At 42.2% G+C, this 121,896-nt stretch overlaps 2 protein-coding genes across 3 annotated transcripts in view; both read left to right on the top strand.

The window, feature by feature from the left end:
- Positions 1-16,254, top strand: part of KDSR (3-ketodihydrosphingosine reductase) — a 24,602-nt gene extending 8,348 nt beyond the window's left edge. The window contains exons 3-10 of the mRNA XM_053955686.1: positions 43-99; positions 4,994-5,059; positions 5,208-5,303; positions 6,274-6,465; positions 8,197-8,280; positions 10,412-10,495; positions 12,269-12,370; positions 12,735-16,254. Coding sequence (XP_053811661.1) covers positions 43-99; positions 4,994-5,059; positions 5,208-5,303; positions 6,274-6,465; positions 8,197-8,280; positions 10,412-10,495; positions 12,269-12,370; positions 12,735-12,854 — 801 coding nt within the window. The 3' untranslated portion in view covers positions 12,855-16,254. The remainder of the gene's footprint in view (positions 1-42; positions 100-4,993; positions 5,060-5,207; positions 5,304-6,273; positions 6,466-8,196; positions 8,281-10,411; positions 10,496-12,268; positions 12,371-12,734) is intronic.
- Positions 16,255-23,857: 7,603 nt separating this feature from the next.
- Positions 23,858-120,017, top strand: BCL2 (BCL2 apoptosis regulator). Of its 2 annotated transcripts, XM_053959298.1 has the most exons (3): positions 23,858-24,422; positions 24,776-25,572; positions 115,261-120,017. In XM_053959298.1, exons 2-3 carry the CDS (start codon positions 24,982-24,984, stop codon positions 115,393-115,395), a joined length of 726 nt encoding a protein of 241 aa, XP_053815273.1. In that variant the 5' UTR covers positions 23,858-24,422; positions 24,776-24,981; the 3' UTR covers positions 115,396-120,017. The 2 variants fall into 2 exon arrangements, with proteins under 2 accessions (XP_053815273.1, XP_053815280.1); XM_053959305.1 differs by lacking the exon at positions 115,261-120,017 and adding an exon at positions 107,518-107,597 and having other exon boundaries at positions 23,858-25,572.
- Positions 120,018-121,896: the final 1,879 nt, after the last annotated feature.

Here is a 121,896-nt window from a genome sequence, read left to right on the forward strand (position 1 = left end):
GCTCTCAGAACTATGTTTCAGTTGTCTTTGTGTCCATTTCAGAATAAGCTGTTGCAGACGAAGAAGGAAATAGAAAAGTACTCTGTTAATGACAAGCAGGTAAGATCACTGCCAAGAGGGGCTGTTGTGTGTTTTGTTTAAGACAGTGACTACAACACGGTTCACTGGTCCTGTATTTAAAACAAAGCTGTTTGGCAAAACTGAGCGAGGACTCAGTATTTGGATTCAGGAATACCAGTCTGTTTACATGAGATGTTCTGAGCTCTTGCTATATTTGATGTTGCTTAACTAGTGCATTAGCCTGCTTTTCTTAGAAATAGATGTCTTCATCTGTAGGTGTAGAATGCTTTTTTGGATAGCTGCAATTTACTGTCATTTGATAAGCATTTTATTCTTTTAAATGAAGTGTAAGAACCAATTTTTTTCCCTCAAATACCATGTTTTTTGCAATTCATAAATACAGCATCTATCTTGGGAAAGAAGTTTAGTTGCTTGTTCCTAGGTTTATTTCACTAAGTCATACTTTTGTTCCTTTTCCTGACTAATTACTGTACCAGTTACACAAGTTACATTTGTGAAGTTCAGAGACTTCTAAACACAGAAGCTGCTTTGCTGAATAGATAACGCACTTATGCATGAAGGCAATGGTTTAGAGTTTGCAGAAGTACTAGCTTGGAATAGCTAGGCTTGCTGTGTTCAAAACATGCAACGTTGAGGTGAAATAGTAAAATAATTTTTTCTTACTACTCATAGTGAAGAAAAGAGGGGAAATAGTACTGAAACTATTAACATCTTTGATTTCTTGTGTTCCAGAACTTTGTTGATCATAAAAGTAACTTAGTAATTAAGTTCCTTTCATGATCACAAATAAAAGTAATTTATTTGTCCATAATTTTTAGGGGGCCCTCAGTCCCAGATGATTTGATAATTTACTTACACTTGAGAACTTAGTTTAAAGTTCTCAAGAACTTTAGAGATTTGAATTGATAAACTACATATTCTGTTGAAAAGAAGCAATGAAAAAAGCTGAATATTTGCAGGCAAAAATGTTAGTATAGTAGCTGATACAAATTTTTTTAATACCTCCATTTATAAGATAAGATTCTGTCTTTGCTTTCTTACATGTTTGTCAAATGGCTGAAGCTGGTTTGTTTTTTTTTTCTGTGCATGCTGCCTTACTCAGATCAACTTTGTTTGAAAATCTAAGCCATTTGAGGTGAGGAGAAGCTGTATTTTGTCCATTAAAAAAAAAAAAAACAAATCCTGATAACCATTTTCTTTTAGCTTCTCTAGCAGTTTTCCAAGCTTATCATTATAGTTAATCCCTTGTCAAACACTGTGTCAGGATGTTCTTGTTAAAATCTGTCCTAGCTTGATAGATGCTGACTTCTAAAAAGTCTATTATTTGGTGGTGCATGTACCTAGGAGTTTCAGTGAAAATCTCCAAAAGCACATTCAAGGCTGAGCAAGCTCCAGTGTGGACTGACTAGGACTTTTTTTGCAGAAGCAGTTTCAGGCTTGCAGCCAGGTTAAGCAGTTGGCAGCGGAGGTGGTGGGCAGGTTGGGCCCTCTGTAGCTGTTGTTGGGTTGCGGACATGGTCTCAGGGAAGCCTGACTGATCTGAATGGAAAGAACAGAACTGGAGAAGGCAGGGAGTCTGGGGCAGAGCTGGTGCTGGAACAACAGATCAAAAGCTGTAAAGTGACAGTAGATGAACAGAGATTGTACAAAAGGATTACTGAAAGGCTGTAGAGAAGGGTGATGCCTGGTATAGGTAACATACACTGACTGTTACCTTTAGTAGATCACAGAACTGTGGAATGGTTCGGGCTCGAAGACACTCTGAAGATTGTCTCGTTCCAGTTCCCCTGCTCTTGGCAGGGACACTTTCCATTAGACCAAATTGCTCAGAGCCCCATCCAACCTGGTCTTGAACACTTCAAGGGATGAGGCATCCACAACTTCTCTGGGCAACCTGTGCCAGTGCCTCCCAGTAAAGAATTTCTACCTAATATCTAATCTAAACCTACTGTTTTTCAGTTTTAAGCCATTTCCCCTTGTCCTATCATCACATGCCCCTCTTCAGCTTTCTTGTAGGCCCCCTTTTGATACTGAAAGGCAGCTGTAAGGTTTGCCTGAAGTCTCTTCCATGCTACACAACCCCTCTCTAAGCCTGTCTTCCTAAGAGGGGTACTCCAGCCCTCTGGTCATTTCTGCGGCCTCCAGCAGGTCCGTGTGCTTCCTGGGGCTCCAGAGCTGGATGCAGCACTCCAGGTGGGGTTCACCAGAGCAGAGCAGAGGGACAGAATCCCCTCCCTGGCCCTGCTGGCCACGCTGCTTTGGATGCAGCCCCAGGACATGTTTGGCTTTCTGGGCTGGGAGTGCCTATGGCAGGGTCATGTCCAACCTCTCAGCCACCAGCACCCCCAAGTCCTTCTTGTCAGAGCTGCTCTCAATCAGTTCATCACACAGCCTGCATCAGTTGGGGGGGGAGGGGCAGGGGAATTGCCCCAATCCAGGTGCAGTACCTTGTACCTGGTCTTGTTGAACTTAATGAGATTCCCAAGTGTCCACTTCTCAAGCTTTTCCAGGTTCCTCTGGATGGCAATCCTGTCTTTCGTGTGTGTCAGTTGCACCACCAAGCTTGGTGTCATCTGCAAGCTTCCTGCAGATCTCATTGTCTGTGGCAATGAATGGTCCCATGTCAAGAGGCAGAGATCCTCAGGAAAGATTACTGTTTTCTTGGGCTATGTTGTCACTGTTCAGCTCTTGGATACATACTTGAAACCAAGTTGCATTGACAACCAGAGCCTGGCGTATCTGTACCTTTAATGTTTCAGGGTTGCTTGGGATTTAGAGTACTGATGGTGCAACCTCTATGGATGTAGGTGTGCACTGCAGCAAAATCCTTACCCTTTGAGGTTTTTTTCCAGTATTTTTAAAATCCTTTTTCTAATCTAGAATATTCTCACTTACTTTACTGGCGGTTGAGTTGATCTTTTATTGGGAAAAGCTTTATTAATGATCCAACACCACACAATATTTAGAATAAAATGTTAAGAGCAGGACTGGGCATAAGGCTACTTCTAGTGTCCTAGATGTGGGTCTATGGTCCATATTTTGGAGTAAAGGTAATTAGTATATGGTAGCAGAAAGAATGTATAATAATAGAAGCAAATATGTGAATTGTAAAGCATGATAGTAGTCAGTAAAAGCCGTGGTAGTTCCTGAGTGTGTTGTTCACAGTGTAATTAATCTATGCAATCTGTTAAATTAACAAATTGCTCCAATTTTTATAGAGAACTGTGATTTACTTCATCTCCTCACTGATCTTGGCAAAGACATCCAAATGATAATTCCATGTTGTTTGCATTCAGCTGCTGTTTTGTTCTTAAACTTACGAAAAAGATAAATGTTTCCAAAATGTAATAAATGCCTTAAGGGGATTCCTGCCAATAACTTGTGCCACAAGTTTACTCTGCTGTCCAACTACACACAATGCTGGGAGGCAGGAATAGCCAACCTGCTGTACAGGAATGGCAGGCAGATTCTGTTTATGCAGCTAAGAAGTGTCACAGTCTGACCAGGGGCAGGACTGACTAATCACTGGCTGCCAAAGCAGTTAGTGACACTGTGGTGAGCCTTTTTTTGTGTGTGTGTGTGTGTGTTTGCCCACGTGCTCCATGGTAAGTGGTCAGGAGCATACTTATTAACAGCTACTCATGTCTTTGTTTTATTTAATCTCTGACTTTTAAATTAATTGACCAAAGTAACAGAAAGAATAGAAGTTGGAATAAGAATACCGGAATCCCTCCTATTATTGCAATAGGAGATGGCTTTTCTGTTCAAGATGAGGAATTGCCCCAGAGCTCTGTTGATGGCTTAGCAGAGAGAGTAGCTTATTTGTCAGTACCTGGTGTTTGCAGCAATCTTACAGTTTGGAAGTGGTAACCCAAAAGAAGCAGTGCTTTCTTTGGCCAGAAGTTGATTTGAAGGTGTTTAAAAACCTAGATTCTGAGACCATCTTGCTGAAAGTAGTCAGTAACTTTCAAGGAAAACAGGACCTAACTTTTAGCTGCAAAAAACCCATCTCAGCATAATCTGTTTTACTTCATCCTGCCTGCCCACCCTTCCCCTCTGCTTCTTTCTTCCCTGGTTATTTTAATTTTTCTGTGTCTTTCAAACTAAACCCTTTAATGTCTGATATTCAGACAAGATGTAAATATGTACACATGCCTTCACTTTTTTAGATATTTATGACACTGTGCAATGAGTCAGTTTCTCATAGAATTTTTATTTTCATTTTGTCCTTGAGGTGTCCCAATTAAATATTATGCACCTAGGTTTACTACTATTCTTAAAAAAAATATATATCATGAAATATAGAGGTAGTATGCATTGTGAGTACTAAAATTAGCAGGGTTTTAACACTTGCTTTCTAAATTTTGGAACAGATTTTTTTTGTAGTGCTGGTGCTGCCGTTTCAGGGTAACACTGCAACCATGCCTTGCTATAAGGTGGAAAAAAACATTTTTTCTTTAAAGATGAGCCTAAGCCATACAAATGGTTTGACTTAGGTTTAGCTGCTGACAATTAAACATATCACTGGGGAATTTTGATTGTCTTAGTTAAAATAGCTTTTACTAAACTTTGTGTAAATAACTTGGTCAATAGTTACTGTGTCTTAGTACAGTAAATTAGAAATTGTACTTTGCACATGAGTCACTGCTTTGAAGATCATGAGGTGCTTGTTTGTTTTTAATGCAATCTTTATTATACTTGAACCTGCGTGTGATGGGGAGGAGCTTGGAGGTAGCAGAAAATACTTTCTCCAATGTGCCAGAAGGCAGAATATCTTGTCAAAAAGACTTTTTTTTTTTTTTTTTTTGTGGAAAAGATATGACATTGGGCTTGTTTAATTTTAAAAGGCTCTAAGTCAACAATTACTGGATTTAGTGTGTTGTGAAAATGTGTTTTCACTTTCCTTTTCTAGGTTGTACTCTGTATTTCTGTTGATGTGTCTAAAGACTACGAACAGGTGGAGAATGTTCTAAAACAGGTGAGAAAATAACTGATTCACCTACATACCTTAAGAAACTTATCTCTGTGTGTTATATTTCTGTTGGAAATAGTTCCTTGTTTGGTACGGTGATATAGGAAGGTTTTTTCCTCATAAAGAATATATTAACCTCTGTCCCCTCTTCCAGGCTCAGGAGAAGTTGGGGCCAGTTGACATGCTTGTAAACTGTGCAGGAACATCAGTTACAGGAAAATTTGAGGATATTGAAGTGAATTCTTTTGAAGTGAGTGAGCATACTTTTTTATTTCATCATATGATAATTTCTTATTTAACCATTCTAACAATTAGATTGCATTCCCATGTCTGCAGACTTGAACAGTGCTATACTTGACTTGTGCTAGCTTGTGCAGAATCTCTTCAGATTTGCAAAGATTGCCTCTAACTTCTCCCCTAAGGATTTCACATAGCTTCATTTTTTTTCTGTTGAAGATTTTTTAAAAATATTTTTAATCTGTTCAAGGAAAATGCAGCTGTTATCAGTGTTCAGTTCTGAGATGCATGAATTGTTTCAGCTTGAGAAGCTGCTGCTCTAATGAAAAGACAAAAAAGCCACCCCAAAGCACCTGTATTTTGGTTACTTTTTGCCCACAGCCCTCAGGCCTCCATTCATCTACAGACAATGCTGAATCATTTGAAAATACTAAATGGGCATAATTTTATAATAAATTTGAATCATCCATTTTATTGCTTGTATAGGCTATCAGTTGCGTTTTATGTCTTGTAGAGAATGAAATTAAAGACTTCCCTTTATCCTGGCAAAGAATAAAATCTCTGAAATGTGTAAATACATAGCATTTTTCCTGTTTCCTGTTTTAGAAAGCTCTTTAAACTTTCAGTATGTTTTCATGCATCATGTATAAGTGGATTGCTTCCTGGAGACTGTTCAGGTTAGATTTTCCCTGAAATATTATTCTTTTTTCCTTCAAGGCCATATGGTTCACAGTATTATCAGTATCCTGGATGCTATTAAGACTTATAGGATTTCTTTTGGCTTGGAGTGAGATTTTTAGCTATAAAACAGTTAGTTTATGAAGCTGTAGAATAGAAAACAGTTGTTTCTTTTGCTAGAGCAGATCTGGAGAACTTGATTGTTAAAGCAGACTGAAGTAGGTTTTTTTGATAAATAAGACCAAACAGCTGAAGAATTCAGGATCTGAGGCTCAAATACTCCAATATTAATATTGTTTGTACAGAGATTAATGGCAGTCAATTACCTGGGTAGTGTTTACCCAAGCCGAGCAGTAATCGCTACCATGAAGGAACGCAGAATGGGAAGGATTGTCTTTGTATCATCTCAGGCTGGGCAGTTAGGCCTGTTTGGATATACAGCTTATTCTCCCACGAAATTTGCTCTTCGAGGGTTGGCTGAAGCCCTGCAAATGGAGGTATGTGTGCAATGATTTTAAGTAATTTTGGTTATAAACGATTTTGTTTTAACTGTTCTGTTTAGCACAGGACATTTTCATTTAAATAGGGTGAGGGGGTTTTGTATTGTGCAGCATTGCTAATATCTGTGTGTTATTTACCCTCATTTGCTCATCAGCAGTACAATCCTACTGCTCTGCATGGGTTGCAGAAACTAACCTGATTTCAGTTGCATAAGAGGGAATAGATTGAATCTGTTCCTAAAACTGAGTATGACCACATGTGCAGATGTTTTTTAAATCTTTTATTTTAATTAAAAGGATAGATTTTTAAGACTTTTGATTAAAAGCCTTCTTCAAGGTTCTAAGTGCAAAATGGTATTGAAGATCTCACATGGATGCATGAGATTGCCAGTTTGTTTGAGTGTCCATGGTAAGTGGTATGTGAACCATATAAACTGTAAAACTCCTAAGCTAGAATTTGAGGATTGTCCACCAAAACAAAAATCGGGTTTGCAGTCACTTACCCTTCTATATTTTAATATATATGAGCTTTTTATCCTGCAGTGATCTAAGCTTATGTTTAAGACCAAAATGAAACAAACACTGTTTTCATTGTTCAGTGGAACGAGGTGGGTAAGTACATTGTAGTAAGAGAGATAAAACTGATTTGAAGATTACTTTTGTCATTTTCCTGTGAAGAATATATATTTGAGTAATTATGTGTTTATATATGAAATGCCTTTGTTTGGTTCCAGACCCTTGCATAGTCCCTGTCAAATGCCTTGATCAGGATAAGAATATGGGATAAAACTGCCTTTAATCACTTCTGGTCTGCCAAATAGAACAGTGTGAATGCAAGGGTCTTTCTTCTGACTGGTGATAGATACTTTTGTGAAGACTGAATTATCCAAGACTAAAAATAGGGTGTTTATGGGTGTGTGGTGTGGTATTTCAGGATGTGTTTTCAATATAGAATGTTTCATAATATAAATAAAAATGTCCAGTGTTTTACAACATTTTGCTTTATGGTAGCCCTCTGAATATTTTCATTAAGAGTTTTTTTTTTTAATTTTTATTGTGGTACAGATTTGCATTGTAGCAGTTTGAATAGGGTTGCACTAAGTAATGTAATTCTATGACACAAATTCTATGTACATACAAATACATAAATAAACACAATCCTTGATGTAAAACCTTCAATTTTCCCTCACATTTTCAATTAGTTTTTGTCTCCTTAGACTTTGACCTCTTGCAAGTTTATACCATGGGTTGAAAAACCTTGAGACCTGAGTATACCTCTTAAAGATAACAAATTTGAATTTTACATTTTTGTTGGTTTTTTTCCTCGGTGAAAACCTTTTTGGCCTTGTGTTTATAAATGTTTGGTATTCGTATTTGACAGTGGTTTAGTCTTCTTTTAGAAATTTAAATTGGTAAAATTATAGACCTAAACTACTTTAATATTCTTCCTAAGTGTCTTGAAAACCACCACGATTCATCAAATAATTTGCAAAGTTTTTAGGGAATTTTATTAGAAAAAGCACCCCAACCACCTTTTTAAAATCTTTGCTGTTTTGTTTCTCAGTTGACAAAGCTGCAAGTCTTGAAATTGCTGAGTACTTAAATCTAGAAGCAATTTGAATTGTTTCTTGCTGAACTTATTAATTACAAGAGAAATTGATGAAATTATAAGGGACATGTAAAAGCTGTCAGTATTAAGATAACACTTAATGCTTTTGTAAAACACAGGTAAAACCTTACAATGTCTACGTAACAGTGGCTTATCCTCCAGATACTGATACTCCTGGCTTTGCAGAAGAAAGTAAAACAAAGGTAAATTGTCCTTCAGTTTTTGAAATCAGTGTTTTTAAACATATTAGGATTTTAAGAAGTACTCTTAAACACTTCAATTTTACCAGTTTTTAACTATTCAGAGTTATATAGCTTGTAGGATAATTTTGTGTAGTTTCTTGTTCTGAGGCTTTAATACTTGCCTTTGAGATCTGAAACATTCCAGAGTATTCTTGCGTGCTATCAGAATATTGCTGTGGGGTGGTAAACTGTAAAATCACTATTTGCTTTGATACTAAAGCTTATGATATTCCTATTTTGCATCTTCGATAATGTATGGTTGTTGTGATAGATGTGACAGATCGAAGTAAACATCAGTTCCTTCAGTGGAGCCTGAAATCAGATCATACTGTATGAATGCATGTAATGACCCAGTTCAGTAATGGCTGTTCTCTAGTATTACAGTAGAAAGTAAACTCTCTGGCACTGTGTTCATAGTGAAAATGACAGTATCACTTTTCAAAAGGATGTGTCAGCAGCAGGAGGCCCTTTTTCATTTAGATTACTTTAAAAGTGAAAGTTTTGACCTTTAGTCACCTCTTGTCATTTGCCATGTCCATACATGTGAAATATAATTCTAAAAATCACATTCAGGTTACCCTGTTTTCAGGTAACCAGAAAAAAAAATCTCTTTATTTTCTATTTGCATACTGTGAACTAGAAATCTGGTATCTAAGGCTGTCATCTTTTCAACATGCGCCATCACGTACAATTGGAAATTGAGTTTGAATTCCATTTTGTCTTCACCCTTTGAATAGGAATCAGTAGGGATTGTATAACACAATTCTTACTTCATCATTTCTTGATACAGATATTCTGTATTAAATGTATACTCCCACACATCCGCATAAAGTGCCAGAATTAGACATCTGCAGATACTTGTATAGCTTGCATATTCTCTAGGATTTTTAGCCTATTTCAGGGCACCAGCAGGCACCAGGAGAATGTACTGTTCATCTAAGATTTCTCTTTGAAAGAGATTCAGACAGATTTATCTTATTTGGCAAAAAGATATTTTGTCTTTTAGGAGAGATTTCTGCTTTGTTTTAGCCTACATGACCTCTTCGGATAACTTGCTCCTAGCATGATAGTGTACCTTAAATCTCTGCAATATTGCATTGCTCTGACATTTCAGATACTCATTTATTGTTGCTGTTATTTAATACTACTGAATTAATGTTAATATTTAATACTATTTAGAACATATGCCTTCATCTTGCATCTCCTTATTTTTGCCTGTAGTTATTGAATATAGTAAAAGAAGATGTCAGGAGCTAGGATACAGCTTTCCTGTGTTTATTCAGTAAGCTTTTTTTTTGAGGTAGCTGCCTCACAAATGACAGCTGTGCCTTGGCCAGCTGAGTAGCCAGATCAAGCATTTAATGGCTGATTTCTGCCTGCCTTATTCCCAACATGTCATTAACTTTAGCTGTTGCTCCTGAACAGCTGCTATTTTTTTTCCCAGATTTAAAGTATTTGAATAACTATTGATATTACTGTATCTCATTCTGATTCGTTTGACACTGGCCAGTAAGCTCAAAAGTAAATAAGGGGCTGTGAAATGGAGATCTGATGACATGAGCCGTATCACTGTAGGAATGCATGTAGAAGGTTTTTTGTATGTGATTTGTACTGGCAATCCTTTAAAATACGCATATTAAAAAAAAAAAATTCAGTGAGCTTGGTTGATGAAATCAGAACTCATAATTCTACAAATATTGGGAAATAGGCTCTTTTCTATGAAATTTAATTACTGTAGTACTTTAAATTGATGATGAGAAACCTGTAGTTGCTGGAAGTAATGAGGAAAAATAGTTGAAGTGTTTTGATAGCTTCTCTGAAAATAAAATACTTGAGGGAAAAAAACCTCTCTTTCATGGTAGTAATAAACTATATGCAAAAAAGTACTACTCAAGGATAAGTTGTCATTTCCCTTGGTAAAATTGGACTATTATTTATGAACATGCTTATACCTTTGTTTAAATGGGTGTTTTAGGTGACGCTTGCTAGCAGCGATGTCATCCGTGACAAAAGACCCAAACCCAAAATTTGACCATGTTTTCCCCTTCTGTGTATTGTTAGTCAAACTTAAACTGGTGTTTTTCTATTAAAGCCCTTAGAGACGAAGCTGATTTCTGAAACCTCATCTGTTTGCCAAGCAGAACAAGTTGCCAGAGTTATAGTGAAAGATGCCATAGTAAGTAAATTGTGTTTTTTGAGCATGTTCTGTGTTGAAGAGACTAGGACTGTGACTGTAAGATAATGGCTATGCTAAATGTAAAACAAATGAACACAGAACAGTCCTCGTAGGTTAGTTTGAACAAGAGCTGTTTTCTTTATTCTTCTTTTGCCACTGTGCCCACAAACAATTTTATAGTCTCTCCAGAAGTAAAAGGTATCTGAAGTTGTATATAGACAGAATAAAATGATGCATCAGTATGATGCAATGTCTCAAAGATGGATTATGACTGACTTGAAAGCACTAGACTCTGTTGACTTTTTAAATATCAAATACCATTTGTCTTACCTCAAAAGCTTGTTGTACTCTTATTTTTCTTGATGAGTTAATATAAAAATAATTTTACAGTAAAGGAAGGCAGTTGGCCCTTTTTGGCTTTTAATATCTGAAGTATGTGATTTATGAGTGATTAAGTGTATTGCCTTTCTGAGGATTTTTTTTCAATGTTTTGTGCTAGGGAATGCCTGCCTGCTTAATAAAGCACCTCAGAATAGAAACAAACATGAAATTTCATTATCATAAAGCACACAGATTGAATCCTAAAATCTGCAATTACTTTGCAGTTCCAAATACTCTTGATCTTCAACATGGTTTACATCTACAGCAGGTGTTCAGTTGTGGAGTTTTTACGGTGTTTTCACAAATATAGCACATAAACACAAAATTATGTCTGATTTTATTATAAAAGAGAGTATTACCTCAACAGAGTATTGTTCTCTGGTGATTAAGGAAAAATAATCTCCTCTCTCATCTTAAGCATCTGTTATATTTATACCATACTTTCTACATTTTGGATCATATGTTAGTTCAGACGTGGTCTTTATGCACTCTGGCCATCAGCAGAGAGATAGAAAACAAGAAAGTGTTTGTGTACTCTCAGGCATGTGTTGGGAAATAATCAGATCTAATAACCTCTACTACTTTGCATAGATTTACCCCTAACCCTGAATCAGGAACTCCACCTTTTCCTTTCACTTCCACATTCCATAGATTTAGTCCCACAATGTTTCAGAAAGTCTGTTTTCTGGCATAAAGTCAAATGAAAACAGATGAGAGAAGCTTGGGAGTAAGAGCTATAGAACTGCAATTTTACTGTTAAGTAATTAAAGTTGTTTGGTGTTTGGGGTTTCTTCCTGGTGTCTTCTCCACCCCCCCGCTTTCTCTCCTCTGAATTGCTTAGCTAGCTGTGTCTTGCAGTTAAAAATCCTTGATGTAGGTGAAAGAGAACCTGCTACCTTGCATTTGAAATACACCCCCTTGCAAATCTCATGTGATAAGAAAGCTAATTTTAACAAAAGGCAAGCTGTATTTGTCATACAATTATAGTAGTGGTTGGTGATCTGATAGATTAGGGTGTCATTCTGTTTCTGAAATACACTTATAGCTGTCAAGACTGTCGTGTATTTTCTATAGAAGTAAGCATGCCTGAAGAAGAAATTTACAGCCTTTATATCTTGTAAAAATCTGCAGTTATTTAGCACACTTTCTCTAAAGAGAAGCTAGCTTCCTTTTCCATTTTTAAATGAATGGCTTTTGGAATGTTGCTGTATAGCCCAAAATATTCTGGAGTATTTTGCTTCTTAATTGTGGCAATATTTTTTTACAATAAAATATTTGTTGTTAGTGATATTAGTTATCTGTTTCCATCAAGAGTAACTGTTGAAATAAGACACATCATGATTTGCCACAACTGGGAAAATTACTTTTTGTTTTCTTAATCCTTCCATCCAGCAAGGGAACTTCAACAGCTCAGTTGGATCAGATGGTTACATGCTGTCAATATTGACAAGTGGAATGTCACCAGTCACTTCTATTACTGAAGGTCTTCAGCAGGTAGGATTTGGGAAGTACCTGTTGTCATAATTTCTGGTAGTATAAAATAATATCAGAATGTAGAACATGATGCAAAAATGGATTATCTTTTCATCAAAGGGCTGTTAATACTGTGGCACTTGGGTTTAGGAAACTGCAGTAGTATTTTCAAGCTGAAGCAGCAAGTTGGTGACTGAGCTGAGAGTATTAGCTGCTATTCAGTCCTGAACTGTTACATAGTTAGCTTGGTTTGGTAAGTTTGTTTTCTGAAGATTATATAACATTCCTACCTAGAACTTGGGGGTTTTTTTATATTTTATGACTCAATAATACGATGCAATCCGGGATCCAAAATGAATTGAAAGCTGTTTCTCTCTGTTTCCAGGTTGTTTGCATGGGCATTTTTCGCATCATTGGCCTATTTTACCTAGGAAGTTTTGACAGCATAGTTCGTCGCTGCATGATGCAAAGGGAAAAATCTGAAAGTGCAGATAAAACTGAGTAATCTTTACTTTGAGTGGAAAGAAGAATGTCAAGCGGTCCTGGACAGCTTGCTGCTTAAGTGGGACTCAGTTTTGCTCCTGAAGGATTTAGGCTGGAAGTACTTGCATGTGTGACAGAGGAGTCCCCTCAAAAGCTATGAAAGAAAAAACAAAAGTACAAATCCAGAAAATGCCAGACTATGCAAAAGTGTGAATGAGGATTAGATACCTTTTTTTTTTTTTTGGTGATTTGAGTTGGAAAGAATTTGGAGAGCTTGTTAAGTCATCTGCAGAGTAGAATTTGAGAATGGACGATGTGTGGTAATTCTGGACAAATACTTAAGTTTCCTCACTTTGGTGCTTATGGATGAAATAAGTACCAGGACAGACTGGGCTGAAGTAGATTGAAGTCCCCTGAACAAGTTGGTACTTTTTGCTAACATTTTGGGACTGCTTTGGATTTAGAATGTTAACTTCTCCTTTGGCCAATCTACAGATCCTTCTGTCAATGACAGCTTTCCTTATTCTGTCCAACATATGACTGTGGAAACCTGAAGATCACAAATATGTTTGTATAATCCATGCTTTCTCAGTGTGGGAGTAATTAAAAAGTATGGTTTAATATATGCATACTTTCTAAAGGGAGATGAAGAACCCGTTCCCACAGAGAAATGCAAGGAGATGTGATCGGGTCTGTAGCTCTTCTGGCCTTTGAAATATGTTGAGAACAACAACAACAAAAAAAAATCAAACCAGTATCAAGTGTGTCAGTTATAACTCAGCATTTTAAGCCATTGAAACAATGTACAATTTTTACAGATATTTAATCTGCCAGTTTTTGCTCTGGAAATGAAAGTGGCTTAATGCTACTGTTATGCACATTAATTTCAAAGCTGCAAACAATGAGCCAAACCAGTAGTTGATGATAGAATCAATTGTAATTAAAATGCTGGGCTCTTCCAGTAGCAGGAATGTAGCTTTTTAGGGCAGAAGGGTCAGGAGTGGGGAGAGGTGTGTGTCAGAATGGCCTTCCACACTGCATTTTATCACTGCACGGAAAAGCTTTCACATGAGAAATTACATAAAATACTCTCCTTATATGACCCACTTCTAATTTGTTTCATTTACATTATATGAAACAAGGCTGCTCAATAACTGCTTCAGAATACACAGAACCCAGTGGTTGTTTCTAATAAATCTTGTTTAACACTGAAAAAGCTTGATGCATAACGATGTTTTAAGGGTGCACTATGTATACAGTTCATTTAATGGACCACTATAGTATAAGTGCCTTGTGAGCTGCTTTTTTTTTCAAAAGCTGCATATTTTGTATTTGTTAGCAATGCTGTGTTTTCAGTGTCATATTTCCATTTTCATTCAGTACTCTGAATCTAAAATTATGTGTAAAACTGGGCACTTTCACTTCTTTGACAGTAATATTTAACAACCAAAATAGGCAAAATTGATTGCTTGTGTTAAGAGATTCTCTGTATCTATTTAAGAAGAGGTATTCAATTAAACTGAGATAAAAATTCTTAGATGGTTAACTGGAAAACCTTAGAATGTAATTTATTGAGGCTAGTTTTCCCCTCTGAATTAGGTTGATCACTTTTCAAATTTTCTTCACATAGACTAAACTTGTTTTAATACCTGGTTATAAACATATTTTTTCTGGAGAGGATCACATTGGCACTCTCATATTAAATGGTGAAGATTCATTAGATTGCAAATGTTGAGACACTGTAGAATTCTTCACAAAGCCTGTGTTTTAGGTCCTGCCTCCTGATTTTGTTTAGATATGTGAGGTTGTGCATGCCTATAATATAATACTGATTTTGAGAATTTAGTGTATTTCTGCATTTTAAAACAGCTTGGCTTCAGTGCAAAGAAATCTAGTGTGCATTTGTATTTCCTGTGCTGCTTAATGTGAATGACATAAAGGAGCATTTATCATTCATCCATTGTCAACATTACTGTGTTTCTTAAAGCAACATAACAATGCTATTCATAGAATCATTGAATGGTCTGGGTTGGAAGAGACCTTAAAGATCATCTCCTTCCAGCCCCCCTACCATGAGCAGGGACAACTTCTGCTAGACCAGGTTGCTCAAAGTTCCATCCAACCTGGCCTTGGAACACTTCTTCAGACCCTATGATCTATGTTATTCTTGTTTTGATGCAAATCAAATATTCTTTTGACCACCTGGAAAAGATACCAAAATGGATGAACTGATTGTGTTGTAGTTTGAAAGAAATGCTTATTTAAGTGACTTGATACTAGCACAAGCTTGAAGGTCAGGACTTAAAACCAGTAAGCCTTTGGATACTTGAATTTTTGGATCTTCAGCTTGGAACATTAAAGGGTTTGCGTTTAAGAAACATGACCCAGAAGGTCAGAGCACACACAACACTATGGCAGCTGGGCCTCAAAGCTTTCAGGTTGGACATCTTGGATTGCCACTCACCTCCCAGTCATAACTGATAGAATTCAGTGCAAGTATCTGGAGAAGTAAAACTACCAGGTGAAAGTTATGGCCCTGATCTACAGACGCTTCAGTTTTGCAGACCTGATTTTGCATAGTGTAAGTAGTTGTATTGACAGTGAAACTGTAGGTTGAACCCCTCAGCAACTGTGGAGATTGGAACAAGGTATGTTTTTTAAAGCAAGGAGAATAATCTTTTTCATTGTTCTGGTTTCTGCTGTTGCAAGTTAATGATGTTAATTTTAGCTGATAAACTTCTCCACTGTTTTACTGTCAAAACAAGGTAAATTGTCAACTACAGCAACCTTTGGTGTAAATTTTGTTTTCTTATGCACATTCTCTATCTACCAATGTACTCATTTTAAGGTCCAATATAAAGTGAAGGAGATGCCTTGTAATCTTGTGGAAAAATGTTTAGCAGTTGAAAAACTCTTGCCAGTTTAAATGTTAAAAAACCTCTGCATCGAAATGTTTTAGCAGTGTATTAGATCCTCGAAGATCTTCAAATAGGCTTTACTTTCTACTTACTGTCTAATTGTCAATAATTTAATCACTTGTGCCATATCAGTTGCTGTCTTGTCTCTTGTTTTCTTGGTCAACCTTTAAGATTCAATTTAGGCTTTGATAGTCTTTTCCATTCCATGTAGTTTCTAATGACTGTTTGCTTTATATACAGATTTATTATAATTTACTTCTAGTTTATTTCACCAAGGTGTTCACGTGCAATTTTAATAGATTTAATATTTTAATAAGGAAGAAATATATAGGTGAATAAAGTTTATTTGCTGTGAAAAACTCTAGGCACTTTTAAATGGTAAAGATATAAAGCGTTATTTGTAAAAACAAACCTTGTGCTTATTGCAACATCATTTTTTGTGCCAGAACTGTAAACTAGTTTTCATATTTTATATTTCTCAAAATAAATGGAGAATCAACAAAGCTTGTAACTTTTAACTTCTTTGAGAGGATAAAGAGCAATGGATAAATTCATTTGCAGGGCTTTGGTGTGGTGGGGTTTTGCGGTTTGGGTTTTTCTTTTTTTAAACCTGAGATTAGCTCAGCGGGAGTCTCTTAATTTTTAGGACAGCAGAGGGGCAACATGTCCTTCCATTTTAGCAGCTTAGCGCAGAGGTAAAAAAGGGTGTAAAAAATTTGACTGAGCATTGTCCGTAGACCCAGTATCCACAAACTATAATGAAAGTGAGATTAAATTGACAAAACCTGCCTTTGTTGCTGAAGGTACTGCCAGTATGTAACCAGTGCTTGTGCACTCTGGAAGTGCTTGAGAATCCTGAGGAGCAAAGCGATGCTCATTCTTTCTAGTGGAAAACAATAGTAGTAATAGTTAGGGCAGATGTCTTTCTGTACCAGCACTGAGCACGCAGCTGCGTAGAAAATCACTGTATGATGTTGGAGTTCTGTGGTAGGAAGGGCTTGAGTGTGTAGCTTGCCCCAAGCATAATAGTGAGGGAAAAACAGTGCCAAGATAATTATTCTCAAAGTAAATTCAAAATCTCAAATGCTCAATCTTTTAAAGAGACATTTGTATTAAATTATCAGAGAGACAAAAATCAAAGATGGATTGAGGAAAGCATATGCTGTCTAAAATGTGTTGCTGATGTTAATCTTTTAATTCCCCATCATTCTAAGTTTTTAAATGGGAGAAGGCCATTTTGCAACTGGAGCTCCTATTTTTTTTCAGTAGCAAGGCCAAAGCCAAAGCAGATTGCTCCTCAATCTTTTTCATAATTGTGAAATAATAATAGTGAAATAAGATAATAATAGTGAAATAAGATTATCTTGTAGTTCCGTTTAATTGGGTTTTTTTCCTGTGCAACCAGTACCAGGCATGCTATAGAATAGGTGTGTGCGGTATTATCTGTCAAAAGCTGGTAGTAAAAGCCTCATGAAGTAATTTCCTTTCCTCTGTCACTGGAGGGAGACTTCAAAAGGTGTCTGTCTTGCCATGCCTCTCATCCTCTCTTTTACTACTTTCAACCTAAGTTGCTCTAATTGGTGGGAAAGGTTGACCATGGGTGATGGTCTGCGGTGGGGGGAAATAATGCTGGTAAGCTTTTGGATTAAACTTGCAGTGAAGGAAGTGGAAAGTGCAAAATTTTTTTTTTTTTAAATCCAAAAGATGCATATCTAATTTTTGGAGGGGGGTGGGGCAGAATCTAATTTGATGTGGGAGATTAATTTCATAGAATTTATTTGGAAGGTTTGCTGTTTGGGGAAACCTTGATGAATATAATACTAAGTCTCCTCTGTGGTAGAATACCGCCAATCCAGTCTGAAATTCTTTTAAGTTGAAAACAAGTTTGTTTTCAGCTTGAAGGGGAATCCCCATGTTAATTTTAAACCTTTCCAGTTCTAACTCTGAAGTTGATTCTGTAGTAGTGCTGCTAGAGCAATGTAAATAAACATAAGGGGCAAGAGCAAAACATACGTGATTAACACAATCATGCTACCAAGTACGAAGAATCAACTCCCTTGACCAAAAAAAAGGGGTTCAGTCTATAAGATAACAACTGTAAATAATGTATATAAAATTAAGTCTAAAATGAAATTTTTAATGGCATAGGTTACTTCCAGCTGAGGGAAACACTCTTTTCAAAACTAACAGGTGCTTCAAAGAAAGTTGTTAAAATGAAGTGTGTTGGTCTTTATTTCAAAGCATTTACTCAAAAAAGTGCTTTCCCCCCTTTTCACTTTAAGAAATTTTAACAGGTGTAATAAAAGTCCATGAATCAGACATGGATGTTCCTGTTTGTCTAGAAGACGGTTTCGATTTCCTGTTCCTTCACACAGAAGCTGCCTGCTCTGCTCCTCTGCAGTTTCATCTGGGAAATTGGTGTCCAATCCTTTTCCACAGAGCAGAAAGACAGGGCATGGGCGGCACTGCCTCAGTCACAAGCACAGGTTGGTGTCTTGCGAAAGGTGGCGAGACAGCTCAGCTCTTGTGAAGGCAAGACCCTATTGCCACATAGAGAAGTAGAGATGTCAAAGAAAGAGATATCCAGGGCTGGATGCAGCTATTTGCCTCCTTCTAAGCCAAACCACGGGGCCTATGGATCCTGACAAGAAGTGAAGATGGCTGAGGGATGAGTACAGTAAAAGGCATCTGAAAGCCAGGAGCTGTTTGCTATGTTGGACCCTAAGGATATTATCCAAGTATCTCATCCAGCTGCCTTTCTTGATGAGTGCAATTAAACCCCATGAAATCAACCATAATTGCAGGTTGGGCGTGCTTTAAGTGTTTTACAGTAGCATTATCTGCTCTGTAAGCGCTTCCAGCCAAAAAGGATCCACTCCACACCTGTAGCATTTGCAACACCAGCAGGATGAAAGGCAATCTCCCATTTCAGGAATGCACTCTGAAGTGAGGATGTTTGTTCAGATTAGCCTACCACCATCCTGGTTAAGAATGAGGAAAATACGCATCCAGGCTTCATGGGTAGTACTTTTTCCTATATTTTTTTCATGCAGAAAACTGATTTTTAAAATGTTCTATATGGCAGACAGCTGCTTCCTAGGCAGCAATGCTGGGCCACATGTTGAGCAAACCAGATGAGAGAGTCTGAGCAATAAATGGTGGCACCTGATAGCTGAGAATTATGTGCATCCATGCAAGTCTCTACAAGAATATTGCTTTCAAGACATTTCATCCAGCTTGGCAGAGATACCATAGATCCGTGGGTATTGTGGTCTCACGGACAGAAACAAACATGAAAGGTCATGTGGTTGGTGGTTAGTTTTACTCAGGGTGAGTTAGAAAGCTCTTGCAGGAACAAAGGCCTGCAGAGTAAATGAATGCTGGCATGGGAGGGAGCAGCACTGAATGCCTGGAACTGAGGGAAGCACGGCCATAGTGGGTGGCACAGACAAATACCTCACTGGACACGGCACCAAAAAGCATTTACAGAACCATTGGCTTTGTGAGGAGTGGCATGCTGATTTGCATATGTGCAAATTCCCTACCTGTGGGCACAGTCTTAGTGGACTCTTTCAGTAAAGCCAATATTTAAGCAGTGCTCCAACACCATAAGGCAATGGACCTCTTCCGATGTCATAGGTGTATTTACCTATATTGCTCTAAATGCTTCTTTTAGGTCACTCAAATTTAGTTTACTGTTGGGGGTTTTGGTAGGTGGTGATGGTGGTTTTGATTTTTTTCCAGAATAGAAAACCCCTGCAGATTTTCAGAAAAAAATGTGGCCATGTCCTTGCTCACTGTAAGTGCAAACACACATCCTGCTTGTTTCATGCCTGCTCAGGCAGGGCTTTAAACAATAATTTGTTTCTCTCTAACTTCCCTGCGCATGAGCCAAGGAAATAAAAGGGTGGGCAGGTCACCAGGAACCAGGATTGCTGCTGAAAGCCTGTTGTTGTTAACACAAAGGTACAGGGAAAAGGTGTCTGCTTTCAGGTTGTTGGGAAGTTTAGAGTTGCCAGACATTACAAACTTTTCTACATAATTTGTTAATAATGCACCTGCTGTACAGTGGGCATCTGGGAAGCCACTGAAGAAAGAGCAGGCTTTCCAGGATCCTGTCTGGTCAGTTGCCCAAGCATGGATAAGAAAGCCATCTCAAGAAAATAATCTGTCCCTCATGCTACCAGACCTAACTGATGCCTGAATGGCAATGCTTTCACCTCTCTTAAGTGTCGTAGAGCTTTCTGCAGGTGAGCTGCTGCTTGTGTTCCTAATCAAGTTCCAATTCTTCGTACAGATAATTCTTATAAGTCTGATTAACATTGGTGGGCTGACTCACATAAAGGTAAATATGTGTGGAAGGACTTGCAGGATCAAATCTTGAGTAGTCAACATCTTATTCTGCTACCTAAAAGCCCCATTTCTTAGCTGACTTTGTGCACTGATTGCATGTTCCTTAATAAATCCTGAGCTTCTCTTGCCATTTCTTCCATCTGCCTCCAAAATCATATTGCCTTTATTTTGGATGTCTTCTTAACTGTTGTTTTATCTTGCTGAGCTCAGAGAAACAAGCAAGGTGAAAAGCAGTGCTGTGATGCAAACTCATGACACTGTAATAGATGTTTATCACCCATTCAGGTAGCATAATTGCTTTTAAGATGCCGCTCCCTTCAATTAGAGCCATACAGGTCAGATGCAATGCTTTTGACGTTTAATGTTAAGAACAAGGCTTCAAATGAGCATAATTTTGTTTTGCTTTTTCACAGAGTCCCAATTTGTCATTCTTCAAGGCACAGTTTTTGTTTCCCGTGACTCAACGCTAATACCCTTGCTTAAAGCAAACACTTCCCAGGATTTTCCTTTGTGTTTTTTATATTTTTTGGTACAATCTCAGCTGTGTTTGGTGTTAGCAAGCTTTCTGGTGAATCATGACCACTATTTTCCTATTAAACATTTTTAAAAAGCTGGGAGCTATCATTCTCATAACAAAGTGCTGAATGTAGAGCTGGTGAGAGAAAAGCATCATCAGTAAATCCCTTTCAAACAGGGTATCTCATAAAATTTTGCTGTACCTGTTTCCATGAGGAATCAGTTACAAATTATGAAACTCTTGTTTTACTGATTGTGTCCTCAGTAAACTCTGTTCATTTAGCTGGCCTCACTTTCTTAAATACCATAAGCAGAATCAGTAATATTTTCAGTTCCTCCTTACAAAAACCCATTGATTTGATATGCATCTTTTGCATCCATCCCACACTGATTTACTCTTTGGGCTTTAAAACTGATCTTGCTAGAACGTCATTGTGCAGATTACCTAGACAGGGTTTCTGTGTCACTCAGCATCTCTGTTTAATGCATTTTCAGTTGCAGGACCAATTAGATTCAATCACCAGTACAGTGACAGACTGAATGAGCATCCAGGTTGGTTATGGCCGTTCTGATTTCCTGTATCACTTGTTCCATTTAAACCATGGAAATGGTTACATGTAAATGTCAGGTTACTTTCAGTTTTGAGAGACCTCTTGCTCTTTGTTCTCTTTCGGTGAAAGAATATAAAGGTGATGATGTTACTTGGTTGACAGATCCCTTGTTTGCATTTCTGCCATCAGAAGCCATCCGTCAGCTCATCGCAAGCACCTTGCTTTTGGGAGTCTTTCATATGGATGGAGGTGAGATGAGCTTGTGGTCCATCATTAAACCATGCTGTGAGTTCCACACTCGCCCTGGTGAGGTACAGCCCTTAGTCCACAATTTCACAGAGCGTCAGCAGTCTTATCTGAACTCATGTCACTTGCTGTCCTGCAATGTCTGTCCCTCTTAACCCCCGAGAACTCAACCATCCACAGCCAACCCCGTTTCACACATCGGCAGGCGGGAGTGCGCACAGGACAGATGAGAGGGCTCCGCCTCGCTCCCGCAGTTTCCCGGGCGGGTATGAGGCGAGCGAGCTCCTCGCTCCCGCAGGGACGGAGCGGGGTCCCGGCTGTTGCGGCCGAGCCCCGAGCCCGGGGCGAGCGGCGGCCGCTGGGTGGCAACAGCCGCCCGCCGGAGAGGAGAGAGAGGAGGGAGAGGAAGAGGAGACAGGAAGAAAGGGAGAGAGGGGAGGATGCTGGCACCAGGTATGGTGCCGCGTACCTCCCCGTGCGCCCCCTAAAAAACAGACGCCAGAAGGGTTAAACAGCCTGAACGCCTCCTCAGGCACCTGGAAAGGCGCTGTTTCGTACATGTCAGAAACCAATTCCTCGGTGCGGCCTCGAAACAAAACCCTGGATCACCGAGGGCACAGGTGAGCTCCGTTTAGGGGGATCCTTCTCGTTTGGATGCAGAGACTTCCCCTTCTTCTGTTGGAGGGAAAGCTGCTCACCCTTCCCACACCAGTGCCATTTCCTCAGAGGAGCAGCCACCCTGTGAACTACGCGTGACCGGTCCGTGCCTGAAGGAACCATCTCTAAAAACAGACTTGGAGGGCAGGGTGCATTCATTCCCAGTGCCCCCTGTCCAAGAGAACTCATGGTCACAGCTTTGTTTATGCATTTTATTCCTTTATTTTCGGGGTAGTTTACGGATGAGATTATCATCCCAATCACCCTTATATCGACAAAAACTGGCAGAATTTATCAAATGTCTCTTTCCCCCTCCTCTATTAAGCAGAGAAAGGTGCTGAGACTGTCCTGCTCGCGTTTGGCTTGGCATTTCCCCGGTATAGTGCCCCATTTCAGCTGTGGCAGTCCCAGCATCACACATCCCTGGCCCTCAGTGTCCCTGCTCGGGATGGCAAGGGAGCTGCCATCGCTATTTCCCAGCTCTGTGGATTTAACCAGCTTTAAAGGTTAACTCTGCTTCTTTGGTCAGCTCCAGATTGACCTCATCTTCAAGCAGCTCCTCAATGCTTCAATGTAAAAAAATTCTTCAGGCCGGGCGCAGGAACAAACCTGAGCTCCGTTTCTATAAAAATTCCTAAAACCTAACTCCCTGACTGTCCCATCGCCTGAACACCGACCGGGGGGCGGCCTGCGCGGAGCAGCTGTGCGGGACCCCGCATGGCCCGCATGGCCGGGGCCACCGCCGGGAGTGGGGCATCCGCACAGCCGGGCCGGCGGGATCGGCAGCGCACGGGCTCCGCGGCCGCGCAGGGCTGCGGCCAGCGCACACCTTCGAAGCAAAATGCACGGAGCCCTACTCGCCTGCAGCGGGCCACTTTGCTTTTTTAAAAGGTGTATTCGGATTTCTTTTTTTTTCTTTTTTTTTTCTCCCTCCCCGTTTCATGTATTAAAAAAAAAAAAAAAAAAAAAAAAGAAAATTTAAATGAATCCGCGCGGGGCGGCAGAGGCGCGGAGCGGGACGCGCTCCGCCACGGAGGGCCGGCAGCCCCCGGCCCCGCCGCCGCTTCCTCCCTTCCTCCGCACGGGCGGCGGTGGCGGCGCGGGCCGGCAGCACCGCCCGCGGCCCCGGAGACTGCCGCCCCTCCGCGCCCGCTCCTCCGCCGCGCTCCGCGCCTCCTCCGCCGCTCCGCCGCCCCGCCGCCGGCCCCAGGCCCGCGCCGCGGTGGAGGGCGGGCTCGGACCGCGGGGGGCTGCTCGCCTCCCCCCGCCGCCGCCTATTTTTTTTTCTTTTCTTTTTTTTTTTAAGCCCCCCCCCTCCCCATTTCCCCCTTTTCTTGAATGAAGCGTGAGGCGGAGCTCTAGGAAACCACCGCGCCCGGCTACGCCGCGCGGGGCCGGAGCCTCCCCCTCGGGCTCCGCTCCTCCCCGCCTCTCCCCGCCCCCGCCGCTCCGCTCCGCTCCCCCCGCCGCCGCCGCCACCGCCGGGAGAGCTCCCCGCCCGCGCCCGCCGCCGCTCGGAGCCGCCGCTGCCGCCGCCGCCGTCCGGAGCCGCCGCTGCCGCCGCCGCCGGCAGCAGCAGCAGCGCGGAGCGCCCGGAGGAGCCGCCCCCAGCCGGCGGGGTGCGCGGGGCTGCGCGGGCGGGCGGGCGGGCGGGCAGCGGCGCCGCGGCCGCGGTCCCCATCGGCACCAGTCACACCGCACACACGCCCCGTCCGCGCCCCTCTTCGGCAGCGCCAGGGGCTCTTCCTCCGCCGATACAAAGCTGCTCGGGAAATGGCAGCAGTCAAAAGCAATTTTCCTTCTTTATTTTTATTTTCGTTTTTTTAATTAATTTTTTTGCGCTCTTTCTTGTGAAAAAGAATTAATTTCCTAAATACATACAATTTTTTTTTAATTTTTAATTTTTTGGGTGTGTGCGTGCGTGTGTGTGGAAGCACCGGGTTCCTGCGATCGGTGTCTGAATGAAACTACGTAAATGCATATGTCTGTACGTTGCACTGGAGGGGAAAACACAGCACTTCTGCGAGAGCTTGGATTCAAATGTGGTTCATCTGGTCTCCAGGATTTTCCATCTCTTTGGGGTTGTTCGCCTTCCCGGTCTGCGAGGCGGGATTTTCTGAGCTTTGACACATCTTTGGAGATGTCTGTTAAACAGGAGTCTGGGAAAAAACATTTGAAATCGTAGAATTTTTTTTTTTTTTTTTTTTTGCCCCTTTCCTATCCCCTTGTTGACTTGAAGCATCAAAGCAACCAGAACTTAACGCTTCTGAAGACTTGTGATGTTTGGATTTTATTGTTGCTGTTTTTCTTTTAAAGGAAACTTGACAGAGGAACATATTTATAGTCCAAGTAAGTACTTTACAGAGGAAATTTAGTTTGTGTAACAAAAAAAGCCAAAACCTAATGTTGAGGTTTCTAGCATAAAGTGCATTGGATTAACGTCCATCCAAGGCTGCTTTAGCAAATTGTTGAATTGCAGTTTTTACAGTGTGTGTTCGTCCGCTCCTTCGTGTCCATGGTAGTCCAGCACCTAGGGGAAAATGCACCTGATTTTGAATCGGTATAATATTTTTTAAGATGTATTTCAACACCGAGGAGGAAATGGTCCTAAAGTAAATTTATAATAAGTAATAAACGTGCACCTGGAAGTAAAGTATTTACAGCATTTTAATCCCTATTTATGCCGTGCATCTCAAACCTAGGAGGAAACACTGAGAAGACAAAAAGTACCTCCGAGACCCCAAGAACTCCCCCACACCAGCATGAATGAAACCGTGTCCAATACAATAACTGGATTATAATTTTTGGTGTTATTAATATTATTATTATTGGCTGCTTTACTTTTTTGGGTTCATCCTGCTCCTCTTCTTCCTCTCTCCCTTCCTCTTGCTGCTTCCTCGTGGGAATTATGGCTCATCCGGGGAGAAGAGGCTACGATAACCGGGAGATAGTGCTGAAGTACATCCACTATAAACTCTCTCAGAGGGGATACGACTGGGCTGCTGCCAGCGAGGACAGGGCATCCCTGGCTCCAGATCCCTCCGCTTCTGCTGCTGCTGCGATTGTTGCTGCTGCTGCTGGGACTTCCTCTGATCACACTGGGCTGGTGTCTCCACACCTCGAGCCCCCCGGCTCGGCTACCGCTAGCCACACGCCCCTGGCCGAGGGGCTGCGCCCCGCACCCCAGGTAGTCCACCTCGTCCTGCGCCAGGCGGGGGATGAGTTCTCCCGACGCTACCAGAGGGACTTTTCCCAAATGTCTGGCCAGCTGCACCTGACGCCCTTCACGGCCAGAAGCCGCTTCGTGGCGGTCGTGGAGGAGCTCTTCCGAGATGGGGTGAACTGGGGCAGAATTGTGGCCTTCTTTGAGTTTGGCGGTGTGATGTGTGTGGAGAGCGTCAACCGGGAGATGTTTCCCCTCGTGGACAACATCGCCACCTGGATGACTGAGTACCTGAACCGGCACCTGCACAACTGGATCCAGGACAACGGAGGCTGGGTAAGTCCCCTGATTGCTCGGTTCCTCTCCCGGCTCTGGCCCCTGGCTGGCTGGACTCTGGTTTGGGCAGTGCCCGGGGGATGGCACTTGTGGGAGCAAAAGGTTTGCCCAGTTTGTGTCTGCACTGGGATGTGCCAAAGCAGTGCAGGCCTTTTGCCAGTTGTCAAGTTTCACCTCGATGCAGGGTAGGGTGGAGTGGTTTGAGGTGGGGGGAACAGCTACAGCTTGTGAGCAAGGCTGTATCTTTATCAGCGGTCTCCACTTTCCTGTGGTCTCCACTTCTCCTGTCCACCCTCGCCTGTTGGCAGAACCAAGGCAGGTTCCTAGCCAAGGCAGGGTCATGCAGTGGGGTGGGAGGGGGCAGCAGAGATACCTATCCAGCTGCCAGGCAGAAGAGGCACATTGTGGCAGGTCCCAGGCAGTGTCAGGACAGCAGGGACTACCTGTGTGTGTGTGCATGCAGTATCCCTAGCTGTGAGGGGTGATGCACCAGACTGGTGTGCAACAAACACGAGATCCTGGTGTTACCAGCAAGCAGGTAGCCATCAGTGACAGTGTCTGCCACTGTGGTTGTCACTGGAGTGGGGTTTTATGGGATAAGATATGTCTAGAGTGAAAAATCTTCATCTTGAGATGAAACAAAGGTGCTGGGAGCTGTGTCTGTGGGATTGTTCTGGAAAATGAGTGATGGCTGGCTGTATTTCTGGGGTAGAGATCATCTCTGTCTGGGGCAGGCTTCAGTATCAACTAGAAAGGGAAGATTTCCACTTGTGGAAAATGGTCAGCTTTTTCACTTGTAGTCAGTCAAAAGCTTTTCCTATTTCTCTCTCCCTCTCTTTCCAGAATAAGTAACTGCATTGAACTAGAAGGGTATTTGTTTCCATTTTTCCTTTATTAGTTGATGTACTGGAACAAAATGTGGTCCCAGCCACTCTCCCACAAACCAAACCTGTTGTATGTGTAAAGCTTATGATATTACTGGCAAAAGTTATACTGAAGAAGAAACCTGGGTTGAGAGCTGGCATAACTCACCTAGAAATGGAGGTCAGCTAGGTAGGACACCGGCAATTTCAGGTTCGGTCTCCTGTGAAATACAGAAAGCTGACTCAATTACGCAGCAGACCTTTAAGAGGTGTCTGTAGAAAAATGTAAATTACATGTATGTTTCCCAGTTAACATGTTTTTCAAGCCTGGTGTTTGTTAGCCCTGGTTCTCTTGGTAAATCAGTGTTAGGCTAAATAATGTGCTGTCTACTGTGACCATCTCTGTTTAAAAAAGAAGGTGTTGCCTTCCCTGCTGCTGAACCTGCCTGACTAAAGGGGATTCGTGTCCAGGGATGCAGAGGACATCTCCTGCTGCTATAACAGAGGGAGCAAGGCTTTGGGGCCCTTTTCTCAGCAGGAATCCACACTGCACACCTCCCAGAGGAGTGCTGCTGATCCCTGGCTACAAGTCACACTGGAGGCCGGATTGTTCTCCTGCTCTCTGCTTCCATCAAGAAGAAAAAAAAAATCAAAATTCATGGGGCCAGAAGGGGGAGCAAAAAATGTGTGTGTGTGTGTGTGTGTGTCTTTGTGTGTCTGTGTGTCTGTGTATTATATACAAATATGCACACATATACAGACACACACTTATGTATATATACACAGCATAACTCCAGCACTTGGTTGTTGGGACCACACTTGGAAGAGGGAGGTCCCTGACCCCCTAGTTCATAGATCACTACAGAGGGTTTGTTAGTGTTGTGGGGGTCTTTTTTCACAAAACAGATAACTGGAGGGAAAAAAAAAAATCTGAATGGTTCAGGCATTTGGAGACCTTGGCTTGTTCAGAGAGGAGCAGCTAAAGGGTTAGGGATTTTGCGATTGCACTTCTGGGCTGGGATGCCTAACTTGTGCGTAAGTCCCTCCTCAGCCTGGAAACCCGTCTGCGGAGCTGGGGCCCTCGGTTCGCTCCAGAGCCAGTGAAGTCATTCTGTTGACTCCAGTGAGCTTTGGATCAAATCGTAAGCATGCTTACAATTTGATGTATTGTCCTGTGGGTGTATTGTGTAAAGAGAAACATAAATAATGAATAAAACTGGGAATGTGAGAAGACAGGTGTTACCAGGCATGATTGGCCAGAGGAGGTGAGTGCTGGAGCTGTTGCTCGACAGTTAGAAGTACAAGAAACTCAGACTGTAAACAATGACTGCCTTTAAAAGGAAAGGATACTTCTTATCGATAGCTGTTTAATTGTTTATTGAGGTTTCCTATCAACAAAAGTTCCAGAATTTGGATGCACGTGATACCGTTTACTGTCGCTTGTTATTTGTAATATACACATGGAAGATGTGCAGAATATTACCTGAAGGTGGCTTTTGCCTGTCTCTCTGGTACATGGCTGGTACCTCTGAATCCTAGCATTATTAAACACAGGCAAAACCTTATAGCTGGTTACAAAGAACAAAACACTAAGATGAAGTTGCAAACACAGCTTTTGGGATCCTCTCTTCAGGCAGAAGAAATCAAGGAGGGCATGGGGCAGTGGATTTTTCTTTTCTTTTTTTTTTTTTTTTCCTAGATTTCAGGATCTGTCAGTGTAAAAGGATGCTTTAATATATGTGCTTGGTCTTCAACTTGCCTCTTGCACCATACTCCACGTATGAACCTTGTTCATAAATAGCTCTTCCAAAGTAGCTTTGTATGTGGTCATGCTTGGTAGGACTTCAGCATAGCCTCTTGCAAGATCTCCTTGTCATGCAGGGTGCTACAACAGGCAGGAGCCCTGGCTGCTGTAGCCTTCTTCTCCTTTTTGTTTTGGTTCCTTGGTATTTTGTGGAGTGGTAAGTTTATTAGAGGCTGCATGGTACCAGAGAAGAGAGCATCACAGTCATGAGAGCATGTTTTGCACAGCAGGTAATTTGGGCAACATGGACCTTGTGTCTCATAAATGGGCCTGTGTCTTACACTCAGGTCTGAAATTTGGTTGACATGTTTTTCTTATTTGTCTGTTTCGTCTGAATCCATTCTATAAGTTGGCAGTGTGTTTTCAGGGTGTGAATTCTTTTAATTGCAAGGGAAACAAAGAAGGAAAGCATATTGAAGGGCAGGGTGGGAGGGGGATATAGCTGGTGGAGTATAAATTTTAGGCACTAGACATCGCTGATAATGGTGTCTGGGATTGTTAATGCCCTTACAATACATGGCCTCATGGGTTTGTTCAAAACTTGGAAAAAGCAACAGATGGGGACTGCCCGTAATCTGCATTATTAGCTTGTGGTTCTGGTGGCAAATAAATGCCATTTTCAAAGATTTTCACTTTGGCCAGGATACCGCAATATTGTACTTTGGCCTGATAACATCTTAATTGTATTAAAAAAGAAAAAAGATGAGAACTAGCTCATCTCTATAATTTTGTGGTACTTGGTATAATATATGCTTTCTGATTAAAAACTTAATGGCTTAATTTTAATTTCCAGAGCTGCAGAAGGACTGGCTTGGCAGTGGCCTGTCGCACTTGGCAACTTTTTTTGACATTGATGTGGGGAACACTGAAGGGATGCAGTTGGTGTGGGAGAAACAACTGTGTTTGTCTTGCAGTGATGGGTTCCCTCTTTGGGCACACAACCTAACAGACGTGGGAGCCATGCTTAGCTCTGGGCACTTCTAGTCCAACATATGGCTTTCTCCCCAAGCTGTTCAAGAAAAACAAGAGCATGAACACTACAGAAGGAGACACAGGCACCATCATATTTGCTAAGACATGTACATTTTTCATGTAAAGTATGAAAAGAAGCCCAGGTGAGGGAACCAGAGAAAAAAATTCAGCCAAGAACACCTAATTTTAAATCACTATATTTACATTTGAACCAGGAATGCAATGGCCATGTGTTTTCATTTGATTCTGTTCCTTTATTGTGGCTTTTTATATTCTGCTCGAGGTCACATACAGGGAAGGATTTAGATGTCTGAAGTGGACCTTAGGTGGAACATAAGCGCTTGCATCCTCCGAGTGCAAGCCTAGCCATAGTGGTGGCAGAAGTCCCTGGCTCCTCACTGTTCCAAGCTAGTCAGGAGCTGATTCTGCCGTGAGAGAAAGGAGGCACTTTGGGGCTGTGTGGGCCACCATTCCCAAGAACCTCCATGTCCTGGAGCTGGCCGGCACCCATTAGCCTAGCTGCTGTCACTTAGGTGCCATCCTTGCCTGCAAAAGCATCTGAGGAGAAGTCCCCACTTTTCCTGGTGGCTCCTTAAGTTTAGGCCTCTCCTGAGCTTTGGCAATGAGACTTTCTCCAGCGTGGCAGTGAGGCATCACATTTCCAACATCTCCGGAGGTTTCACCTTCCAGATGGCTTCTGATTTTACTGAGGTGTCTTTCCCCTCTGGCAACAGGGCTCCTTCTAATTCTGCAGGGGTGAGATTTCATTTGGTGGAGGAGGAAGAACTAGGTTGTCTAATTCCTGCAGTCTGATGTGTTTTCTTAGGTGGCTGTCCACAGCCAAATGAATAAATGCTTCTTAGACGCGCAATGAGACCCCAGGTTTCTCTTCTTCTGAGCTGACTGTCCTAATTGCTGAGCTTCCTCTTTTATTTTGTGCCTAGTAAATCATTAATTTTCCTTGCTTGGTGGCACACATTGGAAAGGAAGCTGGGCGGATCTCTGTGCCCTGCAGTGGTCCATGGCTGTGTCATGAAGGTGAGGGATGGCAGATGCATCTGCCTCCAGGACAAAGCTAGAGATCATGGATCGGTGCGGCACAGGGCCCTTCCAGAGCTCGTGCGTGGGGCACTGACCAAAATCCCATCCCTTTTGGGCTCTGGATTTCAGCTGCTCTGCCAGGCCACTCCTGCACAACATGCTGCTTCTTGTGCAAGTCCCAAGCAAAAGCCTCTTGCTCTTTCAGCACAGGACTTCACCTTGCTTGGAGAGGGATGCCACATGCTTTGCCAAGGAGAGCATGGAGCAGAGGCACTTTGACTTTCTTTAGCGGCGACACGCGGCCTTGTAACGACTCAATCCCCGGTGGGGCTAACCCCAAGTCACTGTTTGACTGGTAAAAGGAAACTATCTGAAATCCACTCAGTTAAATAAGTGAATTGGCAGTTTCAAGTGTTGCACCTTCTAGGTCCTTTGCCAGTTTTTGTGGCTTTGTGGGTTTATTATCGAATTCTCAAAATATTATCAAAATATTTTTCTTTTTGCTGTTGCTGAAGAGAAAGAAATTCATTCTGTGGAGGATCTGTGCCAAAGCAAGAAGAGCTGGGGCAAAAAGAGAAAATGATTGTGGTTCTCTAGTCCCTTTCATTTATAATAGCTTTCTCTGTAACTTGCAAAAACAGTGGGCTGCATATTTTCTCAGAAGTCTGGGTTTTTTCTACAAAAACAAAAAAAATGTATTGACTGTGACCTTTAAAATTTCAGAACCAGGGGTCTCACTTGTGGAGATGATGTCATTTGCCTTGATCTTGCAAAGAACTGTAAAGTTCAAACAGCAATCCTATTAAAAAGTTTTACTTTACTTTCAATATTGAGAAATAAGTTTGTTCTGTGCCGGCACTAACGCAGGCATCTCCCGAGCTGCTGTGTTAGCTCTGCTGGACAGTAAGGAGCTTAGGTTTTTTGAGTATGTAGCTTGAAATTCAGAGTCCGTAATCCATGAAGAAAATCCAGTTGAATTTTTCTGCCGAGGCACAAGCGTTCCTCCGATGGCAAAGCACGACTCTAGCAGGAGAATCACAAGACCTATGCAATGATGTGTGAAATTGCATGTGGAGCAGAAGCATTTTCCCAGCGGCCAGATCCCAGGGCCTGGGCTTCCTAAGGCAGCATGGGAACTTTGTAATGCATCGCCAGCAAACATTAAGCCCTCGTGCTCAATACAAGTGTCTTTGATGGGAGAGAGGATCATCTCTCAGCAGGTTTGGACCTGGAATGGTGGAAGGAGGTGGATACAGAAACAGGAGTGGCGCTCAGGTGTCGCTCCGAAACCTCTGCTGTGGTTTTGGTCTCGTGTGGTGGTTTGTGCCTGGTGCACAGAAAGGCAGCCTTGTGCTCTGCCATCACCACCAAGGGGTGCTGGGCTGGGGTTTGGGGCAAGGGTGACTGAAGTGGTGGCTCTCTGCTTGCTGGAGCCAGATGCCAGCAATCGTGCTGTGTCCTTGTCTCCCATCTTGCTCTGCAGCCCCCTCACCAAACCAGCCCAAAGCCTATTATCACCATGGTCCTGCCCCAGGGCTCTGGCAAGGCAGTGGCCACTGGCTTCTGACCTGAGGTCTAGGTCAGCAGCCTGGGCAGTCATGGAGCTAAAAAACAGTGTGAAAGATCTGATTGAATAATGACTATCCTGTTAGCAAAGAGGGTTTTTTTTCTTTCCATCCTTTTTGGTGATTAGGGCTATGGTGAGACATTCTGGTTCTTTGCCTGTTTTTCCTTTCTGCTTCAAGGTGGACCAGCAGTCTCCAGCTTCCTGACTGCCCCCTTCCATCCCTGCTGCTGGTGCTGGGCAGGGTGCTGGGCGCTGCCACCCGGCCCTCAGGAACTATGTGTGCCATGTCTGGCCTTGCCCTGCCCACCTCCATCCCTGTTTTATTTTCCTTCACACCCTTGGGAGGGTGAAGCCCAGCCCTGTTTGGTTTGTTGGTTTTTTAAAAATAATTTATTTATGAGCACCTCGTGGCTGCCCTCCTGCTGATTTAGTAATAATAATAACAACATTAGTTACTCAGTGGCAGCAAAATACTGATTATTTCTAAGGGCAGTACCAGCCTGTTTTATTTTCCATTTCATATATAATAATAGGATGGATGAAGGTGTGTGATGCCGTAAATCTTCTCTTCCCCAGCAGGATAACATCCAGGCCTTGGCAAACATGAATGCTGATGACAGATTTGAGGGATTTTTATTTTACTCTGGCTTTCAGTCTCATTAACAATCTGATGGCTTTTTTTTTTGCCTTTTTTTTTCCCTTTTGGCTCCCAAAAGACTATAAACCAGATAACTTTTTCAAATGCATCTGAAAGTCTGGAATTTATTTTCTATTATTTTATCTTAATGTTAGTTTGCTGTCATAATTACTGTATATTGATAGACTTTGCAAAATTCCCCCTTGCTGGAAAGTTCCTTGCCAGTTTCTGGATTTTACAGTTAATGAGTAAGAAAACAAATCTGATGTTAGAAAGTGTTGCCATTGACTTCAATAGGAACAGGAAAAGGCACTTAATTGGACAATTGTAGTTGTGTTTACTTTGTATATGCAGCAAGAAAAATAAGATCAAATGAAAAAGCCACAGGTTTTCAGCTAATAGAGAAAACCAGCCTTTTCTGCAACACATGATTAACCTTTGGAAGTTGTTTTCATGGGAAAGCTGTGAGTGAAAGTACTGAGTTGCATTCAGGAAAGGTTGAGATATTTATTTATAAGAGTAAGGAAAACATCTATGCTGCTGTTTGAGTCAAATTCCTTGAAAGGGCAGTCATAGACCTTGGGGTAAATTTAACATCAGCTGCTGAAATCAGATCACCAGGTGCTGAGGGTAGAGCTTTCTCCAGGTAATGCTATTTCAAAATTAATTCCATTACTTCTCCCCCAGAGCACCTGGTGTTGGGTCGGTGACTGGGGATAGTGGGATGGATGCTCCGCTGGTCTCATCCATCCAGGGAAAATTTACTCCTGCATGTGTTTTGTTAAGATAATTGTAAATTGTGTGTGTCTAAGAGCACCTGCATCACAGAGTTTACTCGTGTGCTGACTGGAGTTCAGTTATGCATTGCCACTTCTCATTTAAAGTTGCAAGCCAATCCTCCCTGTATTTGTCATCGAAGTTCTGTGAAAAGAACCAGGTGCTGGGTTAGTGGTTTGACTCTATGATCTTAGAGGTCTTTTCCAACCTAAATGATTCTGTGATTCTATGATTTTGAATTAGTTGAAAGAAATAGTCTGCATCCTTCAGTGCATACATAATTTTATTGCTTTTTTTTTTTAGGAAGCATAAAAAGAATTATTCCGCTTTGAATTATGCCTTGATTGAAAAGGCAGCTCAGTGGGTTTCAGGACACTTCAGTGAGTAATATAAGAATGTGGGCCAGGTACAATGAAAAAGGAAAGGCCTCATTATACCCTGCATAGTGACTGAAAGAGGCCATCACACAGTTGTTTGAGAAAGTAACTAAGAGTCAAAACTTAACTTCCTCTTCTTGCACTATACTGAGTACACTATAGGAAATGGGGCAAATCACTCATACCTCTCTTTTTCATTTGACCCATATATGAAATAGGTATTCTTGCTATACAGCACACAAGGTATGGGAAATTAGTTGTTGCCCATCGTGCTATCATTAATTGAGCTGATGGTCTATAATTAAAAAGAAAAAAGAGTGATACAAGGTACAATTTTGAACAAAATGTCCAGTTTAGTAATTTGGAGCTTAGAATAAAGCTCAAATCTGTAGCATTACATTTTGTCATTGCTGGGATTGCTAGCCTGGGAAAGAGCAAAGCGAGTCAGATTGTGAAAGTATCTTGGGTGAGATTTGAGTGGAGAGGAGATAAAAGAAGGAAAAAAAGTTAAATGGAAATCAGGCTTAAACCTTTTCAGTTGCACTGTTTGGATGTGTTTAGCAATCCTTGTGATGGAAACAGATTAAAAAGGTGGGTTTCAGGTGTTGATTTCTAGTTTTTATGTAGGGGAAGGGTGAGCAGTGAGAAATGGCAAGTGATACTATTTGTGTTTTCCTTTAAATATCAGCACAGTTCATTGAGTGTTTCAAGAAGGAATTTGCCTTTCCTTTTCTATTCCCATTGTATGAAAAAGCTGTCTGTGGCATTTCAGGGAAGGAGTAGTATAGGTATATCATATGCAGCTCTAGGAAGTATCTTTATACACTTGTATTCTTGTATTTCCATTCACAAGCTTCATTAAATGTTCAGATGCAAGCAGCACAAACAATTTTAATTTTTTTTTTTTAAGTGAGTAGTAATCAAACCTTTTGGCTTAACCATCAGCTTGAAGTTATTCTTAACTATCTTGCTGAACTGAGGCTTAGGAGACAAAATTCTTGTTACGTGCCTTGGAGAGACTTGAATGAGTCACTAGAAAGGTGGAATAAGACCACAGACAGCAGTCCAGTGAAATCTATGGGACAGTCCTGTAGCTTGTTTTTGTGATGGAATAACTATTGCAGGCTTTTCTCTAACAGAATGAGCTCCTTTCTTAAGAATATTCTTCACATGTTCAGACTTGTTATAAGATGTACTAGAGGATCCTATTTCTTTATCTCCTTACTTTAATAGAGAAAAAAGACTTAGAAATAAATCAAAGATAAATACTCTAGTAAATGAGTTGGCATTTCCATTAGCAGAATAAGGTGGTCACTGCTGTAGATAGATAAAACCTGTTGAGGTTTCATTCTCAAGAATGAGCTCACAGCTTAAGTAAAAAAAAAAGACACTAAAAAACTGTAGTAATGACTCCCTCGTTCATAACTGAAGCAAATTCTACACTGTGCTCCAAGTGTCTGCAAATTTTTGCTCAAGTCAGACATATCCAAAGCCCCTCTCCTGAAGTGATCTGGCACATCACATTAAATCACACTCTCCAAATATCTAATCCTCTGTCTGCTGCTGGATGCACAAGGTCCCAGATATAACTGAGAAGGAATCCTAATGCCTGTGTTATTTCCAGATTCCAGCTTGACCTGTTCCTTTCTCTGTTTTCCAGATCTGCAGTAATTAGCAGCACTGCTGTGGAGCTTGGCTGAGGGAAAGGCTTTGCTCCTCACGGGGCCGGAGTGCCGCAGCAGGACGCCCTGACAAGGGAGAAAATAAACCAATCTCTTGAAATGTCAGGTGGCAATCAAGGCTGCAAGTAAATGAGCCAGCCTGGAGTCTGTTCAGGCTTCTGCAGTAGCTCATGGCTGTCTGAAAAAAATCCCTGCAGTAGAAAACCCATGTATTTGGCTCTGGACTGAATGTGTGGAATCCTTGCCCGTTTGGAGTCAATAGCTTTTTTTTTTCAGTGTGGGTGCTAGAACTGGTGGTGTCTAGCCTCACCCAGCAGTGAGCGTGTGGACAGACCCAGAAAGGGATCAGTAAAGTGTTGTGCAGAGCCCTGGTTACGGTGGGTGGTTGGGCACGGCTGTGTGGTGGTGGAAAATTGGAGCAAGGCTGCCTCTGGCTTTTCCTTGTAAGTGCTTTTCAGCCTCCCCAGGCATCCTCACTGTAAGGGGAGCCCAGGATGCCACACACATCCTTCTGACTGTGCTGTGTGGGACAGGGGTGGTAATGTCCCACCAGGACCGCAACGGTTTTCTAGAAATTGGTCCTGCTCAGCTTGGCCAGTAAAGCTGTTTCTCAGCCCCAAGGGCAAGCTGGGGAGCCTCCCTGGTGCTCTAGGAGCATGAGAAGGGGGCCTTTCCACTCTGCTCTCAGTCTGGGTGGCACAGGTGATGGGGAAACCTGACAAGGCATACCTTTGTACCTTTTTTCATACCGCTTGAAGTGGATTCTTTCACAAGCCAATAGTGTATTTTACAAGCAACTGGTATTTTTCTGGTCTTTTTTTTTTTTAATATTTTATTTTCCCCAGTGCAGTGAGAAGGATGCTTGTGACATGGTAGTCACAAGTCCCTGCAGGCTGGGACTTCTGTGGGAGTTCAATGGACCGAAGGAAGAGGCAGCACTGGCACACGGTTAGGTTGTGTAAACTGGCCTAGGGTTTGTTTTAGAAAACTTGCTTGCTTTTTTCCCCCCCCCCCCTCTACTCCCTTCTCTTCCCCCCTGCAGACACAATACATCATTCTTGCAAACGGAACTGTTTAACTTTAATAACTGGCCTAGAGCAAAAACTGACAGTGGGAGAGGAGCTGTTTGGTTTGCAGTTGCTGACAGCTGGAATAAACTACCTGTTCTTTTAGAAGGGATGGACAGGCAGCTTGTTTGGTTTTCAGGAGTCTTTGATCCCTAAAGAAATTCCTCTCAACAAAAGGAAATAATGACTGGAACTGTGGCAGCTCAGTGTTACTGACTGCTCTTTATATGTAAGGCTCCAAGTTCGATGGGGAAGCTCTGTGTGCAGATGTCCCTTGTCTCTGTACTTCAGACCTTTCTGCTGAGAGCAACAGTGAAAGATCACTGTTACCAGTGCCTTGGGAGAGACCCAGACTCCTGTTAAAATCAGTTTCCTATGATCAAGGTCCCCATCAGGCTGGTTTGACAGGAGCTCTTCAGAGTAGTTAAATAGCTTGGGTTCTCAAAACCCTGCCTTGAAGCAATGAAGGCTGAGTGATTAAGTTAGAGATTAAATAATTTTGCAATAAATGGTTTTACCTCTGGCTCCTTAAGAAAGTCAGCCTTCTTACTTTGCCAGTCTCAGAAGAAAATGGCAGCAGTCCCATTTCCTCTTCTCTTCCCTCAGGGCCTGCCACCCTTTTTCTTTTTATTTTTTTCCTCCCAGGGCCATTAGACAACATGCAAATTATTGTTAATAGGGCAAGAACAATACTGCATTCCCAGTGGGATCGTTAGGGTCTAAGCCACCGTGTGCCAGTCCTCAGTGTGATACTAATTTTGGCTGTGTCTGCCCCAGGGTTTGGAGGTCAAGCGGAAGGGGGCTGTTGAGCACAAACCCAAGCAGGACCTGTCCCTGCAGCGGGCTCTGGCCAGCCAGTGCCTGGGGCTTCTTCTGACCCCTTGGTAAGGCTGGCTTCTTCCTCCACCTCTCCTGCAGCCTCACTGAAGGTTCCTCAGAGGGGACAAGTCCTCTCCTGCACAGGGACCTTGGCACCCTGAGCTTTGGTGCAAAGTCTCCAGAGGACAGGGACGGGCTGGGGGAGCTGAGGAGAGGATGCTCTGCCCCCACATTTCCTTCCTCTGCCAGGCCATTCCTCCCAGGGACCCTGAGAGTCCTCCCATGGAGGAACAAGTTGGCAATTAATCTTTCAACATTGGCTTTAGAAACTACATGGACTGTGTACCACAGCTCAGAGGGAAAGAAAGGGCAGCTGCCTTCAGGCCTTAGCCTTTAGCTGGGTACTGTCTCTTACCTTTGTTTTAAAGTCATGGGATTTTGACACTGGAACTGTTGGCAGGGGAATTAGGGCATTTGCAAGACTCCTTTTGTAATACATTTTTGCAGGGAAGTGGTTGTAACTGTATTTGAAAGTGAATGTAGGGGACAAAAAAAAAAAGTATGTCTGACATCACTGACTGAAGTAAAAGTAGAGGGAATTGGATGTCTCTGTCAAGACTGGGATTGCAAGTTCCTTTTCTCCTGCAAGACTTGCTGAGGGATGGTTTTGCCTGCTGCAGGGCAGAGGCGGATATCCCCACCTCCATTGCACTTTGGCAAATGGCAAAACTTTAACATCATGTCTTCACCCTAGATTTTGGTGGATGAACAAAATAAAAAAGGAATGCATTAGATTTTATAAAATACTTCCAAGTAGTAGTTTGGGTGGGCTTTTTTTTTCCCCCACTCTCTCTCTTTGACCTTGGCAAGGATTCTGTGCACTCCCTGATGCTGGGAACTACCTTTAAAAGGTAGCAATAGACTTGCTGAAGTCTGTGGCTTCCAGGGAAGCAGAATGAGAGGGCTCAAGCAGAAAGTGAAACTCTTTAAAAACACAAATGCGACAGAGCGGCTTTCTTTCATTTTCCCAACTAAGCATAATGCAAAAAGTAAACAGTTGGCACAAATTACTAATACAGGTTTGCCAGGAGGCTGATCAAAAACACACTGAATTCAGCAGTATGTTTTGCATGAAGTTCAACTGGTTTTTTGCTTCAGACGCGTTGCAAGGTAGAGAAGGATATTTTTTGAAAGAAAAATGTCATTTGAAAAAAATGTGGAAAATTCTCCTGCTCTACCTCCTACATGTTTCTATTGTCAAACAGTCACTGATCTTATTTTAGACTTGACCTTCATGTTCTTTCCACAGCACACAGGCTGAATGACATGTTATTCAAGTTCTCAGACAATATTATGATATATCTGCTTTTATATTTAGCTGTAACTTTTATTCTCCTTATAAACAAACCCACCTAATGCAACCACCACCTATCCAGGGAAAGTATTTCCATTCCCCTCGGCTTAATTTGGACAAATTTGGCATGAAAACATTCAATAGTTCCATAATAACCTTTGCAACAGGATGCCTGCTGTGCTGACATGCAGGTCTAGAGTGACTTGTACCATGTGCCAGGAAATTGCATTCTTAAGAAAAATCTAGACATAAATTCTGAACAATCAACACTTAAATTTTGAGAAGTCTGGCAGCAAGCTGTTATCTGCCTCATGGGTTTTCACTTTAATGACTTTACTTTCTGAGCACTGCCTCTCTGTCCTTTATGCAGACTGTATGCCCCTGGCCCAAGTAAGCTGAGCTTTGGAGAGTGGGAAGGGGGGCCAATTCCCTCTTGTCACTGTTGTGTGTTCCAGCACTGCACCTTGACATGGGAGGATGGCTTTTCTTACCAAAAGAAAGCAGAGCTTAGCTGGAAGTTACATAAATGGGCACTTAGCTCTCAGTGGGCATTCACACAACTGCTGGGCTGAGTGCAGTTCAGCCTTGCCTTCCTACCTGGCAGGCTGGAAAGAGGATGGAGAATTGGAAGAGATGGAATTACCATCAGATCCATCTATCCTAAATCAGCTAGGGGCATCCTTACCCTGGGACAGGACAGTTTGTTGACGTATGAGGGGACTGAAGACAGGGAAGAAAAGGTTCTCCCTGCCTTGAGGTTTCTGAACACTTCATTCTTTTTTGCTCATCTCACTGCAAGTGGAGCAAGTAAAGTGGAGCAGCATCATACAGATGCCTGTCTTCCAGAACTTCTGCCCTGCTGCCAGCTTGGACAAAGTCTACATGATTCTCAAACATTCCCCAAACCTCCATTGTTCCTACTTAAGGGAGCAGCAGCAAGGCTGGACGACCTTTATATGCCTCTGCCAAGACCTCCTAGGTGTGCTTTACATATTTCATCAGCAAGAAAGGGGTGGTTGTACACAGAAGCAACTGGATCCCTGAGCTTTGCTGTTAGGAGATTGCAAGAAAAATTGTCAAGACACACAGAGCTCCTTAGGAAAGAAAAAAACTGCTGGTTTTTGTGATGAGTTCAGTAAAGCAAAGGGCCAATTTAATCAGCAAAACATCAAATGGGGTTCTAGGAGGAGGCAGGGTTGGGGAGGGGCATTCCATGGATATGAACTTGAAGCAAAATGAAGGGCTGCAAAACCGTGTGAACTGAACCCCATCAGGGAAGACTTACTAAAACTTGAGCCAGGAAAAATTATAGAGTTCTATAAATAGCTAAATTGAGAATTGAATGCATTTGTGTGTGTGGATGCACACATCTATCTATGAGGTCATGTGTGTAACAGAAATACAGTAGTACTTCATGTGTCGAGGTTTTTTTAAGTAGTGGAAAATGTTTTAATGATCTTTTCTTTTTTTATTTTTTTCCTAGAAACAGTACATTATGTTCTGTCCTTAGGGCCAAAAACACAAAGTGCCTATTTTCATGAGGAATCCTACAGAAGGAGGAAGGGAAAGTATTATGCAGTGAAGCAAGAGTATAGTAGCCATTCCACAGTGATTACATATTCAAGCAAAGCCTGCAGTAGAAAACTCAAAAATATATTAGAAGCGGAAAACAAGATGTGTGAAGTGTTTCCTATTCCCTCCCCACACTTAATGACAACCAAGCAAGCAGGGAGGTGGTCACAGAGTTTAAATTTAACCCCTTGTATTTGGTAATACTGTATTTCAATGGCAGGCAGCAAGCATGTTGTGTACACACTAGATTGAGGACTTCCTCTGCTTATTAATTTTGCTCCCTCAGAACTTTCAGTTATTTCCAGTATGTTAAAATAGTCCAGACACAAACCAGAAATGACTGGAAGCACTAAATAATGCAGCAGACTTTGAAGAACTAAGGTAGTTTAAATTAATCCCAGCCTGAGCAGCTCCTTAATTAAAGTACAAAACTGTTTTTTGTTTTACACTAATAATTTGTGATTCCAAGTCTGACCCCCCCCCTTTACCTTTTAATACCTTTCATTCATCCTGTGATGGTCAAATGATGAATGAAATCAGTCTTCTGGGAAAAAAGAGCACTTTTCCTTACAGAATTCAAATGAATTAAAGAATCTCTGCAGTTGTTCAATTTGATTTAGGAGCAAGACTCAGTCTGGAGTGGTAATGCCCTCATACCATGAGGAAATCAGCTTTGTATTTGAGTCCCCTTTTGCCAGCTTGTTTAATCGTTTATGATAACATCAGTAGCTTGGTAAATGATGTAATGGGAGTTAAATCGGGATGACCAACATAAACATCTGTCAGTGCATGTGAACATTTGATGTATGACCCCAGGGCCCAGTGCAGCAGTCAGTATCTTGGCAAGCAGTCCTTGGACATCCGCATCAGTCGAGGTTCCAGGATCGCACGCCGGAGAGGATCCATGTCCTCTGCTCTGTGCCGGTAACAGGGTATGTGATCTGGCTGCTCGGTGTCAGGTGTAGCACTTGGCAGCAGGTCCCCTCCTCGCTGTGGGCATAGCTCACCCCAGTGCCGAGGGTCAGGGCAAGGCATCAGCATCACAGTGCTTCTCCCGGTTAGCCTCAGCTGGCACTTGGTGTTGGGCAGGCTCGTGCTGGTCCTCTGAGTGCAGGAGAGTTTTACAGAGGTAACCAAGGTTGCTCTGAGTAGCCATGTCGTTTGAGATTCACAGACTAATTTGCACCCAAAGAAATCAGCCTTAGTGTTTTGTGAACATAATTTCAGAGGAACGACTTCCCAGGCTTGGATTATGCTGGTGTTTTTTTCATTCAAAATCATCCTGTCATCATGTTCTTGCATAGATTTGTAATTTTCTGAAAGCAAGCTGGCTGGTATGTTCATGCTGCTCATAAATCTTTTTTTTAAACTTTTCTCTTTTTAATGGAAGTCATGTGGGAAGCTAAAAGTATCTAATACAGACAAACATGTAAGTTACTGGATGTATATGCCCTCTGCAGAAATGGACAGAAAGGACATGAAAATAAAATGTGTTACAGAGGAAGCACAGAGCTAAGGGAACTCTGCCTGTTTCATTTTAGATTTAATTGTTCTTGGAAGACAAAGTCTTTGTAGCAAAGGTAACACAGGTAAGAAATGCCAAATGCAGAGTACAGGAGGGTGGATGGTTTTGGCTCCTTGGTCATCAATGAGCCTCAGTGTAAGCAGACCTGAAACCATGGTTGGTCCCTTGTGCCCACCCACCCTGAGAGCGGCTTTCCTTTAACATGTGGAGATAGGGGAAAGCTCTTCCCATTTATGCTACTTCCTTGCTGTTATAAAAGTGGTTGCTTTCACACAAAAATTAGGCATATTTAGATACTTTACTCCATTTTAGTCCCTTCAAGGTACTGCACGCTTATAATTTGCTTCAAAAAGAGCCTTTTATCAGTCAAGAGTAAGTACATGAAGTTGCTTCATGAAGTCTGTGAAGAACATAGACTTCCTATTGCCACGAGTTTTTAAAAGAGAGCTGGCAGCACCTCTGGGTTTTTAGTATGGCTATAATATATAGAATTTGTTTGCAAAGAGAAGGAATAAGTTACATATTCTGTAGTTACTAGTATTTTTTAGATAAAATGCAAGCCATTCAGGAATGCAACTTAAGCTCCATTACTTCACAATAAAACTATAGAAATAAATATAATTGCAAGCTAAAATACTTTATCTCTTTAAAGAGGCACTGCCCACTTTAAAAATTATCATAGTTAGCTGGATCATAATGTTAAAATTCAAAATGCCAGAACAGCACACAATTATTCTACATGAGAAGGAAGACTGGAAAAAGAAACCACCCCTCCTTGCCAGCAGTTGTGCACACATGCACCACACATGCCCAATTTGTTTTTTTACAAAGTATGCTGTCAAGTGAATACTGTCATGTTCCCTGTTTAATCAGTTTCCTCTTTTATTTGTGCGCTGTTTTATATAAAAGGAAATCTGCTTGTAAAGTCAGGCTGTTTAATAATTCATTCAAAAATGATTAGAGTTCAAGGGGAAAGTTGTTCCTTTAAATGACTGAACCAAACAGGAAAAAAACATGGGTAACAGAGGTCAAAATTCACTTCTCCCAGGATTATGTATGGTATATTTAAATTCCATGTTCAGATCTAAAAACTTGGCCTTAAGTAGAATGTCAGTAGTTATTGTCTTTATTTGGGTCCTCCTTTATTTCCCTTTTGGGTAAATTTTGTTTGTTCTGGTTCTTCAAAGGTGCTTTCTTAGGCAGTAAGATAAGAAAGATGATTTTTTTCTTTTGGTCTTTACATGTACTATGTCTTCCCCAAACAGGCTGAAAAATCCCAGCTGGAATTATTTTTGCCAGCGGTAGTTTTCATCTTCTCTTCAGACCATGCTCTACAAAGTAACCCAGTAACCATCGCTGGGAATGTCCCCACTTTGGAGCTGGGTGCCGGGCTGGCAGGGTGCAGTAGGGGTGGCGGGGTGGTGTGGAGGAGTTGGTGGGTGGGGCAGCAGGGCACAGGACGGACCGGGCTTCAGCCCTTGGGGTGATTGCGCCCATGCCCTGGGAAAGTGCTTGCAGTGGGGTTTTATTCAATGTTTTCCCTCCTTTCTCTTGTGCAACAAAATAACTACCAAGGGCCTGGATTCAACAATGTGTTTAGACCAGAAACTTCTCTTTGAAATCCCTGTCAGCACTTTCCCAACATTAGCTAAAGCAATGAAACAGCAGAGCATGGGGACACTGAAGCAGAGATGAGAGCCTGTGCATTGTACTGACTCCGGTCTCCAGAACTGTCCACGTGGCCCCAGAAAGCCTCTTTCTATTAATGGGAATATTTCCTTCAACTGCTTTGCTTTCCAAAAGCAGCCCAACCAGCTGTGACCTGCACTTGCAGTATTTGCTGGGGCCTGCAGTATTTGTTTTCCTGAGTGCTGCTCAGAGCTTGCATGGTGAGACACAAACCTTTCCAATCAGAGGAAGCTCAGCTGGGGAGGTCTGCACTTCCCCCGTGCAAGCCCAGTCTGTTTGCATGTGATTAGCATGGGCACCATCCTTGGGGATGCTGCTGTGCCTTGCACTTGGACTCTTGTCCTCCTGAAGCCACTCTAGAATGAGTTGAGCAGTGGCATCCAAGTCACTCCAGTGTGATGATGTCACTTAGATGTGATGAAGGCCAAAAGGTGATAGAGGTATGAAGAGGAAGAGAGATAGCACTTGTCAGATAGCACTCTGGTCAGCAGAGCCAAGGATATTTATAGGTCAGTGTCACACGTACAGTCAGGGACTCCTTGATCACAGAAATACATAATCTCATTTCTGGAGCCAGAATAGCCTTTATCCAGGTCCCTGGTATCAAGATGGTTCAAGTTTAAGCTTTAGATGTCTCAGCATGGGAAGGAGTTTGGTAAGTTCCAGCAGTGTCATTGGGATATATCCACGTCATTGTAAGTGACAGAGGTACCCTATACCTAGTGGGGTCCATGGTTGTCTTGGAAGAATGGGCAAGTGGCAGCCAGCTGTGGCCTGCAGGCAGATAACCAGTTTGATGCTAGGTACCGTACCAGCAGATGGTGCTGAAGAATGGATACACAGTTCCCAGGTTTTGCAAGGACCCGTTAAGACTTCTTGTCTTGTGGCACTTTGGGAGCTCCTTGCGCACCGGCCTTTGTGTGAAGGTGGTATTGCCAGCTGGGCACAAACTGGGCCCTGGGCCCTGAGCCTTGAGCCAAACAGGTTATTGAGTATATCACAACCTTGGTTTCTCCTGCTGCATTGAAGATGTTGCATGTTTCAAAATTGTGCATGTTGCCACTATGACACTTCCTCTACCAAGCATGCCCTGAAACTGTTTACTCACTGGCGGTAAACAGCATTATTTAGCAGTTTATCCTAACACCCAACAGCTGCTTGTTTTCATTGAAAGGCCAATGGTTATTGTTCTGCTCCTATTGCCTCTGCACTCTTCTGCACTCATGCTCTTGTCTCAGAAGACCTGCAGTCCTTGTGGGCATCATCCCAGTCCCAGCAGGCTCTCACTTGACCTTGGTACAATTTGAGTCAGATTCGAAGCCATCTTTTTTCACCTTGGGTGGTGTCCTACTTGCTACAGATCAGAAATGCTGGAGTTCATAACTGAGTAGGTCATTGCTATAATGTTTTCCATTTGAAGTAGGAAACTGTCTGAATGAGGAGGGGATAAATTAGAATTTGAGATTCTTTAATGAAAAATAGATTCTATATTTTACAAGTTTAATTATGACTGATTTTCCAGTTTTAGCTTTATATGCTTGTAATGTTGAGTCTAAATTAGGCCACAGGAAAAGGATGGTCTATCTTCAAAGAAACATTTAAGCTGATTGTGTTCTTCAGATTCACGGAAAACAGCTGTGGGTGTAGCAGTAGCTCTCAAGCTCTCTTCCATGCTAGCACACAAGGTGCAGATGCAAGCTGGATACTTCTGCTGTGTGGGAGTTTGGAGGGGAGGCTCAATAAAACTGGTTGGCAAAATTATCACCAGAGCTGTAGAGCATGTAGAGCTTTTTAAGACCTTTTAGAGTATGGGAGCCAGGGGAAGTGGACAAGAGGAAAGGCATCCCACATCCTCCTCACGGAACTATGAAGCCTCTGATTTTCATAAGCAGAGACCACATTGCATAGATGGATGAATACATTCTTTTTCTTTGCTGCCTGCCCATTAAGAAAAGCTTATTTCAATACATAATTATCATTTATTTGATTGAAATGCAACACTGTACATATATATACACCACAGATGGAAGGTGATACCACAGGGAAATCTCCTTTGGAAAACACGTGGTAGCTCTGCCAGCAGAGACTCTGATCTTTAAGGTTTTGTAGTGACTGTTCCAATTTCTTAACAGCTTTTTATGCAGCTCATCCAGGAGTGTTAGTTAACCTGCACTGTTCATATTCGTAGTGACCTGTTCATAGGTGACTAACATATCTCACTAGACTAAAGCTTGACATTTTTGATGATGCAGATATCCCATGATTTTTCTACTCATGTTATTCAGAAATAGGTATGGAAGAGCAGTTGCTCCAGAGCAAGTCCATAAACCAGTAGTCTTTTTCTTTTGGAAGGAGTCCACATTGCTCCTCAATAGTCTTTCGGGTGTTGCAGCACTGGTTTTGGCTGAAGAGGAACAGAGCACTCTTACTGCAGAGCAAAAAGTAGCAACATGTGGAAGAATTCATAAATAGTTGCTCTTCAGTAATTCCACGCGAAGCTGAGCTGTGTTCTTTCAGTGGGCTCTGTGGATGTGCTTCAGGCTTGGTTTGGGCCTGCTGAAGACCTGTCGTCAGAGTTTATGTTATATAGTGGTTGTCTGAATGGTGACTTCAGAAGCACTTAGCTTGGCAGGCAAACTGAACAAGCTTTGTTTAAATAACCACACAGGTACAGAAGGCTAGTTGATGTTTGGAATTGTCAGCAAATGACATTGAATTTTCAGAAAAATTGTCGTATGTTTCCTACTGCTTAAAAGTACAAATTCAGAGATCAGGATGCTTTGAGAATATTAAAAGTGCAGGGGTACAGGAGCTCATTTGTGAAGTGCTGCAATTTTGTTTGGGCAGGCAGCTATTTACTGCTTTGCTAATGGTAACAGAAGGAATAGCTGGGCCTTGCAAAAACATGTGTTTCTCGTCTTTTGCGAAGCTCCAGCTCTTTCAGCAAATATTAAAAAAAAAAATAGAAAACTTCTTAATTGTTTAGGTGTTATGGGTTTCATCAGCACCTGGAAGAGGAATGCAGTTCATCATTTAAAATCTTTCCGGTCTCCTTCCAGCACAGGATGGTTGGTGTTTCTGAGAGGCTCTCTTCATGTGGATGTCTGGAGAGGTCCTGCAGCCCCTTTGCTCATTTTAAAGCTGAAAAATACAAGAAGTCGTTTTGAGTTGTAATCATTCTACCTAATTTTCATAACACCTTACCTCTGGGCAGGCTGCAGTGTGGCAGGAGGACTGGGGCTATGGGAAAGTAACTGCTGAACCTCCCCAAAGCTCTGCCTCCCCAAAACTGCTTGCCCTGGCCCTGAGCTGCAGCAATGATCAGGCCTTGTGGGCTGCAGTTCTGCCCCAAAGGCCAAGAGTTTTTATGTGACTTTTTCTGCAGCAAATGGCAGTATTTCAGGACTTTGAATTACTCTTTGTCTCTTTGGACTTGCAAGTTACTGAGACGTAGGAAGCTTTCTTGTTTATTGTTCCCTCTCTCACTTTCACATGACTTTTTGTTGAAGACCCAAGCACTTCTTCAGCAAAGTGTTAGATTCAACATTCTTTTTAAATTAAATGTGCTGAGGTGACCTAATCAGATGGTAGCTGGTTGACCACAGGAATGGGAGCTACAATACTGTGTAATCTAGTTTAACGTTAATTCACTCTCTGACCTTAGACAAACAGCTTAGTTGCTGCAAAATGGGAATGATGATTCCTTTTAAATGTTGACAGAAAGCTGAGTAAATAAGCAAGTTCTACTCTCTGTGGGTCAGGCAGTCTTATTCTCAGAGGACTTCAGAGCTTCCATTATTTCAAATGACTTTGGAGTAAAGGGATGTGGCACAGGCATCCGGATCTCTGAGGACTTACTATGTTTTTCAATACTGATCCCCATACCTCAGCTTTCTGGTGTGTGTTTGATTCTGTTTCAAGATGAGGTGAAGGATTCGTGGTGGTTGGGCTGGGTGATCTTGGGGGTCTTTTCCAACCTGTGATTCCATAACTCTTGGCCTTGTGTCCAACAGCAGTGTCATTCACCATCTTACACCTTGTAGCACGTAAACACAAGAGGGATGGATGTTTTACTTCCTCTTCCGGCAGGAATGTGGCACTCAGTCCCATGGCATTTTTAGTTTTGAAGTAGTGCATCTTTATACTAAATAATAACATATTATACATAATAATAACATGGAGCTCAGCTCCATAGGGTTAAGAGCAGCAGTGACTTCATTTGCCACCAGTGAGTTTGCCTGAAATGTCCCGTGAAGCCTAAAGCAGACTACTTGCTGTTTAACACCCTGGTGACAAAACAGCTCAGGACAGCAGAGCAACCTTTTTTGTTTCTCAATTGCATTTCTTAAACTTTGAAGTGCCATTTATTTTGATACCTGGTATTTTTCAGGCCACGCTTTTATTTGGTGGGAATGGCATTAATGTGTATTAAAGGCAGAAAAGCCTGCGGAAATGGTTAGGAGTTATTCCCAGAATGTAAATAATTTCCCAAATTTTGAGCTCTACAAGTCTGATGTGTTTTAAATGGCCTTTTAGAGAGCAAAATGAAACTCAGTGTGGCATTTAACCAACAGTTTACAGAGGTGCTAGTTATTCCACTTGGCTATATTTAGGAATCCAGGAAACAACAATGACAAAAAAATAGTGAAACACTCTTGCAAAAAATTTAAAGGAACAGTTTCAGCTATAAAACTGATGTCTGCAGCAAAAAGCCACAGCTGCTAAATGTTACCAAATCATAATAATTGTGACAGAGTTACATCCCGATCTTTCTTTAAGACATCTTCACCCATGTGAAGGCCTCTTGATTTAAACAGGGCTCAGCAGCAGCAGGAAGGTTTGTTTTAGAGGATCCTGGTAAAATTGGACTGCTCATGTAAATCAAGGCTTATTTTTGCATTCCAAAGGGTGAAAATGTCACATGAGGGGAGTGAGATGCAAGACGTGTGAAGAAACCTTTATATAGCGACTCCACGCTGGGGAAGTCTCAGCTGGATGCTGTGCCCTGCTTCAAACAAAAAAAGCAGTTGACCACTGTAAGAAGGAGTCTTGGGGACTCCCCCGTGGCTTGGGGAGCATTGTCTGCAAGGAAAATCAGAGCAGATCTACTTGTTTGCTCTGTGAAAAAGTGCAGAAAGCTAAAGGCTGGAAGGATAAGTCCTCAAAAGAGTGAGAAGCAGACAGTGAGCAAAGGGGCAAGAAGAGAAGTGACAAAAAACATGTAGGTGAGGGATCACTGCTAGCTTAATGAAATCCTACTTAGTAAAGGTGAAACAGTACAATTGATGTGTTTTAAGGGTATAATTAGTCTCTCTCCAGAAAATAAAGTAGGTGAAGTACTTAAGCTGATATTTTGCACTCTGCCTTATGAAATGATGTAACTTTTACCAATCTTTGAAATACTGATTGTGAATGAGTCAGTGTTTCTCAAGGGCTTTGGTCAGCTGTTCCCATTTACTGGTCTGGAATCTCACTTTTATCATCCAGTCTCTCTGAGTTTCCCCTCGTGTTCAAAACCAGGTTAATGTCAGTATACTGAGATACTGTCATAGTATTATCGAGGTTGGCAATGCACTGTGATAGATGCTACTTAAATATATGGGGAGACAGAGTTGCCTGCTTCTGCAGGTCTGTGGTTGAATTGTTTTCCTGCTGCTGTTTGGTTCATCAGGGCAGTGATTTCTTGTCACAGCTCTTCTACAACCCTAGTATAAATGCAGTTTTATGATCAAAAGGTTTTTTTTTTTTTTTGCTGCAAGAAAGGGAGCATATGCAAGACTCCTTCCTTATTCTGCACTGTTCCCCAGGGTAAGTGCCGTTTGCACCACCTGAGCTCACCTGTGCAATGAAGTTGCCTGTTGACCTGGTCAGCTCTTCCTCCTGCTGACCCAGCCTTAGCACAGCTTTGTGAACCCAAGAGGCATTGCAGTCTAGAGGGCACCTGCTTGAAAAGGAGCATCAGCGAGCCGGCTGGACACAGACATTGTATTTTTAGGGAGGGGAGGGAATTCCTCTCACAGGGCTGGTCTCGGCATCCTGCAGCCATGCGAGAGGGAGAGCCTGGGAACAACTGCGTTAAAGAGTGGATTGGCATGTAGCTCTCTTGTTTCTCCTCTGCAGCTTTCACTGCTGTTCAATGGTGATTATTCGATGGGCAGAACACTCCCCTTTGCTCTGCTCTTGGGTAGGTAGCAAGTCATTCCATAAGCAAGCACCTTCTTTTGCCTGTCCTCCCTCCCACCCTGGCCCCCTGCCACGAGCAGGTCGGCAGCAGTGGTCAGAGGTATCCTTAATGAGGTCCCTAGCTGCTCACTGGGCTGATTTGGTTGTAGTTTTTAATAATGCGAGGTTATTTTGTTAGCGGCTTTACTTTCCAAGTCTTTTCCCCCTTCCAGCACCCCTAGGTACAGCTCTACTGGATCAGTTACCATCTGCTCCAGTGTTTGCATTTAGCCTGCAGGGCCTGTGATCTCAGAAATATTTCCTGTAAATGGGATCTCTCATGCCAGGCCTGTCACACAATAGATATATAATTGGATAAAACCTAAACTGAAAACAACAAACAAAAAGAAGAAAACTACATGTTGTGCCATACGCAGCACGTGAGCCGGTCCAAAATGGGATACGCTCCTTGTTTATGTCTGAAGCTGCTCTTGTATGTCTTTTTTATTCCCTTTTCTTGTTGAACAAAATCAAATTAATAAAATAACTAAATTCCATGGTGCATTTTTTCTCTACTTACTCTGGAGCAGCTTGCGGTGTGCATGCAGAACAGCAGTAGTGCCACAGCAAATGCAGTTGCTGGGTTTTAAGTCTTGGCCCTAGTATTGGATACCAGGTAGAGTCCATATTGAAGTCACAAATCATTCTCCTCCATGGTTTGGCTGCGTGCAGCATTTCTTGTTGGTTGGGAGGCAGGATGATGCACATCCTGGGAGCAAGGGTGGGCTCTGGAGGAAACAGTGGGCAAACCACAGGCAGCCGATCCCCCTGGTCAATGAGAACAGGGGTGAAGATGGCATCACTGATCCTTGCGAAGGAGGAAGAAATGCAAAATGACTTTCAATTCTTTTATCCCATTTTGAAGGCCTCCTAAGCAGGAGAACAGGTTTGTATAAGATGCATGCTGCCCTCTGGGACAGCTTGCCTTTGGTTTTGCCAACCTTTCTGCAAGAAGGCAGAGATGTTGGAAAACATCTGATGCAATGTATCCACATCTAAACTAAAAAAAAAAAACCCTAACTGATTGTATAAATCAGAAATTGTTCACTGTGATTTTCCCCTTGCTCATACTGTGAATTTTCTTCATCATTGTTGCAAGAACAAACTGTGTGAGTTGCATTCGTGCTGTTATTCTGGTAGTAATGAGCTTACAAATACTTTTTCTGTTTTGTTGGAGGGACTGCAAATGCTCTACTCTAGTCATAGCTTGCAAAAGCTGCTCAGAAGTGCACTGCAGAACATCAAAAAAAGAATTGAATTCAGCTTCAGTCAAGAGCAGTAATTGGTTTTCATACCAAAAAAAAAAAAAAATCCCCAACCAAAAGCTGTTCATCTGTCTCTGGATGATAAAAAAAAAAAAAAGAAACCCAGAGTTTGGATTTGATTGCCCTCCCCCTAAAGTAATAACAGTAATCCTAATAAATGGGCAGATTTATAAATTTTCACCAACAGACAGTGTCATGATGTTATACTAACTTTGGTTTATTTATGATAAATTCAGTCTAAAGCACCAGAAATATAAACCTTGAATCCTTTATAATTCCAACATAAAAGGATTACATTTTATCAATATAGCTTATCTCCTAGCACTCTGACTTTTTTATGAACCCACAAAACTTGCATTTTGTCTTCTTTTCTGCTTTTTTTTTTTTTTTTAATCATAGCCAGCAATTTCTAAATCAAGAATACTGTCCTAGTGCTAGTGCCATTTTTGGCGATAGGCTGTTATATTGATTTCCACAATGCTGGCATTTCATCAATAACAGTAGAATACAGGCCCATAAATTCACCCTTCCCAAAGGAAAGTGGCCTGATTTTTCATAGCAGCTTCCATTTGCCTTTGAGTTGAACTGTAGGTTTAGTGGTTCAGGAAAAAAATCAGGTTTGATGAGCCTTAAAGAAACAAATAAACTAAGCCAGAAGCAATCAAAAGTACATGGGAGTTCATAAAAAGTGAGCCTTGGTTTCTTTGTCTAGAAGATTAACACTTCCTCAGGAGGGCTGTAATAGGATTGAGCCTTCCCCGTGGTACTTCAAAGACATGTGCTCCTGAAGACTTTTACTGAGTAACTTACAGTATTGTTGGAAGCTTTGCCTCTGCTTTCCTTCTGGTTTCTTTCAATACTTCGAGGAAGATCTGAACTGAGGATCATGTTACTCCTCCTTATTTTTATCCCCCAAACATTTTCCCTCTTCTGTATGCAAATATTGTATCCTTAAAGAAAAAAAAAAAATTAAAAGTTGTGTAACAGTTGGAGATTTTAAAACATAAATATCCATCTCTTTCATGTTACTACTTCAGTACTTTCACATGTCATACTTTTGCATTTAATGCTGTATAGTGAAATCCTTTCCTTTCTTTTAATTCAAAGAGACCCGGAGTGTGTATTTTTGTTACATTTGCAGCACTGTTTTTCCTCCAGGAGAACACGCTGTAAGCTTTGATTTCCCAGGCACTCTGTACAGAGCACTGAGTTCAGCTCTTGGTGTCCATCTGTGGTTGCAATGTGCTGTCTCCTTTTTTCCAAGCACCCTGGTTCAGATGGTTAGGCTGCTTTCCATGGTAGTGGACACCTTGAATTCCATCAGACTGGAGGCAGAGAAAACCACTCCCTATGTAAATGTTAGCTGCTGGCCTGGAGACGGCCACTGCTCTGTGCTTAGAGAAAAGAAGAGCTACGTTAGCTGGGAGAAACTGGTCTTGTGCATGGGTAGGGATGCTCTACTGGTTTGGCTCCATAGCAAATAGGTCCTACCTCCTTGGGTTGGGCTGCTTTGAAAAGTGAAGTTGTGGTGACTCAGCAACTTCCCTAGCTCCAGGGCTATGTGGTACCCAGCTGGGCTCTCTGGTTCTCACTGTGGGTCTTACAGAGACATGAAGAGCCCATGTCCTGCTCAAGTGCTTGCAATTGCTGTTTCTGGATCAGACCATGAGTTGATGTGCCTGAAGTCAGGCAGGAAGCAGAGAATCAGGCCCAGGTACATGCAGTCTTTGGCCAGTTGGCTGAATCACAGGATGAAACTTCCTCTCGATGCCTCTAGGAGACATCAAGGAAAGAACCAGAAAGTCCCCAAGCATCATGATAGTTTAGGGTTTTTTTCTTTCTATGACAAGTTTTGCTCTTCTACTGATTGAAATGAATGGGATTAGACAGGGAACACCATTTATGATTTAATTTCTCACTTCGAATGTGTTGTCAACCTCAGTAATTCTATTGCCAGGATTTCTCATAAAGCATCTTGGTATGCTAGTTAATACATTTAAATCTCTTTTAAAAGCCTCTCTCTCTCAAGAGCAAATGGAGCCCTTCTTAGCATCCCTGATCAGCTTGCCTATGGGGAAGAAAACAGTTGTCCTTGCTGTATTGGCTGGCAAAGGGAGTTGCATTCTTACTCCATGTACTTTACTAATTTGTAATCTTTCATTCTAACTAGCTTGTTTCCATGTTCTAGAGATTCAGTTGTTTTAGTATCAGCTTTGACTAATAATGTGGTGCAGCAGCTCAATTTCGATGACCACAAATGAGCAAGCAAAAGTTGTAGACTAATTCTGGTAGTCAGACGTACCCAAACAGAAGTTTCCTGCCCATATTCGTGTAAGTCCCAGTGAAGCAGTCCCCTCTACCCAGCCTCTGGGCCTGCTTGTCACCTAAGCCATTACCAGGAAACATTAAACAAGCCATGGAAAGTCCCCTTTGCTGGCACTTCTCACATGACTAAGTGGCATACAGGGGCTCCAGCTGCAAGATGAATAATCCCAAAGTTTCCCAGTATGGCTTCAGGGTGGTGGGACTTGTCACTGAGAGGTCATTGCGGGCTTTTTGGAGCAACTGGATGGGGTGGAATACACTTCTTGTCCTCACCCAAGGGAGAAGGGGTGGTGGATACCTGGGGTGGCCCAGCGCTGCAGCTGGTGACGTTGTCCAGGTGTGACCCAGCGTGCAGCTATGGCCCATGTGATGGAGAGGGAATGGACGGTGTGTCACTGACTTCTTTTATGTCAGGAATGGGCTCCTGGTTTATTGCAGTCCTGTAAATTCTGCCTTTGCTTGCTATAAATTAACTGCCGTATTAAGTGCAAAGTCCAGAAATAAAAGGACATAAATAGTTGCATTTGAAAGCTCTATCATCGTCTGTAGATGTTTAAGTGGGGACTTTGTCCGTTAGATTAGAAATACCACTTATCCTTCTGGATATTTTCACTACCCTTCTAACTTGGAGATAAATATCCCTTAATGGTTTTTTTATGTGTTTTATTTCTTTTTCCATGATGATCAGATCAGTTCTGACTGAAAATGAAGCCAATTATCAAGAACAATAAATAAAAAAGTGTGTGTTGCTCCTTCTGCACTGAAAGAAGGAACAGTAAGTTGAGACAAAACAAATTTGGTTGCCAAGTCCAAGTACCAAAGGCAGCAAGGAGAACTCAGGCCCCATCCTAATTAAAGAGATCTAAACACAATGAAAACATATTGTACTGATGTCATATGTTAAAATATTTATAATTGCACAAAAAGGAATTGCAGCCTATTGAAAACATGTACAGAGCTCGCAATTTCTGCAAGCTAAAGAGAAGAAGGACTAAAAGGGACTGGTTTTGCTCAGCTGTGAAAGTTTTACTCTTCAGGTTTTTCCTGTGAGGTCCAACATTACCTTGCCACTTCCTCTTATCAGTCACTAAGATAAGCGAAGTGCACTGCTGACATTGTATCTGAAGGCAGGAGATGGTATCTGTCAGGAATTGCCGTTTCCCCTGGGCATTGCATTGCAGTTGGCTCTTTTGGAATAATTTCAGCTGCTGGGGAGCTGCTTGTAATGCAGGGGCCCTTCATACCCATCCAGAATGCCAGGTCGGGTGTGGGAGGGCCAGGGGCTCCCAAAAGGAGAGCGTGTGGTGGTGGAGAGCAAGGCAGGAACCCTCCTCAGATACATTCAGCAGATTCAAGATTTGGCAAAAAGATGTACCCATACCTTTGCCTGCTTGCCACAGGGAAGTAGTGGGGGAAAGATGACATGTAGGAAGTCACGCTCCCTTTCAGCAAAACGAGAGAGGCAATAGGAAAAGCCATGGCCATATGTGTAGAGTTCTTGAAAACGCTGGGAAGCTGGGCTGAACCAGTTTTCTGTAGTGGTGTGTGGCAGGGGTGGTGGGCAGATGCCACTTGCAATGCTCTGGAAGTCTGCTGTCTAAATGGGAACCTACCTGAGTGTGTTGTGTGAACAAGATTCCCCCATATATGTTCCCACAGAAGCCTGTTGCAGATGTGCTCACTTAAATACTTTCTGTAGTATAAAAATAGGCTTTTGGCTGCACACCATGTACTCATTGGAGAAGGAACTTTTCAACTGTGGCTTAATTTAATATCTTCCTTGTTTGTGTTTATGTTCCTTGATATTGATTTCCATGTTTTTATTCCTCAAATATTGGCAAGATCCTTTTATAAGTAAATAATGCAAGCATCTTTCTAAGTTTCTCTAGAGCTTTATGGCAACACATGAACATATTGAGTCTTCTTACTGACTTATCAAAGAGGAGCATTTATTAGTTAATGGTTTTATTAGGAATTCATGTTGCACCAGAAAGGTGATTGGAACTTGAAATATTTAAAGCATCATTTTAGGGAAATAAGAGTATCTTTGTTTAGCTAGTTAATGTCTACCTATGGTATTTAATATGAAACTAAAAACCAGCTTGTCAATCATACAAGAGGAAAATGTCGCTACCTCTCTGGAATTATTAATGAGCCAAGAAATGCCATTGCATTTCTGTATGACTTTACTGTAGTTGGAAAAAATGACACTTTTTGTCACAGAGAGATTGATAGCTCTGCAGGGGTTCAGGAAAGAACAAAAGCAGGTTAGTGGAGGAGTGCTAGAAAGGACATGTATGAGGAAGGATGCCTGTTGTTTTTTTAAGTGGCTGTGGGTCATGGTGAGGGGATGCAGACAACCCTGCACTTAACCAGGGTTACCCACTTAAGGGCAGCTTGAAGGTTAAGTCAATACCAGACCAAAATCCATGTCTGTGGGTGATTGTGGGGCTGTCCCCAAGGTAACACACTTGCTGGGGAGTGGAGACAGTGGCTGGAGCATGGTGCCACACAAAGGTGGCTGCATGGCTTTCCAGTGGTGTGGAGGCAGTTCAGCCATGGGTGGCTGGAGCCGCTGACTCTTGGTCAGCACAACTCAGGTAATGAGGGTTGACAGTCAGAGCACAGCAGGGGCAGATATTACATTGAAAAAGCCTAAATTTAGCTTAAATGCAAGGAAATCTTGCTGCATTAAGGGCTTTGAGGGTTTAGTATTGCCTCCTCAGGGAAGTGAAAGGTGGCAAGCAGTTTGCAAATCATGAATGTAGATTGCTCTCTTAAAGCCAGACCAAGAAGCGATGACCCCAAAAAGGGATGGATGATGGCTTAAGCGTCTGAAGTACACTCTCTCTACCCCTCACAGCAGTGGCTCTGTGGCTGTGGCACAGACATGGCCATGTTACGCCAGTCTAAATAGCACCTGACCCTTTCTTGGTCAGAAGATTTGGGGATTACTTGATGGCTTTGGTCTTTTTCTCTCGAAACAGTGCACAGCCAAAGCCATGTGACAGCTTGTTTCTCAGAGCTTCCTGACCCAGGTTTTCTGTCCATGCTTCTGGCAGGATGGTGCTGGTGCCTGCTCTCCAGGAGACCGGCCCAGGGCCCCAGCACGGCTCTTGGCTGCGGTAACGTGGCTGCTTGCCCTGCCTATTGAAGCAGACCTTAGCTTGCCCTTCTGCTGCAGAAGTCCCGGGCTCTGTTCTCTATTTACTCCTACAACAACTCAATTAGTTTGATGGAAATTAGATGTCAAAATGCCCCAGGGTTCAGCGACTTACCCAATGTCACTCAGAAAGCTTTGGCGGGGCGGCTGCCTCCTGAAATCTACGTGCCCTCCAGCAATGGGCCATTTCTCCTCCTCACCTTCAGAGACAGCTCAGGCGAGTGGAAGTCTGAGGCATTCAAAGGACAATTACAAAAAAAATCGCTTGTTTATTTAACTTTCTAACAATTTAATCAACATCCTATTATTCTAAGGAAGTTTAGATATGGCTCTATTTTTTTTTCTCTTCCTTAATTCAGCTTGACATATGCACTCCTGGGGTCAGTCCTTTTACACAAAGCTTCAGCCTTGGCAAGATAAATCTAGACTAACAAAGAATAAACATATTGATATGGTTTAATAGTGTATGGACATATTCCTACAATTAAGGCTTACTATAAACGTAATTTGACTATAGGGCAAAAACCCCCTCACTTACCTTCAAATACTGCATATGAGACCTGCCTAGCTGATGGATTACAGAGCAGGTTTTAAAGTGGACATGAAAAGAATGGCACATTCAGCTTTCCTGGCAATAATTGCCATGGAAAGAAGCTGGATTAGAACAGCTGGAATAAAAAGTCAAGCACTAAAAGAAAAATGCTAATTACTGGTTTCTCTAATCATGTAAAATGAATGTTTTATGACATTTTAATATGATGCTTTTAGCCTTTCCTACTTTGTCAGTGCCAGCATCCTCTGAGCAGCTCATGGATGCTATAATTATGTGCTCTAAGCGATCAGCTGCATTGTGCCTTACCTGGCTGATTCAAGCTGAGCTGGAGACATCATATTCTGACTCAGTACTGTACCAACCACCACTCATTGGGAGGCAGAAATGAGGACACCAAAGCAGAACCTCCTAGCAGGTACTATAAACTTTTGGAAGGGGATTTTTAATGGAAATCAAGCCTTGGGATCCATAGATGAGCTTTGCATCTGAGGTGTTTCAACTTGATAAAGCATCTGAATGCAGGCTCTTGATATAGCTTATTGAAGATATATAGGCTAGTCATAATGTCTGGATATAAATTTAGACTTCCACAAATCTTAGAAGCAATAGGATCCCAGCTTTAAGGCACACCTGCCCCTTCAGTAAGATGAAAACTCTTTAGATACTTCTAAAATTAAATTTGCCTGCCATCAACCCCTATCTGGTTTTGAGAAAGTTAATTACAGATTTACGTTTGAAAAGAGTGCACTCATCTATGTTTTCCTTTTCTTAAGGCCTAAAGTTTTCCTAAGGTCAGCATTAATTCTCTATTGATGCCTAATTTAGGTGGTGAGATTGGCTTATTTACAGGCTCACTTGGGTGCACTACTATTGAAATTAAATCTGCACTTTAATTTCCCTCTTAATCTGTTTCTTCATCAGAGAGAATCATTATTTCTTGCTAATACTCTGTAGGAGTATAAGGCTGCTGTTTCTATTTTAGCATTGCACCTCGGAGGTGCAGAATTTGGACTTAACACATCTCTGTGAATTGCTAATTCCCTATATTTATTCAGGTATATGATTTTTAATAGTATGGGAAAGTAAGGGGGAAATACTCTGATTTTAAGTGGATGGTGCAGACTATATACAACTGTTTTCCACCCTACCCCCATCAGGACACGAAACAGCTGGTATGTCTCTCCAGAGACTAATGTGCTGTCTCTAGCTCCATTTTGCCTTCATAAGCCTCAGGCATTACTCTTTAAGTGCACTCCAGGAATTAAATTAATTTACAAGCTGAGGAATACGCTGTTTCTCCTTACTTACAGGTCTCAGATAGGACTGCTACTGTATGGTTGGGAGGGTAATGTGCACATTGCCGTTGAAACTAACTAGCATCTTCCCAGGGCAGTCATCACGCTGGACAGGGCAAAGGCAGTCCTGCAGCCTGCACCCCATTGGCTCATGTCATTTCTGCTCCCAGTGACATTAGCTCACTAGTGAGATTATCAGGAGATAGTTCAGATAAGCTGTGCCTCCCCTGGTCTTAGCCTTTATTCCTGCCATGCACAAGTTTCTTGATATACCAGTTTGGTTCTTTGAAATCATACCCATCCATGCTTAAAACCAAGTAATTCTGAACTGTCTCCCTGCAAGATGATTACTTCTGGGACCTAGCTTGTGTTTTCCTGGATAGAAAATGCAGTCAGTGTCTGTCTTTGAACCAGTTCAACTTTCAACCCCAAATATGCACTAGCTGGCCATAACCAGCTAATGAAAGCAATCTATGTGTTTTTGTTCATGTCAGTAATAGTCTTGTCATTTGTAATTGCTGCAGTGGAGCAGTGGTTTCTCCTCCTTTGCCCAAGCCTCCATTGCCAGGGTGTATGTATAGGTGTGCTGCTGCAGGGCTTCATTCCTGATGTCCCTGGCATCCTTGTCTGTCTTCCTGCAAGAGGTCCATCAACATATGCATTTAATGCCCGCCCTCATTAGCACTGAAATAAACCAGGACTTTCTGTCCCGCCTTCAGCTGGGATGGGATTCGACTTTGCAGTGAGACCAAGATAAAATCTGGTCTTCAAAGCTCTCCTAAGGGTCTGCACAATAGAGTAATTGGAAAGTAGGGAAGTATCTTGCTTCATACTGTATTACTCTACTAAAATAAGTTTTTTGACGCAATTGGGCCCTTATGTTTCTAAGTGCTGGGTACCTTTAATCTGGCTGGCATCCCCTCTTGGCGGGCTCAGCTGTCCTCCGATTGCTTTCCATCACGCAGCCAGCCCAACAACTTGTGAAATCAATTGAGTGTTGTGCATCCAAAGTTTATTTTTCTGTTTCTATGTTTGTTGCTAGGGAGATTTGCTATACCTTGCCTCACGCCCCTCCCATTGAAACACCAGTCACAGACGTGCTGTGGGTTATAAAGGAAAGCTGCACACCTACAGGGAGAGCGAGAGCACCGGCCCTGCTGCGCGCCACTGTTGGAAACCCAACGGTCAAGCAGCAGCATTCGAATTAGAAAAGCAATTTTTAAACTGCTGCAGACATAATTCATGTCATGGTGCAGGAATGCTGAAGGCTTTTTGATCTTTGTCATCATGGACCTAAAGGTGAAGGGCTTTTTTTGGCGGGGGGGTGGTTTCTTAAATCCCCTGAGAAAAGGTAACTATAACAATAAGGGAGCAGATGTGTGGGAGTAAATGCAGCTGTAACTCAATCCAGACGCTCTTCTGTATGTAGGGACATGAAGGGAATGTTCCAATAAAATTCACGTAATAAAAATCTGAGCCCCCCTTTTTTTTTTTCTTGCTTAAACTTGGATTCACATGTGTAGAATTCCTGTGGACTTTGATGTGGATTGACATTAGCACCATACAAAACTGGGCTGGGAGAAAGATTTTTAACAGGCATGGGGTACTGGAAGGTAAATGATCTATGGAGACCTGCAAATTTTAATAGAAAAACACTTTCTCAATTAAAAAGAGTTTAGCAAACCAGATATTTAAGTGATGCAATCACCCTAGTAGGATGAACTAGCTGGTCTAGTAAAGAGTTTCTCAAACTTTCTGAAAGCAGGACTGCCTTTTGTCTCACCTGTTTTTTTGCCACCCTGAAAGGCATACTGAAGCAGTTCAGCTCCTGGGGGAAAGGAGAGCAGAGGGAGGGGGAGCTGTAGTCGCTGGCTGGAGGTGCCTCCCCCCGGCCCAGGGTGGAGAGCTGCTGCCAGCGACTACAGGAGGTGAGCGGTGCTCTGCTGAAGGTTAAGGCTCCCTGTTTGTAGCTGCTCCCTGCTCACCCTGCTCTGGTCTCTAACTCCAAGTTTAAACTCAGCTAAATGAAGTTTCTTGTGGTTGTTGCTGCCCTCTGACACTTGGTGCCTCCTCACCTTTCTTTGAGTTGCCCGGGTTCATGATCGGCAGCGTGAGCAGCTCTCTTTCTTCTAAGAGAAAGGAACGGGCAGAGCGGCAGGGTAAGCCATCCACTCCTCCTTGTTTTCCCGTAGTTCAGATAGCTCTGTGCTGAATTAATTTTTTACCAGACAACTTACATTGCACAGTAGCGTATTTTGTTCTTGCCCCGTGTATGCTTCTGAACGCAGGCAGTACCAGACATTTCAGCGTGGCCAAAAGCGCCTTCCATCTGCCTCACAGCAGCTGAAATCCTCTTTGTATACAAAAACAATTTCATTGAATGCACACAAACCACGTTTGCACTCGGGATGTAGCAGGAACACTGTGTCGTTGTCCCGGCGGGACATCTGTAGAGCCTCGCTTCTTCCTTCACGTGATGTTGTTCCCTGTGCCCCCTGCACCCATCTGCCCCCTTGGCTGGCAAGGGCAGCAGCCTCGCACCCCAAAACTTCGCTGGCTGCTCCTGATTAGCCTGCTCAGCGATTCCCCATGACGTGCGGGCTTGTGAGGGTGTCAGTGGTCACAGATTATCTGCAGGGCACAGCACCAGTTGAGCAGGCAGGACTGGGAGCATTTGCTGAGTTGCTGGGTACCCATATAAGGCTCTTCTATGAGTGTGACTCTGACATAAGACTATTTAGTTAGTCCAAACTCCATCAAGCATCAGTTTGCATAGCGATTTATCAAAGAAGTGTTTAATGATTGCTACATGAAAAAAAATGGTGAGCTCTCTGAAGCACTGGCTTTTTGTAGATTTTCTGAGAGAGGTATACATATTTCTACTTCATATAGCTGTTGCTTGGTTGAACATTAATATTATTATTACTTTTTTTTTTTTTTTAATTAGGAGGAGGAGCAGGAGGGGCAGGATGTTCAGTTTAAAGGAATAACTTGGGGCTTACTCAGGTCCTGTCTTACAGCTGTCTTTAGTGGGCAATGTCAGGAACTGAGAGAAATGAGGTTGTTACTGACTTGTTTGCAATTGTTTGGTCTTCTAAACATTTAAATATTTAGTTGTTACGCTACTTGCAGAGGAAAATTCCAGTTCTTTCCAAAGCTTCTTTGGAAGTATATGTACATAGATTATCTCCCTGGTGTCTTAACTGTAAATATGTAGCTATATGTATGGCAGTGTATCTGGAAAAACTTTGCAGTTTTTCATGTAACAGACTACAAGTTATTCTTTCTTATTACTTTGGAAGATGTAACCTGGAATTGCTGATGTGCCATAATGTTCCTCTGCTTCTGTTCTGCTGTGTCAAGCATGCTTGGTGTCCCTCACTACTTTGTGACAGGGAGATGCATCTGTACAGGGGAAACAGAACATAGCAAAAGCTGTTTTGCATAGAACTGCTTCATTCAAAACTGTCCTGCTGGGCACATCCCCCTTGAGCACCCATAGGTGATGCCCTGCAATGCTGAGCATCCTTTGGCCCTTTTCTTAGGCACGGGTTGCTGCAGCTGAGAATGGTCTAAAACTCAGCATTTGAGGATGCTCCAAATGTGCTGCTCTCTCTGCTCTTTGTCCCAGGCTAGGAAACCCAAGTCTTTCTGTGGTGCAGTTTGATCACAGACCTTCCCGCTTTTAGGAAATTTGGATTTGTTCATTTTACTATGTACAGCCTGATTCTGCCATTGAAAATTTACTCAGTGTGGTTGGTGGAAATGTCGAGGCTTTGCTGGGCAGACAATGCCAGCTCTTACCCGGCAGGGGCTGGCACATGCCCACAGTCGGGCTCCGTTTCCCCTGTGCCCGGCACACAAAAGCTGCGATTCAGCCGCCTCCCGAGGCGCAGACGCGGCTTTTATGTACCTAAGGAGGCCCAGGAACCCAGAACGATTCAAATCCCACAGTTCAATGTCTAGCTGGCAAGGGGTGAAGTTGTTTTACATGCACTTTGCACAGATGGAAATGAGTATGGAATCGGTAGGAGGGTGCTAAAGGGGAAGCAGTGGATGCAGTATGTTAGTCTCTCTTCTTTCATCTTGCCAGCCTTAGAGCTCTAGTGTTCTTAGAGCTTTACGCTAGATGAAAATGAAGAGGAGATATTAGGGCCTGATTTTTCAAGCCTTGGATTGAGTTTCAAAATCCTCTCCACTTATGGCTCCTTCTAAGTTCTGGGTCATTTGCCAGATACCTCAGGGAAACGTGGTGACCCCATCTCTGTCTGCATCCTGGGGTGGGGACATCACTGCCCTCCTGTTGAGCATGGCAGCACGGTGTGGCAGCAAAGCTGTGGTTCCCACTCTCCCTATGGATACAGGCAGGCAGAGGGCAGTCCATTATCTCAGGAGCCTTCAGGAAGCAGCTGCTCACCTAAGTGGCCAGTGTCCCACTAGAGGGGATAATGCCACTGGATCAAAGGGAGGGTGGACTGCCCCACAGGTGTATCCCAAGAGCTCCCTGTGCCACCAAGGTGGCCTCATGGTGGGTCGTCACAACTGCAGACTGAGCAGTGCAAAAAAAGGGGGATGTTCAGAGATAATCTGCAGATGTTCTTGTGCCCTCCATGGACTATACTGAAAAAAAGGAAATGTTTTTTCTTAAATAATGAAACAAAAGGGGAAGATTGAGCTATTGAAATCTAATCTGTGCAGAATATATTTAATAATAACAATATCATTCATTATGGTTTTATAACCTTAATGACTAATGAAGGGTGACAGGAAAGCATCATGATTACATCTGGATTTCCTTGCTAACCAACCTTACTGTACCTGAGACACAAAGAAGCTGAATGCTGAGTGGGGAGAGAAGGGTGAAAGAAAAGGAAAAGGGGAATAAAGTAGAAAGTAAAGGGAAGATAAAGCATGAGACAAATACACTGAGAAATAGACAAGATTAGTTCCATGGTCTGTACCAACAAAACTTTAGCAATGTTTCCACAACTCAGTGTTTTAGCAATATAAAGCCAGACAGTTTAGCTTTTTGGTTTAGTGTTTGTAGCCACAAGAATGTGTATTATTTCCTTCTTACCCACAGTGTACTCAGAGTCATCCATCCAATACAGAAGTTAATCCCAAATAATCTTGTCACCCAGAGTAGGGAAAGTGCCTTCAGTTTTACCACCCTTTATTCACTTTTTACTTACATACAGACTTCAGTAAAACTTGTGTTACAATGTTTTGGGGTTTATCACCCTCTCCTTGCTGCATTTTTAGAGAAATATCGTCCTTAGCAGTAAATTAAGCTTACTGACAGTTTTTCTGTCATGGCATAGTTCACAAACCCGGCATTGGAACGGACATGCTGAGGAGGAGTTAATTCATTGTAAGGTAAAATGTAATATAATCTCTTTTCTGGATTTCAGAACTTAAGCAGAGGAAGATTCAAGGGCCTCTATATTTTTTGTCAGCTGTTTACATAGAGCTTTACATACTATAAGGTTAGGAGTTGGTGGAAAGGTTCACCCATAACTACTGGCCCTGTCCGTACACCTGGCGAGGGAGTTGTTCCATTATTATTATCAGCAATGCAGTACTTTGATGCTGTTATCAATAAAGTTGTCCATATAACTCAGCAGGAGCAGTTCCCAGAGCTTTGATCTTTTTCTGACTGTATGTGTCACATCAGGTCACATCCAGAAGCTTTGCTTTGCAACTGAACAATGTAAGACCTGACTGCTTAAAGCAAGGAAACTGCATTTTGGGGCAAAGGGGAGAAGTCCATTTCTGACCTCTGCACATCCACTAAGTCCATTTTTCTCAGAGGTTTTAAAATACGTTTTTTTAGAGAAATAGATTTAACAACAAAAGCCACCTCTGATCCTCCTGCCTATGAAATCAAAGAATGAGCGGTGCAGTTGTGCAAGTGCACTAATTACTTGCAACTTCACAGGCAGGAGGTCATCATTTCCCAGCTGCCAACCCTAAAGCCCTGAAGTTTTCTATGGCAAAGCAGTAACATATGGTGCAGAATGCCCAGGCTTTTCGTTTTAGTCACTGTGGTTTTCATCACGTAGGCTTTAAAACACTTGAATAAAAATCCCCAAGCTGTGCAGAACCTCCCTAAAACCTGTTGGTAGCAGTTTGCCATAAAACAAGGAAGATTTTTACCCTGGGGTTTGCCCATAAGAGTGAAATCAGTCATGAAATAGAAACTCACCAGTTTGAATATGAGGTAGCCTATCTGTTGGCTTGCCTGGGGCACTTGTCACTGTGGGAGCAAACATGCTTTTTATCTGTCTGTAGGTCTGCTCAGATGGGCCTCTTGGATTTCAGAGGCCTTTTGGGCTACCACATACATTGGCAGCATTGCCAAGCCTTCCTTACAAGGGCTGAGTCTCATCCTGACCCATGTCCTTAAGACCTTCACTTCTGGAGCTGGCTGCCGAGAAGTTTCTCGGTTGTGGAGGAGTCTTCTGAAAGCTCAACACCAGTGCAGCCTAAAAAAGTCAAAACCAGAGGCTCCACAAACCCCCTGGAATTACATTTTTTCCAAAACCCAACATGTTATTTTTAAGCTGATGTCTTGGAAGGGGTTTGGTCACATGGGAATCACTGGGGAGTCTCCCTAAGAGGGGAAACTCTGTCATCTCTGCAAATAATTCCTGCAGCTAGATCTGTACTGAGTTCCACCATCTTCTTTGGAACTGGACATTAAAAGTAAAGTGAGCAACAGAGATTTGTGTCCAGCTGTAACATCAAAGTGGGCTTGATCCAGGAGCTATATGTTGTTTCAGGCAAGATTGGGTCTTAAAACAGCACACATTTGAGAAGGAACCCATCTGGTACATGACTGGCAAGAAAACACAAATGTAACTTCAGCCCCTCCTAAAACATATGTACAAAGCTAGAACTACAGAAAAAAGCTTGCTGGCTGCAAAGTTTGATTCTGTGTTTGCATTGTCTTCCTCACCATCTCCACGGAGAGGCTTTATTTCAATTGTATGGTGTGCCTGACAAAGTAGTAGTTTCTTCTTTAAGCATTTTCTGTTAAAATATAGTGGCTCTTTTGTTTGTTTTCTGTCAGGAGAAACTGTTGAGCTTATGAAAATTAAGCATTCGGCATTTTTGTAATTTCTGTCAAAGAATACTAGATGAAACTTCTGTTACTAGCCTTTGAGAGATGCATTTTAGAGTTTATCAAGTATTTAGCAGAGATAATGATGGTTTTCTGCATAGGATGGATTTGAGGTAACTAAAAATTAAGACATCCAACAGACAGACACTTTCAAAAGGTGATTCATCTGGTCCTAAGATAGGTGGTGCAAAATGAGATGAATCATCCAGGGAGCAAGTCTACATGAACACTTTGTTTAGACTTGCAGTTTTAAGGCAGCTCAGGCTAGGAAAAATACATCCTACCCTCCTTTTTGTGACTTCTCTGAGTGGCTTCATGGTCCGAGCAGAGACCTGACTGCATGGGATTAGCCAATGTCACGCTTTGTCACTGACAGAGCTGTGTTTGTCTCTGCCTGCAAAAATGGGCCCAATTCTATTTCCATAACCAGCAGATGACGTATGAGTGACAGAATCCACAAGCACTTAAAAAAATATCTCTGGATCCTCAGGCTAAATAGATAATATAAAAAGCCAAGGAGGATTACCATGACCTGGAAGACTACCCATTTATCTAATGGCAACAAAAATTATAATGATGGCAATTTTCATCTCTTTCTCCATTGTGGGGGAAAAGGGCTGTAAGATTTTCCTATTTCTCATTCCACTGCTATATTTAAGAATAATTAAAGCCATTCTGGCTAAGGGTGATATAATGCATATATTCAGAAGCAGGCTTTCAGTTTAATTTTTCCAGCTGGTGGGCCTGTTAGCCCATTTATTTGACTATTCTTCACACGTTGACTGAAATAGGTAATTGCTCTGTTCCCCCTGAGATTTCACGTCCATTTTTTCAGGCATGAAAGATATTAGGCTGTGTGTATTTTAAATTCAAATACACTGTAGGATAGATTTATGTCCTTAAACGCTATGCAGATCTAGCTATAATTCATTTCATATAGAACTGGAAAATGGATTAAAACAAGAGTGCTAGACAAGAAAATCCAGAGTCTTATCTGATGAGGCTGGAGTCCTTTAATCCTCACTCCTTGAAGTGACAGCAGTATCTCCCTTCATTTTATGTTCATTTCACATTTTTATCTTAATGGGAATGCAGGGTTGATTTGTTTGTTTGTTCTTAGATTTTTCAGTGTTTCTTTAATGGATTGCTGTGGGATTGTGGATAAGATACTGAAGGGGTGTAAATCAGGATGTCTCTGCTGAACATGGTGGGGTTGTATTAGTGAGTCCAGCAGACGGCCTTGCAGGGTGGGCTGTGCAGACTCTCACCTCGACATGAACAGGCACCAAGTATTTTTAATAGTTCGAAGGCTGTAGACTGGTTGTATTCAGAGCTGGACCTGTGCCACGTGAAAGGTTGCTAAAGGAAAGAAGCAGCAAGAGCTTTAAGGTCCAATAGTTCATAAATCACCAGGGATAGAAACACACGCTGTATCCCACGGGAATGCTGGGATTATATTGTTGTACCGCTATCCAAACAATGTTCTAGCTCCATACTATCTGAGGATACTAACCTTATATAAATAAAAGTCTTTATGCATATATATATATACACAGATAATACTTGTCATCTTAATTCAAATTTCTGCATGCTTTTGCTGTCGACTGTGTCAGGAACTATCAGACATAACAACCCCCTTCTTCATACAGTTCAGAAACTCAGCATTCGGAATCTGCAAAGCAGGGGTTGCTAGTCCGAGGAAATTTTAGCTACTGGGCTGATAAAATAATTTTGATTTAAACAGCAGGGAGGAGATAGAAGGAGAGGATTCAAGGAGCTATTTAGGATCAAACGTGACTAAAGTACCTGATTTTCTCAGGTACAACTCCTGCTCACAGGATGTGTTGGGTTTCCTGAAATGAAACTGAAGGAAGGGAGTGATGTGGCAAGAATTTCTGAATTGATATGCAGATGGTTTCCCAGGTTTGTTTGGTTTTCACCAGCTGTTCTTGGATTACTAGTGTTGTATTTTTTATTTCCTAACAAGAGAGAATGGCATTTTCAGGTAAGAGGAAATCTTAATGGCCAAGGATTGCACAGTGTATAATATATACATGTGTGTATTTCCCCTAAGGCAAGTTTAATGTCTTCTCCATTTCTGACAAGCTGCAAACTCCATGACTTCTTTTAGTTTATTCTGGTGGAGTGTAGTTTTCTGGGTAATAAAATAAAGATTGCACTTACATTAAGTCCTTTGTTCAAGATTATTTATCTTGAACTTTGAAAATGATTGAACTAAACCCAAGTCTTTGCATTACTTTTAAATGTGTGGGTGTTGCTTAGAAGCCTATTTCTTATTATTACTACTTAGGTAGTTTGCTCTGCTATTAGTAAAAATACAATCCAGAAGAGTTGTGTGTCACTGTGTGTTACAGTTGTCTTTTACACATACCTTGAAATTGTTTGATATTTTGTATCTTTTTGAGGAACTGGGTTAAAGTTTTCTTACCTATTTGCAGCTGCAAAAACCCCAGTTTGGCTTCTTGCTGTTTGGGAAAACATTCCAATATGTCACCATCTGGGAAAAGCATGAAATGCTGGCTGAGGCCTGGAACCCATTGATTTCATAGATATCTTGTCCTCCAAATATTTTTCCCATAAACATGAAGTTGCATCACACTTTCTGTTTTTTCCTTTTCCATCCCCCTCCCCTCCCATCCAAACACTTGCAATGGGGCAATGGAAAGAAAAACTTAATTAAACCCCCTTCTCCCACAGACACTTTGTTTGGGTTACAGAGCTTAATTGGAGCATTTTCTTATCTTTTAAGGCCACTGTTGTCATTGATAATGAGCAGATAAAATAGATATGAGAAATTATGAACTACATATTTTCCAGTGCACTTAATAGTAGAGGTTGCCTTAATCCCATACCCTTCTGGGGCAAGACTTTAGAACTTAATACCAGGAGAAATCATAATCCACAATTTAATATGGCTATTATCTGGTTTTAACTGTCTGTGAAGAAGATTAAATTCCAGATGGTAGAAGTTATAATCCAAGCCTGTTATGATCACCAAAATGAACCAAATAACCAAATGCAAAATGGTCTCACCAGAATTATTTATTGAGGAGCTTATCTGCTGTAGCCACCATAAGATATACAAAATATCAGAAGTATATGGGAAAGGATTCGGCCAATGGTGCCCCCCGCCAAAGCAAAGAGACAGCTGCTGTTAGGCAATGTACTGGATAAGATGAAAGCATGTCCTAGATCATCACTGCAGACCAGCTTTTCAAGCCCCTTTCTACTGTCTATGAGCCATACCTTCCCTCACCTTGTACATCAGCCTTTGGAGAGGAGGAGGGAAGGAATGGTGAGAGCAGTATGGGAGGGGATGTGAAATAAATGCAACAGAAAGGCACCCTGCAGTGATGTTTGCCTGGTCACACTTAAAGAACTTGTTACTGAATGGTCAGGTTCTGCTGGAGGCTCCAAAGAAAACACCAGAAGCAGGGGAAAACTGAGTTTCCAGCCCTGGTGAGATATGGGGCTCATCTGGCCGCATCACCCTGAGATGAAAGTGGCAATGGTAAAAATGCCATCCATGCCCATAGGTACCTTTGGTTTTCATCCCAAAGCCCTTGAAGTCGGACAGAGACTCAGCAGATGTGCTTTGAAGTTGTACTAAGATTTACAGGTTAACAAAAGCTGCCATCTAATCAGTGGTTCTTGCACTGCTTTCCTAGAAAATTGGACTGTGACATCCCACTGAAATCGCATAGGTCAATTGTGAAAAGTAGGTAAGAGGAGCAGTTTACATTTTAATGGGCACTACCAGCAGAATTTGTGCTGAATTATTCATTTGGAAATGATGTATGAAATGAGTAACACAACAGACTTCTTTAGGGTCATTGAGGGAAAAATTTCTTAAAACATAGCTCAGAAGCTGCATTTCAGAGAGATGTCAAAAACGATGCAGGATGCTCACATATGTGTCAAATGCATGATAATACCTCCCATTAACAGTGGCTTCCCTACACAGAAAAAAGCATAGCATGTCTTCATGTAGATAAGCACACCTATTTCCATTTTTATTGAAGAAGAAATTGAGTGCACAGAGGCAAAACGACTTATCTGCGGTTGCGCTTAATGGGAACTGGACAGGGCACAAAAGCAGGTTCCCCACTTCCCAGCTTATCTCCTGAATGCCCCAGTTTCTCCAGTCATTCCAAAACATTGCCTCCCAGTCAGCTGCAGAGATTTCCCAGTAAACAAAGTTACTTCATGTAGTCACATGCAGGATCCCTGAAGGATTTATTTTTTTAAAGGCTATGATTTATAATAGCCCCTTTTCAAGGACTAGCTGTGCTTAGGTGAGGTTAAATCAACGATTATTCCGAAGTCCTGTTTTCAGTGCAGGCTCTCCGGATGGTTGCTGATTTTGTTCCATTTAAAGCATTTTGTGGCATGAACTCACTTTGTTTCTGCCCACATCACTGCATTCCTGGGATGTTTTTCACAGGCCTTAGCAAGATCATCTGACAGCAACTAGTGAGGTCAATGAACTTTATACACAATTAAACACTTGAAGCTAGGAGAATTAATTGTTATTTTTTTCCCCTGCAAAGTTAGGGAAGGATACACGGTACGTTATAGTCTGTAACAGAGTCAATGTTATGTGTGGTAATCAAGCTAGTTTCACATGATTTAATGCTGAACAGAGTCAGAAAATGATTGCATCCTTTACATGGGCCTCACAGAACAGTCACCACCCACACTGTTTATTCAGACTCGGAGCTCTGCCATTCACTGTTTAAGCCAGAGGAGGAAAAAAATCCCTTCGTGAATGCTCTTGAAGCCATGTATTCTCAGCGCAAAGTGGAGCTGGGGGGAGGAATCCAAATAAGGTCCTTCCAATTGCTGCAGTTGTACAGAGGTGAGATTTTCTTCAATCCTCCAGTGCCACAGTAAAGGAAGGATTATTTGGAGCTGGTGATATGGGGGCGAATCAAGCTAAGAATTTGTTGATGCCACTAAAATTTCCAGAGACAGCTGGGTAGCTTTTCTTCTCCCAGCTTTCCCATCTGTTACTACCTGAACAAAGAGGTAAAGTTACCTCTTCTGCACCGTGCAAAATTGGTAGGGTTTGCTGAAAAGTCACGTGGTAGTGTGGAGTTTGTTCAGCTCATTTCTTTCAAGAGTGAAAAGTTTTTCTGCTGTCTTAAGCTTTAACTTTTATGGTAAGAGAAGTGTTTGGGAAACACTTTGCTCCTTCATGCCTATCCATCTGTTACAAAGGAAGCTCTAACCAGAAAAGGTTGTGAGTGAGTATGCAAGACATCTACGACAGCCTAGTAAAATTTTATATGCATCCAGTGATAGCGTTTTTACTCCTTCTATAGCTAAACTTATCTCATCAGGAAGGCTTTTGCTACTCTTCCATTGATATTTTCCCTTTTACAGTTCTTCACATTTCTTCTGCGTAATCCCATTCCTTTAAAAAAGGGATTCCTCACTTCCCCAGGCACTTATATTTTAAAGTTTCCACAGATCTAAGCAACTCTTTTAATTTATACCTGCAAGTTTCTGAGATTATAGAAATGCCAAGAGCATATCATCAGTTGGTCTAGAGACATAAACTAGACCACCACCAACACAAACACCCCCATTAATTTTATGCAGCATTTAAACTTTTCATGTTAAGTGCTGGCTAATCTGAGTGGCAAACATGAACTGTTTGGTTCCTCATCTGAAACTGATTCTCTGGTGTGCTCTATACAACTCATAATTTTGGGTCCATGAGTAGGAGATTTTGTTAGTCTTCTCCCTGTCTTTTAGCTGCTCATCTGTTAGGTGGCTTTTTATTCCACTCTGATTTGTTTTGAATAAAAGAAACAAGTATTCCCTTGCTTCGTAAACTCTTTCTTATGATAATAATCATGTAAAATATAGTGAAATAGCAATAGACTGGTATCTTCATGTTTTCTTGATGCCTTGCAATTTTTCAAGACCCACTCCGTTTGTGTATTCCTTTGGCTGGAATAATTTTATTCCTAGCTCAGGTATCTCATACATTTTTCCATTTAAGAGCTGATCATGAGATGTGCAATAGCTGTGTCCACGTGCTTTTGTTCTTCTTGCCAAACTCTTGGTTCATAAATTAGAGCTTAACCACGGTAAACCCAGAGATCTGGAGTATCCTCCAGGTTGCCGTCTAAAAATACTTGGGGTATTTTTCCAGTCCACCCGTATCTAATAAGATGGATTTGCTCATTGTCGTTAAATATTCTGGGTGAAATTCTTCTTGGAGGAGCAGAAACGGAGCACTCACTGAATTTACGTGTCTCACTGACTTTATGTGTCGCAGATCGGGGAATAAAACCTGTCCAAAGTGTCTCCCATTGGGAGCTTATGGAGCACTGTGAGCTTACAGAGAGCACAGTGACTATTTTAGTCATTGTTTTCCTTGTTACTCAAAGCACTGACTTAAGGCAGTGCCTGGAGGGAAAGAAAGATAATTATCCCCAAACAGAAACCCCTTTAGATATAGTAAGGGTTACTGAAGCAGTATTTGTATTTCCAGCATAAGGCTGTTTTCCCACTTGCCTTTGAGATGTGACAGAATTGTTCCTCTCCTCCCGCCAGTGAACACATTGCTAACACAGGGTTCATTGGTACCAGAATTATACTTCTATTTCCACACTGGGTCAGTTGAGTACTTTTAATCCATGTTTGCCTCATTTCTCAGCAGCTTGAAAATTGCAGTATTTAATATTTTGGCTTGGTCAGCCTAGGTCAAACAGGCAATTGCACCTTCATTCCAGCCCTACATACTTTGATAACAGGTGCCCCCCAAATCTCAGATGTCTTGAGAGGGGAAAATTATTATTTGCTTTGTGAAGTGAGTGAATTTGATATAGGAGTCTCTGTGGGATTAAAAATCTTTATAGATACAAAATAATCACATTTGATATGGAAAAGTGAGTCACCCAATGGTTTTGGTTTTTTCCTAGTCATTGCTGTAGTCTTTCCACTTTCTTCCCAGAGCTGTCAGCATTGTGAGGTCAGAAAGGAGTGCATGAAATCTTTGCCCAACTCAAGCCAATCAGGGTAGTAATTAGTAACTATGCAGCTCAATGGTGCCCAGAGCCTATTTAGATTGCGGCACAAACTACTGAATAGCTCCTCAGGGCTGTTCTTTGAGCCAGCTCTGCCCCGGGGCCATGGGCAGGCATTGCCAGGCTGAGCTTGCACATCCTGCTTTTGCACAGCCCCTGTCCTGCCTGTAACTGTGTTTTGGTTTCTGTCCTCTGTGATCACAGCTCTGTTAACTCTCTTGAGAGCTCAGGGAGCTGGGAAACTGATCCTTCTGTTACTCACTGCTTATCTCAGGCCCTGCCCCACTGGTATTTGCATGCCCTGTACTACTCTTTACCACTAAGATGCAGACAGTTGTCATTTTACAGCTAATACTGCCCAAAATCGCAAATAAATTCAAAGAAAATCTCAGCAATTGCTCTGAGGCTTTGGTACAGCCAGTGGCCACCTTACTCTGCAAAGAGTATCTTACTTATTACTGTTGAAGTATTGAGACAATTTTCAATTCTGCTGGATTTATTGCTGAATCCTGGCACTCACCTAACAATGGAGGCCAGAAACTGTCTGACTGTGGTCACCTGAAGCCTCTTCTGACAGATAGGGTTTATTTGACTTCCCTTTGTCAGCTGGAGAAAAAAGTCCTTGCAAGCTGGGATTGAGAGTGGGGCTTGTTCATGGTAACACACAGCCCCCTGACTCCTGAGAAGCACTGCCCCTAAGGGCTTCAGTGAAGCTGCTCTTTGCCTTAAGCTATGCGACAGCGGGATTAAACCTAGACTGAACAGAAGTCTTTCAAGTCATCTAGAAAGCTCTGTGTTGCTCTTAAAATGTTAGAATGTGCTAACAGAACCTCAGTTGTCTCTCTACCTTCTGATTCCCACCTTCAAGCAGATGCCTTCAAGGAGACTGTTCTGGGATAAGACCCATGTGGCCTTTGCCTCCTCCCCCTGGTTTCTTTAGAAAGGGTCAGACACATGTAAGCCTGGAGAAATGCAGGATGTGCCCCACAAGTCTCTCCTGAGGACAGTCTGTGTTTCTGGAACACAGATTTGGATTGCATTGTGCAGGTGCAGCACTGTTAACTCCTATTTCTTCTTGACGATCTGAAATTGTGAAAAAAATCCCTCAGAAGTAATGTTGCTGGCAGTTTATCACATAGAAAAATAGAATGTTAATGGGTTGGAATGGCCCATAAAAATCATATAGTCCCAACCCTGCTGCCATGGGCAGGGACATCCCCCACCAGACCAGGTTGCTCAAGGCCTTGTCCAGCCTGGCTTTCAACACTGCCAGGGTTGGGGCATCCACAACCTCCTGGGCAACCTGTTCCAGTGTCTCATCAGCCTCATAGCCAAGAATTTCTTCCTAATATTTAACCTAAATTTCCCCTCTTTCAATTTTTGCCCATGACTCCTTGTCCTATCACTATAGTTCCTGATGAAGGGTTCCTCTGAAGCTTCCCTGTAGGCTCCCTTCAGGTACTGGAAGTTTGTTATGAGATTTCCATGCAACCTTCTCTTCTCCAGGCTGAGCAGCCCCAACTCAGACTGTCTTCATAGGGGAGGAGCTCCAGTCCTCTTACCAGCTTTGTGTCCTTCCCAAAGTTCCATGTCCTTTTATGCTGGGACCCCAGAGCTGGGTGCAGCGCTCCAGGTGGGGTCTCACCAGAGCAGAGCAGAGCAGAGGGGGAGAATCACCACCTTTGACCTCCTTTGGATGCAGCCCAGGGTTCCCTTGGCTGTCTGGGCTGGGAGTGCACACTGCCGGCTCGCGTTGGGTTTTTCATCAGCCATCGCCCCCAGGTCCTTCTCCTCAGGGCTGCTCCCAATCACCTCTCTGCCCAACCTGTGCATGTTCCTGGGATTGCCCTGACCCATGTGCAGGACCCTGCACTTGGCTTTGTTAAACCTCAGGAGGTTTGCCCAGGCCCAGCTCTCCGACCTGTCCAGTCCCTCTGGATGCCATCCCTTCCCTGCAGCTCGTCGACCACCCCTCGGTCCCACTGTCCATGTCACTGACAGGATGTTGAATAGTATCAGCCCCAGGACTGACCCCTGAGGGACACCACTGGTCACTGGTCTCCCTGTGGACAATGACCACAACTCTTTGTGTGCAGCCATCCAGCCAGTTCTTTATCCCCAAGTGGTCCATCCACCAAATCTATGCCTCCAGTTTGGAGACAAGGATAACATGCAGGACAAAGTCAAATTCTTTTCATAAGTCCAAATAAACAATGTCAGTTCCTCTGCCTCATCCACCAACACTGTAGCCCCATAACAGAAGGTCACCAAATTTGTCAGGCATGATTTCCCTTTGTGAAGCCATGTTGGCTGTTACCAGCCACCTCTTTATTTTCCATGTGCCTCAGTCTAGTTTCCAGGAGAATCTGCTTTATGATCAGGCATAGGAAAACATCTCCATGGTCTGTTTTGTTGTTCCATTCCATGAGCCTTGCCTTTCTCTCCCTCAGGACAGAAGCTGCTTCGCCAAATACTTTTTTGCAGCTGCACAGCTATGGATACCAGCTTTGGATACCAACTCTCTGTAAGGGCTATTCATGCTTCTCCACTGGAAAAATGAAGTGAGCCTGAAGTGTCCCTGCCAACCTGGCAGTGCTGGTGGTAGCACTGGTTGAGTCTGGGACATATCATGAAGCCCAGACAAGCAGTGGCTTGTGGAGTTCACTAGTCCCACAGGTCCCTGCCAAGGGTTAAGTGTGGGCATTTTTAAAGTGTGTTCTGAATCGGGATGCTTGCTTGTTTTGGAGACTGATTTATTTCCTCCTGTACGTGTTTGGGATCAGAGCACTTGTTTCCTCTGACTCCTGATGCCTCTGTGGTCTCTTTGGACTGCAGCTCTGTGAGGAAGGGACTCTTAGTTTGCTGAGAAGCTGGCACAATAAGGCTTCTTGGCATCACCATAGCCCAGAAGATCAATAATAAATAGTAGAGTCATTTCAGATGCCTTAAATCAAATAGTCATATGGAAAAAGTGTTTGTGTTCCCCATGACTATAATGTGTATGCCTTATAGGTGGGTCAGGAGATTGTGTTAGGAGTCCAAATGCCAGATGTGCATCTCAAAATCCTTGCTTTTGGATGGCAGAAGCTGGGGAGTGGAGGTGGAGGTGGGATTTCAGCCCCTTAATTCTATATAAATATAGCTCTGTGGTTTAATGTGCACAGCAGTAGCTCTGTGGTTTATCATTTACTGAGAACTATGCTTTTCTAAGAAAATGCTCTCTTCCTGGTGCATATCTAAGCCAAGGCCTCCGCTGTCATTTTGTGAACTGTAAGGATTACTCTTTAAAATAGCTGTTTGGTAGCAATAAGGCCAAACAATTGCCCGATTCACGCTGCAGGTGAGTTTAACAGAAATCATATTGACTAAAGCTAGTCTGAGCAAGACAGCAGTGTTGCATTTGAGTATTTGCCAAGAAAAACCTGTAAGTTCCTAAAACTGGCTGCAAGGACAAGGGATTAGCCTGTCCTTCCAAGTCTGTAAATAAGGTCCTCAGACACTTTTTCCACTTGGGAACATGAACACAGACTGTTTATATTTTTTAAAGAAAAAGTTGAAAAATCCCATGATTTTGTAGATAGCAAAAAGTCAGCTTTGCAGTTGCTCAGCTACCAGCATGTGGGTAGTTTGATGTTCTTTTCTAATCAGGAATGCATTGTGATACTGCTTTTCCTTGCACTGAAAGGTCACTGCATTTTTACTTTCTATTCACTGTTTGTATTTTTCTAATAAATCACACCCTCTGATAAACCAAATGACTGGAACCACGGAGCAAATGAAACTTTGAAATAAACCCTTTCCTGTTGCACATGTATAGATCCTGAATTTCCAAAAAAAGGTGCCTTTTCAGTGACATAATCTGCTGTTGGGAGGTGGGTGCACTCTCTATAGCTGTGTGATTTTGAGCTGCCAGAGTATTTTATGGTGCTTGTTTGTAAGCACGGATATTTAGTTTCAGAATTAGTACAGGACCTGAGTAGTTGACAGCCCAAGCTGTTATGACTACACCACAACGCAGAATATATTGAAGTGCAAGTTCCAAAAAGTATAACTCAATATTTATGATGCTGATAAAAAGCATTGTCTGCTCTATCTGTTCAGGAAAGACCAAAACCACTGCTTTGTTGCTGGGCTTTATGCAATGCAGCTCCCATGAAATGCTTCCATATAATGGATTATTGGTGGAGGGTCCTTTATTCTCTTTTCTTTCCTCTGTCCCTCTCTTAAAAAGAAAAGCAATCTGACTTTTATAGCTAAGGGCTTGCTTGTTTTCACGTAATGGGTGTTGAACTTGTGGAAAACTGGAACTAGGCGGGATTGAATCAGACTCAGAACTTCGTTTTGTCTCTGCTGGGTTGTGCAGTGGGACAGTGCTTGGGTGCGGGAGGGACAGCATCCAGGCTGGAGCTCCCTGGCTCTGAGCTGCTTGGCTTCACCTCTCCCCATCATTCCCCTGCTGCTTAAGAAAATATTTCCATTTGTTCTCTCCAGGTACTTTATGGCAGTGCGACGTGGCCAGAGAATGCAGTCTTCCCTCTGTGAGCGAGGCAGGACGAATGTCCTTTATTTCAGTCGCTCGCTGCTTCTGGTGTTGAGCAGGCAGTCTCAGTTCTGGCATCTCTGAACTTTTGAGTACCTGCCTTTGCAAGTTTAGGTTTTGTTTGGTTGGAGAAGGTTTTTTTGGATGTCCTGTTGGTGTAACTTACGGATCATTTTTTCCCTTAATGAAAGGAAGAGGAAAAGAGAAGACATACGCTTTGTTTTGCAGATTCAGCTGAGACACAAAGGGTGCCTTGTTCTGACCTTCCCAGCATGCTGGTAAATTTTTTATATTGGCAAAAAGGGCCTGGACCTCAGAAGTCCTGAACACTTCTAGTTTCCCATGCAAGAGCTGGGGCCTGCAGTGTGAGCCAGAGCAAAGTCTAGGAGCTGTGGTCAGCAGAGTGAGCGTGTGCTGGCAGCCTGCGGGACAGAGACTCTTTTGGGGTGGCAGGGGGGCTTCCCAGCATCGCTTGCCCTCTCCCCTGAGCATTGCTGCCGACTAGGCAACTGGATAGACCTCTACAGGAGATACTTGCAAGGCTCTGCAAGTGCCATTTGCAGGCATCTGACTTTCCCTGCTGTGCTCTATGAGTCCCCAGCAAGCCACCCGCCTCACCTCAGGTGCTGCAGCACTAGGCATGGTGCTGCCGAGCCTGGCTCTAAAGCTGTCAGGAAGATGCCTGGCTCGGATTTAGTGTCCCAGGCCTCATGCATATGTCATGAGAGAGTTTGGTACAGCAGAGAGCTGCCTCCATGAGTTGGTGGGAAACCTGCCTTGCAGCTAGAAATCTTGGTAGCATTGGGAGGTCCCAGGAGGTCTGGAAGGATCCAAGCAGCTGAACACAGCTGTGCCTAGGGTAGTGGGGGTTGAGCTCCTTTGCAGCACTAAGCCTCAGTTAATAAGGCCTAAGAAAGAAGGACTGGACAAAGGTGGCCCAAATATTATGTTCATTTCCTCCGTGCAGTTTTCTTTTTTTTTTTTTTCTGGCAGTTAAAATGATTCCCTGAAGCAAGAGGTGGCATTTAAAACAGAGCAATTTGGAGTGCACAGATGCATCACTGGAGTTCTGAGGCAGCCTCCTGCATCTGATGGGCAAAAGATTGTAACTGCGATTCACTTACAGGAGGGAAGGGCCCCATCCTCACTCATGGGGTTTATTTCCTTGATCACAGACATCTGGTTAAACTGCTGCTTTGCACTTTGCCTGTTGTTCGAAGTTTCAGAGGGAAGAAAACCTCTCCGCAGAAGATGCGCAGCCGAGCTCACTGGTGTTTAACCCTGTGTGTCAGTCAGGTATTGCAAGAGAAGAGCAAAGGATATACTTTAGTTCCTCTGGTGAGCTGTTTTCACATACTTTGTGTTCATTCAGAGGAACAACTTGCTTTTTAGTTTTATGTGGAACCAACTTTTACTATGAAGTGTTTCGCCTACATCCTTCCTCTCTTTCTCTGGGGTACACCCCTGCAGACCCAGGATTAGGACTTCGGCTGCAGCAGCAGAAATGCTGCAGGCTTGCCCTGAGACCTGTCCTGTCTCTGCTTTTTGCAGGAGGTCCTGTGAGGAGAGCCCCACTTTTGCCTCCTGTGGGAAATGTTGACAGGGCCATTGCAGCTAGCAAGGCCTGGGATGTCTCTGCCTGCTCTCCCCGCTTCTCCAGGGCCACTAGGATTCCTGGTCCCTACCCACTGCCCCAGGAGGGATAACACAGGTGCTCCTGGTCCCTTCCTGCCCCATCTCAGCAGTGGGCAGAGCATGAACCCAAACAGAGGTATCTCCATCAGGGCACGGGCACCGCTGAGAGCCTGGTAAGGGCTGGAGCGGAGGTAACCATAGATGGCTCTGATTCATTTGGCTTCCTGTCTCTCTCTAAGAAAAGGATGTAAATAGCCAAAAGCAGGGGATTCCAGTGAAAAGAGCAGGCGGGTGCCGTGCGGTGCTGTGCTGTGCCAGCTGTGGCACTTGGCCTCACGGAAAGCCGGTAGTGGTGAAAGCTGGGGTTCTCAGAAGTGGGGGAGGCGCGGGCTGCTGCTGCGCCGCATCGCTCCGTCGCATCAGAGAGGCTTCCTGCAGACGGGGGAGATCGTGGAAGGAAGAACCTCTGCAGTGCCTGTGACCTCGCCCCTGACTGCAGGAGAGGTGCGTCCTCGCCTCTGCGCCCTGAGCAGTGGTGGTGCTGCTGGTGCCCTCGCAGCCAGGCAGGCATCCCTGTGTTTTGGCCAGCCCTCAGCACGGGGGAGGTCCCAAAAGATTGATGGCTGGAACTGTGGTGACATTTTTTCACGGGAACTTCATGTCTTGGGGCCACCAGCAGGGTAATGTGGGCAAGCTGTGGGTCCATACTTGGTGCTCAATGAGTGCTGCCCATGAGTGTTGAACGACTGCCTCCTTACAGAAACAAATTGTCATCACCAGTGTTTTCTGTGTTGCTAATGCAATAGCAAATTGCAAAGATCCTACAGAGAGAGACTCACACACCAGCATTCTGCTACCATAGGAAGGCTGGAATCACTCTGGTCTTGGGGGAATTTTCTGGGTGGTTTCCTGGGTCCAGCTGTGTGCAAGACATTTGGCAGTGAGGCAGTGAGCTCCATATCCCCAGCTCATGTCACACATCACCATCACAGTCATCAGCTGGCTAAAGACAGACCACCAGCCGTGCCTTCACCCATCTGGCTCCATAGCCCTTCTTCCCATTGCAGTTTCCCTGCACTCAGAAGGAGAATGCTGAGGAGGCAATCCAAGAAAAGAAGGCACAAAGGGGTTTCAGTTTTGTAGTACCAGCAAGTGTGTGCCTTTAATTGATGTAACACTGTCAAGGGACTTGAGGTGCATCAGGCACCCACTACCCACTGGGAACCAACAGACATGGGTGTTCACCTGCCTGGCTTACCTGTGATAGTAATCTCTGTATAAACCCAACACCCAACATTCAAACACAGTTTGGATGAGGAAGCAGGGAGGATGGCTCACAACATGGTTCTGGAATTGCCTATTTGGTGTCCAGCTCCATATTCTTGTGTCAGGGAAAGCATCACCTCTTTAATCAATTGTCTTTAAGGCTGTTACATACATGTTCCTCTTCTATGAAGACAGGCTGAGACAGCTGGGGTTGTTCTATCTAGAATAGAGAAGGCTCTGGGGAGACCTTATAGCAGCCTTCCACTACCTAAAAGGGGACTGCAAGAAAATTGGAGAGAGGCTTTTTACAAGCACATGCAGGGTTAGGACAAAGGGTGATGGATAGATAGGAGGAAGAAATTCTTTACTAGAAGGGTGATGAGACACTGGTACAGGTTCCATCCCCAGAAGTGTTCAATGCCAAGCTGGATGCAGCTTTGAATAATCTGTGTAGTGGAAGGTGTTCCTACTTGTGGCAGGGGGAACTGGGTGATCTTTAACGTCTCTTCCAGCCCAAACCAATCCGTGATCCTGTGGTTCCATATGTAAAAGATGCAAAAAATACAAGAGCTGGGGGCAGAATTGAGGCCCAAGGGGGTAATCTGGTGCAGAGTTTGAAATCTTTTTTGGAGTGCAGCTTTCTGAGACAAGGTTGCAGTTTCTACTGCTTTTGGAACCTGAGTATGTTTCATAGGGGACAGGGCTGTTAATAGAGCTCTTCTTATTTAGAAGTAGCTGCATATATAAGTGGAGTTCAAAGAACTCATTTCTCTTCTATTTTCTGTATCATAAGCCTAAAAATTTTCTTTGTCAGTGGTGAAGTTGCAGGCAGGAGAAGGTGAGAAAGACAATGCTTTTTACAGGGAGCAGTAACCTAATACAAAATACAGTCAAGGCACAGGGACAAAGCAGAGGTGGGTAAGGATGAACTAGTTACATCTTCTAATGAGTGCTGTGGGGATGCTTCAAGGTTACAGATAAACCTGTTCATCCAGAATGAAATAATCCATGCAACAGATACTAGCAAACCCTCCCCTAAAATTTCACATACGGATTGGTTATTTAGGAATACATTTGCTAGTAGCAGACAAAGTTAATCAAGGTGATCTCTTTTCCTCACCATCTTATCTTTACTTCCCTGCCAATGCAGTCCTTTCCCTTTCAGACTGCTCAAAATGGATTCTGCTGCCTTCCTGTAAGAAATTCAAGCTCCACCTGTGTTTAATTAGATATTGGATAACCTGGGTTGTTGTATTACGAACATCTAGGCCAAAAGTCTAGAAAAACAAATCAGTCCTAGGTCAAAGAGCAATAGTTCCAATTTTAAGCCAAGTGAACTGATAAAAGGTATAGAGAAAGACACCTGAAAAATGTAGGAAAATTGTTTAAAAAAAACCCTAAATTAAGTAAATTATGTTGTTTTTATCTACTGGCTTGTAACGTATTTGTGATTATATAAAGTAATAAACATATAAAATGATCTTTCTCAAAGTCACATGAAAATAAATAATTTTTGCAAGAGGTTCTTTTACGTTCCCTTCTTGCTGTTCTACAGGACATTTTACATACGCAAGGTAAATCCTACTTGCAGAAGCAAAGGATAAAGAAATTATTTTCCTTCAAATACTCTGGCTGGTTTTTGAACAAAGGAAAGAAAGCACGGTGTGCACACCTGTAAAAGGGACTGCTCCAGTGATTATGCAGCATTTCTGTGGGCTAAGGTACCACACAGGGAGTGTGTGGATCTGCAGTTTGCTACTACCCCAGTGATGGAAAGTGGGACAGGTAAGGTTTGTAGGCAGCAGTGATATCTTTATAGCATTCCTACCCCAGTGGATGGTGGTAGGGAACAGATGCACGTTTGGGCAGCCATTCTTTGTTGCCATTCATGCTGGATCTCGCAATGGTTCCTGGGTGAGGGCATCTGCTGCTCCATTGTAGGGATTGTTCCTCCCTCTGTCTCAACAAATTAGCTGTGAGATGTGAAAACACTACAGCAGGGGGGGCTTGCTGCATTTTCTCCTCAGGATATTCAAGCCCACAGTGTTGAGTTTGAAATGAAGTGAAAGAGTGGGCTGCAATCCCTTTGGGCTGGGAGAGGAAAGATCCCCGGTCTTCCTATATCCCTGCAGAGTGGGATGAGCTCAGATCCTCTGGATTAGATCAGAGAGAAGTAGTTTCGGAAGGAAGAGGAAAGCACAGGCCTCTGGGTTATATTTTTTTCTTTGAAGGAAAGTAAGTGCTTCCAAATGTAAGTGTCTGAACTCCCTGAGGACAGAGGCATTGCTCTGCAATCCCGAGTTAACCCCACACTTTGGCCTTGGGGTGAGGGCATGGTTTGTCTCCCACATTTTCTCTGGTTTAGCTCATCGCTTAGCCAGCTGATTTCCACTAAGTCTTTTCCTAAATGTTTAAAATTCCCTCTGCTCCAAGCAGAGAAACCCCAGCCCCACACATGGGTTTGGCCAGACTCAAAGGCCAGCTGCTTGCTGGCTTAAGGCTGTCATGGATAAGGTTCTCCCAAGGCAAGGTAGTGCCCAATCTGTAGTGCCAGGGGCTGATTAGAAAGCCTGTGGATTTCGCACCCTCTGCTTGGATATGTGAAGATGTCCTTAGCTGAAAGAAATCTTTCTCAGGATCTCCATGTCACAGGATTTTGTTTTACTAGCTGCAGGCCCAGTGCAATCCATGCCTTGTCGACAGCTGATGAGCCTTGAAGTTCATTGCAAAACCTTCTAGCCTTCAGATGCTAAAATACATCAGTCTTTCTCCCTGTCCACCCTAAGACTACAGCAGCCCAGCCCTTCCTTCTGTAACACACACCAGGCTCTCCCTCCTTGCAGAGCTGTCCCTATTGACAGTCTATGGCTGAACTCTCTTGCCTTTGATTTTTTTTCCTTTGGAAAGAGGCTCAGGTCTAATGACAGACACTCTGGTGGCCATAAACATCCTCATCTGCTGACCCAAGAGCTCTCCTGCCACACATACACTGATTCTTAAGAATTTGTAGTCTCCTTTCACTGCAAAGGCTCAGTGAGTCAGCAAAGTTCCTTGGAGCGCTCATGTGCCTTCACAAAGAGCTTTGTAAATACTGCACTTTGTTTTTGCAAAACAGCCAAGTAAAAGTTATCTGTTTATGATGTGATACCTGCAGTTGTATCTAAATACTTAGCAGCTTGCGTTTGTTAGGGCTGGCACAGTTCCTCAGCCACCAGACCAACCCCAGTGCAACTTTGCATGCCTTTCTGCCTTGAAATAAAGAGCAGGTCTTATATTGCCACTTGCAACCTGGCTGGGAAATGAGCTTGCTAGACGGTAGTTAAACTTGTTTCTGATCTGTGGGGAAGAGGAAGAGTCTCCTTAGATCTGCAGAGATTAGGGATATGGTGGCTATTAACTCACCTGGCCTACTTGCCTATGTGACATGCATAAGTTTCACCCACACATTCATTTGCTGAGCCTGAAAGATTTTGTATTGCAGTGTTTGGAGCCACAAAGGGAGGGCAAAATGAAGCATCCCCAGATGGGCCCAGAAATATATTCCAGATGATTGGTGCAGGTGATGGATCATAGTGATAGGCTTGTCTCCTGTGATATGCAGGTTCCAAGATACTTATGGGCCTGGAAATACAAGAGCAGGTCAGAATAGACAAATACAACATTGCGCTGTGCTGTGTTACCCCAACAGTCTCATGCCTGGCTCCCAAATGTGGTGCTTCCGATGGGTAAGCCTTTCATGCACCTTTCATCCACCTTTCACTGGCTTGGGACCATGGAAAAGGCATTCATCTTTTCACACCAGGCTCCTGTGGTGATTTATGAATCTCTTACTAACTGAATATGTCTTTTTGGTTTTCCTCTGTGTTTTATACTTGTGTTAACACTGCTTCTGTATGTACTTTTGTATAAGTGCCTTTCTATCTAGACTAGTAGTTTTAGTCTTTTATTGCCATGAATTTTCCTGTGGAATTGTGGCTGTCTTTTTATAAAACCATCTTTTTGTCAATTATTTCTGTTGTTAATTTTTGTTGCCCCTCAGTTATGCTAATACGTCAAGTTTGAGGATACTGACACATTTAAATTTATTTAATACATTTCCATGGTTGATGTTTTATTCTGCTTGATCCTAATATGGTCATCATTATGCACAACCACCTGATAATTCTTCAGTCTGTAAACTTTTTTTACTTTTTGTCTATCTGAATGAGGTCAGTACTCATCTCAAGTGTGCTGGGTGCATGACCGTCTAAGGTATTTTTGAATGACCACATGAGATCTCCAGCAAATCTCTCTGAGGCTGAAGTCACCAATGATGGTAATTCCTCTCTCTACACATTACAAACAGATGGTTGAGGAGATGTTCCGTTCACTGGTAAAATTTGTTCTGTAACAGATGCCTGCCAGCTGCCATTCCCTGCCCTGCTGCATGATTTTATAGAGCTAACGAGATTAAGAAACTGTTGAAATTGATTTTTGCTTCTAAATACAGCAGATCTGATTCTGAAAATGCAGGGAGGGCTCTGTCTCAGGTGGTGCAGGCTGGCGCAACTCCAGTGAAAAGTCAGTGGAGCTGAACCACTCCACATCAACCACGGTGCTGCCTTGAAGAGCAGCTCTCTTAAACGAAAGCATCAGCATTAAGAAACCGACAACAAAAAGAAGTTTCCCAAGTAGAACAACAGCACAAAAGTGGGACAAAGGGAGACTTTGGGGCAGTTTAAAAAACTACCCTTCGCTCATGTCAGCAGTTCAAGACTGCTGGTACATCTTGAAAAATGACTTTCACTGGAAACTCCAGTACATCAGACAGCTCATTGCTCAGCCTCAGTGACATGGCAGGAGGTTGTTTTGCAGCCTTCAAACTTGCCTGCTCATGAATTAACGCTTCCCACCTGTAGCCACTGGGGCTGAAGCCATGAAACCTCCCAGGCTGAAATCCTTCTGCTGATAAAAATCTAGATTGAACTCAGCATGAAGCTGTGGAAAAATGCAGATGTGTATTTTGAGAGTCCATGGTCAGGCTTTGAACAATCAGATGAGTATTAGGAGAAAAAAAATGCAGTAGTTTAAAAATAACAGATCTACTGCATGGCAGCCATAAAAGGAGATTTTAAGGAAAGGAACAGAAAATCATGCCAGATGAACACATTAGGAATAGCAGTTGATATGGCATGTACGAATGACAACATATATATCCTCTTTCTCTCCAAAGTAGATGTGAGAACCTTACAGCCAGAGCACACGGTTTAAACTCCGTTAGTACAACATTCACCACATCTTCTTACCACTGCAGGTTTTTGCTGAACACTACTGTTGCTTCTCCCTCCAGACAAAATTTAAACTCGGGTCAAAACTGTAAACAGTTCTTAATTGAACAATCCAACTTAAAGCATTACAGGCTGCTTGAAAGCCTCTGTGACCTGACAGATTTGAATACTGAAAAACATGACATCAGAATGACCTTTCCTTCCGCACTGTTCTCACAGCTCCTTTCTTCTCAGTAGATACTTGAATCTCTGCTGTCTTCCTAGTCTCTTAGTGCCTGATACGCTGAGTTTGCTCCATCCATCCATCCATCCATCCATCCATCCATCCATCCATCCATCCATCCATCCATCCCTCCCACTAGGACCTCTAGTTGCAGGGTCATTTATTCCCTCTCCTCTGTTTTACAAAAACAGAGATGATAAGACAGTGCTGGGTCTCAGCAGCATCCCCCAGCTATCCAGACACCACCGTGGGTTTCTCAAACACCCTCATTCCCAGAGAACAGAACTCTGAGGTCTGTTGTGGTTTGAGATTAGTGACAAAAGAGTTTGGGCCTGCCATTACCACCCCACAAACCCAGCCCATCTTAAATCACGGCCTGCTGCCTACATCAGAAGTCCTTTGTGAAGAGCACAGTTGCTCCTCTGTAACTGTTCTACATGGAGCAGGTCATCAGCTGCTTCTGAGCTTTCCTTCTGTTTCTAATTTTTTTTCTCAAAAAAACCCCACAGTATGAAGTAATGTTAGAAATAAATAGTCTCATCCTTCTCCCCTAATAATAGAAAGAGGAGCCTTGTTGGGCTACATGTGATTTTCTGTGTCAGCTCCTCACCTGGGAGTTTAAGTGGGTTTCCTACAAGTTACAGTAATTTCATTCAGCAAAATCTGAAATTAAACACTTTATTTTCTGTGAATCCACAGGATGGTCTTTGAATTGCTGAGCTTTTCTCAAGGTGACTTTGAAAGCCATCTTCCTTGCCCCAGCAATGAGATCTCTGTGCACGGCATACAGCTGTGATAATCCCTGGAGAGTTTTGTCCAAGCCAAGAAATTAAGAGCCCTGTCTAATGGGGTCACCGGCTGCTAATGAAGTTGCACGTTCATAAACTACAGCTACAGCTCTCAAGGGAAACTCCCCGTCATCCCTGCTTTGGGAGACGCAGTTTGTCTGTGTCATAGGAGCTCGTAGGATCTGTGAGAGCTGCTGGAGGCAATCTGCTCTGTGGGCTTTATTTTTAACCCCACCTCCCCAACCCCTAAGCAGGTTCTTCTTTCATTCCCAAATTGAACAGAACAGAGTTTTAATTTCGGTGCCTGTGTCAATTTGTCAGCAGTAGTCAAACAAGAGAGGAGTTATTCAGGTTTTTTCCTCCTGTGGAGGATCAAACAACAAATCTGTGTAAGGAATTCCTGATGGAGAAGCCTGAAAGGAAGATTATGAATTTTCAAAGCCGTGGCCTTGTAAACCAAGCGTCTCTGCAGACATCATGGAACAAGAGCTCATTAGGAGTAATCATCTAAAACCTGACTGAAATGTCTGTAGCTTTTCTGACTTACTCCAGATGAAGATCTGATCCATTCACCTAGTTTCAAGTCCAGACACATGTTCTTGTGGTGGAGACATAATTTCCTCTGTATGCTGTAACCATTGCTCTGCACTGTGACAAGCAAATGTTTATTGGGCTTTGCAGGCCTCAGCAAGAGCTTATAGCACATTTCTTTATGGCATTTGTTTTGCTATACATGATGTATATTTTGGTGGGTTTGCTGGTTCTTTATTTGATGCTCAAGATCAATCATTTCTGAAACACAAGTGTGACATTTTGGGAAAAACAATTTCCACTCACTCAGTACTAATCTATCATGTTGACTTTATTTCCGGCACAGCATACCAAAAGCAAACAACTTCCTACTACTCTGTGCTTTTCAGCTAAATGCCTTTTCCAAAAGGTTAGGGAAATGCTTGTGTCATGGAAAAAAACAGAATCCAGCTACTCAGGAAATAAAGGGGTGCAGTGGATCAGGCTTAATTGAGCACTTAACAGGCTCAGACTAGCCTGAGCTTACATTAACTGAACTACTGAACCCATCCAAGCTGAACAGATGCAGAGCGTTGGGCTGTGCAGTTAAGATACACTTCAGCATGGGGGTCTTTATCTGCAGGTAGTTGCACATAACCACCTGGGCAGACCCCTGGAACTGACTCCCAGCGTGGGCAGGGGAGTGGGGCATTTTGCACCTGCACAAGGCAAGATGTTCTCAGGGTCTCTGTGTACAATATCCCACTCTGCCTCTCTCAAGATACAGCTGAGCTTGTTCCTTGTGCTTTAGTTTGTTTTATTTTGGTTTGGTTTTTTTTCTCAAATCTTTGTCCTATGAAAGAGGTGTTGGGGATGTTCTCAGGATTGCAGGTGGCTTGGAGGCAGAAGGGCTTATGGATGACTTTGTCCTTTCTACAAGACCTTCTCTTACAGGCCTCTGATGTCTCACTAGTGCGATGCTACTTCTTCCTTTCTAAGGAGCCAGTTTCTCAGTCAGTGTGGGAATTGCCCCATGAATCCCCACCTGACTGGAAATAGTGCTTCTCAAGCTGAAAATAGTGCTTCTCAAGCTGAGAGTTAGTTTTTGCTAACTAGAGAGTGTCACAGCTGTTGGTCATTCTGCAGTACTTTCTGCTAGACTTTATTTTTGAGCTGGGGAAAACACCCTGGCCCTGTGCACACTATTAGCTCAGACAGGTGATAATATGCCTGTCTTAGGTGGTCAAAATGACAATTGGTATCATTACTATGCCTGCAGATAATTTAGGATTCATTAAAGTAAATGTTCAGGGGGGAAAAGTGCATGATTGCAGTTTAGCAGCGTGGTATTAGGGCATCGCTGGCTCTAGCAGGCAGATGAGGAACACTGTAGCTCAGCATTTTCTGGATTGTAGGGATCTATCTGTTGGCTTAGGCTTTGCAAAAATGTAAGTGGTATTTACAATTGCAATTGGCAACGAGCTGCTTTTTTCTGATACAAATCCAAGTGCTAGGGTTATAATTACTGTGAATGTTGCATCCTGCAATCTGGAAGCATAAGCAATGTGCATTGGTCTGTTCTTCACAAAGAAATTGTTGAGGGCTGCAGTGGCCATCCCTGAGGAATCTTCCCATGGCCCTGAATTATGTAGCAAGCCCACATCTATGTAATCTCCTCTCCATACTGTTTCATTTTGCCTGCAATAACTGTATTAGACACCATTGCAGATTGACTCTGCAGGCTCATGCTAGTCCAGATGTAAGATGTGGGATTCACCATCTTCTAGGGACTAAAATATTTAAAACAAAATGGAAGACTTTCAATAGGAAAGATATGCACTTGAAAATAAATGCTCTTTTATAGAGTAGTCTTGTATGTCATGTTATACCCCTTGTAGTGATCAAGGGAGAGAACAGACCTTGATTCTTGGGAGTAGCAGCATAAGGATTACACAAGTCTTTTTTTTTTTTTTTTGGAAGGCCTGATCTTGACAGTGATCTGTGTAGATGCATACGAGATCAAGCCAGAGCAAAGCCACATAGGCAGCCAACACTTAGAGACCTAAAAAAATATTACATTAATGCTCACAGTGATTGAGAGGGGTTGCCTAAATTTGGGGCTGGCATGGGTAAGATGACAACTAAGGTTCTAATCACTTTGTGGGCCTGCTGTATGCTGTTGGCATTGAAGGGTTCCTTGTTGCCAGCTGCCAAGAGGTAAATTGGCACACGGGATGGACGATGGACCCCTCACAGGCCAAAACAGCACTTGAAATCTACTGGACTCAGTGGATGAAAACTGAAGCTAAAACCACAGTTGAATGTTTGGGCCAGGCTATAAATAAAGTACCTGAGTAAACTGTGGAGAAAATGCTTTTAAAGCAACAGAGCAGAGGGAGAGGCCCATGTACATGCCTTGCGTTTCAGTGTTGTGATGCAGCTTGGTTAATTTTTTTTTCTGGTGGGTAATACAGTGTGTGCTTACAAAAAATAATTTGAACAAACATAGATGCTACAATGTTAATGGGATGGGTTTTTTTTTTTTCCCATAAGCAATTTGTTAAGTTTTTCTGTAAAATTTGATTAACAAAAGTCTGTGTAACTGGTGCATTTCCTATGCCAAACACTTTGTCTTACAGACATATAGTCACAGAAAAGTAAGAGATTCTTACAAAAGACACAGCTAAGTTTACAGTCTTTCTTTTATCTAAAAGGAAAAAGTCTCCTGAAAACTAAATAGGTCTCAAAATACTCTTCTTTAGATTTTGGTTTTGCACTGTATTATGAATTTGACACAGCAGAAAATTTTTCAGCTAGAGGAGTAGAGGGGTTTTTATACAGACAGAGTTACTCTTTCTGTCCTGTGTGTCCCTATATGTGTCTTTATATATATATATATATATATATATATCATTTAGAGAAGAAAAAGATGAACTATATCCTCTTTGCTGAACTATACCCTAGTTAGCAAAGACTAACTCTCAGCTTGAAAAACATTATTTTCAGCTTGAGAATTTAGCTTTGTAATAAACTCAAACTAAAGTGAACCCAGAGGAAGGCTGGCTGTGTGCTCAGCCTCTGCAGGTAGAGTCTCATTTCCAGCTTATTCTATAAACAGACTCTTTTCTTCTATTATTTAAAACTGCTCAGCTGCTTCTCTGCAAGAAAACAGCAAAGGCAATTGAGCACAGTCTTGGTCACGTAAGTGGCTCTTGTCTCAAAAGCTAGTTCGTATTCAGTGCTGTCCTAGTTTTTCTTTTCTCAGTCCCATAAAGGTCCTTTTCAGAGTTGAAGAAATTCCAATTAATGAGCACTGGAATCAGTGTGTGAGCAAAAAAAAGTACAGTATTTAGCATACTGCTATGAAATTATGGATAAATATTTACGTACCTTTTAATGTCCCTTCACATTCTCTTAAGCTGTTGGATTTTTCTCTAATCTTCATTTGACCATTTCAAGCATGACTAATATATTTTGAATTATTTTTACACTTCCAGCATCTACTCTGTAAAAACAGTGAAGGCAAAGGTGCAGGTGGCTGAGCTGAGTTCAAAAGATTAATTTGCTGAGGAGAACTAGGACTTTCCAACTGTATTTCTGTGCTTGAGTTTCTTAATAAAGCCACAGTGTTATCCTGAACTTAGGCTAACTCCATGGTTACGGTGGTGTCAATTAACCATAGTGTCAAAGAATCACTCAGCCTGAAGCAACCAATACAGAGATTTTTATTTTCCTCTCCTCTTTATCCAAGCATGGAAAAGGGGGCAGGTTGCTACGTGTTCTTGTTACACGTTATCTAAATATATTGATCACTTCCTCCGGACTCTTATCTGTTTGCTCTGCAGTGGCTGTGGTTCATTCACGCTGGGATTTGCAGGGAAGCTGAATGGATACAGCCACGTGAGGGGTGCTGGTGGGCTGGTTCAAGCCGGGTGACACTGCGCCTGGCTTCTCTTTTGTTTCTTCTGGCTGGTTGTTTGACATCCGCCAGCCTCTCTGTTCATTAAGGCGGCGTGATGAATGGAAGGCAGCGAGTGTAATTGGGGCACTTAGGGCCACCTGGTTCATAAATATAACGAACATCCACTAGTGCATCTCTTTCAGCACCACAGGCATCAGTGAAGTGCAAACTGGCTGATAGTGAATGGAAATCATAATGGAAATCATGTGAAGATTCTAGCAGTTCCCAGAGTCATGCCAGCTTCTCTTGCCCCAGCCTTTCTAAGGCCCATAAAAGAACATTTTCAAAGGTGGGGCAGAGACTGCATTCATGTAGCATTATTGTTTGTGGAGTTTTTACACTGAGATAACTTCATTACAGTAGATCCTGCACTGCCCCAAGGGTAGGTGTACCCAGCCATACTGAATTGAGCTGGTGGTTGGCACGGTGGTTTTTGTGCCGTTTGTGCAACATGTGTGTGGCACAGGTAGTTTGCTGGGGAAAGCAGGAGAAGGGTTTTGTGCACCCTTGGTAGTCCTTGTGCAGAGAGGGGAGGAAGTTCAACCCACAAGAGACTAAATACCAGCTGATTTAAACACCAGCTTCACACTTAATGCTCCCAGACTATGCCTTCTCCTGAGCTGAGCTCTCCAGACCTTACCTGAGCAGGGCTACAGTGGGCAGAGATGTGGAGCCATCTCAAGATGGCAGTACAGACAACACACTGGTGCCCAGGACTGGATAACAGTGCCTCGTAGATGTGACCTTGGACTCAGCAGTGATCAGTGAAAGCAGCGCTCAGAGCCCCATGCTGGCCACTGAGGATAATGTCTTTAGCAGACTTTGCATCATGAAGCGGTTAATGAATTCTTTTGTAGTGAAAGACTGGATTCAATAAAAAGTTTCTGGGGCAAGTTACCATAGCCTGCCATACTACAGTGCGTCAGGCAGACCCTTGGTTTTTTTCCCTTTTCATTTATTTTTTCTTCCCTTTTTAATTTTAAATTGAGTGCAGCTGACTGCCTCCAATGCTGTTAACAATGGCACTTCTTTCCCTAGGACAATGTAACATTTAAAACAGATAAAAGCTCATGTGGGGCTAATAAAAGTTTGCCCCCATCCCCATTCCTGTAGGGCAAGTTTCCTCATCGTTAACATTTTAAGTAGCAGCTCTATGAATATGAATGTAATTGACTTTTACACACTATTACTCATCAGCGGGTAACTCCGAACAGGCGTCACTGGAGGGATGTGCTGAGTCTCAAAGAAATTTTGTGGCCCAGCAGCAGGGGAGCAATGCTGTATAAGATGAATCCTTAGCTGGGACTGGGAAGTCAGTGGGTGAATAACTGTGGGAACCAGAGTGCTGGGCATGGCAGCCCAGCAGCCCCAGTCCAGCAAGAGTAGCAAAATGGGAGGACACACACAGGTGACCCTCAGCAGCCTGTGTGCTCCTTCTTGTGGTTGATGGAGAGAGGGAGCAAGTCAGTGGGTTCCCATTCCAGATTTTCCTTCAGAATTGCTGATACAGGTTGGGTTAGGGGTCCAAATGAAACCCTCTGAGCACTGGTCTTTTGTCCATATCAGGGACAAGGAAAGGCATATGACTTGCATACCTTCATGGATGGAATGCTAACAAATTCATTATTGTTAGTATTCAAATTATTGAATACTAATAAAAATCCTTATTAGCAGCATTATGATTTTGAAGGCACTGTAAAAGTGTTAGGTTTTATAAATGCACTTTAAGGTGACTTCTTTCCTGATGAGTTTGTGCATGATATATATGTGCTTTTACACAATCAGTCTAAATTCTATTTCAGTCAGCAAACCAACTAGTTTTAAAGCAGTCTATGTGTTGCAGGAACATGTGTTTTGACTGTCCTCCCTGTAGAACTCAATCCAGAACATCCATGACTTTTCCTTCCTGGATCTTCTTTTGCCTGTGGTGATCTTTGGATTAGGCTCCATGGTGCTTTGCGTATCCACACATCTTTGTGAGAGGGATTTTTTTTTTTATGGTTTTAAAGCCTTGATCAGTGCTATGATGGGAAGGTGCCTCTGTTCTTTTCCTCCACCTCCTCCTAGTCTCCTTGTTGCTGGAAAGTTCTTGGTTCTCCCCTCAGTTGCTGTTGGCTGTAGCTACCAAACCTGCCCAGCTGCGAGGCTGAGTCCCTGCCCTGCCCTTCCCACAAAAAACACAGGACCAAAGAGTTGGTGCATTATACACTGTTTATATTTACAAATTTAGAAATATGATTGCTCCCCACCAATGTTTACCAATTATATATTCCAGCCAAAGCAGGAATGAGTCATTTTTACATTGCTCATAGAAAATTAAAAAAGGCTTAAACACCCACAAAATTTGCTTACTCTTCAGGTGTAGCCCCCGGAAGGGTGAGGACAGCTTCCGCCATATTCTGGTTGGAAACATCACTGACATGACTATTGGGAAGTTGAACAGTGATGGGTGATGTACAGAAAAATATGGAAAAGGCCATGAGGTCAGATGCTGAGGACAATTTTGAAAAAAAAGCTGGGCTGCAAAAAGTGTGCTTGTTTTCAGTAAGGCCTTTTCATGACATGTCATCTGACGACTCTGTGTGGGGTTTGTAGAATTAAGCCTTTATCCACAAAGATAGGAAGTCAGATCTTTTGATGCACTAGTGGCTGTTAGCAAACTGATACAGATGGTCGTTTTGTTCAGAACAACGTGCACAAAAGTATCCCAGAGGTGCAGCTCAAAATACCCACATTGCTCTCATGTGTCACTCCCTCTCTTTCCATTAATGCCAAATGACTCACAGGCTTGAAAAGGCAAACATTGATCAAAAGACCAAAGAGTGATTTACTGGTGCAGGATGGGACAAGATGTTGTTTTAGCCCAACAAACAGTAACTGCATTTAGAGGTATTGCCAAGGGAGTCCGAGGCGGTGCTTGCTTACTAAATTGGGTAAAATGCAGGGATTTCACCAAATGCAAATGACAATGAACAATATGTATGACTCAATATATCCGCTATGCTTTCAATGTGCAGTCAGAGGGTGGTATAGCTGACCTTTTAAAGTGATACTTTTCAAACCACATTGTTATGATTATCAAAGTGTTCATTTTAGAGTACACTATTTGGACCCACTCCTGTTAATTTTCTCGTGTATCATTTGAACGCTGTTTTCCCCTCTGTTTATAAGAAAAGCACTTCCAGGCAACCCCTAGAGTGTCATGCATTTATTTCTATGTCTAATCAGGGAGTGAAACTTGCCATCAGTTCTCCGAGGCTTGACATACACCTCTGGAGTACTTCAAGTCACATATGGAATTAGCTAAAATAAGTTTGATGGTAATTTTGTGAGACCTTCCTGTGTGCCAGAAATAGTCTTCAAGAACAATGTAGGGCAAGAAATATTCTCTGCTCTTTAGCCTCAGCTTCCTCCTATCTAAGAGCTGTCAGTGGCATCTCTGGCTTTGCAGAGCAGATCCCAGAATGGCTGCGGGGTTATCCCAATTTTGCAGTACTGTAAGGAAAAGAAAATAATCTGGCATCAGATTTGTAAATTTAAGTGTAGAAAAGGCTAAAAAAAATAAAACAATTTCAGCTCGTAGTCAGCCCAAGGCCAGCAAGCAGACTGGAACAAGGCCCCCGCAAATCCAAGAGAGGCGGTTTTGCTGGGATGCATTTCCTCTCTTCGTCTTCCATCAGCCAAGCCAAAAACTCAACAGGAAAAAAATAAAAAGGAAGCCGTACAAAGCAATTTGGCTGCATAACTGGCTGCACTTATCACAGATAAATAGCCTGGGCCCAGCTTCTCCATGGTGTGGGGACTCAGTGTGATGCTCAGGGGCTGAGCGAGATGCTGCTGCCGTGACCAGCGATGGTCACCACCCTGCTTCCCACTGCTAATCCCTGAGCAGTCACCCCTCTAGCCTGAGGAGTCTGGCACAGGCTGAGCCCACCACAGTCAAAGCACAGCTTTCCTGGAGCATGAGCTGCCATGCTCAGATACCCCATCAGGTGAAGAGTTAAGTACTAAAAAATAGCAGAATTTTCTGTCGGGTCGAGGATGCCTTATTTTGATCATGGAGGTTAGACACAGACATGGGAATTCCCCCAAGCTGGTTTATTTGCAGATTTGTTCAGACAGTTTTTTTTTTTTTTTTTTTTTTGGTAACAAATCAGCCTGTTTTTATAATAATCTCATCTTGAAACTTGAGAGGAAGGGAATGTATGGGTGAGCAGCTAATATCAGTGAGTTCTGGAAACTCCCTTTTTATGGTCTCTCTCATTTAGCAGCTGTTATGATACTTTCATTGCATTAAAAACTTACTTTACAAGACTGATGATAAATTAACTTAATCTCTTCCAGTAAAATTAGCTCCAGATCACAATAAGTTTGAGAAAAGAACTACTAAATGATATTAATATACAGACAGGGCTTTGATCTAATATATCATGAAAAAATAAAGCATCGGAGGTGTTACAATCAGAGAAGGCAAAGCTATTTTCCTTTTTCTTTACTGATATTCCCCTGGTTCAAATACTATTTTAAGAGAGTATATGTAGGATCTACTGACTTGTAGATGCAAACACTGGTTTAAATTAATTTGAAAATATCTCTTTATATAAAGCAATATATTTACTGATTTAAATCATACCCATCTGGACATGTTTATCAAAATCAATCCTTGTCTACTATAAGCCATTTGCTGCCATTGCCACCCACTGGCCAGGGACAAACAACCATCCTGTTACTGACCCAGATCAACAAATATCCTGATTAAACAGACACATCTTGCTACACATCCAACTGCTTCCTATTCAGCATCTTGCCTTTAACACAAAATCTGGCCAGCTTTGTACAAAATGTATTTACTGTTTTTATCTTTAAAACATAAATCATAGTCTGGGAAGGAGGAGGCAGGGTGAGCCTGTTCTGCAGAATGTGAACTCTGATCTGATAGTTTCATCCTTCTGTCATCTCTTTAAATGTAGTATCTAAAAACTGAAGGATCTCATCCTTTTATGTTTCTGTAAGATGAGATATAGTTTTGGTAATACACAGTAAAATAATGAAACCAAATTACAGTAGGGAGCCATTTTTCTCACATAAAGGTCAGCATATATGGTAATACTTTGGATTAAGTATGAAATTACTACAGGACCGTAATAACTAACCTTGTTAATCTTTTCTCATTTTCTTAAGAGTAGCTCAAAAAGAAATATTACAGCAGTCACAGCTTAATATTTGAATCCTTCTCTGCTTTAATCAGAGTCCTTTATATACTGTGATTTTGTGTGTTATTTTGTCCTAATATTACTAACAATTTTATTAATCATGTCTGTTGTTGGTTGGTTTACCACTTTCCTTCACAAATTATTTTAGGGCCCAATATTTAGGCCTTTTCTGAAAAACTGATACAAAAATTATTATTCTTAGAGGAGCTGCTCTTCACTTAGGTACCCATGAACAAAAGCTAAACCAGGCCCTTGGACTACTTTCCCCTGTGCCTTTCAGTACCATATCAGGTTCATACCACCAATGCTGAGACAGCCTTCTCTACAAATGAAAAGCAAAGAAAGGCGATAATGTTTTGTTCTCTGCATCATTAGTAAGGGGGAAGGAGGAGAAGAACTTAGCAGAACAACTGCATCTTTTGTTTTTAAATTCTTCGGAACAATTCTGCCAGGCAGCGCATTTTCCCTCTGTTTCATTTGTCTTTGTTATTTTCCTATCTAATTAAAATTCTGCAGTGTCGTCATGAAATTGTTGTCCGTTTAAGGTCACAAACAGCTTCTGTCCTAATGAAATATGAATTGCATTAGTTAATTGAATTGTGCACTTATTGTGTGTTGTGAATGGACTGAGCACACTTATATTCTTAACATATACTGAGCGTTTTATCAGTTTAGGCAGCGTGTGGACATAGAAAATGCTGCTATCATTCTTTGCATCACAATAGGGAGATTTAATTGGCAATAGACAGGACTAAGAAGTGTTTGTGAAGGACAAGAACTCTAAGATCTCACACAGGCATCTGCTAGCTGGGATGAGATTGGCTCTTCAGTGGTCTGGGGTCAGGGCACAGTCCCGAGCGGAAAACTCGAATAAACCCTCATTATGCACGGTGTCTCTGTGATGTCTGTCAAGATAGGAAGAACCAAGGGGGAGTAACGAAACATCTGTGGCCTTCTGCAGTAGGAGGCTTTCTGGGTTAAATGAACCTTGTAATTGAAACCCTCAGTGCACGGTCCAGACCGTTCTCTTCCAGGGTCTGCCTGGTCTCTGTGCAGATACTACCCCCACACCCCTGGTAACACAACAAGCTGAGCTCTGGGGTCCTTTTCACAGCTGGGAGGTTCTTTCTTTGAATGGTAGGAAGGATCACTTTAGGATGTCGAGGACCTGATCAAAGTCAAATGAAAGCATGGGAACTCTTTCTGTTGACCTCAGAGCTGTGGATGAAGCAGGTGCTTACAGGACGTGCAGGCTCTGGCACTGAGCCTTTACAACGTGTAAGATGGATGTTTTGCATCGGTAACCACTCAGTGGTGGGCTCTACTAATGAACCAGAGTATTTTAGAGGATGGTTGTTAGCTGGGAAAACAGTAACAGAATACTGGGTTTAATTTTCTTGCATAGGTCTTGATTTTTCACTTAGTTCTTCAGACTGCTCAGCATAGTACATGTACACACATGTAGTGTATATATATGTATACACATATGTATAATATGCATATATATATATATGTATATGTATATCTCCAGTATTTAGGCATTAGATTTATTTACAGGGAAAAGTATCTTTGGATTCTGTATAATACTTCTGTAAGGTAGTAAATCTGAATACAGTACCTTCCAGATATCCTTGAGCTTGACAGGCATGGAGAGATACCTTTTGTTCTGTCAAATAGTGCCTCCCTTAGCTCGAAATGGTACTTCATTCAACAGTAGGTTGAAAGGAAAGATAAGCAGTGTTCAGGCTGAAGAGCTGTTGAGAAATTTCTTCTTCTTGTCATTTTCTGCTCAAAAAATTGAGGAGATATGCACATGGAAGTTTCTTTTACTGCAGCAAGCTAATGCAGGAATATAAAACCACTTAAGATAAACACAGCTAAAAATTGACTTGCCACAATACACAATTCCCAAAGGGAAATACCATGACCCTTTTTACAAGAGAAACAGAGAGAAGAGTGTCTGTGCTTGATCTCAGCAGGCATGGACACCCCATTTGTGGGGACTTCCCAGCTCTACGCACATGCAGAGGCACTTGTCATTTCCCACTGTGGGTGATCCTCCACAGCTGCTGTAGCACTCACCTTCCAGGAACACTTCTCCATGGGCCCCAGACAAGCACTTTGTTACTACCACCCACAGATAATGCACTGAGATACAAAGACTAAATGAGGGATTCTGGTTCAGGTAGGTAGGCAAGGACTTTCCCCTGTATGTTCAATAGATGGGAAGAGAGGTTTCATCGGAGGGCAGTGTGGGGATAGCCACATTATGTGGCTGCTTCTCTGAATCACCTGGAAGAGTTTCTTCAATCATTGTAATTACTGAACCTAAGGGAACCTGCCTCTGGGTGTAGTTGTTGCATTACAGAAGTGCTTCAAGCAGATGAGTTTCCTGCACTCCCCAGCTGCCCCGAGACACTCATACCTGCTTAAACTTCTGACTGAGGAGTTTCCCACCTAGTGCCCATACCACTTGGTTCTTTCCTCTCTCTCTCTCTCTCTCTCTCTCTCTGAATTTATTGCACTGGCCGCAGTACTGAGAGCTGTAGTTGAGCAACTGATGAATATCCCTGCCCGCATGAAAGCGTTCAGGAGGTGATTAAGAAAGGGTGGGTGTCTGTAATGGTTTAGTGAAGTAAGTCCTGACAGATTCACAGGCAGTGGGTAAATGACTGAGAGCGAAAGTGGTGGGATGGGGCGTGAAGGGTGATTGGCAGTGGTTGCTTAGTGGTCTGAAAAGGGGTGAGTGAAAGTACTTGGGGGAGGGCTGATGGTGGGAAAGACACTACTGTGTTACCCTGTGGCACACTACAGATGTACTAGCTGTATTTTCTTCTGTGAAGCAGTTTTAAAAGACTTGATGTCATTAAAAATGCTCACGTACTTCTGTCTAAATTATGTAATGTAATGCTGCATAATTAAGCAGGGGAGGAAATGAAAGAGATTCAAGGAAGGCTGAAAAATAAAAATAAACTGAGGAGTCCTCTAGGGAGAGTAGAGAAGAAGCAAAGACTGATAAAGTCCTGCAGATTGATGTGATTTTGCTGTCTTCTGTAGCACCACCATGTGAAGGGAGACAGTCTGTGTCCCTGCTCCTACAGGTGGCCTTCCATGAGGATGCCTGTGCTCAACCTGCCCCTCTGCCCCTGGCTCCAGCCACAGGATCCAGTTGCCCATCTATGGCGCAGTGAATCCTTTTCTGCCACAGCACCATCAGCCATACTTCTGTGGCCTCTTCCAGCATTCACTCCAGCCTCAAAAAGAGTGGGAATGCAGGGGTGGTCCTCAGAGCAGCCGGGAAGAGCGTCCTCCCCTGCTGTGATTAATTCAGTTAAAAACCCATGACTGACCCATCACAGTGTCTGTGGCTGCACAAAGGAGTGAAGGCGTAAACAGTAGCATTTTATACCCTGGCACATGGTTAAATTCTGCATTGTTACCAAGTTTTTTAGTTTTATTTTCAGTTAAGTAAGGAATTTCTTTTTTTTTTCTTTTTTTTTTAAACACAGGATATCTTTATAAACACAAAAGGACACAAAAATCCCCTGCTCAGCTAATACATAATTATTTTAAATTGTCCATCTGTACTGGAATCATGATCAATCTAGCACAGACTGTAACTGTGTCTGTGCCTGTGCTGGGCACCACCTGCTTCAAATGAAGGCAAAGAAATGCCCCAAGAGGTGGATTTAGGATAATGTCATCTCCCACCCTTCCCCCTGTCTTGTATAGTCCTTTTGAAGATCTCACACTAATCCCAAAAATCAGAGATTTATTTAATCCTTCAAACAAAAGCCTTTCATTATAATTATTATAATAATAACAACTATTATTACTATTATTGTTATTGCCACCATTATTATAACTACTATCCCTATTATTTTGGACTGTTAACAGCTTTTGTTTACTGTAGAAATATTTACTTATTCTTTGAAGCTCACTAAACTCTCATCTCAGCATTCTGTAGCAATTACCTAATTTAAATACTTTATATAATAAGATGGTCTAATTGAGGATGGCGTGCAAAAGTATGCTATCTTGCCAGCTTTGAATTTCCTGTCCTTCCTTATGTTATTGAAATCCCTCTATTTCTTGCATGATGAGGACCGGGAGTGCTGAATCTCCATCTGCACATTCTCTCTCCCTGTCACTCATTGACTCCTTGTTCTGTTAGATGGCTAAATTCCCAAATGGCTTGTTCCGGTGCTCTCCCTATTGAAAAGTTTTCTGTGTTCTTATAGTCTTACTGCTCTACTCTGATCCCTGTCAAATAAAGAGTGCAGAAAATTCAAACACCATTTTCAGAAAAGATGTCTTAAATCCCAACAGCTTTAATAAATTATTATCAGTGCAATGATTATTAATGCATAATATTAAAATTTTAGAAATGGGATCAGGAATTTAACTGATTTCCTCTGTCCCCATCCATACTGTAGCTTTGTAGTGTATTTCTCGGCCCAAGACTTCCAATACTTGTCATGTGCCTAACTTCAGGCCACCAAGGCAGGAGGTCCCCACTGCAAAGCTCAGTCTACTCAGATGTCTACTCATGTGTTTAGGAATCTAACTTGAAAGCATATTTTTTCAAGATTTAGATGAGTGGGATACATTACCATGACATTGAGAAGGAACTTGCATGGGTCATACAGTACTGACAGTTGTTTGCCCAGCCAAAAGCCAAACATTTTATTACCACAAGCAAGTAGATAAAAAGATAGTAACTCTTATTTTGACTATGGAACTGGTTAAAATATATTACCTTAAGGACCCTTGATCTGACACAGCTTCTGCTTCTTTACTTTCAAATGTTCTGAAGTCCCACAAATGTCTGTGACAAATTGAGGAAGCTCAGATGCTGAAAGGTCATCTGGGAGGGGAAGGGTGGCTCTCAGGCACGAGCTGGCCAAGGCTTTGCTTCAAGAAGCTAGTCTCCCTATGGCTGCAGAGCAGAGGGTCAGATCATCCTTCTCTGGCAGACAGTGCAACTCTTTGCAACTAAAGCTGGCTTTAGCCACCAGTCAGAATGAGACTGGTGAGGCAAACACCCCCAGTTGTCCCCAGGAACACGATAGCGATGAACATGAGCTCAGCAAGCTTCTTAATTTCAGCCAAAACAATGGATATCATGAGGCACTGGATGAACTTTTCTTACCAGTAAGTAAGAGAAATTGTCTGGGAAGTAACATCATTTGGCTAGACAGAAAACTCTGGTCCAAGACAGGGCAAATGGCTTTGACTCAGCTGTTCCCAGTTTCATATGCAAGTCTGATGAAGCGGTGAGATCTGTGCCAGTTCTCAGTGTTGCCAGAACAGACTGTGCAAGAAGGTGTTTTAGTTTGCTAGATAGAGTACAGTAACTGAGTGAAGGAGAGCCTAGAAGATGGAAAGGACCAGAACAGAAGTAGATCCTGCAAATAAGCCAGAAGTTACGAGTGTCTGGGGAACATATTAGTCAGATATGTCTATTAAAGACATCTGTATATATGGCAGCGTCCTGTGAATTCAGAGAACACGATGCCAATTACGACCATCAGAGAGTCATAATTTTGGTAAATGTATAAAAGGGAACTCAGGAAAACTGGGAAGGTATCAGGAAAAGGAGTTGAATAGCGTAACTATTTAGACAAGTGTAACAAGCTTAAAAGCAAAAGAACAATCAGAGTATTTTGCCATGGAGGATGATTTTAATAGCAATGAGTGGTAGGGAAATGTAGTGGAACAATGTAATTATCTACCTACAAACTGTTCAGGAAAGAAAGACTGGGCCGCAGAGGCAGAGGAAATACTCCTGTATAGAAGGATAACATGAACATTATTTAGCTGAACTGTAAGTGGGAAGGGCTGTGCAACTGAATCTCTGAAGACAAATAAATAAATGCTAAAGTAGAAATTCCAAAGCATTTTTACAACTTTTGAAAAGTAAAGACATTAGCAGGTCTTTCTTGCTAATATCCATCTTAAGCAAAGGAAACAGAATGAGCATTGTTGAACTCAAAAGAATTGTTAACAGATTTGTGGTAATGGGGACTTGGGTTACTCCCCTAAGCCTGGCCAAATAAATCAGGAGGCACACAAATTAGAAGAGCAGTTTTGTTAACACTTGAAACAACACTATCTTGGAAAAGTGAGAGACAAAAAGAAGAAACTACTCTTAACTCAGGTTTCAATAACAAACTGATTGTAGCTAACTCACTGAGTACTAATGCTTAGGTGTACCAGAAACTTAATTCAGGATGGCAGTTCAGGGAACGAACTTTCACCTCTTCAAGGTGATGCTCTTTTTGTTTTCTTTAACCTCTGTGACATAAGTATGTATTTTAATGTGTAAAAATTCAACAAAGAGCAACTTCATCTTCCTCCTCCTAAATCTACCCTTAAAAATAGACCAGAGGTGAAGTAATAAACACAGCTTTATGAGCTGCTCCTCCTCCTGGGAGAGTGGAAGCCTTCAGAGAACTTCTCATATGGCTCAGCTGCTACCAACTCCTTGATAAATCATACAGGTGTGCTGCGCCTTCCACATAGGAGGTTTTTGCATACAGGTCTCCAGCTGAACATTGCCCAGGTATCCCTGCTTTCTGAGCATGGTTTTGTGTTGGCTTCGCAGCAAACCTGGCACAAATGGTGTTGGACTAAGCCTTGTTTTAAACATTCCTACCCGACCCCTGCTTGCTTCTAGAGGAACACCACCTCGACTTGGTTTTTTTTTGAGACATAAACTGGATCTTGAGCTATCGTCAAATACTAGTCAGGGCTGGTCTCGCTGCAGGCTACCGCTGTGTCACAGCACAACCTTGAAGAGTCCCTTTGGCACAGTGCCTGCGGTGACTTGGCTATTGCATCCACCTAGGCTACACTCAGTGTTGTGGCAGCCAACTGCAGTTAAAACCTGCTGGGACCACAGCTCAAGCATGATTAGCTGGCACAATGACAATCATGTATTTGTCTCCACTAACTTGTGCTCCATAGACAGGAATAAGCAATATACTTTTAAGGAAAGGACAAATGTGTATGGACAAATGTGTACGGACAAATGCTTTGTGGAAACTCTGCGAGGCAGCACTGAATGCTTGAAAGTGAATAGTGAAAAGAGAAGTAATGAAGGAAGTAAGGTTAAACAGCCAGAAGAAGAAGGAATCACACAAGAAATGGCAGAAGAAACACGCACCAGAAGGAAAGCGATTATGTGAGCAAAGCATATAAAAAGCCCCCAGTGTGTGAAAGGAATGCAAATTCAGAAGTACAGTTTTGGAGTGAACACAGATGGCAAAATCTGACTGAAACCAACATACAAGGTCAGGTCGGTGTGAGAAGAGACTCACTGACCCTTTCATGGTTCTTACATGTGTAGAAGGGCCATTCAGATGGGACAGAAAACACTGGGCAAAAAGAATGCAAAGCAGCAGTATATTTTTTTTCCAATCAAAAGCCACCTATGACCTGTTCTTGAAAATGTCTTTTTTCTTCCAGCATAGTACATGATGGTACATTATGGCATTAGTACATGATGGTATCACTGATGACACTGAGATCACTGGTGTGTAATGAATCAATAGATCTGTTTCATCTTTAGCTAATTTGAACCTTTAATCTTCTTGCCTGTAAGAATTCTTCTTCCTTCAGGTCAAAGTATTAAATAGGCTCAAGAAGTAAATAAGGAAATAAATACCAGAAACGCCATGGGGAATATTGAAATTAAAGTTTTCTAATAGTCAAATTAACTTAATGCTGTGATTAGTAAATCAGTTCAGCTTCTTTCCTTTACCCCCCTCCCTCAAACTCTATGGCTAAAGCTGTGGGAGTAGATGGCCTAAAAAAGGAAGGTGCTTTGGTTTTCTTTTAGTTTCTTGATGTTTGTGTTGCTCTAGATCAGGGTTGAGGGTCTTTGTATTTTAACTGCTCTCACTATGGACATACAGGAACTTTTACAACACAGAGACGTAAAATAGCCCAAAACATTGGTCTGCAAATACTTCCCTATGTTTCATGCCTGGTTTGCACTCCACCGTGTGCCCATGTTGCTGATGCATCTGACTTTTTTTATGGATATAACTTATACTGGTGCGAACCCTTCTGTAGACAAAATCTTACTGATACAACTGTCTCCCACCAGCAAAACATATTTCAGTTAATGAGTCAGAATACACTTTGATATCTGTATAAATGGTCCCTCCTGGGGGGAGGATTGCTTCTTTACTGTTAAAAATGTAGATAAGTTCTGAAATTTTCTCTTCCCTTACTTGTTCTTAAGTCAATCAAACCCGTATCTATTATTTCTCATCCAGAAATAATGCAACTTTTTTTCATCACCTTTTTGACTGCTGGTCCCTGTCTGTATTCTTGCTTCAATCATATGGTCATCAGAAAAGGGTATATCTAAAATCTTCTTGAAAGCATAAGTTCTGTTTCAAGTGATGGGTAACCACAGGATCAAACACCTCCAATCTTAAAAGAAAAAGAAACAAAACTGATTCAAAAGTTTGAAGCTAACAGATGGTTTGTAGCTGGCTGAGACACTTGTATTTAATATTGAGAAAGCAATGACTTTCTGGTCTCCAGTGGAGCATCTCCTAACCAGACAGACAGGCACACAACAAAATGAAGTCTTAATGCTGAGAACTTCTTGAGAACACTACAATAACATTCTGGCAGGCTGGTCTCCCTTGGCTCATGCACTCACTGCAATTTGAATGTCTCTTTCAGTTTAGCATGATACTTGGCAAATTTCCCAACCTTACATTATCTGGGAAAGGAAGACAGGAGAAGCTGGTACATTCAGTAAATCTTTGAAGAAGCTTCTTTGCAGTTTGCTGGTAGCAAAAGTGTTGGCTGCAAAAGAGTGTAGAAGTGTCAGGACTGCAGCTTAGCTAGCTTGAAAAGGGTTTATCTGACTTGCATCCAGGCATCAAGATGCTCAGATACCACAGCAATGTGTGTGGTATAAGAACCTAGATAGAAGATGATTAGATAGCAAATCAGACAGAATTTTGCATGTGATTTCCTGGGTTTGTCTAAACTTATAGCAGCAACAGTTAATTATAGGAGGTTATGAATGTAGCTCCTGGGTGGGTTTATGGCACTTATACATTGGATTCCAGCCATAATGTGCCAGCTGAGAGTTACCACTGTGGCAGGAAGCCCCTACTGATGCAAAGCTGATGGAAACCATCTTTGGGCCTTCCCACTTCGGGCTAGGAGCAGCAGATATTGGTGATGGAAGATCTTGAGGGAGAAGCAGCCTTTTGGCAGCAATGGCAGAATTCCAAGGAAAAGAGCATCGAGATGTGCAAGGGACATCACCTGAAGAGGGACAGAAGTGGGAGGTGGTTGCACACAGGAGTTACTTGTGGTCATCCTCTCGATGATTGCTGTACCTACCTCCAGATCTGGTGCCTCTCCTTCCACCACACATGAATTCCTCAGCCATTGTAATCACTTCCTCTGGCTCTTAAGCAAGGGCAGCTCTTTAATTGCAGATTAATGTGTTAATGAAATTCTTGAGGCTACGTTGAAGTGACTGGGCAGGAGAGACTAGGCTTTCAGCAGCAGCTGCTGGCACAGGAGTCACAGCTCACGCTGTTCTACGGGGAAGGCAGTGCCGTAAGCAGGAGCAGGATCCATCATTTTTTCTCCAGTAGTGCCTCGGGGCACATCTACACGGCAGAGCGCAGCACTGCACAGGGATTCTGGAGCTGCCTCTGAGCACTGGTTCTGCTAGTTTCACAGCAGGAATATTCAGTCTGCCTGGAGTGCTATTCTAATATACCCACAGTGTTTGCACCCCTATCCCTGACCCTGAGGTAGCTTGATGAGTGCAAGGTGAGCTCTCTCTTCCTCTCTGTAGAACTGTGCTCTGCTGTGTGCTCCCATCTGCTCTTAGAAGTATTAAAAAAAATAATTATGACATTTATGAAGGACTTTATATCAACTTTGATCTGTGGTTTCTGATCTGTGGGGTCTTATTTATTTTAGAAACTGGGGAAGCTTTCAAGGCCAATTTCATAAGTGATGCTTTTTTGTTTCCTTCGCTGACAGTCCTGATTTTGTTTTATATTCTTTCCTTTGAGTATCTGAAATTTTGCATGAAATTTCTACTGATTTGCAAACACCAACAAATGGAGTAATTACCAATCCTTCCTGCCTAAGTTAACAGCATTCTCCTTCCTTGTGCTCTTAGTTCAAGGTCACAATGATAGAATTTAATCCTTCATGAATTTTCATCCGACTTGCTGTCCACAAAAATTGTTGATTAAAAGATCCAATTTCCATTGGCATTCTCCCTTTCAAAGGATGTCAACAGGAAATATAAATGTGCAGACCTTTGTGAATGATCTGCAAGGACATGCAGGCTTATGAAAAAAAAAAAGAAAACAGCAGTTAGCTAAATCCTTTAGTTTCTGTTTTGAATGACTGGCCATAGGAATGCAGGCTAAGCTGTATTTCAGCTGTTCCCAAGGATGTGTATGTGTAACTTGTTGATAGTGGTTGGTACATCAGGCTCCAGTGACAGCTACGTGACCACTCCGACGATCACTGTCCTGTAGCAGAACCAGCCCCTGCCTCCCCTCAAGAATACCAGGCATGAAAGAAAACAAAGAGGGATCTGTTTATTCAGAGGACTGGCACTCATACCTCCTACTTTTTACTGAGAAAAGAGAGATCCTAGGTTCAGCTCTCACTCTATTCTCCCAGCAGCCATTAGGTTGTAAGGAACTGCATGACTTGCTCCAGCAACTGATGTGAATTTCTGATACCTGGGAGATCTGAGCCTTTTCCCACAGGGCCTGTGGGGAATCTGATTGATAGGAGCAAAACTCAACACCCAGAGCACCAGCTTACTTCACTGGGAGCTACCCATTACCAAGAAAAAGAAAGGAAAGCCCACCACAGTCTTAAAGCTTCAGCATTATGTTTTTAAAATCTTACCAGTGTCCAAGGTATATGTCTTTCACAGTAAAAATTACTTGGAGTGTGCTGTGAATGCACAGACACAGATCAGTGCTGAACATCTGGTTAAAATAAATTACAGTCTTATTTTGCAAATAAAAATTCCTGGGGTCTACATGACAAAGTCTGGCCAGCACAACTATCTCATGGGGAAAAAATCACATCCCTAGCCTACAAAGATAGCTATTTTGGCATGATTCCATTCCCCACTATGTAGACTTATGTAGACTTAGACCAGAGAGGAGTCCTTTTGCCAGTATAACTCACATTGTTTGGGAGGTACTTCAACCATGCTGGCAGACTGCTGCAGCTGGTATAAGCCATGTTTCCATCAAGGAATATGGCCAGAACAGTGACACCTGAAGTACTTAAAGAATAGCACTTTTTCTCCTTCTAGCAGTGTCCAATATTTTTCAGTTTTAGAGCTTTCTGCTAAAAGGAAACATGCAGAATTTGTGCTCTTCCTTATATCATCAAGACATTATTTCTTGTTACAGAAGAGTCAAAGTATATGTATGGATAGGAGGTGTGTTGCTTTCCAGCATCCTGATGGTACTTCCTTTGAATGGGAGAAGATCCCAGTTCTCCTGAAGGATGACTTTTGTATGTTTTGGTGTTGGTTTTGCAGGTTAAGAGGCAGAGATGGTTTGCCTTTTATTAGGGCTTAATATTTTGGTTTTGTTGGGTGGCATTTAAATAAATCTATTGGTCATAGTTAATGAATTACAGCTGTGTATGCAAATGATTTGAGCTGTTTTGAATAACAAAACAAAGTCCTTTACTCTGTGACTTGGCTTGTATTCTTGCATTCTTACTGGTCCTTTTTTTTTTTTTTTTTCAAGTGGTCCCTGTTAGCTCTTACCTGGTAACATTTACCAAAGGACTTTCTGGATGAACCCAAAAATTGAAGATTTACCAGCCCACCTTAACCTACGAGTCCCCCCATCTATAAGGCAAGCAACGTATAAAGCTGTCTTGGCTTAGGAGTTCAGCTTTTTTGACAACAGTTTTCACCTGTCTCACTTAATTAATTTTGTCCAAATTTCTACTTGCCTCAGTCTGTGCAGACTCTGCTCATTCCTTTTCCTGCTCCTTCACCCTCCGTTTCTCTACCAGGTCTCACGTTTTTGCACAGGTGGTGAACAGGACAGAAAGGACTTAAAAAAGGGGTGGGGGAAGGCACCCAATTAAAATCAATCTCTTCTTAACAGAGAACTTCCCCTTATTTTAATTTCCCATTATCACTTAGCTGTGAATTGATGAGAACATGGAGCGAGACACCAAGAGGCCCCATTCTCAAGTGCACCACTTTGGAAGAGGAGAATTTGCAGCATTCTATCAGACTCCCAGGACCTGTCTGCCTCCCATAGCTCCTGGTGGGAGGGCTGACTTAGGAAATGGCAAAAGACAGCAATGGCTAAAAAATGCTGCCTCTTCTCTGCCTCAAATAAGGCTTTTTCAGATGAGCAGAAATGGTCTGAGCTGCTAATGAGGTGTAGGCTGCCAAAAAAAACACACGGGCAAATTCGTATTTTCCAGGTGGCTGGTGGTAGAAATGTAACTGTCCATTGAAGTCTACAGCATGGCCTTTTTTTGCACTTACTCATTAAATTGCGGATTTATCGTGAGGTTACTTTAGCATAATGTTAGCTGTGTTGTCTCACCGGCCCTGTAAATCAGTTGCTTGTCACAAGATTTATTAAAAAAACAAGTGCCTGCATCAAGTCACACCAGGATTGGGTGCTGGAACACCATGGAGCACCACGGAGCACCATGGAACAGCCAGGCCACCACTCCAGCTCTGTGCTACTCTTGCTCAATGCTGAGCACGAGTTTGTCAAGCCAAAAGAGTTTGGATCAGAACAGAGTGTTGAAACAAAAAACATTAGATGGAGCATATCCCTGAGGGATGTTAAAACAAGCAGCAGAAAAACGCGTGACTGGTCCCTCGTGGTGCAGTCGATGGGACAACCTGCTCAGACCAGTCGCATTGCACCCATCTGGTTCACACGTGCACTCAGCCTTTTCTGGCCAAGGCCACCCTGAGCCAGGTCCCTCCCCAGGCTGACAGCTTTGCCACCTTGCTGTCCTCTTTCTGCCTCTGCTCATACCTGTGCCTTGAGTCCGGCACCGCTGGATGCGCTTGTTAAATGAAAGCCTCCGTGGCCTGGAGGACAAACACTGTGCCACAGCACTCTGAGCACTTCTACAAGCAGCTACTTTCGTTTCCCATTTCCCAGGCGGTTACGTGATTTAACTCTTCTGCGGCAGCCCAAGAGCAGCCCAGGCAGCTGGAGCAGGCAGGGAATATAATGGGGGATGTGTTCACATTTCCTTCTACTGTCAGTGCAGCACCCACTGCAAGACAAATCTTCAGAGTTGCGCTTTTAAATTAGCTGGGCTAATTATAAGTGCAGTATAAGGGCACTCATGTTGAAAGCCAATTACAAACAAGACAGAGAATTTAAGTAAGATTTAGAGAAAAACAGGTCTGCGTTGACATTCAAGCCCATTTTGTCTTTTTTTTTTTTTTTGTTTTAAAGCCATTCTGAAGATTTGACCAGGGTCTTCATGCATCCAGCCTCTTTTCAGAGGATGCAGGGATAAGAGCAACACTACAGCATGAGATGAGTCTCCCCAGCAACTCTGTGACACGTACACTCTCCTTCAAAGGGATTCACAAATCCACAAATGGATGTCACTAAATGTACTGTTGCATGGGAATGTAAACTCTTTAGAATGGGTTTGGTAATTTGGGGAAGAATATGGCCCACTAATGACTTGGTTCTAGTGCAACTGAGATTCATGTGTAGGGACACATTTGTTCTCTAGGTAGAACAGTTTCTAGCACTCTATTTAAGTAAGATATCTTCAGAAAATTAAATAAAGCAGCAAATTATTTGAGTAGGACTATCAACCTACAAAAGATCTGAAAATTGTGAAGGATCAAATAGAGCAGCTTTGATTGTGTTCTTTGAACACAGTATTTTGTCCAGAAGGCCTTCTTGCCTTCTTTTTCTCATAATTGCTAATAGTGCTCCCTCAGAACTGGCACCCATCAAATACCACCAGCTAGCTGCTACAGTGCTGTTATCCTGCAGTGCTGTTATCCTACTGCCAGAAATACCTCATTTTATAGTGTGCGCCTTTCCAGGAATAAGAGAATGAGGCAGCCTCCATTAGGTCTGGGCTTTTGCATATTGCAGAACCACATCTAAATGAATTAAATAGAGATGCCAAGACTAAATTACTGAAACAGTTCTCATGCTGACTTGGTTTGACAAGAATGTGGCCTAGTCTGAACACCGGATGGATTTCCATTCAAGCTGAGTGATCAACACCTTACAAATCCCGTGTTTAAAGATATGGCTTGACTATTCCTCAAAGCCTGGATTTACCCTTCATCTCGCAGGGGTCTGGAGAAAACCTACCTGCCAGCAGGGTCACTCTTTAGGAGCACAGACAGGGGGATTAGTCATCACCATTACTATAACTACTCACATTTATATATTTCTAAGCATATGCATCACTTCTCATGACCAAACATAACAACAGTCAATCCTTGATCCTTAGATGTCTCCATCTGAGTGACATGTTTAGTCAGTCATGCAAATACTATTTCCACTAATGCCAGTTCACAGAACCTTACAGTGAGAGACCCAAAATCACAGGCTCACCAATGCAGGAATTTATACAAATAGATAGTAAGGACAAGGAACAAAGAAGTTAGGCAAGACTACTGTGATGAAAACCAATTTTGTTCAAAGTCAGAAACCTCAGACAGCGCTGAAGAAACAAAATAAAAAAGTGTATGTAGCCAGCATCTAATACATCAGCTGCAGACCTAAGATTGTGTCAGGCCTTGCAGAAACAGAATTCAAAACAGAATCATAGAATCATAGCAGGTTGGACAAGACCTCTAACATCATCAAGTCCAATCATTAACCTAGCACTGCCATGTTCACCACTGAACCATGTCTCCAAAATAGACCCAATTTCTACCACAAGCAAAGGTGAAGGGGGAAAGAAAAAAAAACAGGTGGGAATTGGTTCAGGGGTTCACGTGCCAAAGCCACTCCCCAGGCAGGTTCTTTTTCCATGATCAACAGGGCTTGTGTGGTGACACCTTCTTTTCCTTCCCATTATAATTTGTTAATATGCATCTGGCAGGACTACCAGCATGTCAGCACTCCCAGGTGTAAAAAGATATCGGCCTCTCTAAAGATACGGACCTTGTGAAACACCACACCTCAGCACAGCACAGCCAAGGGCTGAGCTGCCCTTATTTGTACTCACGACTTAGGCTTGCATAAAAGACTTATAAACTCTTTGGGAAAAGAACAGCTACACATTTGTCTACTCCTTGTGTTCCAAGAACTTTTCTTGTTAGCTGCAAGATGACATTTTAATGAGGTTTCACAGCATAGAAAACATGGGACGATTTAACCAGCTCTGTCCACCCCCTCCCTCCCTCCCTCACTCCCCAAACTCTTTCTGAAATGAGTTAACGTGCGGGAACAAAAGCTTTTATGAGAATTTATGTCATTCGTGTGGAGGCAGGGGTGAGGGAGAAGTCATTCAGCTGCCAAGCCTTGGTATCAGAGTGTGTGCCATTCCCTCTCCTGCCCCGTAGTGGGTGGCAAAGTGGTCTTGTTCAGACCTGTGCAAGTTTCTTCAAAAGCCGGGGGCTAGTGTGTGTTTGTTTGTTTGTTTTGGAGTCACAGAGAGGGCAGCGTAAAATAGCTGCGAGGCAATTCCCGTACAGTAAAATGGAAGTCTCTCTGGCTCTTCATTCAATACAATGTGGCTCAAGAGGATATCCTGCCAAACCAATGATAACGAGGGAAATAAAGTCACTTCCTCACCAGCTGTTTGATTCAGGTAGAAAAAGGAAGCGTTTACTTCCTCATGTTCGCTCTCCCCGCCGCCCCCTCGGTCAGAAATGCCAGGCAGAAATTGCCTTCTCCCTCCATACTTCTGGTGAGGAGCCATCACATCCATAACGCTTCTCTGGACTCAGCCTGTGGGCAGCACATCCTCCTCTGTGGCCGAGGAGCTGTGCCTTGCCTCTCGGGCTGGGGTACAAGCTGAGCTGCAAAAGGACCAAGGCTGAACAAACTTGGCTCATTCCACAAGCAAAGAATGCCCGTGTAATTAAAGATGACATTTGTTTCTTGGATCAGAGCTGCCGAATTTGGGCCAGCGGAAGAGCGGGATAGTGTGATCTCTTTGTTTTGACACTGCCCTGACTCAGTGCACTATTACGCCTCCTAATCCTCCCAGAGTGACAAACTCCACTTCTGTCCTGGGCTCCCTGCAAATCCCTGGAACTCTGGCCAGGAACATGCTCTATCCTCCCTATATATAGTCCAGTGGGCAAGAAAGCAGTAAGGGGTGCCCTTGGGGGCACCTCATGGCTTCCAGTCAAAGCAGGCAAGGTGAAGCAGGCATCTCAGGGGCTTTGGTGCCTAAGAGGAGCTCAGGCAGAGCATCTTTCCCTTCTCCACCACCACCTTTCTTGCTTCACAGAAACAGTCAACACAAAGTTGCACAGTAAATCAGCAACAGACTGATTTGACTTAATAAAAGCTTCTTAAGAAATGGCTTTTTAAATAGTTACAGGACTGAATGAAGAGTTCTTTTCCATATAATTTTTAACAGCTCTGATATAATTTTACATCCAGGATATAACTTCCCATTAAATTTTGAAGGTCTTAAAAGCAAGGTCTGAAACGATTTTCTTTCCAATTGTGTAAGACTTCCAGAAAGGTTGACCAAGCCAGAACTTGCCTCAGTCTACTTGCCAAGGGGACCCTTGCTTTCATTATAAAGAGTGCTTTTCAAAGGACATCAAGTGTTTCAAACCATTTTCCTAATCTTATTTATTTTAGCTGAGATTCTCTTATTTTAAACAGAGCCGTTTAGGTGACAAAAATCCAGTGACAAATACATGGGTTTACAGAAGACAAAACCTTATGAAAGGTTAAAATTCTGTTTAGGGTTCTCTTTGTGCTAAAATAGTTTTCAGCAACGGGTCATACTTTCCTCCTCCCACCCCCTTGTTTTAGTACATAAAATGGACATGTGTTTATTTAAAACAGGTTTGAAACTTAAACAAATAGTGACAGGCTGTTCAAACAAGCTTCGGAAATAGGCCTAATCAGAATGTTTGAGAAGGGGAGGGGGAACGATCATAAAGAGCTACTTGTAATATATAGTGCAGACACCATTAGGTTGGGTTCATGTTATTGTTGTAATAATCTCGGACAAAAAAGTACTGCATGCTGCACATTTTTTGTTAACATTCCTCTTTTGAGCCATAGGTTATGCCATATTTTTGTCTTGTATCCAAGTTTTACTGTTCACCTCCGTCCATCTCCATACCCAGTACCAGAAGCTCTATGGAATCATTGGAAATGGTCTCACAGAAAAACTGGCAGGAATGTTCCTGAACTGGGAGACACAAAATACGCTCATTTTGATATTGATACTGTGTATGTATCAACTGTCATGAATATACAGAAGTGAGACCTTCCCCACGGAAAGAAACCATGAAAACCTTAACATCTAAATGTTTTCACATGACTTGCATTTCCATGAGGTTTTTTTTTCATTTCCTCTCTTTCCCACCCCTAATAATATCACCAAGTGTTGAACTTTACCCTTGTTGTATTTTTATAAGGCCCGATCTTGAACTCCCTATACAGACAAGGCTCCCGTGGAAGTCAGTGAGTCTGTACTGGCGACAACAGGATTTAGCCCAGTCTGTAACATTTTAGGATATTGTGTTACTTCATAGCCTTAAGGAGAAATAAAAGCAGCTTTCCAAAGATCTGCACAGCAAACTGAGTGTGCTTTTTCAGCTCTGCAACACCACAGCAGAATATTAAGGCCAGAGTTTGCGAATGTCTATGTCAAAAAACAGGCAGCTATGCAAAAGTTGCCAATTTCTCTCTGAAATGAAGAGTTTGCATTAAAACATTCCATCCTCCCCACAAAAGGTTAAGCTGCTTTCATGTAAGAATATACCTTTGGATACCCAAGTTGGAAAATTATTGCCTAGAGGAACAAGCATTGAGAAATAGCAAGAGGCAGACGTGTTTTCACATCACTTGGTTGGCCAGAGCCTGTGGCTGTTCTGTTACCAAGCCTTACCTACTTACATCCACTCTGACCTACAACATACACCAAATATTACTTAATGTAATAACACATTTTGGAAGCAAATATCTATTATTTATTTGAATCTCACCCATTGTCTAGTGAATAGAAGTCAAAATATTAAAAATCCTTACACGCCCTCTCGTGGTAAAACCACAAATGCACCTCTTCCGACAATAATTAGAGATGCCTAATGAGGGCAGCTAATTTGACCACAGAATTTGATTGTCATTAACTAGGTTGGAAGATTTACATCAATAATGGACACCTTTCTCTCCTCAGTTCCTGCTGTAAACCATAACAATATATGCATTATTAGAAGACAGATATGCATTACGAGAAGACAGGTTAACTCCTAGCGTAATAACATTGCAAAACAGCTAAAGGCATTATAACTTTGATAGAGAATGTGAACTTCTACCAAAAATGGGAAGTCTAGGGTAATAAAAGTAGAGACAGAAACTGTCACATTAGATAGCTGTTTCATGGGCTTATTGCAATAGCTTAGGAGCAGACCTTAATTTGCAGCCCAGTAAAAGAGTTGCCATAAATGATGCTATCAGTTTTGTCACATTTTTAAAGTCATTCAGCTTGGCTATTTACTGCTTTCGTGCCATACAGTGTGATTTATCTGTCTCTGAGGAATGCCCTGAAGCGTCATGCTCGTTAGGAATTGCAGCCTGAAAGAAAGGCATTACGTGCAGAGTATCACCAATCCTGTCATTTGCCCAGTCAAATCCCACTGTATTTATGAGTCACAAAAACTTTATCTTTGCTACTTAAACAGCCTCTTCATTTGGTGCCTACGTGCATGACCAGATTTTCCTGGAGCACTGGACCACGGCATCACCCTTTTTGGTGACAGTTGTGAAAGATTATCATTGGTGTAACACAACCCTAACACCTTCAGTTCATATGGAAGAAACATCTGTGGCTACTACACAAAGTCTTCTGAGCCCATCCCAAGAGAACCAAATACTGCCTTATTTTCAATGAAGCTGACCTGCAATATAGATGCTCCATATCCAGTGGAAATGAAAGATTTGGAGAAAGAAGGTTCATCTACTTCCTTTGCTTATGTTTGTATAGACAACATTTAGGACCCAAAATAGTGGTAACTTACATTTTAAAATGCTGCTTCTGTCTTTTCTGTTAGACCGGGCATGCTTAAAGCAGAAGTCACAATCATAAGTAATTTCAGCAATATTTATAAAGAAACAGGCAGGAGAACTTTTTTCTAAACACACAAAACAGACCTCCCAAATCACTATTTTAATAGGTTTGTGTGGTCTTCTTGTGCCAGCAGGATTGTTGGGTGACCCCTGAAGGTGAAGAAGTTACCTCCCTTTCCCCATTCCCCCCCTCCACCAAAAAAACAGTAACTGCAATTCTGATATTCCTTTTCTCATTATTTCCCTTTCTAGGATGCCTTTGTGGAGTTGTATGGCAACAGTATGAGGCCTTTGTTCGATTTCTCCTGGATCTCTCTGAAGACTATCCTGAGTCTGGTTCTGGTGGGAGCTTGCATCACTCTTGGCGCTTATCTTGGACATAAGTAGAGTCACCCAGTTTATTGTGGATTACAAAAGTCTTTCAAAACAACAAAATAATATTTTTTTTCTGTAGCACAATGATATTTTATGAGCAAAGCAACTTCCCAGCGAAAGATTAAATCAGCTATTACTGCCAAAGGAAATATCATTTATTTTTACATTGCCGGAAAATTATTTATTAAAAGATATTTACATTTTAACCTGCTATTTTCAGAACCTCAGCAAGTTGTATCTGTCATCACATCATGTTGTTATTCTTAACTTTAATGAGCCCCAGAGTATTTTACGTTCTTTTTTTTTTTTAATTAATGCCGCTGGCTGGATTATTTTATCTCTGAAGAGCGAATATACTGACAAAGACCTACCTGCTTACACTTACAAGGGCAGTTACTTGAGCTGCTAAAAACTGCCAAATTGTGTTGAATTTCCTAGCATTTTCCAGGAGGGATCTGAAAGACAAGGTCAGCATGAACAAAGTTCTCACCCTGTCCTGCTGGCAAGAACTGATGTAGTAAACAATTCAACATGGTACATATGTGGAATCAAGACAGAAACTTCTTGAAGGACACTCTGCTATCCCTGCAGGAGAACAGTTGGAAATATGATTACCTATGCCTTTTAAACATGCATTTTTAAGTTACCAGCTGTGCCATCACATCATAATCACAATACCCACACAATACATGTCAACTTTTTTTTTTTTAATAGAAGTGTGAAGTTAAATCTTTGGGGCTCGCAGGAAATTGCTGTTCCAATGATTTTCTCAGCAGCAAAATGTTTTTTGTGGCTACTGACACAGAAACATCAGGAGACCTTAAGTGCCTGCTTCAACAGAGCAGAGCTGGAGTCTGAAGACCTGACCTGTGTCCCACTTTAGTGGGCTCATATCTGCAACTAATCCTGCTTACTTACAGAGTTCCTCCAGGGGTTTGAAACCAATTAGATGTGGTCTCTAAATCCCTGACAGTTGAAAAAAAATCTTAATTTTATTTGGCAAAAAGCAGACCTCAGCTAAGTTACAGATTAGCTCTGACTGTCCTTGTTTATCAAACTGGACACCAAAATCAAGTTCATATTCATAACAGGAAAGGAAAGTGAGATTTATCATCCTGCCCCTCGCCCTCAAAATATTTTCATGCAAATAGTCTCCCAAGACTATCTACAGAAGAAAAGTTGATGAAACTCAAAATCCTCTCTCTGGACAGAGACTCTTCGACACCTCTCTTGTGCAGGTGCCTACTGTCATCTCAAATGAAAATAGGGTGAAAGAAAAGGGGGAGTGGGAGGCGTGAAGTCATCTGCTCCTGTTACAAAATGCAACACAAGTAAAATTAATGTGGAGTACATAACACAGTTTTATAAACAGACCTGTGTTCAAAGCAGGGCTTTCTGTGAGCTCAACGGGGCCAGGAGTCCCCTGGAAACCGAAGACTCTGAAGTGTTGAGTCCCAGGGGCTGCTCTGAGGCATGGAAATGTCCAGCTTCAAATGTTTTAAATCCTGCGCTTCTATTTTTTCTATGAAACTTCTGAAATCTGGGATTTGTGGGTGTCCAGATGGATGTCCAGATATAAAAGGAAAGTTTGCAAAGCTCTGGCTAAATGTACCGTACAATACACAAGTGCTCAAAGGGTGAAAAACACACAGTGAATAAACTGTAGCTCCAACCTCAAGATTTCAGCTGAATAACTTTGTGGCATTATATGCAAAATATCTCCAGTAACTCGGGAATGTAATATGTTCAATGTTAAGGCTGTAGTTGATATTGTGTCTTCAAAGCTGCTTTTATGTTTGGTTGGTTTTTTTAAGAGTTGTACATCTCAGCTTTTTTACTGCTATTTAGTCGTGGCACCTACACTTTGTATGAGCAAAGATGGGGCAAGCTTACATTTCAGATTTGAAATTACTTAATTTTATAGAAGCGTAGAAAGAAAATATTTTTAAGAGGACAAAAAATGTGAACTATTCTTAATTAAAGGAAAAGGAAAAATCCCACCATCAAACAAATAGTACCTGCAGTGCTTTCAGAGTGCTTCTCTAAGGAGTGGGCATGGTCATGTAGGGGTTTTAGGAAAAATATTTCAAATCAGAGGAACTGAGGAGTATTGTGGATTGAGTGTGGGCTTTGTTTTTTAGCTCAGCTTAAAAACTGAATTTGTTTGCAGCCAATTGCACAACTGGAATTGGCTGCTATTGAGCTTATGTTTCATTTCACAATCTAGTCTTCTTTTCAATTTGTGCCCATATGCCCATTAAAGTTTATTAACTATTAGACCTCAAATTGTTTCAACATTGTTTGTTTTATTAACGTTTACATTGTCAAAAGTAGTAAAAAATATCAATTCCAGTGCTGCTATAATACCAGGATAATTTGAATGGGGTTTTGGTTTTTAATACCTTCCAATGGCTAAAGTTTTTTAAAGCTGCTTTAGAAATAATATGAAGACGACACATGATACGCAATTAAATGAATACTGAGGATTTTGTGTTCTGTTGTGTCTACTCGCTGGATTTCCCAGTGTATTTGTTAGTACCAGGCAAAGAGAAGAGTCATGATAACTGTTGATGATTTTATTTTATTAAAGAGATGATGGAGTTTTCCCATCCTGACTGCAGAATAGTACAGTATTGTGGCTGCATTAGGTATAATGATAGTTGATAATACATTTATTAAGAAAACATTTAGAAACATTGAATGTATATAAAAGCTTGAACTTCTTAAATAAAATCCTCTCTTCTCACTCCTGCATTTCTTTTGCAATAATTACTGTCTTTCCTACTCTTCATTACACTTCCATGTAAGATTTTTTTTCTCCACAAAATGCCTTACAGACTTCCATGCTCAAAGACTACGCTTCAGTGAAAACCCATCCTCTGTCACTGTGTATGCACAGACATTTGACCACTCCCACCATATCCAAATTATAAAAGAAAAAAAAAATTAAAAAGAGGGACATTTCTGAAGTGTTTAGGTGTAGAGAATCAGAGGTCAAAAAGGAAGGAAGAGGTCAAGAAGTGGAGGGAAATAGAGAGATCACTGAAACATCTCCCTGGTTAAAGATGAGTGCTACCTGGAATTTGTTTATCTTTCATCCTTTCAATTGAAAAAGGATGCCATAAGGTCAGAGAAAAAGCTTGCAGAGACCCCACAATTATTTTTCACTATAGAACTTTGTTAATGCTGAAGGCAGTCTTTTTTAAAACAGCAAATGCATAGGCATTGAAGAGAAGTACTGGGTTTTGCTATATTCACCTTAGGTGTCCTTAATTCTTCTTCAGTCAATTTTTAAAGAAAATAATGAATAAAAGTATTTTGCTTCATCTCTAGGATCACCTGAGATCTGTCATAAATGAGTAACTTAGGAACAGATGAAAAAATTTTGCAAAAGTATTCTGAAATTAGAGGTGATACAGAGGACATTTCTTAATGGAACAAGCACTGGATCCATCAAAGGACTAATGGGGCAGTCGAGGTAACAGATATATATATATATATATATATATATATATATATATATATATATATACAGATGAGAAAGGGAGCTGGAAGATATGGAGAATGACACTGGTATGTAAGAAAATCTTCAGTTTCACATGTTGCAGGAGTTTACTCAAGATGGTCTGAAAATAACTGTTAACTAAAGCAGCTACAAATGTGTGCACTACGTGGCTACGATTACTAAAATTACAAAATTACAAAATTACAGGTAAATTATTATAAAATTATCTAGTCTGTAAAAGTTCATCAGTTTGCTGTTATGATTGGGGATTATATAGCCTGAGTAGTTTTGCACTAAGAAGGAACAATTATGAAAAAGGAAGTCTGAAACCAGATGTGCAAAGGCAACATGAAGGTGATGCAGTTCAAAGAATACAGTCCCAGTCCGCCCAGTCCACGCAGTCTCCCCAGCTGAGGCAGCGAGAATCTGGCCTGCATGCTTTGACCCTGAAGCCTGACACTGCTTAGCTGTGCACCTGCACTCCACTTCACAAACCTATTGATTAAAAGTATCATGAAATAGCATGTTCAAAGCCTTTCTTCTTTTTCCTCTCTCTATCTCTGAACAAACTAGCAAAATGATTTATTTCTATTATGAGTTTATGGCTCAGTACTATATGAAAAATTATAGATATTTTAATTTATGTGTATAAAAATTCTTTCTCATTGCAAAAGCCCAGCTTTATTTTACATTCCTATCTCTCTTTCCAACAAGGCTAAATGCAAGGAAGACAAAAGAACTAATTTAATCCGTATTTGGTTTAAACCACACTTCTATACTAAGTTAATGCAGCTTCATCACACAATGAAATTATCTTCAAAAAGTAATACAGCATTAAGAGTTCCACACAAAAACTATATATTTTTATAATTTAAATAGCAGTTTTTCTCCTTTTCTTCTGGATATTTGAATTTTAATTATCACCAGCATAAATGTACATAAGCAGATATTGTTTATCCCGTACCTTTGGATGATGTATGTATGGTAATGTAGTTTGTCAGTTTATCATCATTTAATAAGATTATGTTGTTCTTTGTCTTTAAAATGTTATAAGAACATGCTGCCATTAAACTTTCCATGTCTGTCTAGTTTATATTGTGAAAAAATAATAAAAGCACACTGTGAGATACTTGTTTTGCATTTGGATTGATTAGGATTTGTCGATAAAAAGCTACTCAAACATTTTGAGTGTAATCCCATAAATGACACATAATGTTTCCTTCCTTATAGTTCTGTTCACCTGTTCAGCTCAGCAGTGCCCAGTACTTGCCAGCCTTGCTCATGAAGATGCAGTGACCCAGGTTTCAGTAGCTGCTGCTGTGTGAAAGGCAGCCCCTAGGTGTAGTCTGCGCTTTGGGACCCAAGGACAGTGTCACCCTTTGTGCCCTCCCATTCATTTGATGCCTTGCCGAAAGTGCAGCAAGGCTCTTCTATTTATTTGCTAAGACTGGTTTTCATTCTTGCTGCCATGAGCTGGAAATGGACATTAGCAAGTTTCAACAGGAGCAAAAGAAAGATTTTTGTTACTGCTGAAGGTTTCCTACAGTTATGACCAGTTTCCAAAAAAGTATTTCGGTATTTTGCTTCTTGAAGGCTCCAGTTAACTGGCCCTTGATTCACAGGGGTTGCATCTTACCTTCTGTGGCTTTAATTCAGGTAGAACATAGTTAAATGCATTCAGGTAATGACTATTTAACTGCTTTAAGAATTTACCCAGCTTCTTGAGTGGGTTTTGCAGCCAAATGTGTGCACTGTGCTGTCATGGATGCACTTTTTATGAGTGCCTGAACTTCACAGTTTAATGCTTTTCAAGCATAACTCAGGCACATGTGCAAAACATTGACTCCTCTGTCTGTGTCCATGAAGACACAGAAGGTGAAGGAAGTCAGCCTGAAACTGAAAGAAGCAGCAACACAACAGAATGCAATGCTGGACTCTGTCCTCTGGGCTCTGGGATTTAACTGTCCAGCAGAGAGCAAGGTTACTAAACCTTTGTAAGGTAGAAGGTAAACCACATTGCAGTAGGGCAAGTACTACCATTTCTCTCTGCCATTATTTTGTGAAATAAGAAGACAAGGTCTTGGAGGAGAGCAGCCCCAGAACTGCATTTTTTCTAGCTAAAACCTAACAAAGGAAGATGGGATTAAGTTTCCACATGGAGTTCAGCAAAACCAGGTAAATCAGTTCAGGAATTCTTCTCTTTCTGCCCAGTCAGATAACTTCAATTTTTCTTAAAAGCTAACAGATCAGCACCTGGGATTAAATGCTTACCTTACCACTGGGACCAAGCACAGTGAGCAGATGGGGAGAACAGCAGAGGTCTGGATAAAGACAAAAATGAACCCTTAGACCTGATAACTAAGGTGGGTTTTGGCTGTCTGAAAATTAGGTAGGAGCACCCTAAAAAAAAAGTTTTGCTGAGCCAAAACCAGAAAGCTCCCTCCTCAAAACATTCTCGAGTGGTTTCAGGCACTATAAGTCTCCACTGAAGTTGCACCAGCAGCAGTGTACAGTTGTCTCTCTGCAGCAGTAGGCTCTCCATCCCATAATACCTATAGCTTCTGCTTTTGTCCTCCTCAATTATTAAATATTTAATGGGAGTCTACAAGTGGTAGAAAGTGAAGTTCATTCCATGAGAATGGCTGGGTACCAGCTGCATGGAATTTCAGTTTTACGTAACAACTGACCCTAGGAGGAATCCAGAACTGCCTCTGAGGACATGTTACCCTAGGCAAAAGAAAATGGAGTCAAGATTTGTGCACTGCAAGAAACTGATTTGCACAGATGGGCAAACAACAAAGCAGCTCTTGAAGCATCCCATCATAGGCTGTAGTTCACTCCTCCCCACTACAGTTGAGCACAAGTACTGATAATGTTAGAATGCATCTCTAAAATCTTATGGGGATAAATACATGTCAGTTAAAAACATGTATATCTAATTTTTTTTTAAGACTTCTAAAGATGCAGACACACTCCTTGCTATCCTGCAATGAAGAGTATTTCTGGAT

Source organism: Vidua chalybeata, chromosome 1, assembly GCF_026979565.1.
Source record: "Vidua chalybeata isolate OUT-0048 chromosome 1, bVidCha1 merged haplotype, whole genome shotgun sequence".
Lineage (NCBI taxonomy): Eukaryota > Metazoa > Chordata > Aves > Passeriformes > Viduidae > Vidua > Vidua chalybeata.

Coding starts and splice junctions, on each gene's coding strand:
- BCL2 (XM_053959298.1), top strand. CDS start 24,982: ATGGCTCATCCGGGGAGAAGAGGCTACGATAACCGGGAGATAGTGCTG. Junction 25,573..115,260: donor TCCAGGACAACGGAGGCTGG/GTAAGTCCCCTG, acceptor TTCCCTTTCTAG/GATGCCTTTGTGGAGTTGTA.